At 44.0% G+C, this 129,489-nt stretch overlaps 8 protein-coding genes, 3 long non-coding RNA genes and 5 other non-coding genes across 25 annotated transcripts; 4 read left to right on the top strand and 12 right to left on the bottom strand.

The window, feature by feature from the left end:
* The first annotated feature begins 2,174 nt into the window (after nucleotides 1-2,174).
* On the top strand, nucleotides 2,175-13,938 carry phaf1 (phagosome assembly factor 1). Its single transcript, XM_060060928.1, has 16 exons — nucleotides 2,175-3,363; nucleotides 3,705-3,787; nucleotides 4,560-4,643; nucleotides 4,952-4,995; nucleotides 5,268-5,347; nucleotides 5,839-5,933; nucleotides 6,400-6,464; nucleotides 6,617-6,729; nucleotides 6,875-7,008; nucleotides 7,135-7,218; nucleotides 7,893-7,975; nucleotides 8,087-8,130; nucleotides 8,226-8,275; nucleotides 8,574-8,632; nucleotides 9,754-9,826; nucleotides 9,923-13,938. The coding sequence occupies exons 1-16, from the start codon at nucleotides 3,300-3,302 to the stop codon at nucleotides 10,016-10,018; spliced, it is 1,251 nt and encodes a 416-aa protein (XP_059916911.1). The 5' UTR covers nucleotides 2,175-3,299; the 3' UTR covers nucleotides 10,019-13,938.
* Nucleotides 13,939-14,204: 266 nt separating this feature from the next.
* On the bottom strand, nucleotides 14,205-17,524 carry b3gnt9 (UDP-GlcNAc:betaGal beta-1,3-N-acetylglucosaminyltransferase 9). Of its 2 annotated transcripts, none has more exons than XM_060060927.1 (6): nucleotides 17,389-17,524; nucleotides 17,170-17,274; nucleotides 16,556-16,903; nucleotides 16,041-16,282; nucleotides 15,575-15,830; nucleotides 14,205-15,212 (listed from the first exon to the last, which is right to left on the bottom strand). In XM_060060927.1, exons 1-6 carry the CDS (start codon nucleotides 17,497-17,499, stop codon nucleotides 14,823-14,825), a joined length of 1,452 nt encoding a protein of 483 aa, XP_059916910.1. In that variant the 5' UTR covers nucleotides 17,500-17,524; the 3' UTR covers nucleotides 14,205-14,822. The 2 variants fall into 2 exon arrangements, with proteins under 2 accessions (XP_059916910.1, XP_059916909.1); XM_060060926.1 differs by having other exon boundaries at nucleotides 17,170-17,286; nucleotides 17,389-17,522.
* Nucleotides 17,525-19,881: 2,357 nt separating this feature from the next.
* On the top strand, nucleotides 19,882-25,111 carry LOC132464514 (uncharacterized). Of its 4 annotated transcripts, none has more exons than XR_009527285.1 (4): nucleotides 19,882-19,986; nucleotides 20,241-20,369; nucleotides 22,901-23,761; nucleotides 23,945-25,111. It is a non-coding gene; the product is annotated as an uncharacterized LOC132464514 (long non-coding RNA). The 4 variants fall into 4 exon arrangements; XR_009527284.1 differs by having other exon boundaries at nucleotides 22,901-24,031; nucleotides 24,204-25,111; XR_009527283.1 differs by having other exon boundaries at nucleotides 22,901-24,067; nucleotides 24,204-25,111.
* bbs2 (Bardet-Biedl syndrome 2) lies at nucleotides 19,980-29,623 on the bottom strand. 3 transcript variants are annotated; one of them, XM_060060923.1, is made up of 18 exons: nucleotides 29,470-29,623; nucleotides 28,830-28,987; nucleotides 28,428-28,655; nucleotides 25,940-26,065; nucleotides 25,360-25,422; nucleotides 25,108-25,185; nucleotides 24,904-25,008; nucleotides 24,632-24,718; nucleotides 24,381-24,516; nucleotides 23,592-23,731; nucleotides 23,305-23,434; nucleotides 22,880-23,051; nucleotides 22,501-22,630; nucleotides 22,146-22,265; nucleotides 21,908-22,045; nucleotides 21,685-21,797; nucleotides 21,196-21,344; nucleotides 19,980-20,343 (listed from the first exon to the last, which is right to left on the bottom strand). In XM_060060923.1, exons 2-18 carry the CDS (start codon nucleotides 28,944-28,946, stop codon nucleotides 20,237-20,239), a joined length of 2,139 nt encoding a protein of 712 aa, XP_059916906.1. In that variant the 5' UTR covers nucleotides 28,947-28,987; nucleotides 29,470-29,623; the 3' UTR covers nucleotides 19,980-20,236. The 3 variants fall into 3 exon arrangements, with proteins under 3 accessions (XP_059916906.1, XP_059916907.1, XP_059916908.1); XM_060060924.1 differs by having other exon boundaries at nucleotides 28,830-28,964; nucleotides 29,470-29,611; XM_060060925.1 differs by having other exon boundaries at nucleotides 28,830-28,983; nucleotides 29,470-29,603.
* A 3,723-nt stretch (nucleotides 29,624-33,346) lies between these two features.
* On the bottom strand, nucleotides 33,347-33,418 carry trnap-agg (transfer RNA proline (anticodon AGG)). The gene has a single exon. It is a non-coding gene; the product is annotated as a tRNA-Pro (tRNA).
* Nucleotides 33,419-35,187: 1,769 nt separating this feature from the next.
* Nucleotides 35,188-35,259, bottom strand: trnap-ugg (transfer RNA proline (anticodon UGG)). Its single transcript has one exon. It is a non-coding gene; the product is annotated as a tRNA-Pro (tRNA).
* Nucleotides 35,260-35,985: 726 nt separating this feature from the next.
* Nucleotides 35,986-36,057, bottom strand: trnap-agg (transfer RNA proline (anticodon AGG)). The gene has a single exon. It is a non-coding gene; the product is annotated as a tRNA-Pro (tRNA).
* A 1,345-nt stretch (nucleotides 36,058-37,402) lies between these two features.
* On the bottom strand, nucleotides 37,403-37,474 carry trnap-agg (transfer RNA proline (anticodon AGG)). Its single transcript has one exon. It is a non-coding gene; the product is annotated as a tRNA-Pro (tRNA).
* Nucleotides 37,475-38,283: 809 nt separating this feature from the next.
* trnap-agg (transfer RNA proline (anticodon AGG)) lies at nucleotides 38,284-38,355 on the bottom strand. The gene has a single exon. It is a non-coding gene; the product is annotated as a tRNA-Pro (tRNA).
* A 1,764-nt stretch (nucleotides 38,356-40,119) lies between these two features.
* Nucleotides 40,120-40,548, bottom strand: LOC132464956 (lactose-binding lectin l-2-like). Its single transcript, XM_060061590.1, has one exon. The coding sequence runs from the start codon at nucleotides 40,546-40,548 to the stop codon at nucleotides 40,120-40,122; it is 429 nt and encodes a 142-aa protein (XP_059917573.1).
* Nucleotides 40,549-41,984: 1,436 nt separating this feature from the next.
* On the bottom strand, nucleotides 41,985-42,620 carry LOC132465247 (echinoidin-like). The gene has a single exon (XM_060062068.1). It carries the CDS (start codon nucleotides 42,551-42,553, stop codon nucleotides 42,038-42,040), a length of 516 nt encoding a protein of 171 aa, XP_059918051.1. The 5' UTR covers nucleotides 42,554-42,620; the 3' UTR covers nucleotides 41,985-42,037.
* An 18,926-nt stretch (nucleotides 42,621-61,546) lies between these two features.
* LOC132464509 (uncharacterized) lies at nucleotides 61,547-73,110 on the bottom strand. Of its 2 annotated transcripts, XR_009527281.1 has the most exons (5): nucleotides 72,555-73,110; nucleotides 71,132-71,204; nucleotides 69,688-69,783; nucleotides 69,315-69,506; nucleotides 61,547-62,426 (listed from the first exon to the last, which is right to left on the bottom strand). It is a non-coding gene; the product is annotated as an uncharacterized LOC132464509 (long non-coding RNA). The 2 variants fall into 2 exon arrangements; XR_009527280.1 differs by lacking the exon at nucleotides 61,547-62,426 and having other exon boundaries at nucleotides 64,996-69,506; nucleotides 72,555-73,108.
* Nucleotides 73,111-74,023: 913 nt separating this feature from the next.
* Nucleotides 74,024-77,705, bottom strand: LOC132464508 (uncharacterized). The gene is made up of 2 exons (XR_009527279.1): nucleotides 75,733-77,705; nucleotides 74,024-74,677 (listed from the first exon to the last, which is right to left on the bottom strand). It is a non-coding gene; the product is annotated as an uncharacterized LOC132464508 (long non-coding RNA).
* Nucleotides 77,706-77,820: 115 nt separating this feature from the next.
* On the bottom strand, nucleotides 77,821-92,636 carry LOC132464507 (serine/threonine-protein kinase LMTK3-like). The gene is made up of 6 exons (XM_060060922.1): nucleotides 92,454-92,636; nucleotides 90,225-90,902; nucleotides 85,700-85,912; nucleotides 81,454-81,507; nucleotides 80,812-80,934; nucleotides 77,821-78,670 (listed from the first exon to the last, which is right to left on the bottom strand). The coding sequence occupies exons 2-6, from the start codon at nucleotides 90,858-90,860 to the stop codon at nucleotides 78,605-78,607; spliced, it is 1,092 nt and encodes a 363-aa protein (XP_059916905.1). The 5' UTR covers nucleotides 90,861-90,902; nucleotides 92,454-92,636; the 3' UTR covers nucleotides 77,821-78,604.
* Nucleotides 92,637-93,337: 701 nt separating this feature from the next.
* Nucleotides 93,338-95,776, top strand: LOC132464506 (Iroquois homeobox protein 5a-like). Its single transcript, XM_060060921.1, has 3 exons — nucleotides 93,338-93,924; nucleotides 94,425-94,830; nucleotides 94,997-95,776. Exons 1-3 carry the CDS (start codon nucleotides 93,682-93,684, stop codon nucleotides 95,650-95,652), a joined length of 1,305 nt encoding a protein of 434 aa, XP_059916904.1. The 5' UTR covers nucleotides 93,338-93,681; the 3' UTR covers nucleotides 95,653-95,776.
* Nucleotides 95,777-102,881: 7,105 nt separating this feature from the next.
* On the top strand, nucleotides 102,882-126,229 carry lamb4 (laminin, beta 4). Of its 3 annotated transcripts, none has more exons than XM_060060919.1 (35): nucleotides 102,882-103,028; nucleotides 105,259-105,309; nucleotides 106,448-106,605; nucleotides 107,731-107,866; nucleotides 108,373-108,446; nucleotides 108,539-108,727; nucleotides 109,026-109,089; nucleotides 109,319-109,533; nucleotides 110,132-110,252; nucleotides 110,933-111,121; nucleotides 111,476-111,631; nucleotides 112,038-112,150; nucleotides 112,319-112,398; nucleotides 113,061-113,217; nucleotides 113,426-113,557; nucleotides 113,697-113,882; nucleotides 113,960-114,072; nucleotides 114,389-114,509; nucleotides 114,711-114,888; nucleotides 115,259-115,402; nucleotides 115,801-116,032; nucleotides 116,575-116,732; nucleotides 117,225-117,449; nucleotides 117,914-118,131; nucleotides 118,565-118,661; nucleotides 118,883-119,246; nucleotides 119,875-120,035; nucleotides 120,575-120,777; nucleotides 121,159-121,362; nucleotides 122,157-122,301; nucleotides 123,151-123,358; nucleotides 123,637-123,772; nucleotides 124,221-124,394; nucleotides 124,692-124,845; nucleotides 125,791-126,229. In XM_060060919.1, the coding sequence occupies exons 2-35, from the start codon at nucleotides 105,285-105,287 to the stop codon at nucleotides 125,922-125,924; spliced, it is 5,364 nt and encodes a 1,787-aa protein (XP_059916902.1). In that variant the 5' UTR covers nucleotides 102,882-103,028; nucleotides 105,259-105,284; the 3' UTR covers nucleotides 125,925-126,229. The 3 variants fall into 3 exon arrangements, with proteins under 3 accessions (XP_059916902.1, XP_059916900.1, XP_059916901.1); XM_060060917.1 differs by having other exon boundaries at nucleotides 113,694-113,882; XM_060060918.1 differs by having other exon boundaries at nucleotides 102,923-103,028; nucleotides 105,262-105,309; nucleotides 113,694-113,882.
* Nucleotides 126,230-129,489: the final 3,260 nt, after the last annotated feature.

The raw sequence follows: 129,489 nt of genomic DNA, 5'->3' as shown, positions 1-129,489 counted from the left end.
ATTGTTTGATTGACTTATATAGAGGCTTGATCTCCAACAACCTTTTTCTATTTTGATTTTATCTAAAGAATATATCATTTATAAAATGTTAGTGATTAGATAAAAGGTCCCCCCACCTAATAAAATCCAAGTGTGCAGTGTCACACTCCTGTGGATTATCCACCATACCTCCTGCTATTCTCTGAGACCAAAGTTCACTGTGCTGGGAAAGGAACAAGGGAAGTTGTTGTGGATGGGGTAGAGGGAGATAATGATAAAATAGTGTGTGCGTGCATGTGTGTGTGTGTGTGTGTGTGTGTGTGTGTGTGTGTGTGTGTGTGTGTGTGTGTGTGTGTGTGTGTGTGTGTGTGTGTGTGTGTGTGTGTGTGTGTGAGAGAGTGTGTGTGAGTGGGTGGGTGTGTGTATCAGCAGCCGTTTTGCCGCCACCATTGGTTAGAATCACACGCGCAGCAAAGACAATCGGCAGGACGGGATGATACGGAAGGCAAGGCTGGAACTGACGTCTACCAGAGAAGAACTTGTTTTAGTTTTTATTGCTTTTTTTTACATTTGGTGGATGCAGATCTTTGAGTGGGTTAGGGTCAATCCAAATGTCCTTTGTCTTCCAAAGGGGTTTTGTACTATGTGATCCAATCAACCATGTGCCCAAATCGTAAATTCATCCCCTCTTTATGCATGAAACCAAGCTCTCTATTGTGGTTATTGTTACGGTACCATTGTCATGTAGAAATTAAGTCAGCACACTCTTTCAAAAAATTAATTAAGTGTCGGTGATACAAGGTTTGATTTAAGAATTTCTTATTTTTGCAGTCCAAAGTTTTCATACAGTGGTGCCCTGAGGATGAGTCTGATGCATTTTCTGCATGGTTCTCTATAGAGGACTATAGAGAATACAAACAGAGAAGTTATTTTTTACGAAACCAACCAGTTTTTCATTTTAGCCTAGAAGATCTTTACTGTTTTCAATGGATCATCCAGTCGTTGCTTTGCATGGAAATGAACAAATTACCTTGCTGCAATGTCAATGTAAAATCTTGCTGCAGCACTATGGTCATGAAACATGGTTGTTTTGTCATCAGAACAATGTTTCTGTGAAATATGTTGCTGTGTTTGCCTTTTATATAATATTTCATGTGTACTCTGTGTCTTTGTTGTTCTTTATGCCGCTTTGTTTTGTATTAGTTGTAGCAACGGTAGCTTTTGTATATTTGAGATTAGTATCAAATAGTAATGTATGCTCAGTAGGTTTTAGGACATGAGGCTTTTAATGTTATTTTATTTCGTTTCATTTTCCTGTATAATTTTGGGCAGGAGTTTTATGATGACTCAACCCCTTTTATTGCAGAATCAGTTTTATATTGTTCAACTCTGAGTTGATTTCTTTCTTTGAATTCAGTGCATACAGCTATTGTATTATAATGATTGTGTCTAAGAATAACTTTTTTTGATGAACAGAGACTTTCTTTTATGTCCTTGTGATCCCTCATTAAGATTTTTAAAACAGTTTATTTGCTGTTTTCGAAATCATCCTGAAGGATCTTCAGCGCTCTGAAAATGTTCATGGTGAAACCAAAGAAACAATGTCATCCTTAATCCAAACATAAACATGCACATATATTAAAGAAATCAGCTGTTCAAATATGTGATTCAAGTGATATGACGTTTCTCAATAGGTGGCTGGGCAGCTCATTAACCAAGCATGTTTAAACGTGCTAGGGAATTAACCTGCCAAGAGGCATGCGTTGCTGATGAATGCAGGAGAAGGAGGAAGGATGTATGAGGGGTTGGGCCGAGGGGCAGGTGGTCGAAGTCCTCAACACCCAACGAGGTGAAGATGGAGGGTTAAAGTGTGGTGAAAGTGGAGGAAGGTTTAGGAATCATGGTCAATCCTGGTGATAGGGGGACAGTTAAGGAACAACCTATATACCCAGGGTTGCAGATGCAGTGAAAAAATACTCTAAATAGCCGAGAGCTTTATACATTTCTTATTTCTAAAAGAAATGTATTAGGCTGTCAGGTTCATAACTATATTGAGTCATTATGTACAACAAAAGACTAAACGGACTGTTCTCGACCGAATTAAACATTCCGTCTATATTATGAACTGACCCAATCATTGGTGTAAATGTGAGCTACAAGTGATAGACAAAAACAACGATGACGTCATCACGTCAACTTGCGTCTAACACAGGAAGTTGAACTATCAGCTGATACAGCTGGCTGTTGTCGAGGCTTGAAGTTACCATCGGCAAACACTTAGTTGCTGCTTTCTGATATTCAATTTGAAGGCATATTAAAATCAGGAAAGAAAGACAGCGGTGCTGATAATCTTCTGAGTAACAAGTTTCGCGTCGCCTATATTTAAGACAATTAGCACCAGCTGTAGAGCTAGCTCAAGAGCTTGACTGCAGTGGGAGGAATACATGAGACCGCTAACACATTGTAGCTAAGCCTGATTTCTTTGTTTTGGCGTGGTCACATTGAAGCGCAACGTTCTTGTTGTGTTATACGATTGCCGGGTAACAGTTGTAGATATACACGTGTCTATTTATATTTGTACTTTATTTACTGAATGGTGGGGTTGCTGTTTCCACCAGTCACGTTAGCAGTAGGGTCCAGTTTGTTGACAAGTTGCATGCTGTCGTAACCAGAGAGAGGACACATAACGACATGCATAACATTTAATGCCGAGGCGGGGATTGCTGTAAGACTATTTATGTTTTAATGATCAGTATTCGTTTTCTGTCGTATTGCTATCGGCTATTCCTATTGGAACAAAAGGGGAATGAAACAAGTTACAGGTAGTTAAATAACTACAGAAGAACCGAGGCTGGACAATCTGCTTCGGATCGATTAGAAAGTTGACAGGCAATAGGTCATCGGAAAGCCTGTTGGCTTTGTATGTTAGCTGCCCACTTGGCTGATGTGTTTATGTGCACACCGTGTGCCCTGGCTCTTGTGATTCACCAGTACATCGTGATATATCAACTTGAACCGTCGTTTTGTTTCACACCCTAATGTGTGGTTGGGATTTTTTTTCTCTCTAATTTTGGACACAAGTCTGGCCTGTTGACAAGCTAGCGTTTTTTTATTGATGTGCAGTAAGAGTAGTGGTTTTAACCCTATGAATTAGAACAAATAAGGAATAGGAGAAATCGGACGTATCCATCTATTAAGGCAGCCATCCATTTTTGGAGATAGTCTTAAGGATTTAAGCCGAAGACGGTAAAAAAAAGAGCGAGGACCCCCAAAGGGTCACATTGTCTCTTTAGAGGGGAGCTGTACCTTACTACTTGCCAATGCTGGATCTGGAAGTAGTGCCTGAGAGATCGCTAGGAAATGAACAATGGGAATTTGCTTTAGGTGAGTAATAAAGCAATCTTTACTAGTAGATGTTTGTGAATATGTGTACATTGTTGTGTATAATGTCTTGTTCAGTCTTTTAAATTACCATGTCAACATATTTAACAAAAATTATATTAAATATGTATAATGAATATAGGCCTGGTCACTATTCAAAGTCGATAATATTCATATATTATTTCTACATTACACTGATATATTATATCATAAAAATTGTATTGTAGATCTAATTTCAGAATACAGTTTTCCTGTGCCTCGCTTTCTCTGCTTTACCTGTTCTTAGCCTGATGTGTGTGGGCTTGGAATATACTTTCCATCCTTATTGTTGTGTGTGTTCTCAGGGATGCCCCTGGCTCAGGCCATTTCCATTCTTCAGAAACACTGCCGCATCATCAAGAATGTCCAGGTGCTATACAGCGAACAGGTGCCTTTCTCCTAGTCTTCCTCCTAGTTTTATACTCTCCTTTCCCCAAATAAAAATAAGTAGTACACATTAATTAAGACATTGCTTATAGAATAATGTGGAATGTTGCCTCACAAATTAAGTACTAGGTAAAGGTTGTCTGAAATACATTTCGTTAACATTTGTACACGTAGTGTAAAGGTTGTACGTTGAATACTAAGTTGTAGGTAAACCGTGGGTCTCTACTTCGTTGCTGTCATTTTTGGTCCTGATCGTTTTTTCTGACCGTTGTCAAAAGCTTGTTCAGTGACATCTGGTGAGCTTTGTAATGGAATAGTGATGATGAACCTCCTCAACTAGTCCATCATAAATGAAAAGGAAAATGTAGCAGGAAGGACTAAGCAGGACGTCTAACACCCTGTTGGGAAGTCACATTTTTGGATAGGGGTCATTGACTTATGACAGAGAGCTCTTGACTACGCCGTTGACGTCGAGACAAATGCTGAACCCACAGCAGCTAGTTGACAAAGTAGTGCAATCTGGCCTTGACTCCAAGAATATTTGCATAACACCTGGATTCCTGATTGCGCCAAATCTGCCAAAGCAACTAGTATTTCTTGATGAGATTCTAGAGCTTTTATGACCTACTATTATTCATCGTTAACTCTGGTGTTCAAGAAGACAGAACAAACGCTGATTCGTTTTTCTACTTGTCTCTATGTCGCCATTCTCAGCTTTATCCAAAGAATGCCATGTCTATCTGTATCTCATGTTTATATTCCCCTTCCCACAGACACCACTCAGTCACGACCTCATATTGAACTTGACTCAGGATGGAATTAAACTACTGTTTGACGCAGCCAACCAGAGACTCAAGGTAACCAGAACAGAGATCCCATGGACTCCTGTAAATGATCACATGATCAGTGTAGTGCCAGTGATGGGAAAAAAATTGTTTATATCTGAAGGCATTCTGTGCAATCAGTCCTCACGTGATATTAACTCTGCTGTAATAGAAACCTCTGCTGTTAGCAGTTTGGGTGATAAGGCAATAGTGCGTGTGTGGATTTTTATGTTAAACAGGATTGGAATATCGGATTAGAGTTGTGTGAAAACGGGTGCGTGTGCAATACCCATTCCCAACAGGGGCCTTAACACCGTTATTGTGCGTTTTTGTCTCAACAGGTGATTGAAGTCTATGACCTCATCAAAGTGAAGCTGAAGTACTGGTGAGTAATGGTGTGAAGATTTTGGATCATAGAACCGTAGGTCTCAACCTAAACTGTCCCTGCTGGAATGGAAACAAATATTCTGTACTGGATTATTCTCTCCAGACGTATTTTTGTTAAATGGTCATTCCTCCCCAAGCCATAGCCCCCTAGAATGCATCGAGAGCAATTTGGATTTCATAATTAATATGCTCAATGGGATGGTGTATATTGAAGTATGTGATGATGTCATTGATTTAATAAAACAATTCTGCATGTTTGTGTTGTTTCAGTGGGGTCCATTTCAATTCTCAGGCCATTGCCCCCACAATAGAGCAAATAGATCAGTCGTTTGGAGCTACGCACCCTGGAGGTAACTCAAACACACATGCGCCAACTAACTATCTGTACAATTCTGTAATGTATGTTAAATAAAGATGAACATGCATAAGATTTACTGTGTAGGACCTTAGTCTCAGCACTATTATTTTCAGATGGTATACCGTTTTCTCTAGTGGGAATAGTAGGCTAGTATGGTTAAAAAAAATAATGGACTACATCCAGCCAACTTGCATTCTTCCAGGCTAGCTACAAGCCATTCATTCATTGGCCAAGAAAACCAACCAAATGACTGTAGGAGGGTTTCAATCATGTGATCTTTTTGGTCTACCTGACCAAAAAAATTAAGAATATCCAAGCAACAATCAAGTTATTATTCTTATTATATCCTTCCTATCTGGTATTGTTTCGTTGTCTTAATATTTTATTGTCGGACAACCATTTGTGTTGAAGAGTTTAGTTTGAAAGCACAGACATGGAAAATGCTCATTTTTAAATAAAGCATGATATTTTCGTGTTTTCCAGTTTACAATTCCGCAGAGCAATTGTTTCATCTAAACTTCCGAGGTCTGTCCTTCTCTTTCCAACTGGACTCCTGGAATGAAGCCCCCAAGTATGAGGTGAGGACGTGTATTATCTCTTCTGGGTGCTTGGAGCACGAATGTGTCTCCTGTAATGCATAACTACTTGTATGTGTATATCAGAATTTGACAGCTGTGGAATAATTTGTTTAATGAATGCGGCTGAATAGAACAGAACATAATTCATGCAAAAAAAAAAAAATGCCTTGTACCCTGTAGCACCTGCTGCTATTATTTAATTTCCACTTATATTATATTATATTGACACAATGATCAACCTGATGATACCAGTATTGCAGAAACAATGTATCCCGATTTTGAATCTGAATCTCAGTTAATCTATTTTTTTCTAACAATTAATTTATCTACTCAATTGTGTCAGCACTCTTTCTCAAAAGTATGATTAATGAAGAATAAGGAGTAAGCATGGGCCTTACGAGGTGTGTAGGACTCCATTCCAATCAGTATTACTAGTTGTTTTACCCTGGGCTTCACCTCCTATTAGATTCCACATGGGGCCATGGTCAAGAGGATGCATATCTACACTGGCAACAACCTGCAAGACACAAGGTCATACACACACACACATACGCGCACACGCGCACACACAGACATTGACAAAGTGCAAATGTACAAAGTTACGAAAAAACCAATATCCTCTCACTTCAGCACACTTAAAGTTTCACTTTGCTCACAGCTCTTATGTTTTTTACTTTCCTCAGGGCTCCACTGATGCCGCTGGCGTGTTTCCTTGGTAACGTGTATGCTGAATATGTGGATGTCTTGAGGGACGGGGCTGGACCCCTGGGGCTTAGACTGCGCCTCCTCACGGCAGGTAACGTGTGTTATTAAAAAAATGCCACAGTTCTACCCAGAATGTGTTTTAAATTCCTTGGTTTGAGTTTTGCCTTGGAGGTGGATTGAGTATCCCTGATGGTCATCTTGTGGTCCCCTCTCTCGCCCCCCCTGCTGGGTGGCAGGCAGCGCCCCTGGGCTGATGGCAGACGCCAAGGTCAGGTCTGTGGAGAGGAAGATCTTCTTTGGTGACTCCTGTCAGGACGTGATGGGCGCTCTCGGCTCGCCAAACAAAGTCTTCTACAAGTCTGAGGATAAGGTAGTGATCCCTCTGACCTGCCCCATGTCGTCTTACGGCTGCACATCACAGTCGTATGTAACAATGCACTCAATCTGGGACTAAATCAGTCTTGGTTAGCATAACTTTGATATCATTGTGTTTCAGATGAAGATCCACTCCCCCTCGCCCCACAAGCAGGTTCCTTCCAAATGCAACGACTACTTCTTCAACTACTTCCCCCTCGGAGTGGTATGTACCGCCAGACCCTGGGCGCACCGTCACGTGCACTTTTAGGCGTGTTATTGTGTGCACGGTGCGCAATGGTTCACGGCACCAGGCTTCGCGTGTGCGTCTGGGACACTGACAAGGAAGCGACTTCCTGAAACCAGCTCGTCTGGTTCCGTTTGCTTTTCTTCTCGTGCAGACCCTAACAGCTGTTATGTTACTGTTATGAATGTTATAATAGGCACTGTTGCATGTGTAATCCGCCGTAGCGTTACGCTATATGTGTCCGGGAAGCCTGACCCTTACTCGGACGTGGACGTTAAATGGATCGCTGCCCAGACGGAGCTTCACCATACACCCCCCCCCACCATACACACCTCACAACCCTCTCCGCCGCTGCCCCTTGGTCGTGACGTCAGACTACCTTGGAAAAGCTTAGTCTGATGTCATGAAAAGAACGCCGCCTGTGTTCGCAGCAGAGTGGACCGTTCACATGGTGTTTTGGGGGAGAATGTTAAAAACATGGGATTTGACCCCTTTTCTCTCTAAATCTGGGAATTATTTCATTTTTTTTGGGTTCACTCGCTGTTCAATCTCCCAGCCCAAATCTTCCCTCTCTTTGGAAGATGACATTGGTGTAGTCCGTTCCCATATTCACCATCCAGACCCACAGTGATGTGGGATGTTTTGTTTTCCAGGATATCTTATTTGACTCCACCACTCATCTGGTGAAGAAGTTTGTTCTGCACACCAACTTCCCTGGACATTACAACTTCAACATGTAAGGCTGAAGGCATTTTTCTATATTATTATTCCCCTGATATTTATCTTATGGTTATGTTTTTCTGTGATTATTTTTGGATTAAACTGGAATGTTAATTTTCCTTCTCAGATATCATCGATGTGACTTTAGAATTCCACTCGTCATCAAAAAAGGTATGCGTGGCTGTCCTGAGCAGTGACATATGAGTTAGTATCAGTACCCCCCGCCCTTGCCTCGTTTAACGCGTGTTGCTTCTGGCTCGTCACAGGAGGAGCTGACTCTCAGCCAGAGGACTGCACGTTGACCACATACAGCAAGGTCAGATACGTATGGAATGGATGGTCATGACACGGCACAAAGCTGTTTCATCAGATTAAAGTGGGAACTGCTTATAGTAGCTTGACTTATTGTAACGCTATTGGGATTTTGAGAAAGCGTCATTGCATTTAGCACGTAATTACATATTTATGTGCTTGCCGTCTCACTTGACAATTTCAACATGACGCAACAGAAATGAAAACAGCACTCTGTTTTTATAGTATTCACACATGGCGCTGTCAATTTATTGCAAAAAAGTAATTCTAATATAACAGTATAAAATATATTTTTATGTTAGTGGGATCAGATCCAGGAGCTACTAGGACACCCCATGGAGAAACCCGTGGTCTTACACAGGTAGGTACACACACACACACGCACACACAGAAGAGCGATCACTATGCAGAGCTGCTTCCCCATTAAACAGCTTTTTTATGACTCATCAACATCTGGAATCTCAATGATGGGGAGCCTAATGCCACGCATGAACTAAAATATAAGCTGACATCACATTTTTATAATGGCAACTGTATTTTAACACCATTAGTCATCCATCAGTCAAACCTCTTAAGACCATGAGGGTAGATGTTAACTTTGTAGCCTTTCAAGCTCTTCTTAAGACTGAGAGGTTTGTAATGCACGTAATGCCAACAGCTGTGTTTAAAGAACCAGTGAACCCGATGCTTCAGAGGGCATTCAAACACAATGTGACTTAAAAAAATTGTTTTAGACTGAGTTTTGAGAAAGAGCGGGGCGTGTTATCCCCATGGTTACGACCCACGCCAGTACCATCGTTGTGTGACTGTTATGAGCGTCACAATCCGTGAGGTTGTATATGTAATGTGCAACACACCGTAGTGTTATATTATATGTGTCCGGGAAGCCTTTCCCTCATACGCGTCACGCGGGTGTTAAATAAATCGCTGCTCAGACCCTATCCACACACACACACACACACACACACACACACACACACACACACACACACACACACACACACACACACACACACACACACACACACACACACACACACACACACACACACACACACACACACACACACACACACACACACACACACAGTCGCGTTATACAATAAGTGTCCAAAAAGCTCACAACTTTCTGACAGCACAAACCGCGTTGCGGGTTCCCCTTGGTCGTGACGTCAGACTACCTCAGAAAAGGTTGTTGTGACGTCAGACTACCTCAGAAAAGGAAGTCTGACATCACAAAAATAATGCCACCTTTGTCCGCAGCAGAGACCATTGTCTTGGGAAGAATGGAAAAAAAACATTGTATTTTACCCCTTTTTTCTCTAAGTTAGGGACTTATTACGGTAACGGTGATAAAATAGCATAGATTTCTATGTTGATTATCATATATAATGTCCTACAGACCTAATATGACAATAGTCTTCCTTCAGACAAAAAACTTGAATGTGTAGTGATCTCATCAAGAGTGCGTTCGATTGGCAGGTCGTCTTCAGCCAATAACACCAACCCCTTTGGATCCACCTTCTGCTTTGGACTACAGAGGATGATCTTTGAGGTCAGTGTCCCCTGTGCTCGGCCATATTAATCAAGCGTCACCCTCACAACACTGGGATGTTGAAGCCCATCTCTCTCCCACTCTCCCCTCCCTCAGGTGATGCAGAACAACCACATAGCCTCGGTGACCCTCTATGGCGCTCCCCGGACCGCCCACCAGGCCCGGGCCGTGCCCGGCAGCAGCACCCACTGAGCGGCTCCCGTTTGCCACTGGTTCCAGATAAGGATCGATCCCATCGGAGCCCAGAACCCTGGAGAGCACTTTGCCCCGGGTAAAGTCAACCGTTGCGATCCATCGCTGCAATCGCATTCACTCGCCTGATCTACGACTACCAGTACTTCCAGTCAGTCACAAATCTACCATCAAATACCCAGCATCTACATCAAACAGTGCCCTGCCAATATATAGAAACTGCATTATTTCAATACGTGTGTGCCACCTCAAGACCCCACTTATGTTCTCCAAGAGACAAAACACACGCTGCCCTTTTCAACACTTTGGCAGTCGAGGTTTGCCCCCCCCCCCCCCCCCGAGCATGGAGCCCACTGTGCAGAACGTTAGAAACAGGATGTAGGCCTTATGATGGGGTCTTGCGTGTAGAGAAAAACTAAAAAAAAAAAAAAGCAGAAACCATTTGAATGGATTGAACTTCAGACAGGACCCTCCTCTGACCAGAACCCTGGTCTTTAGCCGTCTCGATACATCTTGTATGTTAGATTCATTGGGCACTATCATATGTGGAGATCCTGGGATTTGGATAGCAGCCAACAGGAAGTGGGACTCCACCACACAGTGTCCTCTGCCCGACCAGAATCACTGTCTTGTGGCCATCCCCAGTGGATTTAACATCAGCACCCTTGAAGTTGGATACTTGCTCTCAATCTACCACAGCAACCACGTCCAGACGTGATAAGAAAAAAAACCTGCGCCTGGCCAAGGAGACTAGTTTTATATGTGCAAGATAAACAGGCTGTGCAAAGGAATTGAACACAGCTGTCCTGCAAGATAAGAAACCTCAGAAAACACAGGCTACGCCCTGAAATAGTGGCCGTTCCGTGGCCGATGTCTTTAACCCCAACCCGAAGCTGAAAAAGTTAGAGAGGGGTGAGCAGGGAAAAAAAGATTCTGGAACAGGACCGCCCCGAACCCTCTTACCCAACCCTCTGGCTATATTCCCGCTTGCTCTCACAAACACATTTTTATTCACAGGTATCATAATCATGGTACACAAATATTATTGTCCATGCTCAAACGCAAACAGGCCCAGAAAATTTGAATGAGAATTTGCATGCATTTCGTTTTTTGAACGGAAATTCACATCCCACTTTTATTGTCCTTTATTTATTTTGCTAGAATGTCGGCTCATGCTGCAAACAATATGCATGCACACACACGCACATAAACGCAATAATGCATGGTAACATGCTGGTTATGTGGGTTTACCAGAAATTGCATGAACTTGGTACATGGTTTGCAAATGACAGGGTCAAAGACAATAAGCACAAATTGGTCACATCTCTTTTTAGTTTTAACTGCATGCTTGAAGAAGCCACTGCCAGAGCTTCTCTATTCCCCTTTTGCTCTTTATGTTCTCACGTATTCTCCTCTCTCCAGTTACATATAGTTCTATCCGTTACTGTTTCACCGTACGGTCTGCCATCCTTTGGGTTTTATTAGTGTTCCCTAGCAGTTAGAATGGCGAGCGACTCTGTTTGGTTGTTGTTACGTTTCATTCTCATGCAGAAACTCTCGCGTTCTCCCACTGTGCACACATCAATCCGACCTGTGTTATTCATCTTCACTCAGAAATAGTTACCCAATTCATTTCCAATGGCATGTTAATTTTTGGAATTGCCAAACATCCTAGATGAATTTACCTGGTCATACTTAAACATAGTGTTTAATCTCCTGCCATCCATTGCAGTATTAGCAACATGTCTTATATACCCCTATTGTTGTACTCAAACAGCCGTCTTTGTATAAAATGCACTTTCAAACCGTTTCTGGGAAATTGAGGTCAATCACAATCCCATACAAAATTTAACTGCAGAATGTGACCACAGTATTTAAGTACATGGAATTGATTAAATGATTTGTACCATTTTCACTGAATCCATGTTCCTTTGGTTGTTAGCTAAAGCAAGCCCTGTATGAGTGCGTCTCTGTCAATCCAATAGTTACCTCAGGGCCCACGGGCATGCACTCGTATGCAACGTTCACATCTTTTCTCGAATAAAACATCTCTCTAGGATATGCTTTGACCTGTTTCACGAGACATTTGTTTTTTCCAAAATTAATTATGTAATTATTGCAGCAGTAGCTATAATTATATGAATTAATAACCGGTAAATAGTAAACACTCAGCGTCCCAGAGGTTTGTCAACTGCACACGATTAGAATGTGAAAGGCATTGTGATTTTTGAATTCTCATAATCCAGCAAACAAATATTATTCCACCTACGGCCAGGACATATATTTAGATTCAAAATCATTTCACTATGCCTGTGACATGACACAACCCCATACTACTACTTATAGTCACATGACCTAACTCGTGATCTCAGGGCAGTGCCCCTGTCCTGAGAATATATTTTGTCCAGGGGCCCTGGTCGGGCCCTTTTGGAGACTGGCCCGCCGCCCAACTCTAGGGACAAACGTCACAAGGCATTAGGAACAAATATCTTGGGCTAGCGCCTTTGGCTTTCATATTTCCATGTCAGCATGAATGAGGTCTGGATTTCTTCAAATGTTCCCTTCTATTTGCTTTTGTGCAATGAACATCAAGAAGATATGTTAGCTATCTAAATATGTAAATAACGCTTAACATTGTGCCTCATATCCTACCAGGCCAGTCTTTAACTACCTTCCTTTGTCCTTCCTCCGTCCTTGTATATATATACATTTCGTGAATGCATTTGAACTGCATTATGTGTATGTGTGTGTGTGTGTTTTGTGTGTGTGTAATGGAGCATAATGAGAAGTGAGGGACACCCTTGTTTCCCACTGGATTAAACTATCCATAGTTTCTTGTGGTTAGGTCTATACAACAAACGCTCCCATGCTCTTATTTCCTATTACTCCTGAGCTTGTTGGCCTGTCCATTGAAATGCATAACATGGAGATGTCTCGGATGGCTAAGTCATTGTATAATGTATGTAAACTATGTAATGCTTGTTAAGCTTGGACAATAATGTCGATTAACTAGTTTATCTGGGAGGTCATCTTTGCCTTGTTGATGGTACATTTAAGTTCAATGATGCTTTTGGATTCATTCATCACGAGTAAGAGAAAAATGGGACTGAATTGGTTCAAAAGATGTGGTGTTTATTTTCTCACTAGACCGATTCTTATGTCTGTTTTCTATTTGTTGAAGACCAGCCCTGCGTAGATTTGTGCTGTGGGTGCTGTGGGAAGAAACTGAACATATCCAAGTACACCACAAGTACAAGTGGACAGTGTATTCTCAGGTGAACATAGCAGACCTTCCATCCTATTTCGTTTTGAAAGCTAAAGGAACACTTGACTGAAAACCTAAATCCATATCTTGAGGTCTTTGAGGCCACTTTCTCTTTTCCCACTGGAGATACTTAATGGATGAACGATTGATGATCATCGTTATTTCATATGAACAATTAATGTTCTGTGTAAACGATAATCTTAGTATAGAACTATGTATTGTCTTTGTATTTTGTATTCTATATTATACATATATGTATATCGCCCTTGTTTCCCTCAAAATATTTTCTTTGGTGAATTTCAGAACATTATATTCCATCCCTGGAAATGGGCCGGGGGCTGATTTGGGGATCAATGCAATGTAGTATTTTTACATTTTCACTATAAGATGTATGAGGCTAATCTGATTAATCAGAGAAAAAGACAACAAACATACCATTAAGGGCCAACCAAGTTTAGCGCCACTGTTACTTTGCTTAGCTTGAATGCTTCCGGGAAACGCTATCATTACAGTTCAGTTCCTCTGTTAGGAGTGTGGCATTTTGACTTTCTTGGATCAACAGCTCATTATGCATTATGTTTGTAACATCTAAATTCAGTTTCTATCTGTACAACCGGAATAATAAAAGTAAATAAATGGATGTGAAAAAGTGCAAGGTGTTATTTCCCGTTGATGGATCCATATGAACGCCACTACACAGGGCTGGGATAAACACATCAAATTCTACAGGTACCGATTACAAATTGGACAATTACATTAGGACTGTACCCTTTGTTTCATCCTGAACTGCTGCAGAGACGGTCTGCTGTTTCGTACAACAAGTTCATGTGCAATGTTTGCCCAGTATTTATGATGCATAACAAACAATGCATGATAACTCATCTGGGCCTCTCAACAAAGTGAGCACAGATGAAGATGGAGGACAATAAAAATCCTTTTATGGCACGATTTGTGTGAGAGAACAGGAAGCCCTTCTTGAAGGAGGAAATAAGTTTGAATCAAAATCAAAGCACTTTCTGCCCAGGGTACTCCTGGTCCTCATTTAAGAAATCCAATAAAGAGAAGAGTCCATGTGCAGACAGACAGCTCAGATGCAGAGATGAGGAATGTGTCTTTCAAGACAGAACTCATAACTTTTATGTGCAAGTACAACAGGAACCCACTTCAGGGATGTAGGGTCCATGCAGTCTATTGTCTCTGTTCTGCTGTGGGTAGGAAACACTTAAACTTTGCTCAACATGTTATAATTATTTGTCCATTGCTTTCCTCACATGGCTGCATTGTCATTTAAAACAATAACACAAGACAGAAAATATAATTGCACTCATAACCTGCAGAGTTTGTTTTCACATTCTTAAATCAGTGTGCTTGTCCCCATTAAGACTAGCCTAAATAAACCCAAATAACCATGTCTCTTGTCAGTTTCAAAAAGGAAAAACATTCACCTGACTCGTAACTTAAAGCAGTTTAAAGGCCTGCTTTAAAGATGTCGACCTAGCTCCCACTCAGACCCCCCCCCCCCCCCCCCCCCAAAACAGACTAATGCTTCACAAACACATCCTCCAATCCATAGTCTGTAGTCTGTAATTCCTCTCCCTCCTCTGGGTCTACTGTTGCCGCTCTTCCTCCAGCTCTTCCTCCAGCTCCACCGTCGCTCCACCGGAAGGTTCCCGTCGAGGGAGTCCCCCCGGTGTGGCAGCGGAGGTGGGGATCGTGGAGGAGGTTCCACATGAGCCAGATCTGGGGAGGAGTGAGGCTGTGGACCACCATGAGGTCCCTGTAGAAGCAGGGGTCAAAGGTCTGGAGGTGGGGCGCGGCGGACGGCCGGGGGATGCCAAACGTCCGGAACCCCTTGTGGGGGTAGGGCTTGACGGCGATGCGCTGGAGACACATCCCTAAGAAGACGTCGTCGATGGGGAACAACTCCACCTGGGGACGACATGTGGTGAGAAGACGAAATCCTGATCTTAAAAGGGGACATATACCACCAGCTGTGAATGTGATTAACCGTGACAAGCCAATTCTGAAAAATCTGCCTCTTCTGACATCACAAGTGGGCGTGTCCACCTAGACGTGTGCTTGATGGATCAGTCTACCAGCCTACCCAGTGGACTGTAGCAGACGTTTCTCATCGACCCGTCATGCGTCTAGGTGGATACGTGCACTTGTGATGCCAGAAGAGGCCGATTTTCAAAACAGATTGTGACGGCTAATCACACTCACACCTGGGGGGTATAATATGTCCCCTTTAATCCAAACACATTCATGGTCGCGGCGGACAGAGTCCCTACCTGTTGACACGCAGCGCTGAGTCTGCGGGCCGTGTGGCCCGACATGACGAACCCGCCCCCTCCGGCGTAGGACGGGTACAAGCCGCCGCCGTACATAAACTCGGGCACGTAGTACTTGGAGGTGCGCTTGCGGATGGGCTTGGCGTGGACGATGATGTCACCGATAAACAGATCCTCGCCGGCGTCTTTATCCTGCAACATCTCCAGGATGTTCTCGATGTTCACGTAGACGTCCGCGTCGCCCTTGAAGATGAACCTACCAGTAAAGTAAACTGAGTTTTTCACTTTGAGCGTCACAGCTTCATTTAAAAAAACGTCTTACAAGCTTCATTTAAAATATAAATAGATTTTTGTGGATTTAAAATCACATCGTGATAAGAATACATGATGTGACATTGATTGGTGTTTCTAACACAGTAAGCCCATTGAGTTTGCCCACACCATCCCTCCTTAATCTCCCACTGACCTGACACGTGGGCAGCTGCTATTGACCCACTGGAGGAAATGAGTTTCCTTCAGCGTCAGGTTGAAGAAGGTGTCCTCAAAGTCCCAGAGCAGGATGTCCTTGTAGGCGTTGCTCTCGTAGAGCAGCAGGCGGTCCCACAGGGGCAGGGCGCTCTGGTTCCGGGGTACCCCCAGGAGGAACACCGTACGGAGGGTGACGCCGTGCTGGGACGGCCTCTCCCGACCCCACGTCTGACGCACCACCTGTCAAAGGGCAGGAGATGAGGCGGTGCTTGTAGGACATGAAGGAGCTACGTAGCAACCATGGATCTACTAATCATAATAATAATAATAATAATTTATAACTGCTCAATCGATGTATGGTATTTGTCAATCCTTGCAAAATCCTTTATACAACGTCATCGTTTCTTATCCATCTTCATTTACAGCATGTATGTTTAAGGCATCCTTATTTCTACATTAATTCATTTCAACAATAATACACACTACATAATACAAAACTTAGGCTCATCTTACCTGGCGCTTGTCAAAGTCTGCGGCGACAGATTTGACTGCAATGAGCATGTAGGGTCCGTCGGGCTCTCCCTCTCCCATCATGCATTTCTGAGGCTGATCGATGCGCAGCCCGAAGTCTCGGTTGTCCTTCTCCCTCAGGTAAGCCTCAAAGTCAAACGGCGGCATCGTCGGCTTTACGTCACCCGAGTTATTTGTCGGAGTGACTCTCCCCCGCAGCCCTTTGCGTTTCCTTTTAGTTTTGGCGAGTGGCGCCTGACTGGGTTTGACCTTCCGCTTGGGGTCAGGTTGCCGGGCTCTGGCTTCGGGCTGGGTCTTGCAGGCGGGGACCTCCGGGCCTGCATGAGCTACCTGTATATTCAATACAGGACCATATTGTTTTATGAAGAGGCTGTACAAAACACGAAACCCAAAGAGAATGTGCCATTGTGATATGCTCAGTAGCAAACGTGCACTTGTGATGCCAGAAGGGGCAGATTTTCTAAACAGCTTGTAAAATACATATCTTGCCCATACCAACCTACTTTTCTACTAACCTAGCTGTGTGCCACAATATCCAGAGCCACCAGTGCATATAGCTTATGGTTTGAACAGGTCATGTTTATTCTGCCGCTTACTTGAGACCCGGAGCCGGTTCTGGTCCTCACCGCTCCCAGCAGAACCCGGCTGGAGCTGGTGGAGCCCTCGATCTCCAGACGCCACACTGTTCTGTCCCAGCCCGACTGGAGCAGAACCTTAGAGCATGATTCACTGATTCAATGAAATAATGACCAATAATGTATTTTCACTTCATGCATTGCCTTGCCACCTGTTGATTTTGAATGGTGCGTGGATACCTGTTGAGTGTAGAGCAGCAGGCAGAAGAACAGCAGCAACACCATGGTGAACATCACGTCTCTTTGGACGTGAAAGATCTTCCTCAGCACCCTAACCTTCCTCATCATCATCCCCCTTGGTACCTTTTCTGAAGTAAAGAGGACTCAAAAGGAATGGATGGACTGGTGCTGTTCATTCAACTTTATGGACACATGTTTTTAACAACTGATTTGTTGTCCTTTCCGTGTTGTTTCTTGGTAGGACATCATCTTCTGTAACGGTGTGTCACTCAGCTAGTTGTCCATCGTCATTTGTTGAGTTAAAGTCACCTGGTACCCCCGTCCATGACAACAGAAGGAACCTATTCAACAACGAATAAAACACATAAGGAGGGTAGGGCCACTGCCTTACATCCTGAAATCAGCAGCAACTCATTCACCCAGGAGGATAATGGACCTACAACAATCCCAATGAAGCAACGACCAAAAGCCAAAGTTATACAAAGTGGGGAAAGGGGGGGGGTCTAGTCGTCTCTGATTGTGCAATTAGGCACACCTACGCGTCGCACATGTGCAATGAGGCACACCTATGCACACCTGTGCCAATTGCACAAACTGTTGCCCCGTCCCCAGGGCAACATATCGTCTCACTTTCTCGCTGCTTGGCGTTAAATAAGCGCCTGGTTTAGATCCGACCAGGTGAGTAGACTACATCCTCATCCTCTAAATGTCCTGCTGCCAATAGCTCCACAGTTAACTTGTATGCTATAGATAACTTGGCCAATTATATAGGTCTAATAGACAGGCGTGCTCCATCTCCAAACCCCTGCTTGTGCGGTTGCGTCTCCAGAACCAAACTGCGCTTGTATGCATTGTAGAACATTAGTAGAACATTTGCTAATCATATCATTTTATTATTGACTTTCACAGCACGATGATATCAAGTACTGTTATACGTATGCAAATGATTGTCCGTCCACATTGATCTTCACCCGACATCTCCGTTTGTTGCCCTACGTTACATACATTTCCATAGTAGGCTTTGCAAAGAATGTGTAATGCCCAGGCATGTACCAAACTGAGCCAGGTGTACAACAGATGCCACCTTTTTGCACATTACGCTTTGGCTTCTTGCAAATCATGCATAGGCTACTTACCAAAACGAAGAAGAAAAAACCTTGGCCGAGAAGATAATTTATGTGGAAACGATGTTTCCACACAATTTTTGAAAGCTTTCAAAAAGTGTCAACCAGGGTGAAATTGATATCCATGAACATGACGTTCTGTGAGTTAAGCTTCGTCATATGAACATGTTCTAAAGTTGCTGAGGTCCGCTGCCCGTCTCCCACGTGATGTGGCCGAAGCGAATCGATGCCAGATGCCAACACAGCAGCAGACGCGATTTGGATGTGCTCCTTTCCCTGTTCGCTGGGGTTGGAGGCAGTGAAGTAAGCATATAAGTGTACATGATGTTCTCTCGGCTTAGAGGCAGCGAAGGCAGCAAAGAAAAGAACATTCACAAGTGGAAAGGGAGGGGAGTTGACATGGTGGAGAACGCATTGTATAGCGCACCAGAGAGGACGCCAGATGTCGTGCCTAGGCTATGGAGGAAGAAGAGCACATTGAGCATGGAAAAAGTGGGAGGGCTTGGGGTTCAGGGTCAAACCCAAAGCACTCCACTGCAAATGTTCCCTATTACTAACAGGAAGGCCAAACCAGTAGGAGATACAAATTCGTTTGAAGTGATAGACAAGACAATGCTGACATATTTAGGAAGCACTTATTAATACGTTAAAGGCTTTTACATCTTACTAGCACTCATCGTGTTTCTGTACAACCATTTCATTTTTGATAGCCCTTTAAATCAACTATGTATTTTAAATAATTTCTGAATGCGTCTTTTAAAGGGACAGAGAAGGTTGACAATTCTAATTACAAGTCACACAAAAATTGATCAAAGATGGAACTGAGACTTGTATCAGAATATTATAAGTACATTTATTAGACCATCTCTTACACAATCCAAAAAAAAAAAAAAAATCCTATTTACAATCTAGAAAAAGGGTTATCAACAGTCTGTAGGTCCCTTTGAAATATTTGTTGATTGCGCACACGCACGCATGCACACACGCGCACACACAGGCTTACTGTCCTATCTGACTTTCATACTTTTAGATTTGAACCATTTCAAGACACTTTATAAGAATCTGACTTCCAAAGCTTGATTACAACACTGGTGATGCTTGCAAGAGAAACTGAAACCAGAAAATGTAAATCAACAGTGCTTTGCTAAAAGAATGAACAGATGACAAATACTCATACTGCAGATACGCAGTGGAAAACAAAGAGCTAGCGCTTTAAGGAAAATAACTGGAAGTATCGCAGTGTCTTGATGCACTACTACTATCGGAACCGTATTGGACTCAATTGTTTGGACTCAATCACCCAAAATAGTGTTCTGGATATTTCACACTGTGCCATTCTCTCCTGTTATTGGACGCAGATGACGAGTTGCTCTCTGACCACGGCTTTGGGAAGAAGTCCCGTTTCCTAATTTCCTCTCCAGATGGGCTCTCTAACCATCACGCCTTAGTTTTTCCCCAGAGTAGACAACCAAAGGTAAACATTTACCAAACATATGACTCGCACTCGCACCATGTCTCGCATACAATTCCATGAATTAAAATCGAAACAATCACCTCATCTATCGCACAAGTTGCACTCTGAAACTAATCGCAACCCTATCTTGCGTCACTAAAGTGTCTCATGTGATATATATCCATCCTGTATATGCATCCTATTGAGAATGAGAGGCTGTGACAGCAACGGTCCGCTTGGTGACCCTCCATTCTCTCCCCCTTGTCCCCCCTCAGGAAGAGGCGGCGCCGGCCTTCATGATCTTAAAGAGCGTGTTGACGTTGTTGGTCTTGATGGCATCACGGCAGGCAGAGATCACCTGGTTCTTTGGCTTACCCACTGGGGAGAGACGGAGAGAAAGACGGGTAAGACATTAGTATATATTTAGATGTATTCATTTGTTTTGTTTCAGAAGAGGGCTCCTAAACCGTTGTTTTTCTGTGGCTCGGTCTCCAAATTAGAAATGTCACGGCGTGGGGGGGGGGGGGGGGGGGTGCATGGTAGTGCACAATGTATTTTTTTTTTTGGTGTCTGAATCGAGTAAACAGAAACTGTAGGACCATTCATTAATAGGCCGTTACAGTATAACAGTTCTCAAGCAGCTTAAGCATTGTGGCAATGCAAACTAAATAATCGATAAAAAGGAATCTATAACACACCATCGTAGAATACTTATTATGTTCTCTGATCGCTGATCCGTAAGGTCATGACAAAATGTTCATGTTGGGATGGGCATCACGTTTAGCAAACACAAACTGCTTAGTAACAGCCATTTCATAGGCTGTGAAATACCTTAAAGGGGACATATTATACCACCAGGTGTGAGTATGATTAGCCTTACAAGCTGTTTCGAAAATCTGCCCCATATGACATCACTAGTGGGCGTGTCCACCTAGATCTGTGCTGGGTAGATGAGCAACGTTTACTTCAGTCCACTGGGTAGGTTGGTAGAATGATCTATCCAGCACACATCTAGGTGGACACACCCACTAGTGATGTCATATGGGGCAGATTTTCAAAACGTCTTGGAAGGCTAATCCCAGTCACACCTGGTGGTATAATATGTCCCCTTTAATTTAGACATTAGGCATGTGGGCGACTAATGGATCCCAATCAAGACTTAATTTGAGATAAACTTGAATTATATGGATGCGTGTGTGCATATTTATATATATATACACCAACACACACCTCGCAGTCTCCCAGCCCGTTGGATGGCCTGGTTGACGCACTTGAGGCGGGCCAGCAGTGCATTGTGGTTGTTGGAGCGGATCTTGTACTCGTTGACCAGGTCTCGGTTCACATCGTACAGCTCCCGGTAGCGCTTCTTCATGGTGATCCTGGAGGGGAGCGATAGGTCACAGGAGTGAGGACCGAGTGGCATGCATAAAAGCAGGGTGGCGAAGGAGTTGGACACAGATAAGGACAGGTAGACATGGGGGACAGAAAAAGCAAGCAATTAGTTCCAATGAGAACAAAGGAAAAGACACTAGTGAGGTAGAGGCCACAAAAAGTCTGTAAGTAAGCAAGAACAGTACAAAAACACCCAGAATAAACATCGACACTACCTGGCGGCAAAAGCGGATGTAGCACTATTGGCTGCATTTCCAATGCAGTATTGTCATGCAACACAAGCATGAAAGGTGCTGAAGACGATAGCGCAGCAGGGCAGGGACTCACATGTTCCCCATGAGGCGGGCGTCCTCGGCCTGCACCAGCATGTTCCTGATGTAGTTGGAGTGGTCAGCGATGGCCGCCGTCAGCTTCTGGTGTACACAGTGGAACTCGTCCACCTGGAACGCAACACGGATCAAAGGATGGAGGATTGTTATGTCTGAAGTGGTCAATGAGAGCGGACCTTGCTCCCCTCATGAGGCATTGAGTATGATGGATCACCTTGTACCTCAGTGAGAGTTGTGCGGAGCTCTTTGAAGTAGTCTGGAAAGTCGACCTCAGCCGACAGGTCCTCGATAGCCAGGAACGAGGCCAGCGATTGGATGAGATCCCCTGCCAGGTCGATGTCATCTGTGCTCAAGGTGATCTGATTGGACAAAACAGTGGTGCGTTCAGCAACTGCCCGACTGTTGACAGGTTTCTGATCAGAGCCCCTTCATTGTATGTGACCACGATTGAGTGTGTACCTGTCCACTGCTGGTCATGCTGATGGACAACAGTCCTCCTGCTCGTAGCGATGTGAAGGTGACATCTGGACTGTTTGCTCCCTTTGGGAGCAGGAAGTTCTGGTTGAGCCACATCACCACCTGGAGAGGTGAAAGTGGAATGATGCAGGTTACATATTTTGAATATGTTTCGTATTAGCCCATTATTGTCGACATAACGCTGCCCAATATATCCAATATATATGATGTATGATTGAATTGGGTAACATTAAATATCAATCATATTTCAGTACGTGGCCATAACAAAAGTAGTCCTCATGCCCTCATGCTTATGCTACCTGTTCATCGGTAACTGTAAATATATTGTGACGTTTACCCGCTGGGACCGGTCGTTGATGCTGAAGGTGACCCTGCCAGTGGGCGGGGCCACCGAGGGGTCCGCCCCCATGACGTACATGGAGAAGCGGGGCAGCTGACGGGTGATCTCAAACACGTGGAACTGGGTACTGGGGCGCAGGACAGTGGGTGGGGAAAAAGAACACAAGCACCAAAAACAACACATTTTACAATAAATATTTGTACATACTTTAATTAATATTTCCATTTAAAACAAGTTTTATTTTATTTATTTTTGCCAGCATAAAGTTTTTCTAAATCTGGCAGTGTATTTTATGTACCAACTTTTTGATGACAGAAGTAGTATTATTGCAATACATCCATTTTGATTGAAACTTTAAACTCTCATGCACACCTACCTGTTCTTACCCCCGACAAAGGCCTTGATGTGCAGGTCTACCGGTATGTCCTTGGGAGGGACTATGGGCACTCGGACACAGCCTGAGAGCTTTTGTGCGCTGGGGTGGACCACGTGGCTCTCTCCCTCGAAGATCCCCTCGGCGAAGATCAGCACTGAGCGGATAATGGTCTCTGAAGGGGGATGGACCACACGTTGAGTGCTGTGTCTGAGACTCTTTATCATCACCACACCCTCTGGTGGGGACCCCCCCAGCCCCTTCAACCATGTTGCCAATTGGCCACCCACCACATTTTACACTGATATTGTAGCCTATTTCTTTTACATTTGTTGTTGTCCTGTGCGGTTGTTTTCGTATTTTACAGAGCACTTCCTTGTGATTCTGCTGTAGTCCAGCGTGTGACTGGAGTGTGTGTCTGGAAGTACCGTTTGGCGTGGAGATGCTGAGTTCTACATGGGCCTTCTGGGCCTCGGTGGCGGGCCGGACAGACAATGCTGTCTGGAGCTGAGTGTTGGCTGGTATCACACCCACCTCGCTGTCCGTCTCCGTCACACCCTGAAACACAAGTATAGAAACGGTGAAGGTATCAATATAGTCAACATGATACGACCATTTCTTTTTTTAATCCCATTCAATACAACTCAATACAGCCCATCAATTCAAAGCTATTCTGAAAGTACCACCACCACCACCACCATCAGAGATTGCTGACCTTGGCATTCTCGTCGTAGTTCCGTAGTTCCAGCAAGAGATTCTGTCTGCGCTGGCTGAGCTCTCTGACCAGGTCCTGCTCTACACTGGACTCCATTAGGTTCCCCTTCAGTTCCTTACTGGCTGGAAGGTAGCCTCGCACTGGAAGACATTCAAAACTGCATGAGTCATGTAAAACCCCTCACCCTTACAACTCCCGCCCAGTTGACTACAGATGTTAATTTGCTTATGACTATATCTGGTGCAATTTATTTATTGTTTATTGTCCCAGTTTAATAAACATATGAATAACCTCAATATTAACGTTCATATGGCCCCTCTCTTTTTGAGTTAAGTTAAAATCTTATGGTCCAGTGTGTAGCATCAAGGTGGCCACTAGCGGGGAGGTTACCGATGGCAACCAACTAATATCCCGCTCACCCCTCCTTTCCAAGGACTAAGGTATGTAATGGCCTCTATTGCGTAACTGGCCACTAGGTAATCATCTACGACACTATTGAGTAGCCAAGTGTCAAATGATGAGGTTCCTTGATAGATTTATATTCTATGAATATGCTATATAGTCTGTTCCAATTCAGGTCATAATTACAACAATTAGATCTCTCCATTACAGGTCCTTCTACATTGAACATGTTTGTTCCGTTCGTTTTTCCCTCGTCAATAGAATGGTCTGCCCACGTATGGACTGTACACATAATGCTTTAAGTACTGGCTGCAGTCTTAGTGTAAGACTGACAATTTATTGTACAACATAGAAACTGTACCAAGACCAAAACAGGTTATTGTTTACCCTCTCCCTCCGTGGAGGTGCAGATGAGTTGGACCTGCCCGTCCATCCGGTAGTCCCCCTCCACCACACCGGCCACCGACGAGGAGAAGTTGTCTTTGAAGATGACATCGCCCGTGCGGTCGCTACGGGCATCGATCTGAAAGGAGAAAAGAGAGCCTGTATGAGGAAAGCATTGGTTTAACCGTCTGGGTTCTAGTAGCTGGTGTAACAGCCATTGTCTATACATGTTGATACGTGGGACGTCTAAGGACCTTTCCGTTGGACCAGCCGGTGATCAGTTCTACCACTCCATCACCATTCAGGTCGAAGGCGTGGATGCTCATCGCATGATTCTTGGACTGGAACAGGGATCGGAAGTGAGTTTAGGTTATTTTAAGTCAGTAATGATATTAAAGGATAATAGTTATCCTATTTTTCCATTTTTCAACAGATTCTCAACATAACTCATAAGTTAGTCATAAATTAGTGCAAGAAACATAAAACATTTCCAAATACAAAAGCATAGGATGGATGTTTGCAGTACCTTTATTCTCCAGTAGCGGGCCGTCCGGTCATAGACTCCCACTGTACCATTGGCTAGGGCATAGCCAAACCGGCTACCGTGCATATGGCACAGCGAGGTCACTGTCTGACACACAGGGAAAAGACGTCAAACGGAATCCAGTATCATCAATGAACTATGTTCACTCTATTTTACTAAATGTATAAACATGCTCCTGCTTTTTACCTCATTTTCTGACATCTCGGAAACAAGCTTGTCTTCTTTGAAAACCCTGATGTCAAAATCCTCAGACCCGACTAAGAGCTTTGAACAGAACACACACAAATACACATGATAATACACACAATGGTATACACAAAACATTATATACACACTACAGCACGTGACTACATAACTTATTTGCTTCATATTGTATGCACTCATATCAAATGTTATGAATGAAGGACATGGTTCATCCCATATTGACACCTGTCTCACCTCATTCTTCCCGTCTCCGGTGAAGTCACAGAGCACCAGCGATTGAACATTATCACCAGTAACCTATGATTAAAAATTAATTAATGGATCAACTAAAGTTGAATCAAGTACAAATAATATGCTGTATGCTATAGCTGAAGCAGGCCTCTCAAAGTCAAATAAAAGGCATTTGTATCATTTGAAGCAAAGGCGACCAAACATGAAGCATTACAAGGCAATCAAATTCATGCAGAATATTTTATTTAAAATGAATAGGTGAATAGTAATGCTCTGGATATGTCATTAAATATGCAATAGCATATGCCACAAAGTCACTTGATTAAGATGTTGACTCTTTTTGGATGGCTCCAGAAACTAGTACTGAACTGAATGAGGTCAACAACTATCTTTATAATCACTCACTCATGTACATTAGTCATCATGATGGAAGACAACGCACACTACGGCCTCGAGATGTAGAGAGCTGATAAAGGTAACCAGCCCCATCATTAAATCATAGTCATCTGCACAAGGAATGATGTCATTAAGTCTGGGCTTTCAGGTATGTGAACTGCCAATGAGGTACTAGCTTGGCCCATACCGTCCAGAACAGGTCTTTGCCCTCATAGTCAAAGCCTTGTAAGGCACAGTTCCCACCGATGATGGCCAGGGGAGATTGGATGTCCCCTAGTTTCCCCAGCACAATTGCGTTGGCCCCATCTGTAACCTAGACAAGAAGAGGAGCCAGAACACAACAGATTAAAAACATACAACCTGTTGTGGTTTGAGTGCACTTCAAATAGCTTAAAATGGCCTACCCAATGAATTTGTCTTAGACAGGAACTAAATGTGCAAAAAAGTAATAAATTAAACATGTTGACCACTGTTCCAGTTAAATCAGTAGAGCACATCAGCTGCATTTTCATTGATTATCTTAATTACGGATATTTTTGTCAGCATGTTGCTTTGAATAAAACACTTATGTTAGTTCCAGGCAACCGGAAGTATACAGGTCCTTCTCAAAAAATTAGCATATTGTGATAAAGTTCAGATATTTTAGATTCATTGCACACCAACTGAAATATTTCAGGTCTTTTATTGTTTTAATACTGATGATTTTGGCATACAGCTCATGAAAACCCAAAATTCCTATCTCAAAAAATTAGCATATCATGAAAAGGTTCTCTAAACGAGCTATTAACCTAATCATCTGAATCAACGAATTAACTCTAAACACCTGCAAAAGATTCCTGAGGCTTGGTTCATTACTCCCAGCCTGGTTCATTACTCAAAACCGCAATCATGGGTAAGACTGCCGACCTGACTGCTGTCCAGAAGGCCATCATTGACACCCTCAAGCAAGAGGGTAAGACACAGAAAGAAATTTCTGAACGAATAGGCTGTTCCCAGAGTGCCGTATCAAGGCACCTCAGTGGGAAGTCTGTGGGAAGGAAAAAGTGTGGCAGAAAACGCTGCACGACGAGAAGAGGTGACCGGACCCTGAGGAAGATTGTGGAGAAGGGCCGATTCCAGACCTTGGGGGACCTGCGGAAGCAGTGGACTGAGTCTGGAGTAGAAACATCCAGAGCCACCGTGCACAGGCGTGTGCAGGAAATGGGCTACAGGTGCCGCATTCCCCAGGTCAAGCCACTTTTGAACCAGAAACAGCGGCAGAAGCGCCTGACCTGGGCTACAGAGAAGCAGCACTGGACTGTTGCTCAGTGGTCCAAAGTGCTTTTTTCGGATGAAAGCAAATTTTGCATGTCATTCGGAAATCAAGGTGCCAGAGTCTGGAGGAAGACTGGGGAGAAGGAAATGCCAAAATGCCTGAAGTCCAGTGTCAAGTACCCACAGTCAGTGATGGTCTGCGGTGCCATGTCAGCTGCTGGTGTTGGTCCACTGTGTTTTATCAAGGGCAGGGTCAATGCAGCTAGCTACCAGGAGATTTTGGAGCACTTCATGCTTCCATCTGCTGAAAAGCTTTATGGAGATGAAGATTTCATTTTTCAGCACGACCTGGCACCTGCTCACAGTGCCAAAACCACTGGTAAATGGTTTACTGACCATGGTATTACTGTGCTCAATTGGCCTGCCAACTCTCCTGACCTGAACCCCATAGAGAATCTGTGGGATATTGTGAAGAGAAAGTTGAGAGACGCAAGACCCAACACTCTGGATGAGCTTAAGGCCGCTATCGAAGCATCCTGGGCCTCCATAAGACCTCAGCAGTGCCACAGGCTGATTGCCTCCATGCCACGCCGCATTGAAGCAGTCATTTCTGCAAAAGGATTCCCGACCAAGTATTGAGTGCATAACTGAACATAATTATTTGAAGGTTGACTTTTTTTGTATTAAAAACACTTTTCTTTTATTGGTCGGATGAAATATGCCAATTTTTTGAGATAGGAATTTTGGGTTTTCATGAGCTGTATGCCAAAATCATCAGTATTAAAACAATAAAAGACCTGAAATATTTCAGTTGGTGTGCAATGAATCTAAAATATATGAAAGTTAAATTTTTATCATTACATTATGGAAAATAATGAACTTTATCACAATATGCTAATTTTTTGAGAAGGACCTGTATATCCTAGAAGTAGGAAATAAATGCAGTAGCCCTCCCTCATGGCTGTCAAAGATTTTGAAAATGTTTTGATGATTTGGTTATTCCTCAAGCGTTTTGTTAGGCCTCAGAAAGCAATGGCTGTAAGCATATTTGTTTTTCATTATTGTATAGTGTCCTATTTATATTTTTTAAGAAGTATTTATCAGTTCTTGTTAGCATGTGTTTAGTTTGAAGGATTTCCTATGTTGAGGAGTAGGAACATAAATGTTAAAAGCAATGTGGTATAATAACGATATCTTAATAACCAACATTTTGCGTTTTTAGGATTCGATTTATTAATATTTTGTTATATGATTAAATGAATGCTATGCCTAATTATTGCATTCATACGAGTCATGTGAATCACTGGATTTATTGGAAATATTAAAGGAGCAATTATGTGCACTCACACTTCAACACATTGTGGGAACAGCAAAGCATTCTTAGATACTAGTGTGGGAGGTCAAATGTCTAGGTGGCCCACCTCTCTGTAGAATATATCAGCGTTGTCGTGGACGTCGTAGGCCAGCAGGTTGGTCTGAGAGCCAACCAGTAGGGTGTCCCCTGCGGTGTTAGGCCCCAGGGAGCCTGCAGTCAGGCAGCTAACCGCCTGGTTGATGTTGAGCAGGGAGATGTCAGAGTCCTGTGTGCTCTGGCTCAGCCGGTGCGCGGCAGGTCGCTGTCCACGGGTGTGGGGGTTGTGGATGAACACCTTGTGGAGAAAGGTGATGAGCAAGTTGAACGGCGAGATGTTAGTTAGGCATGAATAGTTTATTTTTATCACCATTTTAAAAGAAGATGACGCGATATAAATAAGTGGAAGTTAATTGTTTTGATCATAAGGTGACCAATAATAATAACATGATGACCAATGAAAAACACTTACCTTCCCTGCCTGAGTGGCGGCTGTCAGACATGGATGAATTCCATCAAACTTTCCAACAGTAACCATGCGAGGGTTGATCTTGTGGTTCAGCTTCAGAGTAAATATTGGAACCAGCATGGTCTCTTACTGTGTGGGCTAAATGACACAGAGAGACCTACCTATGAAGGAATATCCGGGGAACCAGAAATACCATTTATAAAAAATAAACCCAGAACTGAATATTTGCAAAAGAAGACAAACTAACCCAGTGAACTAAAAAGCGACCAATGGTTTGTCCGGTCTAATGTCATTAAAGGCTTACTTGAGTTGACATGTGGCAATGACCAAAGGTTTCTGTTGCCTAGCAACAGAGAACAACTAACCAAAGCCCTTCATCTCTTTAATCTCCTTTAACACTGCGTACATGTTTTGCATTGAAACAGTGTACGATATGACGGAGACAAAAGATGCATATGCATTTAATCACACGCTTTTTCATACTTATGTGACTGATACGTGATATGAATCTGCTAATGCATCTGTTTATCGCAGCTTTTGGTTAACGTTACTGTGGCTAACTTGTTACGAAATTGACTCCATTCCATTGAATGCAAGATGCACAAACATGTGGTGAACTATTAAGGTAAATAATTAATCTCACCAATGTTCCGATTTATAGATGGCTTCACTGGATGTTTAAACAGGAGATAACCACTTTGCCACAGCGAGCTGGTAAACCTATGGTAAACACGCTACAGCAGAGCAGCGAGCACTAACCAATGGGTTAGCACAATCAAGATCAACTTCCGGTCCATTTATTTTCAAAGTAAAAGCAGTTTGGTTAGTTTTGTCGAGTTAATATGCTGATATTAGATTACAAATACTAAAAAGTAATTACGGTCTCAAATTGAGTTGAATTAAGTTAAATACAATAACAGAATTTCATAAAGTCGTGTTGAGCCTATGCTCTGTGGACCCAGGACGAGTAGCCCTAACGTTACAATCATGCTGCACCAAATGCTGCACTGACTGTCTACACCTGGTCCATACAACCCTTCGTACTTCGGTCGGTCTGTGAGTTCATCATTAGCATACTAGCCCAGTAGTTAAAAGTCTACGGACGACACAGATATTTAATATAACATGTAACCTGTGGCTCCGCCAATAGATGGCGGTCGACGGTTGGCACATTACAGCCGCTGGAACCGATTAGCTATGATGAGGAGACCACAGCACTGACCGCGTGCTTCGAACAGGTGAGCGAATGGTAAACGTAAACCTTGTTATGTAAACTTAAGATATGTCCAGGTAGTGGACATATCTAAGGTGGACATATCTTAGTGATGTTTAGAAGCTTTTATTTCATTGTAAATTGCCGAACTAAAGGAGCTAAAAGACTCTTGTTTACTAATTTACCTTTTTCGATACGTTTGGGGGAGGCTTAATGGCCTTTATTTGGACGGAACATGGTTAGATTTAAGCATGCTTTATTTGAAGAATATATAAGCTATAGGCTGTGATTTTATTGATAACATTATTGGAATAACTTTTGATCAGCATTGACTTCAGATATGTTGATTATTTTAAGATATGAGTTATGAAAAGGGATTTGAAATTAGAGTTTATACTACCACACCTAAAAGGAAATAGGTTTAAGAAATATTCCAAATAAATGAGAGTCAGAACCGAGACTGAAAAGAAGGAATCCTCGTCGAGACCACTTACCTCCTTACCTGTTTATAATTTTTGTGTGATGATACTGCTAGACTTCTATTTTGATATGATCATTTTGCATTGCAGTGTAACAACACTGTAGGATCCAAATTTTCCATATTGTTTACTTTAATTATAGCCTTTCACTTAAAAATCACATAAAGCTGAATTGAATGAAAACGAGAACCTAACCCAGAGAGGAGTTGTGATTTTGATGATCGACCTTTGTTTGCTCTTAGCAACAGCGGTACCAGGCGTCCAGCGGAAGTTGTTCAGCGGAGCGCTCAAGCTGGGGTGTGTGGTCTGACCAATGCTTGGAGGTAGGCAGGGGCGCTCGAGCTGGGGTGTGTGGTCTGACCAATGCTTGGAGGTAGGCAGGGGCAGTTCCATTGACCGCCTTGTATCATCATCTTGAACCTGATGCGATCTACTACAGGGAGCCAGCCAATGGAGGTCACGGAAAAGGGGGCTCACATTGGAGAATTTTGTTAGGTTGAACACGAGTCGTGCTGCAGCGTTCTGGATACACTGCAAAGGTTTGATCACAGAGGCCGGGAAGTCTAGCCATGAGAGAGGTGCAGTGGTCGAGGCGGGAGATGACCAGCGCTTGGACCAGGAGCTGAGCTGCTTCCCTCGTGAGGAAGGGCCGGATCCTGCGGGTGTTGTAGAGGGCATATCTGCAGGATCGTTCCCCCGCGGTGATGTTCGCGGTGCAGCATATTGCTAGCTTAGTAATAATAATGGATTGAATTTATATAGTGCTCAAAGATGCTTTACAGTGAAGGGGGGACCTCACTAACCACCACCAGTGTGTAGCACCCACTTGGGTGATGCACGGCAGCCAATCTGCGCCAGAACGCTCACCACACACCAGCTTGAGGTGGAGAGTGAGGGAATTAATGAGTCAGCCAATTATACAGGGGGATGATTAGGGGGCCAGATTGAATGAGCCTGGTTGGGCCAGGAAGCCGGGGAAACCCCTACTCTTTGCGTTAAGTGCCCTGGGATATTTTATGACCTCAGTGAGTCGGGACCTCGGTTTTACGTCTCCTCCAAAGGACGGCGCCTTCCACAGCACAGTGTCCCCGTCACTGCACTGGGGCATCAGGATTGATGTTTAGGGCGCACTCACACTAGGCAAGTTTCAGCACGATTCCCCCCCTCCCCACTCCTGCCGCTGGCCCGTGGTCACACTGCTCCCAAAGACCATGGCCTGGGCTCGATTGCTCCTTCACACATACGTCATCACGTCGTAATACGATAAATACGTCATCACCAAGCGTGGTGTCCAGCTGCGACTGAATGCTGTCGTCTGCCAAAATTTCAAGTAAACACTCAACTTCACTATCGCACCAACGTAAACCCACTCGTGAACCGCTTGCCGCCATTGTTTAAAATGATTGTTGTGGGGAAGAAGGGCATGGACCTCAGTGTTTCCCCCAGTAAATGTCTCAGTCAAGGTGGTAAGCAGTCGGTGGTGTTGTTGAAAAATTTTGGGGGTATTTTGCTCAAAGATGCCAGTACGCATGAATGAAATAAACAACTGTTTATTTCCATATAAATAAACAACAGTAGGTACAAATGTTGTGCAAACATGCAGATTTTTCGGCCCTCGGTGTGAGGGAGGGGTCCGTTAAGTCGATGGATGCGATGTTTAATCATTTAGTCCAAACTACAGTAGGCTACGGGCAAACCTGAAGTCACCGTCGTGACATTTCATATACTGTGTGTGTGTGTGTGTGTGTGTGTGTGTGTGTGTGTGTGTGTGTGTGTGTGTGTGAGAAAGGGAGGAACTTATTTGAAATCGGCCGTGCGTGCCTGTTTGTTGTTTATTGTTTTTGATTTAACAATATATAGGTTTAGAGAAATCTGGCTTTCAGAACTCAGTGCCTACCCACTCACTGAGGGCACCAAGGGGCTGTTCCGTGCTGGAATACGGATGGCGTGGTCACACTAGCCAAACGTTCTAGACTTTGGTATGCAAATTAGCTCGCGCACGGGGCCGCGGCCCTAGTGTGAGTGGCCCCTAAGGCCAGAGGGAAGATTGCCACCTATTGGCCAACATCCGACACCACTTACATCACCTGGTATTTCCAGACGGTCTCCCTTCCAAGTACTAACCAGGCCCGACCATGCATAGCTTCCGAGATCAGGCGTGTCCATGTTGGTAAGGCCGTAGTAAAGTCGTCACAAGTTTCAGTGGATTGGTACCATAGGGGTAACCACTCAGTCTCAATGAAACCCCTACCCCTTCCTTCCCGCGAAGAATATAACTCTCATCTTCTTCATTTATTTATTTTCAAATTCCAGCTGAGTTCACTGGGTCTTTAAGTTTGAGCTTGCTGCTGTGGCATCCAAATTTCGAATCACAGGTCAAATATTCAATCAATAAAGTTCTAACTTATCTGGATTATGTCAGAGAGCCATTGTTTCTCTGGCCATGATGGCGCTATTAATATCCGTGACAGCTTTTTCTCTCATCAATGATAAAGGAAATCAAGCAAAAATACATAAAGCAACATGAGCAGCCACAGATATAGCAGAGTGCAATATCTCTGCTATATCTATCTGAATACCCTTGGTTGCAGATATAATTCTCCCAAGTGTAAATACCAGTAACAACATGGTACGTTGATGTAAAACCTTCATATCCCGTCGTTTCAATTTATTTTTATGAACACCATAAAAAAACCATCAGTACTGCATGATATAGTGCCATGGACAGTGTTCTAGACATTAAGAAAGACAAATATATGGGTTTAATATAGGTCAATATTTGTACTATGAAACTGCTATCCATCTCTTTCTACTGATACAAAAGCTGAGGGCTCGTCCGGGATTTGAACCCGGGACCTCTCGCACCCTAAGCGAGAATCATGCCCCTAGACCAACGAGCCACATAGGATGGACTGTTTCTTGTTTAAAACTCACTTGGCTTTGCTCATCTCTGCTCTGTGATTTGTTTTTTAGAACTGCTGATGTGGCAAGCTGGCCCTTAAGTCAAACAGCACCCCCTGGTGGTTACAGTATAGTAGTGTTCCGATACTCTGTTCTGGCAAGATGGATGGGCTTTCTCTACCATCACATATGTTAAATGATGTTTAGTTTGCTGGTGTTGCTGTAAAAATAAACCAGCAAAGTAGGTTTTGGGTATTCGTCAACCTGTTATTAACCATGTATTAACTAGGTATTTTAGGTATTAATTATCAAATAAGAACACAATGAAAAGAAGAAGCATGAAATAGCTCTTTGATAAATATGTTGAAAACATATTGGTAAGAATTTTATGTGGTAGAGCCCAGGGTAGAAATCTGAGTCTTGGGTTGCAGGCACAGGGCAGTTGCCGGGATGCTGGGGTAAAGTCCAGGCCTGGAAGACCACCTGCGCTCTGTCCCCCTCGTATTCTGCCCCCCTGACGTGTGGTCGGGATAAAACCGGACAGCTGCACGCTGGGATGGAAAACCTTCACATCCCCTGGTTACCTGTCCTATGGAGAACGTAGGAAACCTATTGTATTCGTTAGTAACATTATTTATTAAAAAAATATATATTTGTATAATGTATACCAATGGGTACTCATAAGGGCAACCATAATCCTCATACAGTTTGACCCTGTCATGGCTGCTTGCAACTATATTTGGTTATTCCTACGTAAAACATAGGAACCCTATTGTAATTGATAGTATTATTATTAGGGGTCCTACAAAAAATGTAGGAACCCTATTGTATTCGTTAGTATTATTATTATTTTTACCTGACTTTTTTGCTCCAAAAGTTATAAAAGGCTTGTAGAACACGTAAAATGAGCAAGGGAATCAAAAGATGGGCCAGAACAATACATAGGTAGAGCTATAATAAGCTGGAAGTTCAGCCTTTCAACAGGCAGCCATTACTACTAGGAAGGTGCAACATGCATGAGCCTTGTTATACATGCACCATTCGTCATGATGAACAATTTTCAAATCGCATCCATATGGTCAGACCATTATATGCCGACAGTGGTAAAGGCTGCATACTCGGCACACATGTACTAGGTGACTGTGCGACTTTATGGTGTGAAATTCATAGCAATTAGGACATAGACTTAAGAGTACATTTCAAAGTGAAATAATTGAATATCTCAGATGTTTAAATAGCAACCATCAGTGTGACTGTAGAGTTTGACACATTTTTCTTTAAAAACATTGTTGATGATTGTTTTGAAATATTGACTTCCGGCAAACCCATTTTTAAGGAATACCAATGCCATTTTACCGTACCGACCAAGCTGACCATACCTCCAAGTCCAAATATACTCTATTCTGCCCTTGGCAATCTGCATGTCCATTTAGTGTAGGCGTATTGCGCAACTCATGACCATGCTGGTTCAAGTCCAACCTCAACCAACTGTTCTGTGAGACATGGCATGACTTAAAATAATGTTTACCATTATGTATTCATTAGGCCACCACCATACTCCATACAGCACAGGACCCAGTCATGGGTTATTGCAACTATATTTTCAATTTGTTTTTATACACACAATAAAGAAGCCATCAGAACTGCATGATATAGTGCCATGGACAGTGTTATAGACATTAGGAAAGAAAATTATACAGGTTTACTATATTTCAATATTTGAACTATGAAACTGCCATCCATCACTTTCTACTGATGCAAAATCTGTGGGCTCGTCCGGGATTTGAACCCGGGACCTCTCGCACCCAAAGCGAGAATCATGCCCCTAGACCAACGAGCCTCATAGGATAGGCTGTTACCTCTTTAAAGCTCACTTGGCTTTGCTCAGCTCTGCTCTGTGATTCAGTTTTTAGAACTGCTGATGTGGCAAGCTGGCCCTTAAGTCAAACAGCACCCCCTGGCGGTTACAGTAGAGGTAACCTATGGGAAATGTATGCATCCATATAGTCTTAGATTTATAGGGGCAGAATACTGAAATTGTACATACTTTAATAAGCATAAAAGAAATGTAATTGGGCTTGCAGAGATATTTTTTCTGGCCAAAGATGGTATGCGGATAACTGTCTCATACTTTGATATTGTCATATCAGGAGTAAACTCGTGATCATAAAGAGTGCTGTTGCTGTAAAAGAAAAGTAGGTTTTGGGAATTTGTCAACCACTTATTAACCATGTATAAACTAGGTATTTTAGGCATTCATTATCAATTAAAAACAGTGAAAAGTTGAAGCATGAAATAGCTTTTTGTTCATAAGAATATGTTGAAAGCATTTTGGTAAGAATTTTATTTGGTAGAGCTCAGGTACAAATCTGAAAGTCATTGAATAACAGTAAACCTTTCCCCTAAATGTCTTCCCCAGATTTTTGTTTGAAGGCTCCAAAGCCTTTTAGGAGCACGTGAGCATAGCATAATAAGTGACTCTCATTCTGTTTTCAGCTTAAAATATGGGGACCTTTTGTTTCATGTTCAAGATCTCTTATCTTGAGAGGTAAAAAAATAAAATACAGGGCTCGTCCGGGATTTGAACCCGGGACCTCTCGCACCCTAAGCGAGAATCATGCCCCTAGACCAACGAGCCACATATTTAGTTGTCAAACTTTGTCTATACAGTACAGATGGAACCTGTATTTTACACCCCTAAACTGGTGATGTGGCTGACAGAAGGCTCAGAGGTCTCTTGTCCAACAGCACCCTCTGGTGGACTTAGTGTAGCTAAACATATTTACAAACTGAATTTAAAACAAAACAAAGCATAGCAAAGAAAGTTGCGCTTGGCTACTCGTACCATGTACTTTATTGGATTTTTTATTCAATTGTTCAATTTTCCACGCCCATGGCTGCCACAATATATTATATTAATTAGCCTTCATTTTACGATATTTTATAAACTAAGTTGACTAGGTTAACCCCTTCCACTTTTACAACAAAGCTAGCTAGGATAAGAGGCTACACAATGCTATTCACTATTTTTAATTGCAAGGACGTACACCATACATAATTTGCCGAAATTGAGTGATAGGTTATACAATTAAGAACAAACAATGGTGGGCCTCTTCATAACTAATTAACATAGTTTTTTAATTCAATAATGCCTTTTTTTTTTACAAACCTTAAATTTTGGTGCCCCCTCAGGTACTTGGTGCCCTACCCACTCTGCGTATAGGGAGCGGCGGGCCTGAATAAGTGCGTGAAAGGGATGTTGGGGGGCGGGGGGGAAAGTTAGGCTGTGTCTAGATGAACTCTGACGTTCGCGATGCAGCATATATGTAGCTTAGTAAAGTCGTTAAAAAAAACAACTGTCACAGGTTTCAGTGGGTTGTTACCATGGGGATAACAACTCTGTCTCAATGAAACACCTATCCCCTCCTTCTCTTGAATTATAGAACTCTAAAACCAAAACTGTTTTATTTTATTCCCCAGTGTTCAAATTCCAACTGAAACAAGGGGTTCACTTGCTCTGTAAGTTGGAGCTTGCTGCTGTGGCACCCACATTTTTAGTCTGCGATCAATAAAGTTTGAACTTATCTGGATTATGTCAGAGAGCCATTGTTGCTCTAGCCATGATACCCATGCACTATTGATACCAGTGACAGCTCTTCCTCTCATCAATGAAAGAGGTAATCAAGCTGAAATACGACATGAGCAGCCACAGATATAGCAGAGTGAAATATCTCTGCAATATCTATCTGACAAATATAATTCTCCCAAGAAAATGCCAGTAAGATGGTCGAGAACAATTGATGGAAAACCTTCACATCCCCTCGTTTCATTTTTTTTTATGAACACCATAATTAAGCCATCAGAAATACAGGATATATTGCCTTGGACAGTGTTCTAAACATTAAGAAAGAAAGATGTACAGGTTTTACATAGTTCAATGTTAGAGACTGCCATCCATCACCTTCTACTGATGCAAAAGCTGAGGGCTCGTCCGGGATTTGAACCCGGGACCTCTCGCACCCTAAGCGAGAATCATGCCCCTAGACCAACGAGCCACATAGGTTATGTTCTAACTTGTTTAAAAGTCATGTGGCTTTGCTCATCTCTGCTCTGTGATTTGTTTTTTAGAACTGCTGATGTGGCAAGCTGGCCCTTAAGTCCAACAGCACCCCCTGGTGGTTACAGTATAGTAGTGTTCCGATACTATTCTGGAAAGATGGATGGGCTTGCTCTACCATCACACATGTGAAATTATGTTTAGTTTGCTGCTTACTTGGCTCTGATTGTCAAGTTATAGTTGTTACATAGAGATAACCTATGTGAAATTTATGCATCCATATGTTCTTAGAATTATAGGGGCAGAATACTGAAATTGTGGCCAAAGACCATTAATGTGTTATTATGCTAATCACTGTCTCATACTTTGATATTATCATATCAGGAGTAAACTGGTGACCAGAAAGAGATATGTTGCTGTAAAAGGAAAGTAGGTTTTAGGTATTCGTCAACCTTATATTGTATTGTATTGTACCTTACATGTATTAAATAGGCATTTTAGATATTAATTAACACATGAAGAAAATACGTTGAAAGCATTTTGGCAAGAATATTATGTGCTAGAGCTCAGGGTACAAATATGAAAGTCCTTTGATAACAGCAAACTTTAGAGCATTTATATTTAGCAGATGTTCCCCTAAATGTCTTACCAATATTTTTGTTTGCAGGCTCCAGGGTATTTAAATAGCAAGTGAGCATAGTGTAATAAGTGGCAGTCTTTCTTTCTCATTCTGTCTTCCAGCTTATTTGGGGACATTTTTGTAGCATATTCAAGATGTATTCTCTTGAGGTAAAAAAATGAATTACCGGGCTCGTCCGGGATTTGAACCCGGGACCTCTCGCACCCTAAGCGAGAATCATGCCCCTAGACCAACGAGCCACATTTTTAGCTCTTAAACTTTGTCTACACTACACATGGAACCTGTAGTTTACACCCCTAAACTGGTGATGTGGCTGACTGAAGGCTCAGAGGTCTCTTGACCAACAGCACCCTCTGGTGGACTCAGTGTAACTAGACATATTTACAAACTGAATTTAAAACGAAACAAAGCATAGCAAAGAAAGTTGTGCTTGGCTACTCATACCATGTACTTTATTTGATTCTTTATTCAATTGTTGATGAAAAAAAATCGATTTCAGATTTTTAATGGAAGTTAAACTAAATAATTGACGACCTTGCAGCCTGCTCCAGCCTGTTGTACTTTTTCTGATGCAAACAACATATTTGGTTTGAATCAAGTGTCGGCAATATCAGGAACCATTGTACAACCTTTAAGATTATTCATCTTATTGTGTTTTGTAGGTTTGCTTATCCTACTTTTGCAATAAAAGGGTCTAACGTTGGATAAGGATTTATTTGATTTACTTGCCATTTAGCTAATTAGAATGATGATGAGTGATCTCATGTGCAACATATGGGTGTGTAATTAATTCATGAACTGGAAAAATGTATTCATATTTTGCTTTTAGTGTGTTACTTTGGAACCGAATGTGTCTGAAGGTAAAGGGCAGTGCTCAACAGGGATTCTAATTCAGTACCAATGGTGGCAATTTATTTTTGGTGACCACAAGTAGCAATACCGACAGTAACCACTAGACAGCAACCTAAGTTATTTAGGCAACCGTTTTTGTTGACAGCTACATCCAGGAGTTCATTGTAAATGTATTGAATACAATAATAATAAGTACGTAACATTACAATCATTGTGAGCTTCAGAAAGAGCGTGTACCAGCGTTTAATGAATACCCTATGAGATGAGTGCCAAGTTGGGAGCCTCATTTCACGTCGCCGTCTTTTCTCCGCATTTGTATATCAGGAGGTACGACCGTGACGTTCATTCACACTTGATGCCCGATATGAGGACATCGGTGTCACTCAGACATCAGTATCATGCAGCGATGCATCATATATTCCGTTGCATCCACAACATCTGCATCGATCGATGAAAGATTGGAGCATGAGTTAGAGACAAATAGAAGAAACTACGAAGAAGAAAGGCGTTGCGAACCACTGCGTTCCTGAGAAAGAAATCATATTTTTTTGCACATATAACAAACACTGGGACAAATTTAGTTGATTTCTGTGTTTAACTGAGAAAACCGGGAGTGGAAGTCCGGGACCCTATAATGTTCAGCTAACTGTTGTAATTAATAATTGTTACGAGAATAGTGTATGTGTGTGTGCAAGAATGGCGAGCGAGAAGAGCGAGCGGTAGCGGGTGTCAGTTTAGTGAAGGAATGAACGAGTCCGGTCGTGTCTGTTAAACGTGTACTGTTAGGTAAGTGAAACTAAGAAGAAACAACCACAAACAGAAGAAGCAACCATTGTGCACGGCAAATCATTCCAACGAAATCCCACCCCCTCCTTCAGGGCCGGAGTGGGACCCTTTTTCAGCCCTGGGGTTTCAGGCCCGTACCGGCCCCCTGCGCCGAAGTCTTGAGGTGTGGAGGGGGGTGACCTTTGCTCATCGCGTGACCTAAATACAGCGGCAAGTGGGCACTGGGTGCAGTGTGAGGCTCTTACAACCGCGGCCCAAATAAATAAATAAATAATAATAATTAACCCCGGCCCTCGCGGCCCAAAAGTCAGACCGGCCCACCGGGAATTGTCCCGGTCCTCCCGATTAGCCACTCCGGGCCTGCCCTACTTCCAATATGTCATGTGGACACAATCCTCCGCTCCTTTATGGTTGTTTGGCTCTGTCCAAAAAGCAGCATCTACTGGGGACCCGTCGCTCCATATCCAGGAGCCTTCTTTATGCACATCACTGAGTCCTATCCAGTGGTTCCCTTTGGTTGGGTCAAAGTTCTGTATCAGCCTGACAATGAAGATCATTTCGCTGGTGCTATGGATAGAGACCAGGTTTGCGCCCAAAGATTGGCAGTAGAGCTCAGCATCGGCCCAGGTCAATAGGCTAGCAACATATTTGTAGCAGTCGGTGTCAAATTCATACCAGAAGGACGGACAGGAGCCGCGCTCAAGCTTCACCTTGGAGTCAGCTGAAGGCTCGGTAAGCAGACCTGCCAGGGCGAGGGCGTGCAGGCCACACAGGAGAACGGAGCGCAAGAACATTGCTGGACTCTCACTCTCTATTGAGATGTGTCTGGAAATGTGTGAAGAGGTAGTGAGGAAGGCTCTCTTTTTATTGGCTTGTTGAAGGTCATCTGCAAGATGCAATGGATTACATGGAGCCAATAATCCGACTTTATGCAAGAAAGAACACATCCAGCAGTGCCAGCATAGGTGGCAGATTACACATGAACCCTGTAATATAGTGAATTTGGATACAAGTCATATGTATCCAGTATTTCCACAACGAGACTGTTATTGGGGTTATCTCAGCCATGGTTGAGAAGGAATTGGGGGACAGGAACTTTGGCTTTGACTCCCTGAAGTACCTGAACTGCGACATGCTGCCTGCCGCCGGTTGCCGTGAGGCACCACTGCCCCGAAGCACCACCGTCCGGCAGCGGGCAGCAGGCAGCGCACGGTTCAGTCTACTTCAGATTGATATGGAAGTGGAAGAACCAGAGACGTCGGAGAACCCGACGAAGTCGTTTGCGATTCATAATATCGTCTGGAGGCGCACACAGCTTTTGTATTATGTATTATATGATATAGATATCTTATCATATCTATGTATTATATGATATTATTTAGATATAGAGCTCTAGGACTGTAACACAAGTGTTACAGTCACGTCGGACTCTCGTCTCTGGTATTTCCACAATGAGACTCGTAATGGGGGTTATCTCAGCCATGGTTGAGAAGGAATTGGGGGAAAGAAACTTTGGCTTTTACTCCCTGAAGTACATGAACCACGACATGGAGGAGAAAGGGATTGTTGGCCGCGAATGTCTTCCACTTGAGCCCCGCTTCCCGCTGCCGAGGGACCACCGCCTCGGCGCTGCAGGAGGCGGTGGTGCCTGAGCGCTGACCACTGCCGAGGCGAGAGTCCCTCGGCAGCCAGGCTGCGGCGGGAGACAACCGCAAGCAACAATCCCTTTCTCCTCCATGTCGTGGTTCAGTCTACTTCAGATTGATGTGGACGTGAAAGAACCAGAGACGTCGGAGAACCAGAGACGTCGGAGAACCCGACGCGGTCGTTTGAGATTCATATCGTCTGGAGGCTCACACAGCTTTTGGCCGTGATAATATATATTATATGATATAGATATCTATGTATAAATTGATATTATTTAGATATACTGTAGAGCTCCAGGACTACCGTTTGTTCTAGAATATTTACATAACACGGCTAAAGACTGTGCGCCTCGCCATTGCGATACATCCACTGTAAACAGAGCGCATGGTACCGTGGCTGCAAGCTGCTCAGGGCCACACCCCCACCCTCCTCCTTGACCCGCCTCTCCTCCTCATTTGCATTAAAGCAACAGACACCGAAACGGCGCATTTGGGGAAAGCTCAGAAAACATGTTTTCATCTGAAAACATTCAGTTGAATCCACATCTTGTCTGTAAATAAATCTCAGTAAATCCAAGATACAGTTTTTTGATTGGTCATATTTTTATTGTTATTTTCAAATAAACAGTCATAGACCCTATGGACAGGTTTTACGAAGTTTACAAACAGAAGGAGCAACGATTGTGCACTTCTCATCATTCCAAGCATATTTCTTCACCGTCGCGTAATACTGCAGTTGGACACAATGTTGCGCTCCATTATAGTTGTCTGGCTGTGCACGGCCCCAATAACTATAGTCTCTTAGGGACGCGTCACTCCACATCCAGGAGCCTTCTTTATGCACATCATTTAATCCTATCCAGTAGTCCCCTGTGGTTGGGTCATAGTTCTCTATCAGCGTGGTAAGGAAGTTCATTACGCTGGTGCTATGGATAGAGACCAGGTGTGCGCCCAATGATTGGCAGTAGAGCTCAGCATCGACCCAGGTCCATGTGCTAGCAACATATTTGTAGCAGTCGGTGTCAAACTCATACCAGAAGGACGGACAGGAGCCGCGCTCAAGCTTCACCTTGGAGTCAGCTGATGGCTCGGTAAGCAGACCTGCCAGGGCGAGGGCGTGCAGGCCACACAGGAGAACGGAGCGCAAGAACATTACTGGACTCTTTCACTCTCTATTGAGCTGTGTCTGGAAATGTGTGAAGAGGTAGTGAGGAAGGCTCTTTTTATGGGCTTGTTGAAGGACATATCATCCAGCAGTGCCAGCACATGTGGCGGATTTCACATGAAACCTGTAATATAGTGAATTTGGCTACAAGTCAATAACAAGTAGGTAATAGTAATTTAAGCAGTACAATTCTTCATAAACATATTTCCAGCTTCAAAATTGAATAAAAAAAAATACAAAATGAGCAGCATAGATGAAAATTCCTGTAGTTCTAAATTTAGTTCAGTCCTTTCCTGTGGTAAATTGGGCATCTTACTTCATAGCTACGCTCACGCTGATAAACCACAATCGGTTGGCTTCACTTCAATAGAACATTTGTGAAAAGTCCAGCTGGAGTAGCTAGTCCACTTTTTGGACTAGCTACTAGCTAAGTGGCTAAGTGGGTCACGGCACCGCCACAGATGCAGTTGTGCGTGATATTATTATGTGTTTCATGTGAGTGTGTGTGTGGTGTGTTTATATAAAGGCAACTCTTAGGGCGTGCAGAGTATGGGCCATGAGAGTTGCTAACTCCTTTAACTTGGGCATTCCCTGGCTGCTCGCCACATTATTATTAAAAATGTATATTTCTCCGTTACAATAAGTCATCTCAAAATTACTGGGGGTTTTGAGGGGAAGTCCTTTTCAGGGGGAGCTTAAGCCCCCCCACGCCGCCGCTGTATCATAACTGCTTTCACGCATACACGTACAGCCCGCTATTAGCCAGTTATTCTGTTATTCCTTCGTCAGATAATGCAAATCAGCGTCTGTCAGTTTTCGATTTCAGCTCCCAGTTTTTTTAGCAGTGCACTGCAATACATTTGACCTTTCAGAATCTTCAGTTCAATTCCTTTTACGTTTCTGCATTTTTAGCAATGCTTCCAACCATTTACATTATTTTAAATGGTGTGCATGTTAACATTGTTTGTTCCATTTAGACTTTTGAACTCTGTTCAAATCCCTTCACTTGATTTAAGCCATTTAAAGTTTCTTTATGTCTTGATCTATCTGGCTTTATTTAAACATATTTTCAACCTCACTTTGTACTACAGCACTCACCACATTTTCTTCAGGAAATGCATTTTCTAGTTCACACTTGATGCCCGATATGCGGTCATCAGTGTCGGTCAGACATCAGTAGAATCTCCGGCTGGTTTAGGGGGGTGGGCTTGCAAGGGTCGGGATATGACGTTGGGTCTAAATCATGGTTTCTCAACGGGCACCCCATGGGGGGCGTTCGAACAACCTAGGGGGGCGCTGGGGACGTGATTTATTTTTCATTTTTTGGGGGATGATTTTAAACTTTCATGGTTTTCAAATCTTTTTGGTGCAACCTGAAATAAATAGGCTATTTTTATTTATTTGTTTCTAACCCCTCTACCGTCTCAGCTACCTTTTACTGTCTATGCTCAGTGTAACAGTGATAATACAGCGCGGTTCGGTCCTGCACACGCAGATTTCACATGAAACCTGTAATATAGTGAATTTGGCTACAAGTCAATAACAAGTAGGTAATAGTTATTTAAGCAGTGAATATTTCCAGCTTCAAAATTGTAAAAAAAAAAAATACAAAATGAGCAGCATAGATGATATTTCCTGTAATTCTAAATTGAGTTAGTCCTTTCCTGTAATAATTTGGGCACCTTACTTCATAGCTACGCTCACGCTGATAATCCACAATCGGTTGGCTTCACTTCAATAGAACATTTGTGAAAAGTCCAGCTGGAGTAGCTAGTCCACTTTTTTTCTACGAACAAGTGGGTCGCGGCACCGCCACAGAGGCAGTTGTGCGTGATATTATGTGTGTTTCATGTGAGTGTGTGTGGTGTGTTTATATAAAGTTAACTCTTAGGGCGTGCAGAGTATGGGCCATGAGAGTTGCTAACTCCTTTAACTTGGGCATTCCCTGGCTGCTCGACACATTATTATTAACAATGTATATTTCTCTGTTACAATAAATCATCACAAAATGTTTTGATGGGGGCTAAGCCCTTTTCAGGGGGAGCTTAAGCCCCCCCACGCCGCCGCTGTGTGATAGCTGCTTTCACGCATACACGTACAGCCCGCTATTAGCCAGTTATTCTGTTATGTATGCTGTGTCTGGAAATGTGTGAAGAGGTAGTGAGGAAGACTCTTTTTATTGGCTTGTTGAAGGACATCTGCATGATGCAATGGATTACATGGAGCCAATAATCTGACTTTTTGCAAGAAAGAACACATCCAGCAGTGCCAGCACAGGTGGCAGATTTCACATGAAACCTGTAATATAGGCCTAGTGAATTTGGCTACAAGTCAATAACATGTAGGTAATAGTAATCTAAGCAGTAAAATTCAACCTCAAGACACATATTTTCAGCTTCAAAATTTAAAAAATGTTGTACAAAAGGAGCAGCATAGATGAAAATTCCTGTAATTTATTTTAAATTGAGTTCAGTCCTTTCCTGTAATAAAGTTTGCATTTGTGAAACGTCCAGCTGGACTAACAAATCCACTTTTTTTCTACTAACAAGTGGGTTGCGGCACCGCCACAGATTTAGGTGTGTTCAGGGGCGGTTCTGGGCACGGGCGAACCGGCTGCCCGGGGCGCCATACTTGTGGGGTGCGCCATGAGCAGTTAAAAAAATAATAATCACCCGCGCCACGAAGCGGTTTTCTATGATGTATCCTAACATATGTGGCGCCCCCTCTGCCTGCAGGCGCACCTGCTTGTTGAGAAGGTGCCGTGCACAGACGGACTGAAACCCCTACTGAAGTCTGTAGTGACAAGAGACGGCCACCGATTCTTGACAGGCTGGATACTTTATTCTTAGTTTCACTAACATTACTGTACACATTTGCACAGACACAACCGGACTCGTTCATTACTTCACTAAACTGAAACCGAGTCCACTCACTCACTGACGTCTCTCACACACACACTGCCATTCTCGCGCACACACATACGCTACTCTTGTAACAATTATTATTAACAACAGTCAGCTGAACATTATAGGGTCCCAGCCTTCCGCTCCCTATTTTCTCAGTTAAACACAGAAATCAACTACATTTGTCCCAGTGTTTGTTAGATGTGAAGTGTTTGGTCTGCAGTCAGACCAAAACAAACCTGAGTGACAGGGGCTGTCCTTATCCCGCCTCTTGCGAACCTCGTCCCAACGTCATATCCCGTCCCTTTCAATCCCGCCCCCCTTAACCCCCTGATGTCTGAGCGACACCGATGTCCGAATATCGGGCATCAAATGTGAATGACAAGTGTGAAGGACCCTCACGGTCGAACCTCCTGATATGCAAATGCAGAGAAGAGACGGAGGACATATGTGAAAACGGCTAGGGGTAGTATTTTTTGAGAATACCAATGTCAGGGTATGTCTTATATATACGGCCCGTTGGGAGAATAGCGGGTTAATAGCAGTACTTACGTGTATGTATGAAAGCAGCTTATTTGAAACTTTCAGATAGTCCCCCTGAAGTTCAGAAAAAGTGTTTTTCGCTAAGCAAGAATCATAGCCCAAGACCAACAAGCTAGATGGGTGTATCTGATAATAATTTGTTTGGCTAATCTCAGTATCTTCATATCTTTCGTTAATGTAGAGATAAACATGCTTGTTGGATGGTTGGGACCACTATGTTTCCCGTTGACTCTTTAGGCCCTATCTTGCACCCAGCGCAATTGACTTTCTACACCATGCATCGTTGCTAGTTTGCACCCGGCGCAAAACTGATTTTCCCCCGCAGCAAACTAACGCCACTAAACTTGCGCCCTGAGAGGCGTGTCGGCGAAAAGCAGAGGCGTGTTCCGGCGCAAATGATACATGGTGCTATCTTACAGACCGATAAAGCAGTTGCGCAACTGACCGACAAATACCTGGTCTAAGTCTACTAGCTGATAACGCAATTTTGTTGCTATATTGACGTAACATGGCAAGTCGGAACTGCAACATAAGCTTACACACCAGCAGGCTATATATTTTTTTCCATTGGGGTTGCATGAATGAACACTGTAGTAGGCTATGCCATGCGTTAAATGTTAAATTTGCAAATGTATTGCCGCATATCATTAAATAGAACCACAGTTGCAACCACAGGACCACATATCATATGTGTGATAAGTTTTCTTTGCTGAAATTTACATGATGACCCAGTATTTCTGAAGTTGTAGAAGAAAACGCTATTCCATGTGTGAATTAGGCCATATTATTTGGCTATAAACTGAGCTAAATAGGGCCCTTTGACTGAAGTTCCCTGGTCATGTACATGCTCATTCTCAGATGAGTGGAGAAAGAAGAGAACATTGAAGAGAACTTATCAGTTATGATCAAAACTATCGCTATGGGCCGGTGTTCATTTTGGACCCTGTTGTAGTTTTAATTTAACGTAATTAAAAATGTTTTCTGTAAAACTTCTAAATGCAAGCAATGCTCTCGTGAAGACGGTATCCCCTAGTTATGGATTTTGTATTGAGTGTTGAGTTTGACCATGATTATGCAAGACAAAGATGTTTTTAATCATGCCTCCTAGAGACCAACAAGCCAGTTGGTGACCCAGAAGTTTTGAGGGAAGCGATTTGGCTAGTTTTGGTACCTTCATATTATTGGTTTATGTAGAAACAAGCACACTTATTGGATTCTTGAAAACCACCCCGGTGGTTATTCTCTCATCGGGATGTCTCTGACAGAATCTCTCTAGTTATAGCTGCTGGTTTGTGTATCTCAGCATCGGTATGGACTAGACCTACGGCTACGACCCATGTGCCATAAAATAGCCCAGTTTGAGAAACTTCCTGATACCTGAACAGTGTTTAAATTAACACCTTCTTGAATTTTGATGTGAAGCTGTGAACCAGTAAGAATTATTTTTTCTAGTTGACTGTGCCTGCCTCTGAATGAGACTGATTTTAGACTGACTCAGTTCTGTACAATTCAGTAGTAATGCATTCATGAGACACCAGGTGGCAACTACTTACCAGCATTTGAGAAGCCCAGTCGCTCTCGCTCTCTCACACACACACACACACACACACACACACACACACACACACACACATACACATACACATACACACACACACACATGAACACACACACACGATGCTAGAGGAAAACGGTTGAAGATGATATCTGGCACAATAATGCTTCCGTCTTATTGACATGATGACCACAGAAATAACACCACTTTTAACCCCGCTTCCCAGGAGAACTCTTTTCCAGGATGAAATGCTAAACTGTTGTTTTAGTTAATTGGAACCCTGCATGCCCTGATTAAGAACCGATTCAATTGAATAAAACCATAATTATGTCTCACTCAATTACCAAATGTGAGTGGAATTATTTATGTGCATTTGCCTTAACCACATAACAGCACCAGAAGTTGATTAAAACATAATTTGTTGCCAATTTACCTTTTATAATGGACTTTAAATTAAAATCATATTTGAATACAATCATATTATATATATATTATATATATATATAGCCTTATACATCACACGTTTACATTTCTACTGAGTTACACACACACACAAACGCACACACACATGCACTTGCCAAACAAATAGGCCTTTGTCTTCCAGGCCATGGAGTATAATAGCAGAGGTACAGAGCTGCTGCTGTTTAGAGGGATTGAATGAGAGCGGTTGGTCAGGCAACCCACAGAGAGAGCTGCACACTTTGGTTGGCAGAATATTTTTTCCCCCCACTGAAACCACCAGAGTGATGGAGAGGCTGCCTTCCTTACGTAGGAGAGTGTTTGGCATCCTTTTGTGTTTGTTTGTGTGTATGTGTCTGTAGTTTTATGTGTGTGTGTTTGTGTGCATCTGCGTATTTTTTGTATCCAACTCATGCCTTCGTAAACTGTCTACATAGGCGTTAAGTGACATAATAGTGGGCACTGTATGTTTTCTATTTTTGTGGTGCATTATTGGTTCAAATGTAGTCTTATTGAATTATAAGCAACTACCAATCAACATTTGATGGGTAGAAAGGAGAAACAAATTTATCACGTCTTGTTTTTGAAAAAAATGTGTTTCTTTAACCATAAATAATGTTGACGTTCAACTATGACTTTGGGAAAGGTGGCTAGGAAATTTCATCAATCTGGTAAGGAGGTGGTGGTGTGTGTGTGTGTGTGTGTGTGTGTGTGTGTGTGTGTGTGTGTGTGTGTGTGTGTGTGTGTGTGTGTGTGTGTGTGTGTGTGTGTGTGTGTGTGTGTGTGTGTGTGTGTGTGTGTGTGTGTGTGTGTGTGTTCTGTCTGAGGGGCAGCTGGTCCTGTCAGAGGCCACTTCTGGTGGATGAGCAGGGGGTCAAATCAAGGTGTGTCTGTGTGTGTGTGTGTTTGTGTCTTTTTCAGAGTAAACGACATTTGGACAAATCAAAACTAATTTGAAACAAACTTAAATTCATAACACAAGCAGGAGCACGGAGAGAACAAGACGAGCTATTGTCATCAGGGCGGGATGCAAAGCAGGTGTTTTTGTGTGTGTCAATTGAAGCAGGAGTCACATTGTGTACATTTCATACAAACCACAAATACTGTATTTAATCCTTGTGTGGTCTCATAAAGGAATACGCTGTTTTCTGAATACAATGGATAACGCATTGAAAGTTAGAAACACACACACACGGCACAATGCTCTACTGCACCCGACCTTCAAAGCAGGAAGACGGATGACCTTTGGCGTCTGAGGTCAGGCTCTTATCGCCTGACAGCCGTCACCCCTCCTGAAGATGGTCTCCAGCTGACTCCTGTGACAGACATGTAAACAGTTGCGGATGTTGTGGTGTGTGTGTGTGTGTGTGTGTGTGTGTGTGTGTGTGTGTGTGTGTGTGTGTGTGTGTGTGTGTGTGTGTGTGTGTGTGTGTGTGTGTGTGTGTGTGTGTGTGTGTGTGTGTGTGTGTGTGTGTGTGTGTGTGTGGCGGGATTCTTTTCTCTGTTGTTGACAGGTGGTTCTAGTTGGCACCGGTGCCAAGGTAATTAAACCTAGTGGGCTGACCGCGCCATTTGGAGGGCTGTTTGTTTGATGCTGAAATAATTGTGGCGGCACGTTTTCCCCTGCTAGGCGGAGGAGGCCTGGCGTCGCAAGAAGCAGGTCCTGTGTGAGCCGGCGTGGTGTGGGGGCACGCAGGCTTTCACCATGAGCCACTGGCTTCAATGAGCTCCACGTTTACAGCATAACGTCATGACCGTGATCTGTTTCAGCAATTGAACTCATTGTTTTTCGAGAGTGCCCCACTGTTTTTTTAACCTAGGGAATATCGAATGGCTCACTTTTTTTGTTTTTTCCTAAAAACACGGCAGTGCACCTTTTCACGCGGACGAGCTGACATCGGGGTAGGAACCGAGACTTTAAGATTCGGGTGGATTAGACCCTGGACGTTGAATTTGGTTCTATTGATTGAGGAAGTGCATTAGGAATTGGAAATAGGGAAAAATTAATACAAAGGCCATGACCTCGAGGTCCATCAGGGGAGTGGTTCCCCTCCCATACAGAACACACGTCAGAGCTCACGTCATCCATGTATCACGCCACTCTTAAAAGCACCAGTGACTGCACCAGACGCTCCAGAGAGGCACATGTACTGGTGGCCATCAAGGGATGACATGCTGTTGTCCTTTAATTATGACACTGGGACCGTGTTGCCCTCTGCTCACAACATGTAATCCTCTGAGGTTTAATAATACTGATGAAATGTGGTGTACAGCAGACAGTTCGTGCATGCCCAACGTGTGAGAATCCTAACCTCTGACTTTCATTTTGAAAAGGGCAGAGGGCACATTCTCTGTGCACGGACAACCTCTTGTATGGACTTTGAAGGAAAAGTAGGGCATGGTTCACATAGGGTTAGCTCACCAAAGGGTTTTTAATTGGTCCTTAAGTGTCACATTTTATAATGTGGCACAATGCTTTTAATAGAGATATATTATAATGCCTTTTAATGTCTTTTGAGAAAGACTATACTGTGTAGTTATTTTTGCATCATAATGTGACCTCATGGTAGCTTTGAAACTTTTGCAAATTGTTTGTGACAGAATGGTATATTTACTCGAACAGAATCAAAATCCTTGGTACAAAACACTGCCTGGAATGAAAAGCTTTTTCAGATTTGTACTAGTGATTGTGTGTGCAACTGTGTAGACCTCTAGAAAAATAGCTGTATAACTGTGTGTGTCTGTCTGTGAGGTTGCGTGTCTGCTTATGTGTGTTCTTAGGGGGTGATGTCACACACTGGTTTGGGAGAAGCAGAGTGCGTGGCCGAAATGGTTTTGAAATCCCACCACCGTCTTTTCCCTCCTAAAGGGATTATCATATAAATGTTGAGTGATGCCACACAATTAGAAACATCAATCTTGTTTAAATGGAGCAGCCATATCAACTGGCCATACAGAATGTCTGTATGGCCAAGTGTGATTTTATCAGTGTTGTTGTCTGCGCCAGGGGAACGCCAGCATACTGTAATTCCAATACAGCCGTCTCAGTTGTCCATGCAATGGTCCACTTCATCAGGGAATATGAGGTGTCCTGGATGTGTGCGGACGTCTTTAACCATGCTTGGGGTGTGTGTGGCCTAGTAAATGGAAGTCGAGAGATTAAAATACTTATACCACTAAATATGTCAAAGATGGGGAAGTGTGAGGTATAATAGTCTTGGCAGTGAGTGTGTTTTAAATATATTCCTTGGATCGTGATAGGTAGATCAAATAGGTACTGCCAAAAGGTCAGGTGTTTGTTTTTACGAAAAAAGGAGGGAGGGACATTTTTTATCAGTAAATCTTTTTTTTTTTTTTTTTTTGGAAATAAAGACAGTAGGTTATTATTTTTGCCTTCTCCTATCTAACTATTATCTTTGTTTCAAGCACTCAAACTCTTCAATGAAATACCCTGATTGACATAATGTTTAAGTTCACTCTCAAGGGAATGATAAGGAAACATTTCAAGTAGACAATGGTGTCAATGAAGTGGAGTAACTTCAAAATAAGAGCGATTAAACTATGAAATCTTAAAAATGTTCCCTACAGAATTGTCTTCAGTTGTGGAAGAGGTTGACAAAGTGCACTTCGGATTGTGAATTCTGCAAAGGAAATAGACAAGTGGTATTTATTTACTTTGCTTTTGTTGTCAACCTTCGCCACTGTGTATCTGTCGACTGCTCTGTGCAAACCTGTCGGGGCTTTTCATGATCTGTAAAGTGATGTCAGTTGAGCAAACAGTATTCGAAGACAGCATAGTCTTTGTATGTGAACTTTAAGAGGGAAGATTGAAAGGGAGAGAGAGGGAGGGGGGCGGGGGGGATCAGATAATGGAGATTTACCAGCAAACAGACAACCAGTGCAAATAAACACAAACAAGTACCATCAATTATCCACTCGGGTAAATTGGGAATTTGTAACTTTGTTTCGTTGTTCAGGTAAATAGCCCTCCCTTGCTAGATTTTTAAAGGCCCATTATGAATGGATGTTCCTGTTTAAGTCAACCTGATATCTATACATGTTTAGATTTGTCGTTTTCCGTCAGCCATGCACTGAAGTTATTTAAAAGTCGGTGAGATAATGGCCTACAGAAAGAACCTGGAAGAATTGTGGATACACTTATTATTGGGGATAATAAGGGTGTTCATTTTAATCGTATTTGATTTGTTAACAATAAATGTACTTACCTTAAAGGGGCACTGTCACACCTGTATATTTTATGGACAAATCCCTTTTCTGCACTGTCAGCTGGTTCTGGCTGGTAGTATATGTGGAGGGTTTCCTGGCAGTGGTGCATCTCAGGTAGTCTCATAATCAAAGAAAAAATCCAAATTATTTGTGTGTGTTTGTTTGTGTGTGCGTGTGTAGCCAAACGGAAATCGTGTTTTGTTACTGGCACTCAATTTGAAATAGCAACGATTCAAACAAATTGGAAATCTTTGGAAATTGATTTTAAGTGTATTCCCCTAACATGACCCGAGCTAGGCTACTCTAACTCTGCAAGTCAATGGAAGTGACTGACAAAAAGCTGATACTTACCCCATTTCTGGATCCACATGAATACGATTTTTCAGAAGAATTCAATTACTCGTCTAGATCTGGTTAAGACAGAAAACGCTAACTTACAGATTTCTCTGCGTAATGGGTTTCCTCCACCCATAAACAAATGCTCATTACTAAAAACTTGAGCACAAGGAGACATAAATACATGTCATATAAACACAAAATACTACCTGAATTGAATAACACTTAAAATTTCACAATGTCAAATTCTTATTTTTATTTATGTATTCACAGAGAGTATCTAGCATGACAAGGGCCATGAGCAGGGCCAAGGAACCCTTTGGAACAGGTGTTATGTGGTTGGCTGTGTTGTGCTTTTGGGGATTGGATGTGATGAGGCTCTGCTCATCCCCGTACGCGTATTAGAAAAAAAGTATTTCAACGATTCTCATCTTGGTCGCTGGATCCATGATTAGCTTATTTTCACTTACTTCCTTTCTGCCAAATGTTTCATCAATATCCTGACTGCCCCCTAGCAGGGTTCCAGACACACTCTTTAGAACGGCTTCTTCACTATTCATTTCTGCTTGAGTGTAAGTTTTTTTGTCACCACTTCCATTTTCTTTTGCGTGGAGCAGCTTTGAACTCTCCATCTGTCAAGCAAAGTTAATAATATTCATAACGACATGCTGCCACCATGGATAGATTGCTGTTGTAAGCAAGGGTAGCCTTGCTAACATCAACAATAGTTCTGATAGTTACACTTGTATGCACACGCTGTATGTGAACTCATCTGTTTCCATCTTCTTTGGAACTAGGCATCACCGTGGTTACCCTGGCACTGTGGTTAGCTAGGGCCGTTGCATTGGACCTGTTCGGATGTACAGGTGCACTTCAAAGGAAACTTGAGGCCAGATCACTTCAATGTAAATATATTGGGTAAAAGAAAATAAACAGGAAAGCTTTTCAATTACAGTAACATGAATAATTGTAATTGTACTTTATTTACCACCTCTGAGTGTCAATGAAAAGATTTTGTTGCCCACAATTCTACCGAAGCTGTTGAATACCTCCCACAAATTTGTTTCCTGGCTAAACGCTGCCACTCGGCTTTGATGGGTCGCATGATCCTGATGTTTCCTGCCCTTTAAACCCCATTTGCAATCTTTTTCAACTACTTTAAAAAATCTGTGTGTCTGGGTGTGTGTGCTTTGTTTTGTTTCGCCCGTGTGAAACAATATCCTTCCTTCTGTAATCCCCTGCCTATAAATGTCTATACCCGACACTGTATATCATTATCTGGGCCTCTTTGTCGCTCCATTGGATTTCAAATCTCTTGTTACAATATTCTTAATTATTGTCTCGTTGTTTTACCTCTGCATTTATATTAAGACCAGCGGCATTATTCTGATTAACATTTTTATTTTACTTGGTACCGTTATTGGTAACATTCCCATGGGGTTAATGGCACTGTACTCTGGGGTTATCCAACTGTAACAAACAATTAAGATCCTTATCACACACTTACTAACTCATTATTTGGACGCCTCTTAAAAATGCTGTAATCTCTTAAGAGGTTTTTTTGTCTCTCCCATTAAGTCATGTGGCATAATGTTGTGCATACCGTTATGAGACTTGTTCATGTGCCCATTCACTTCCCTTTTCCCTTCTCTAACCTTCAGTGTAATCGCCGTGCATAAGCCCGGGGCTAATAAGGGACAGTCCACACACATGGGCAGTGCTTGGCCGCTGGAGAAAAAAAGAAAAGAAAAATGTCCACACCCTTTCAACTTTAGCTGTCCTCCAAATTGCTGTTGACACCATGGAAGAAGTGTGTAATATCAGTCCGTAATGGATTCTGATGACAAACTCCATGGTTGAAGGACCATGTAATCCCCCCCTCCCTCCCAATTAATTAAGCACCCAGGGCTCCTCTAGCCCCCCCCCCCCCCCCCTGTGTAAGCCAAAGCAGCTGCCGCTAAATGGCTCCGCTCGGCCGCCTGTCAAGTGGTAAAGATGGAGCTTCTTCTACCTGCAGAGGACGGCGCAGCACCAAGTAGCACGTCCCCTCAGCCACCGGTGTGTGTGTGTGTGTGTGTGTGTGTGTGTGTGTGTGTGTGTGTGTGTGTGTGTGTGTGTGTGTGTGTGTGTGTGTGTGTGTGTGTGTGTGTGTGTGTGTGTGTGTGTGTGTGTGTGTGTGTGTGTGTTTGGAGCAGGCTTGTGTGTGAAAAAACATCTGCACATTTAGAGAGTTAATTATCCGCACCAGTTACCTTGCCCCGAGTCCATCAACAAACCTGCATGCGCACACACACACACACACATGCATGCACACGCACGCACCCGCGCACGCATGCACACACGCACGCACCAAAAGTGTATACAGAACCTCAATTGACGGCAATTTCTCAATAAAAATCGTCTTTTTTCTAAGTCTATTTTTATAGAAATATTAATTTGTGTTTATTAAAGACTAATTTGACCGATAAATGTATGTTTAAATGCTATATTTAAAGTGAACCAATTCTTCTTCTTATTTTTTGTAGTAGTAGTGGAAGCAGTACTATTTGTATTTCACACCTGAACCAATTCCTGTTTTATATAAAGCGTTTCATCAAGTCTTGACCTGTGATGTGTTTGCGTCTGCAGCTTGAGCCTGTTTACTCACTTTATTTTTGACTTTTCCTCTTTAACTTCTACCCAAATTCACCCGTTTACCTTCCTTAATTTTTCTTTTTCTTTGCGCAATCCTAAACTCCTTAACTGGTGAGACAAACATCTTGTGTTTGTCTTCGGTCTGCTCAAATCCCAAGCCTGTCTTTCTGCTTGTAATTAAATGAGGAAAGACGATGGCTGCACTCCAGCTTTGATAAGAGCTATCAGTTAGGAGTTACTTTGCCTATTGATTTGATTAAGAGGCTTATACATTGTTTAATGAGTTTTCCACTCCACTGCACTCCTTTTAATCAGGCATATTGCCAGGCACTGAGATCGCTCTCTCTTTGCCGTTTCCATGTCTCTCTCTCCCTCTCTCTCTCTTTCTCTCTCTCTCTCGCTCTCTCGTTCTTTCTCTGTCGCTCCCTTGATATCTGTCTCTCTCTCATTGGCTTGGTCTCTCGCTTTTCCTTCAGTCGTCTCTCTCTCTCTTAAATCTGTCTATAGCTCTATACCAGATGTACAACGCAAACAGCTCATATAGACACATGGCAGGAGCAACCAATACTACGGATTGCGATATTCAACGTGGAGTGTTTGATAACATACATTTGATAACTTTTGATGTTCCATTTGCAGCACTTGGTGTCATTATCTCGGAGAAGGTCTTGATTTCCTTTTATGTTTGATAAAATTCAAGTTAATGTCCTCGATGCTCACAAGATTGGGTGAGCAACACTTAAGCCTATGCTGCTCAACAGATCCTAAACATAGCATCCATGTGAGGAGAATGGGAGTATTAATATGAGCTCCCAGCGGAGGGCAGGGATCCCCCTGTAATCACTTCAGCTGTGTGCCTTTTTCCTCTTCTTATGCAGACTCAGAGGCCTGATCATTTAGCATGAAGGATGGAGGGATGAGAATGTGATTTGCAAACATAGGATTTCAATACAGTACAACCGCCCCCCCCCCCAGAACGCCCAGGGTCCAAGCTCATCCCTCCCCCTGCCCTCTTGTGACACCTGTGAAAAAAAACCTGAATAATATTTTCATTTGAGGAGTGGATATGTAAGCATATAATGGGGATATCATTCTCATTTAAGAGGCCGCCCCTCTGCCCTCCGTGATAGCTCCAAGCACCTCCGTGATACAATCCCGTTTGCGCTTGCCCCTAAATTTCCGCCATGATTGACAATTATGGCGGCATAATTCGCCCCCTCCCCCCCCGATCCCCCTCATCTTCCTTCATCTCCTCCCCGCACTGTGGCGGGGGGGGGGGCACTCGACAGCACCTCAGATAAAGCAGACAGATAAATATGTCATAAATCACAACGGCTCCTAGGGGCTCCGGGGAGAATGATGTCCCCTGCCTGCGCGGGGGCCACTATTCATCATTAGACACAGAAGGACTCCCGGTGGAAGACAGAGTAGGCGCAGGACTCAAAAAGCCGTCGCCAACAAAGGGGAACAAAGCCTTTGCTCACCGGCACCAATTACGGAGCATTAAAGACCTGAGATCGCCTGCCTCTTCCCCCCCCCCCCCCCCCCCCCTAGATGTTTTTCCCAAGCACCCAACGCCCTTCTTCTCTTTTTTTTTTGCTCCGTGGAGAGACGACTCGATTTGGTGTTGACAGCATCCCCCTTTTTTCCCAACCGACTTCCAAGCGTGCCCGGTGTCAGTCGGCGTTAGCCTCTTGAGTTATTAGCAGCCTTCAGCACCGGTGCTTCTCGCTGTCACGTTCGTTAGCCGCGGCTAGCCTGACAGTTGCAAAGTTAATTAGCCCTGCTAATGGGTAGCGGGTGTTTGGCCGGATGTGACATTTGAGGTCTGTCGAGGGGGAAAACAAACAGATCAAGCATTTCATTAGTCAATAGTGACAGCTTTTGTTTCTGCCTTTTCCCAGCTTACAGGACTGGGATTGTTTGTTTAGAGGCATAAATGAACTTTACACACACACACACACACACACGCACACACACACACACACACACACACACACGATAGTTTGCACGCTATCCTCCACTTCTTAAAACCAATAGGAATGGGACATCTCCAGCGGCCTCGGTACGTAACGGCACACTTTCGAGCTCCGCGTTGCCCACCGTGCACCACAGAGAAGAGCCCTTGATTTGACATTGTGCTGTGGCTAATGATCAATGGGCCAACAGCCTGCTTCGTGACGCTTTTGGATGTATTTACAACAACTGCAGTCTTCTGCTGTCCCCCGAGACATAATGAATGAGATAAACCCAACCTAAGAGCTATTTTTTCACCCATTTGGCTAAATAAGAAACCATTCTGTCAAGCATAAGACTGATGACAGGACCTGAGTAATGACGGGGTGTCGTGTTTGGTTAAATTATTCCGTTCTGCGTTGAGGCTACTAATGCTATACGCTAAACTATTTGGCCGCAGCCTCTTTAGGCTGTTACATTATGTACTCAATCAAATGATCATTCGATTTTTGTGAAGGTTCTTATTTTTTTCTGGTGTGCATGTTCACTTAAGGCTTTGGTAGGCAATCTATTTTAGAATATGAAATTCTCCAGAATATGAAATTCTCTTTACATCCATGACAGCAATCAATAAATCAAATTCTCAGATTTAGCATTTTTTTTATTTGTGATCTGCGTCTGTCAGAGGTCTGTAAAAAGCCCATCCGATCATTCCATACGGCCTGAGTTAACTGACTGGCTGGTCTACCAGTCTGTCTACGTAACTACCTACCTGCCTGGGCAGCAACATGGCAGGAGTCTTCCACAAGTGAATTAACTAGCAAAAGCACTTGACTACGATAGCAAGGGGAGTCACGTGTTTTTGCTAGTTAATTCACTAAAGAAAAAACACCATACTGAAGTCTGCGCAAACGGTATGCACACTTTTACACTTCAAATATAACGTTCTGTATTCAAAGCCTTCATTGAACACTTCTGTCCTGTAAAATACGGCTTCCTGTCTGTCTTCCCCATTAAGACCATTCCTGTAGCGGCTCTTCTATTCCCTCTAGCTTCTCTAAGTAGCTCCTCTCAGCCTCCCTCTCATCCATAAATCACCGCCTCTCTGACAGGAGGCCTCCACGTCGCTCCTGCCAGGCTGTGATAACCGCTCCTGTCTCACACCGTGCCACTCGCTCCGATTTATAGCACTTTGATAAGCAACAAGCTCGCCATCGTTCCCCCTCCAGATTGACTGGCACTGGCCTTTCTACGTGTACGGTTATTGTGGGGCTGTTTTTGGCCCCTCCCTCTCCTCCCCCAGAAAGGGTGTGTGTGTTGACAGAGGGGGGGAGAGGCAGTGGCACTGTCATTATTTTCTATTAGATAATGACGTGGAACAGAGTGAATGGGCCTCGGTGGGGCCTGATGGTCACTAGAGAAGCAGGTGACGGGCCGAGCGGCCCCCCGGGGACAGAGACTAGATGCTGCGTGAGACCCGCCCCTCTCCCTCTCACATCGGCCGTGGGTGGAGCTTTAGTCCTTTTGGGGCGTAATTGACACGCATACCAATTTATAAGCCAAGTGAACCATTGACGGGCAGCTAGCACACACACATACACAGACGGACACACACAAACACACACAAACGTACCACTGAAACCCGACCAACAACATTATCGGGTGGTCGCACAGCATCGTGGGTGCGGTCCACCGGGCGTTTTAAGGTGCAGTTACATCAGCGTCCAAGTATCATCGCCGCCACCGCTGCCACATATGGCGGGGTTATTGTTTGCCGCTCCGCGACATTCGTCACACCTAACAGCCGGGTTCACGGGAAGCGTATTTAATGCTGAGCGTGTTAATGGCTATTTGTTATCAGCGCGCCCACAGATGTCTGTTGACATCTAAATGACTCCTTGGCGGGTCCTTACTGGAGCGGCGCTTTGGGAGACGCGGCTTATGTTGCATGAAGGGAGCGTATGGCGCCGCAGAGAGCGGGTCACTTATTTACATTTGAAAGATATACGTTATGACGGCTGTCCAAGGAAGCGTTCATTGACTGCATATTATCACGCCAGCCAGATAGACTCCCCTTCTCCTCCCCTCTCACGGCTCTCAATCTCTCCCCCTCCACCCCCACCACGCCTCTCTCAAGGTAAATTAGCCGTCAGTTGATTTATTGTCTTATCGCAGCCGTAATGTCACACGGGCAGTAGACTTGGGCAGTCAATGAGGCACACTCGCTTTGGAGTGCGTCGGTTGTAAAGCCGAGCTGTGTTCACTGGACGCAGCAAATTGAGCAAATGCGATTAAGTAAAAAAATCATACTTATTACCGCTAAAATATTCATAATGTTTTACTCTGCCGTTGTTGTGTTGGAACTACTGATGCGTTTCTCCATGCCACGTGTTGGGGTTGACTGGGGTTAAGCATCACAGCGCTAGGTGTTGTTCTTACATAGATGCTTATTCATGATAATATTCTAACATATCGGAAGGATTCAAAGCGACATATTCTAATGATTCGCTGTGATTTCCCCCTAGGCTCACTCCATTCTCCTCGGCTTCATTAGATTTAGATACAATCTAAATATACCTCAGAGAATATGTGCATTCTTCAGCGGGTATACTCGGCAACAACTCTGACTTGGCCACCTTCTTTTCATGCCAGTCCTCAAGTTCTTGCTCTATTTATTGTATTTCTTTATCCCCGACAAGGTTCCGAAGGTGCTGTAATGTGACTGCCAATTATTTCCTGTTTACTGTAATCAGCCCACCTGCCTTATTGAGCCTGGCGATAACAGAACAGTTCAAAGCGGAGTAACACGTCTCCCATCGAACCACGCTGCGTTCACACACCTCCGAGAGCCACCCTCAGGTATACATTCGTTTGTTTCCCACTGCTGACAACAATTATTAATCGGATGCTGGTTTCATCCTACAAATTCTTCAAAGGAAATAGGAATGAAAGCGACATACGTTGAAGTTCTGCGATTCCCTGAGTAAGTGCCTTGGGCTGTCAGTGGAGTCTGAACACGCACAGCGCCGCCACTGATCACAAGGAAACGGCGTCCTCTCTCCTGGCCTCGTATCGTCCAGCACGGTCTCTCCGGCGCGGCAGATGACGAGGTCAGCGGGGTCAGTCTGCATGAAGCACCCCCGTGTATGTTTACTCATCAACGCACGGATTCCGAATCCTTGATTAGGGTATTTGAGTTATTCTTGTCAAAGCTCTCTATGCTCTCTATCCATATGTTGTGTCCTTCCTACGCAACACCGTTACAAACCCCTTTCAAGATCAACGTGTCAGAGAAGTAGGTTTACATGACTGAACGCCACAAGGTTTAATGCAATACAGACAACCACAACGAAAGCCCCATAAAGGCCTTGAAACCCAGTATGAAATAGGCATGCCAGGCCAGCCTACATGCACGTCGCCCCGGGGCCTTGCTATTTCGGGAGATGAACAGTATGGCTTCTTCCTCCAGCAGCCAGCATGCACCCCTCCTGCGTAAATGGAATCAGTGGTTTAGGAGTACTTTATAATATTGTTTGCATCCCTGCCCCCTGGTGCGTCTTGTGTAGGAAGCCATCAGTCTCTTATCAGAAGATGTGCATCTTTCCATGAAATCAGCTCATAGATAATCCCGATCCACTACCGAGGTGGAGTTTCATACATCACCTTGGCAATACAGTGTCTTTGTTTGGTTGAGTATATCAGTCTCCACTTTGATATAATCGAATGTATCCTCATCATGAATGTGCTTAAATACAGATTAATAATATAAAAAAAAAAAAGGTTAGGTCAAACTGGTCAAATCTGTGTAACAGTTTGACATGGTTTCTATAAATTGTCCCCCATTTTTCAAGTAAATTGGTCAAATACTGCAATAAAAACAATAACAATGTTTTCCTCTTGGCCATTTCTGCATTTCTGCTCCCTGCCTGATCCCAGCCTTTTTGTTTGGTAAAGACAGGACACAAACACGTCGCAAACATACACACACACTCACGTGCACACACACACACACCATCTTTTCTCCCTTTTCTTCCTTATGGATCTCTGGAGCACATCCCCATCCTATCCCTCTGCATGCTGTGCTCTTATTGTTTGGTTTAATATTTCATCCTCTCACCTCCCAACTGTTTCACACTGCTGCCCAGAAGCAGGCATGAATTAATGCAGGCAGACGACTACAGACAGGGCTGCTGTCATAGGAGCTGGGTCATCATAGTGGGCTGCGTACTTCCAGCTGCTAGCGCTATGTTTAATCCTGCCAGCCAGGTTTCTGATTATAACTGTTCTATTAATTATTCAGAGGCATCAAAGTCAACACACCTATTGCTATTGAGTTTTTGTTTAATGTATTCTTTTGACTCTTTTAAAAAAAAATAAACACGCACACAGTAAAACTCTTACAACAAAATAATAAAATACATTCTACTAGATTTCAATATATCGACTCTAAAAACTGAATGGTTAAAAGTATGTACTATTTAATTAGATCAATATTTAGATCAATTAACAAATAACATAATTTAAAATATGAAACAGTGTAGGCCTATCTGTTTTTGTCTTACTCAAGTCGGTCCACAAAAATCATGCAAGCAATACGTGAAGTAAAAATGTTTTTGACATTAAATGCTTGTCTGGTTAGGGTATGATGATAGAAATAGATTACCAAAGGTTACATCATTGCGTAAAAAAACCCAACATCATATATCTCTGAGCAATAACAATATCACAGATATCCATATATTACACGGTAGTTGCTAGTCATTTTTAGCCATTGAAAAAAGCTACATGGTTGACAAAACAATAAATCTCGTTGCGCCTGCTACATAGCGTTTAACACACTGTAATGGGATATGGCAGGGAGGAGCAACAGCCTAATACTCCTCATTTTCAGCAGTAAGTATGCCGTTACTGTCTGGAGATCCCCACGGAAGCAGGAAGTACGTCCCTAATCAAGCATTCAATCATCTCTTACCAACACTGCTTTCGGCGAGGTACGACCCCAGCTGGGGTGTGTCGTAGGATAGCCATGGTGCTTATGGATCGGAATGTTTTCTGGATTGGATTACAATTTATCAGCGATCTTAGATGGAGGATTTGGGAGGATTTGGTTGATCTCTTCAACCGGATCTGGAAACGGTCGAAGAGATCTCTTTTCGCTTCAGCATCTTGCGTCCCGATTTGGCACACGTCGGACCTTGATGCTGCATTAGCTCTGTCTTCTCTTGCCTGGTTTACCTGGCATTAGCCCCTGTCAACATCCAGCCATGGCAATTTGATACAGCTATGGATCAGCCACTTCACATGCATGTTCAAAAAACATAAAACACACATGCACAAACACACTCACAGACACATACACAAACAAATACACACCCACACACACACACACTGTCGAACAGACAAATTGACAACGAACACACATCTGAGCTTTTATATTCATCACAATACATATACACCACGTACATATTATAGACAGAAAGGGACTATTAACTTAAACACGTCATGGAAAACATTAATTAATCTATTCATATCCTGGCAACAATAAAGAAGAGCACCAGACCCTTTGCTCTTTTGCTCTGCCCTGTTTCAGAGCGGATGGCTTGGCCCCCAGAAAAGAGGTTCAAACTGTGCTTTGAGTCCAACTCAGAAGGGCTACAGCATCATTCCTCCTGTGCTGTGGACATATGGTGTCTGAGCGGATAGCCTCACTCAGAAAATAACAAAATAGCCATGGCTAGATGGGGATAGTTAGTTCCAGTTTTCTAGTTATTGACAAACTCTTTTAATGAGATTATTGCTAAACAGGAATTTTTGATTGTTTTAACATTTGTTGTTATTCATTTCCTGTAATGACTAAAGGATTCATTTGATTATGGTTGTAAAGAAAACATTTTGAGCCGCACAGATATCCAAAGATTTGAGGTTTAACATGATAAATTCCAGAGTTGACATGAACCGGAGTAATAGTGAAATACATGAATGGAAGATCTTGTGATTTGTATTCAAGGCGAGTGCTCAATGGCTTCAGGAATTGAGATAAGCATCGGCATTGTGTTGATCCGCTTATTGAAACTGATCCTAACTAGGCTTATTACAACTCTATTATCTATCATCCTCACAAAAGAAGAGATAGACAAAACGCAAGGGATCACAGATGTGTCTCGAGATAATATAATGAGAAACTAAAATGATAATACCCTTACTTTTTTTAAGGTACACATTCACACATTTTCATAATTCACAATAACATTACAGAAAATAAGATGTATAATCATGAAGTGAAGGAATGCAGCAGGTCTGTCTGTAATCTCCGTAGCAAACAAGCGTAGGCCCATTTTGTAATCAAAACATGGTAAACAGAGAAGTACCAGGGTTGTAATTTTGGTTTTACCAGCGTCCGGTCTGAATTGTTAACTGATCACTTAATCTCAATTGCTGCGCTTTGTTTTATGCTAATGCCTGGCTAAGTAGCCAACTCATCCATGCGTGTGATCACATACACATACAACCAGGCTGGCTCAAACCCTTGATAAGTCTCCCCATCCAATCATGAGATGTAATAATTTTGCACTCAAGTTGGTAATGAGGTCTAAGGCCTGCCCCGTAGGATAATTCCCCCCCCCCCCCCCCCCCCCCGGATGCCAGCTTGATCAGATGTTGAGCTTTGTAATTAGGCTGGCAGAAAATCATTATTTGGTGTTCAAATAGAAAATGAGGTTGGTGGGAAGTCAATTTGGCGTGGCTCTGCAAAGCGTATAAAAGAATTTAATGATTTAATTACAGTTGTAAGCTCCTTAGATGAGATTTCTACTGAGCTGAGACTTTAGCCAGGGTGGGCCAGAGGGCGGGGGGTGTGTGCGTGGTGGTAGGGGTTGTGACCGGGCATCTGTGTGGCAGTGGGTGTAGAGAGTGTTGTGTGGGGCCAGCTCCCCAGTGTTGCTTAGGGCTGAAGCAATCTGAGACATGCACAGCCGACGCCCCGAGCCAGCAGGCAGTTTAATCCTCTCGCTCTTCGGTTCATCAGCAGCACCTTGCCAAGAGACTCGTTAGTCATACAGTCTCAAACCTGCGTCACTGAGGTCATCGTATTGGCCGAAGAGTCTCCTTTGACCCTGTAGGCCAGGACAAGACAGCCTCCCTCTGCTGGTAAGAGCTGGTAAGGGGTCGCTAAGGGCAAATTTAAGCGACACTCAGGGATGGAATTGGTTGCTTTACATATCGCTGTGCCTGACACAGAGGTCTTCTATAGAGGACACCTCGTGACTATATTTAGCAATTCAAAATACGAGAGTCTCTGCATTTTTTTTCCCTGACAAAAATGAATAAGATAATAAGGGTCCGTTCAGAAATGCGCTTGATGGGTATTGGCTGGCTGGCTGCTCTGATTTAAGCTTCATTATTCCACTATTTATTCATACAGTTTCCATAAGAGGCTTTTATTTTGCATGAAAATGGCAAACAGTCAATGGGACTGTCAGTGTGCTGTAAAGCGCACAATGAGATGCTTCACTCTGCTTACATCAGGTGAATGATTCAAATCAAACCCAAGGTGTGACACTTCTATTGATCAATTATACCACCCTTCACTCATCTAGCCCCTGGCCACCCCACGGGTAGAAAAGGTTTCAAAACGCTATTATTTGCCCACCATATTGACTCTGCTGCCTGCATAAATGATATATGACACGTGATGCATTTCCATGCAGAAGGCAGAGTATTACGGTTAATTGGTGACCGCTGCATTCAGCTTTTGAAATAAATCGTTTGGGTGTTTTTCGCTAAGCGATATCCAGTAAGTCACATCCCCTTTAAAGCAACCAAGGCTGCTGGTGGGATGGTTTAACCATTAGAAGCAGACAAATCTTAGTATTGGCTCCTGCATGGCAGCCAGCTGTTCAGATAACACACTGAGTGAGGATGTTGTCCAAACCAAAACCTTAAAAGGGTTTTGTTTGGTATCAGCTTAAAGGTACTAGGTTTGATCCCCAAGGTCCACACACTGTCCCTCAATGACATAGATCCTTTGGACGAACACGTCTGCTATGAAAAATAGTAGCAAACCAATTTGAGCATTGAAGAGATTTACCTATCGGTTTCGTGTCTCTTTCTTTATTTTATCAAGTTTAGCAGAGATAAGGGAGCCATAAAAAGGTTGATGTGCGGTGGCCCGTTGGAACCCTTCCTCTATCCTATCCTATGGGCGCTGATGACTAGGTCTACAGTCCCACTGTAGTCTCACTGTGTGCTGTCTGTCAGCCCGCCGCCTGCAGCTCGTTGAGAGTCCGGCTCCTGGCGCACGGCGGGCCTGCTGGGCACACCTTTACACGGGGAAAGGCGTCGCAGCAGCAGGCTGGTGCGGGCGACAGCAATCATCCTGAGTGACTGACGGCCACACGCGTCAGTCAGGGCCGCTGGGGCGGTCGCGGTTGGTTTGGGCTCTGCTCAGCGGTGTGGTCTGCTAGACGTTATGGAACATTACAGGAATAGGACTAGGGACACGTCATACGTCAGTCGGATGATTTTATGGATTTTGGTTTGTTTGGCCGTTTAGAAAAGACGATAAGATGTACTGTTCATTATTACTCCAACACGGCCAGTTTTCAGATAATATACCTGATTACAACTCATGTATATATTTTCCACTAACCTGTTCTTTGACTATGTGATTCATAGAGCTGCACTTAGTTCATACAGAATTTAAGATGTTGTGTCAAGATGTAGTGTCTTCCCTAAATGTCTGATCATTTAGAGAACCATGCACTGGGAAGGATGTGAACCCCAACACAATAAGACTTTTGTTACCTTCTGCCCGTTTACAGCTTGTATTGGAACAGTATGAGATTTAAAATAAATTGTTCTGAGCTGAGCGTTCTAGGACAGAGGGGGGTTAGCATTCATACATTTTTAGTAGGACTGTCTTTGTGTATGAGCGTTAATGGGCGATGTTGTATATGAAATGCACCACACAACGGGGCGTTTTATACTATGAGTGTTCAGGAAGCCTAACCCTTTCTCAAAGCAGACGTCAAAAACCGATGTGCAGACTGGTGTCCCTTCATGACGTCAAACAGTAATCTAAAAGTCAGCCGTCATAAAAAGAACACAACCTGCGTTCGGAGCAATGTTCACAAACTGGTTAGGAAAATAACATAGGATTTGTATACTGTTTTCTCTAAATAACATTCATGTGTCAGTAATAGTGATAAAATGGAATATATTGTTATGTGGAAGATAATATATGACCATGTTTAGAAACTAAGGTTCACTACCCCTTTGAAAGCACATCCTTTTATGTTGATTTAGTGTTGATATTATATACAGTAACGCCTTCATTATTTCTGTTTTAATGATAAATAGTATGGGGTCTGGGGTATTGGTGAAATATTATCTCCGCCAATGCTTCCACCAAAAATGACCAAATGCCCTGTGCAGACTTGTGAGCCATCTTTATGGAGTCTAACCTGAGATGATTTTTTTCTGGCTTCACTGCACTGGAGAGCTCTTATTGTGACACAACGTGAGTGAGGCCCTCAGCTGTGCTGTGTCAATCTCTCTGACACCCTCAGTTGGACAAAACGTCACTATGGGTGGGTGTGACTAATCAAATGTAAATGCTGCTATTCTGTGAGCCAATCAGGGACCGGGGTTGACTTTGTCCGTAATCCGTGATGACAAAGCTGTTCAGGCCTTTCTGAAGGCTGGTGTCGTTGCATTTGGCCCATCTCATGGGTTTAGTCCGCAAGAGAACTATTTATAGTTGAATTATGTATATTGTGTATTATGTATTTTGTATCTTTATATAGAGATAGAATGATATATAATACAATATTTACAATATTTGTATAAAGTCCGTTTTTTTCTTATCTGGTTGCATTTTTAGGAAGGGATTTAAAGGAGAAACATTGGTCAGACTCCAAAGAGACATTTTTAATGAAACCCCCAGTTAAAACAGCACTTGCAATTACAATTAATCTCACAAAAACGTGTGGTTTTCAAAGCACTAGTCGCGTCATTCAAAAGGTGACCACAACACAGACCGACAAATACGCACCCTCTTTCAGCCTCTCTCCCACACACACACACACCCCCCACACACACATTAGCTAACACTCAACACCGAAACACATCAGAACAAAGGGGCTTTTGTGCGATCTGCATGGAGTAACACATCAGAGGATTGCTGGGATTGCTTTCTTTGTGTGCGCCTTTGATGTGGCTTTTCAGCTCATTAGGCCCCATTTCCCATTGACTGGGAGCCACCGTGACAGCCATTTTGGGACAGACAATGACCCGTAGATGAGTTAACGACACTGTTTTCATTTGCCCCCCCCTCCTTGTCGACAAAGTGCACACATCACCTCATTGGCTGGCCGGCCTAACGGCCATTGTGGACATTGACAGCTGTGGGAAAATACTGGGGTCGTAGGTCACGAAGGCAAGCAGGGAAGTTCAAAGGTCGCAGCATTGTTGTCACGCCGTGGAGAAGTGCATTCAAGGACCCATAAACATAACTCATCTCATTGGTTAACCTCAAGCTCAAGGCAGACCCAGCTTTATCAATAAAGAGCTTTTGATTGGCTGAGGGGGTAAAGGGTGTTTGCTCTTGCAGAGATGCTGCTTTAGTGATTCCTAGCGCAGTGACGTTCAAAGTGACTTCTCATGGATTAGACAGTTGTTCCCTTACTACAGAGCTCAAGTGCACGTACCAATCACAATTAGGTTAGATTGGATTAAATCGTCATGCAACACAACTGAGGCATATTCATGGGGATGTTTTGTTGTCTGAACATCTTTAATTACATTTCGTTGCTAGATTGGAGGTTCCAATAGCAGGAATTATATTGGACTCTATGTCATCCTCCCACTGGCAATGACACTTTTCTTTTTGTAAGCAGGAAGCCAACCATGGAAAACCCAGTTTGTTTGTCGTTGTGGAGGAATCTGTCTTTAATTATCTCACTCTCTCACCCCCTCTCTCAGAGTGCCTTTAGGCCAGGGATCACCTCGCCTGAATATAAACTCCACAATCAGGTAGCAGTGAATACGTTGGACTGCTCAGCTCCTTACTGTGTGTGTGTTAGGCCACAAAAGTATCACTGAAAAGGGATATTTGTACTCTGACTGATCGACTAAAGCTGATGAGATGGTTATATTTAGCTGTTATGTTGTCCAGAGAGAAATGCCTTTCTTTGATTATTATTATTATTATGAAATTATGCAATTGAGTCAGAGACAGTGAGGTGGATTTGATCATTTTGGCAGTATATAGAAATATTGGTTTAAAGATTAATGACACACTCACTCGCCAAATATAAATGAAGACAGATACTGTATGGGAATCATCACATTTTTCCTCTAGATTTGACGCACATGCTTATACACACAGAAATGTTGAGAATTGTTTAGCCTACAGCTTATGAATCTTTTTCAGCACATTTGTATTCAGATGCGATCATTACCATGGATATGTTCTCATTAGGTTTACTGGCCTTCAGACACAGACAAAAATCACCCAGACCTTCAGCGGCTCACTAATTTCCACATTATTAAAGCCAGTTTGGGTTATCGCTGCTGACTGTGTCCTCACATAGTGTAATTTCCTGCTTATCATTTGCACAGATGACCCTGGTGTGGCTTAATCAGCGCCATAATGGGCTTTATGCAATGCGCTAGACAATGGTCTGGAACTCGATGAGGACATTTATGCTTTACTGATGGGGAGTGGTTGGTCCAGACACGTTTGAAACATGTGTTGACGCTTCAATAAACACATCTCATTTGTAATTAAAATGAAACATTTTTAGATGATCGTTTGTCTTAACACTCTAAATTTGAGCAAACTACAGCTGGGTTGTAAGTGTAACACCTTTCTACATTAGTACATTATCATTTAATTAAAGATGGACTGAAGCGTGGAAAACGGCTTTCTAATGTGGTACCTGTGCTACCTGCAATTGTGTCATTTTCCAACAGCAAACAAACTCTACAAGGGCCATTGGAGACAGGGTGGGTGAAACATGGGCCCTCGTCGGCACATCTAGTTTGCCACCATTAGGTATTCACCCAATTCCTACATGGATCACCTGGAGACTCAAACGTTGAATGGCTCAAAGTGCACAGAAACAGTGATGCAGACCTTTTTAAAAGGCCATTGGGATGTCCAGGATCTGGAGCCGCGGGGACTGGGGGGCAGCGGTGAGCTCCGTGCTGAGCTGGCCTTGGCTTCGAGATCGGGACAGCAGCATGGCGGGCAGGGGGTAGCGGTGGGAGCGTCTTCCATAGCCCAACTTCCCAAACATCTCGTCACGTTTACAATCAGGACTTGCCACTTTGCCAGCAAAAAGAAAGAGAGATTTGATTTGAATGGAACAAAGGAAAATGATGGGAGAAAATTGTTCAGGCCATGAAAGGTACCAACTAAAACCAAAAACTTGAATTGCTTTTAAGCTTAGTGTTGGTTGGGGCACAGCTTTAATCTTTAATAAGGAGTTAGCCACAGTGGTTCTTACCCGACTGAGCTCCAGGTATGTTGAAGGCATCTGAACGCCCACTCCAGTAGTAAGCGGGCTTCTTCCCATGGTAATCTCTGATGTTGGTCTTAGCATCTGGAAATAGGAAGCACTGATTAAGTATCGTACAGATATAGAAACAACACCAATAATGTCTCAACGATTTGTTGTCAAAGTGTGGGACCTCAACTGTGACACCTTGAAATGAAAACTGCTTAAAAAACTAAGTCAAATTGTGTCAGGTGTCTTCAAGCCTGGCCATGGTCCACACTTTTTCTTCTGCCTGAAAATCAGGGTCACTTTGAGATGGGCTACATCTTGCATCCCCACTGTTCATGTTTCCCTTTCTTTCTCACAGTCACCATAGTTCTGCACACACCTCTCTCTCTCATGGTCATTGTAGTTCTAGATCTCTCTCTCTCTCTCTCATGGTCATCTTAGTTCTACACCTGCCTGCCCTCTTAACTGGTACCGCGGTGGCTAATTAGCAAGCCAAGGCCTAAATCCACCTCTCTGCCCCCCCCCCCCCCTGCAAACAAGAATCGCTTTGCAAGGCTGAGGGCCCAGGGGGGCTGCTGGGGGGAGTCAGCTGGGTAATGTTTTGGGATAACATGTAGTTGGGTAGTGAGAGAGAGAGAACAGTGTTTTAGAGTGTGGAGCTGGGAGAAGCAAGGAGACATAATAGTTCAAAGGGAGGGAGAGAGAGACTCTTGGAAAGGTCAATAACTTATTCTCTTACTGAAGGGAGTCAGCGGTCTGAAATCGATGATTATTGATTGCTGGAGAGCCAAAACATTGTCTCTAAACAAACACAAATTATTGAACTTCTTGCTGGAAGATCTCAGCATTTATTGTCTTCCAACCGCTGGCTTCAAACAAGCAGATTATTCCGACAAATTTCCCAAAGCTTGTCAATTCAGAGCCACATTCTCGTTCCACACACACACACGACACACACAAGCATTTCTTCATCCTGAATGCTCATGTACTGTAGGCTACATTTTGTCGGTACAGTCAATTTCGGCAGAATTACAACTCTGAACAAGGAGAGGGTCCTTGGGAGGCTGGGTTTGTGCCAGCCGATGGAAGCAGTGCGTAACTGACCCCCGTTATTTCTCATGCTTAACCTCCCACGGATGACTCCTCAAATGCATGTAAGCTGGAATTTCACCTCTGCTGCTGTGCAGCCCCCAGTGTACTACGCCCCTGCTGGGGCGCTGGGGGCTCCTGGCAGTAGAACAAACTTGGCACCAAGTAATCCAATCTTCTCCTCAGAGCTGTACCAACTGACAGAGAGTTGCAGGGTTTACCTGTGTTTGGAAGTGTTGCTCAGAGATGGAGAAACACTTCACAAAGAGAGATGGAGAAGGCCGAACTCACTCTCAATGGTTGCATTGCCCCCGTGCATGTATTGTGTGTTGGTTGGGGGTACTGTGGCACATACTGTAAGTGTTGATCAAGGCCAGGACCATGTGCTGGTGGCTGTGGATTGAGGCCAGGTGAAGCGCGGTGTACCCCTGTAAAAAAACAAACACACATCACACATTGTGATGACGTGCATAGAACGTCATCAAGAGATTTCCTACCTGTGACATCACCATGACCAGACCCAATACTGGTTTACCAATATCGGTATTTGTTGACTTTACCGTGACACCATTGTGACCTCATCAAAGTAGACTGATCAAATGAAGACTTGAGACATGTAGAAACGAGAAAAAGTCCTCATTTGTTTTAGAAATTAATCTGGAATTTTATTGTAGGCTGCTAGAAACAAGTTGTATTGAGATTTAGGATTCAATAAAACATTCTATATGCATTTCAGTGGGAAAAGCCTGTTCAAATGAGAGTTTAAGAAGGCCCTTATCTATTTACTTTTTATCTGTGTAAATCCTATAATGCCTATCATCCTGTCAATTCAAATAAGGACAGGTATTCATCTTTTAGATTCAAAAGGATTCTACTATTTCTACTCCCGCCTGTCTGTTTCCACTGCAGACTCCGCTAGCTTCCCCTGCCCCATAGTTACCATCAACGTCACGATCCAACAAACAGCCCTCACTCTGCCATCCAGTCAGGCGATGGCAGGAGTTAAATGACAGTAAAGTGGCTCTGGAGGACCTTTTGAAGTCAGCGTTCATCAAGTAAAAGGGTCCGTTCTTTTACAATAGGAATGAGGCGTGCGAGCAGAACGCAAAACTCAGATCACAACGCCATCATGCACAGCTCTTTGATCAACGTACTAAAGATGCCAATCTGCAAGCCCTCCTTCTATTCCACCAAACACAATGCTGCCCCGCCACCCCCAAGAACCCTCAGACATGTCTGTTTTATGTGTCACAAACTAGAAGAGATAATACATTTCTAAAGTGACATGTAAAAAAACACATCCTCGACAAAAGACTGGAGTGACAGATGAGTGCGTTTGACTTGAGATGACGGCATGTCTGTTTACCCCAGTCACATTTAGTGTGCGTTTGGCCGCATGGAGAACCTAAGGCCTGCATGACGGAGACCCAACACAATCCATCAGAGGAAACCAATAACAATTTGCCTACGATGAAACGCCTGCAGTTTTGCTCTTTGATCAAATATGTATATTTCACATGAGATGTCTGACATTTGTGTAAAGGTTGAGATGGTTATTTTTTTATTCGATACCTGAAATGCACTTTGAGCATTTTATCAAAGGTAAAGGCCACTTCACCAGGTGGTCTTCCAAGCCAGGTGAGATCAAGGCATGGCCGTGCTAAGGATTATATAGCTATACAGCATGTATCGTTATGAATAGCTGTACATGCTCTAAAGCATGTTATGGGGTTGAACCTAAACACAGGAAGAAAGTGAGGTTTAACAAATGAACTCACCCCCTTCTCACAAAGAGAACGTTGAATGTTGGGAGGAGGCAAAAAGGAGATAGAAAAGAAAAGGTGAAGTCATACCACATCAAGCCATAGTTTGCAGCTCTGCCCAATACATTCTGACTTAAACAACTATAAATATCTATGTTTTATGTTGAAGATATCATGGTTATACTATGATAGTGTGTGAGTGACACATATGGGGATACCTATGAGAACTTGAACTGAGATTGATTATAATTTACTCACATGCTGTTTGACAAACAGAGCCAGGGAAAGGGGTAGGATGGAGCATGACGAAGAAGATATGAGAAATGAGATTTCAAATTGAAAAACTGCATTTAAACACATAAAGATATACATGTATTCCATCCACAAGCAAACTGATACTTGGATAAACCCAAGCATAAAATAAAAGCCATTGCACCTTGGAATTTCTCTTACAACTTCATCAACATTATCGGAACCCAATGTTTATCTATTCGATGAAACTACTGAAGTGCTATTGCTAATGAAGTAGAGAAGAAAGCCGTTGAAATCCATCACACACACATAGTGCCCACCCACCACCTCCTCCTCCAGCCAATCACACACATAGGGCCCGCCCACCACCTCCTCCTCCAGCCAATCACACACATAGCGCCCACCCACCACCTCCTCCTCCAGCCAATCACACACATAGCGTCCGCCCACCACCTCCTGCCTCCTGCCTATCTCACGCCCCAGAGAAAACTGGGCCATATTTCTCCTGCTAATGCTGTTCTACGGATTATTGATTTCTGATTTGCTAGCTGTCGCGGTTGAGGGGCTTTTTATCAGAACCATTACCCCTGTAACGATTAGAGACAAAAAGTTAATTACGTAATTATGGAGCCAACGAGAGACTTGTCTCCTCTGGTTCGCTCTGCTGGGGTTTAAACATTATCTAGTGCATGCACATCATGAGCTGAGAGGCAGCCGGGAAGGGGAGCAGATTAACACTTAGAGAGGCACGTTAAATTGAATTCTCCAGCCCCGCGGCTGTCTGGGAAGCCATTAGGTAATGACAACATTGGCCCTTTTGAATCAATCCACTGCACACCACTGTGTGTCTGTGTGTGTGCGTGAGTGTTTGTGTTTGTGTGTGTGTGTGTGTATGTGTGTGTGTGTGTGTTACAGGCAGTGTGTTTTCCATTTTTATTGACCCTGAAGGTAAAGTTTAACCCTTTTTTTTTTAGCACAAACGCTACTCCTCCTCCCAAGTGTTAGTGTGTGTGTGTGTGTGTGTGTTTGTGTCTGTGTGTGTGACCCAAGTGAGTCAAGATTCAAACTAATGGAAAGCAACATGGGCAGTGTGCTTGTGTTAGTTTTGGCCGGGGGGGGGGGGGGGGGGGTACTATGGGAAAATTCCCAGCAGGTGAACCGTGTTGTGTCTGTGTTCTTTTTTTGGTGTTTAGCAGCAGAATGTTAGCAGCCACAGGCCAGCCAGGGTTACCTGTGTGTGTGTGTGTGTGTGTGTGTGTGTGTGTGTGTGTGTGTGTGTGTGTGTGTGTGTGTGTGTGTGTGTGTGTGTGTGTGTGTGTGTGTGTGTGTGTTTGTCTGAATGGGGAGAAGAGACTAGTTGAGTAATTGGAGAGGAAAGCCTGCATGCAGAGTCCGCTGTTTATAACCTTGGGGTTAAGTGAGAGCAGGAATCATATAATTGGATAATCAAAAAGCCCCTGCAGGCTTTAGATCAAGTGTTTGACTCTGTGTGTTTGCGTGTATGAGTGTGTGTGTTTGTGTGTGTGTGTGTGTGTGTTTGAGTGTTTGTAAAAGAGAGAGAATTTCTCTGATCTGTTTTTGAACTGTACGTTCCGAGAACAAGGAGGGAGGGAAGGTATTTTCTCCAATCTTCAATAAATTTCAATAAAACTATTATTCAAAGCTCCTCAGGTTCAGTCAGTGCGGTGCCCTGTTTCTTTTGACCAGACCTGTCTAGTGCTGCCTGTCAGGAGGTCAATCATCCCCTGGCCCCACCCCATATTCTCTCTCTCTCACACACACACCTTGTCACTACTCACCGATCTGACGTTAACGTCCACACCGGACAGAAACATCAAGTCCACCGTGTCGAGACGGCCCTGCTTGGCTGCCCAGTGGAGAGCTGTCTGACAGCCCCAACACACACACACACACACACACACACACACACACACACACACACACACACACACACACACACACACACACACACACACATTTTACTATTTAGGATTCATCTACATTATGTCGAAATGCTCTTTTGTGTGTGTGTGTTTGTTTCAACCAAATTATATAATTATTTATAATTTACAAGTTAGAGTTTTACAAGTCACACTCAGACCTTACATCCATCTAAACACATCCTCAGCTGACTCAGCTATTTTTGTGCGTATTTGAAGTTCAATAATCATCAAATCACCTGGGTTAATGATTTAACATAATTTAACAAATAATTCAATCCCTTCTAATCGGGTTGATTGCTTTTAAGTGAAAAATAAAGGATGATGAAGAGAGGGAGAGAGATCTAGTAGTTAAGGGCAAATCTTTTATAAATGCTTCCTTCCTTCTTGAGCTGAATTCATGGTTAATTTGCCTGATCAGGCTGTGTGAAGAAGACAGACACACTGAGTGCTGTGTCACAATATAGGCTTCATTCAACCCAAGGGATTATCCCTTTCTAAAGAACCAAATTCAAGGACATTTACCCATCAAATGTGTGCTGTATTGAAATGTGTAGCTAATCTCATTGGTTAATTGATTCTAATAAAACTGTAGCCATGTGTGTATGGAGGAGTACTTATGGACAGCATAAATATCCATTTTGGAAACATTTACTTATGTGGCTACTTCATTTTCACCCAAATGAGGTTATCATTATCTCTATTTTAACCCTTTTAAAGGTAATACATAATAATTATAATAACAAATAAAATACATACAATTCATAATTATTCCCATTTAAGAACCTATAATTCACTAGTAGCCATGCAGTTCTAGAGTTGTCAGAATAAAATCTGGAAATAATGTCATTCTGTTCTGCGTATTCTAATGAGGAAATGGTGATGAGTTTGAGACAACCAACGGATTGGTTTGTTATCTATTATTAGTTTTTTATATATCAGTTTGAGTATGCAATCTAAGACTTGCCCAGCAAATAGTGTGGCTATTCAAATTAACTTACAAACTTCATGTTTCCCACCATCCAAGGAAGAGACATATAAAGAAAACAGAAGAAAACAATGAGATAAACAAAATAGTGCCCTAATAATGGCTATAATATCCTCAATTGTGTGTGTGTGTGTGTGTGTGTGTGTGTGTGTGTGTGTGTGTGTGTGTGTGTGTGTGTGTGTGTGTGTGTGTGTGTGTGTGTGTGTGTGTGTGTGTGTGTGTGTGTGTGTGTGTGTGTGTGTGTGTGTGTGTGTGTGGGTGGGGGAGGTATGTGTGTGTGCATGAATATGTGTGTGCACTTACATGTGAATATATTTGTCTAATTGGTTTGCAGCCGTTTAAGTTTTCCAATGGAAACAATCGCCGCCATGATTGTCTGGTGAATCTCTGAAAATGTCTATGGAAACTTTGGATTGTAAACGCCAGCCCACCACTAGAGCCGCTGAACTGTCAGGGGAGTGGACACTGAGCAGAGCCAATCTCCTCCTCCTCCTCCCCCTTCACGCTCTCCCGTGTAGTGCGACTGCACAGGCGATCCGACAAATGGAACACAAATAAAACACGCTTTCTGCTGTTCTCCTGCCTTTTAATTACCCAGCGCCCAGGCCTCCCGTCCGGCGACCCGCTGGCACGCCAGGATTAGCTATCACAATGGCCGCAAGCAGGGATCAAATATAAAAACATTCATATATTAACCCGGGACATTCAGTGGGAGTTTAGTGCGAGCCTGCGTTGGCCGGAGAAGGCCCGGAGAGTGCTGACAAGCAGCGTTAACAGCCGTGGTTTTTCATTAGAAGGTGTGAACCGAGCACCGCTTCACCCGCTGGCTTCTTCCGCCGCCTGGCGAGACTGTTTGGGTCGCCACCTGTGCTGAGCGCAAAGTGACGGCACCGCCACCGAAAAGAGAAGAGCAACTTGACAACCCGTCCCAGGCCGGGTCACACCTCGGCCACTTCAATGCCATTCCCATCATGCGTCCTTCACTGAAGCGTGTTCTGTATATATTAGAGGTGGAAGATTCACTGTTCTGTACTTTGCGATGTGAATATCAATAGAAATACATACGTGCATGTATTGGGACCTTTTATTCTGTCACAACACCCCCTCCACCCACGGATAAACAGAAGCCAAGCTTCCCTGAATGCGCTGCGCTCTGTGTGGCAGATTTACAGGAGAAGCTATAGTTTCCAAAGACATGCCATCTATTCAGCAACAGAAGGGGCTCTATAGCCAATGGGGAGGTCTGTTGTCTGTGTAAGGGGCCGCATCAACAGTGACCCGGCACAAACCAGCAACAGCCAACCAACAGCCTGGGTTCGGCGGACGGGAATCTGTTGGCCGTTGAGAGGAGAGGAAAGAGTGATGGGCAGGGAGAGCTAGCGGGGATCAACACAAAGAGGGCGGGGAGAGGAATATCAAAAAGGCGTACATTTCACCCGCCTGTTTTGACCAAGTCAAGCATGAAAAGGGGTGTAATACTCTTGAGTGGCAGCAGAGTGAGGCCATTGATGCAGTTATTTCTGCATGGGGGGGTTGTGCGGAGGGTTAAAAGACTGAGGCATCGGGCCATATGGAGGATCCTTTGCAGAGGCTCTGAATAGGAAGCTTAAAGGTCTGGGCTGCCTCCCCTCATTGCCACATTCCAGATCAGGCCTTAGACCCGGCGTTTCAAAGCCAGCCCTGCAAAAGCGCTGCCATATCTGCCAGTTTGAAATAGTATCTACTTTTTGGGGTGTAGAATCTCCCTGTTGACTTAACAATGAATCCCAGGGACATATGTTGGGCCATTGGCTAGGCGGTTCTCAAATGGGCCCCTACAACAAATCAGGGCTCTATAGGCAGAGACTGTGGCTGGGCTTGTAAGCTGAGCTGGTAAGCCTACCCCATCGAGGTAATTTGTCAGAATCAGCCTAATGGAGTTTCAACCTCCTGTTGAATAATATCTTCAACTGTAAAATCAGTGCAAACAAAGAAGGAAAAGACAAAGGGGAGAGAATGAAACTGCCTCTGACTCTAACTCAAGGAAAGGTTTTGGTTTCTTCATCTGGTGAAAAAAGGATTCTGGACGCCTTCCCTCTGGACTGCCACTGGGCCAAGTGTTGTCTTCAATATTAATTACCATATAATTACAATATCATTACATTTCCCTGTCGTCTGGGCTGTTTGGCCAGCAGCTGATTAGCATTCTACATCCGACCACAGCGTCCGACTGCTAATAGAAGCCTGACTGAGACACCTGATGAAACACCGAAAAACAAAGAAGATAAAAATAACCCAACAGGACGCTCAGTGTGTAACGCAGCGTTTAGCATTGCTGACAGCGCACAGAGCTGTCAAAACTGTTTGATACCAGGCCTGCACGGAAATGCCAGAGGTTTTGTTGGTTTTATGGACAAACATGCCAGTAAAATTGTGTGTGATTCCAATTTACATGAACTGCAGTTTGTTTTACACATTCTCTCCGCTTCAAAGCCTCTACGAGACGTCTAAATGTCCGACACTGGCAAATCTCTGAAGCTATTATCAAGATGTAGAGGGAGGTGGGGCAGCACTGTGAGCACTAGGTGTGCTTAGCTCATCGAGGCAGCAACCAGATTGCTGTCCTCTCCGTGTTGTCCACGTGCATTTCAATTATTAGAAAGAACATGACAGGGAAACAGAACTTACCCCCTTTGCGTGCAGCCATGTTTACATTCCCGAGGCCAGACAGGGACGAATGAACAGACAAGAACAACAACGAAATATATTAATATCCACATTTACACATATCTTATCATACATAACATTATACAGTACAGGTGCCAGAATAAGTCAAAATGTGTATTTTGGTTCATGGACTTCTTTCACAAGCAATAGTCCTTCATGTACTTATTATTATCATACAGTTATAGCGACGTAGGTAGAAATAGATAGACAATATGGTAACATGGACTCCTTACCGTCACAAAATCCTGTTGAATGCATAGAGAAACAAAAGAAGATATTGAATATGAGATTATATGTCATCCTGTTGAGTCAAACAGAACTACAATGAGGTGAGATGTGGATAGAGTAATTCAACAAATGTAAAGTTATATTTAAAGTACTGCAGTGTGTATTGCTATGTGTCACTAACAGAATGTAGCAGTATGTTTCAGTAAGTGATGGTATGTCAGTAGGCTAGGGTCAGTCAGTCACTTGTGTGGTGATCCTGTTTCATCACTGAATGTGCAGCCTTTTGTAACAGCGCACACAAGACATGATCAGAGAGCTGACCAATGTCAACACCAAAGAACTTGATTGTAAACCAGGTTGCACGGTATCAACTCTGCATTCAGCTGTTTCCCCCCCGACAGGGAGAGACGGACCACGCCCGCTGTGTCTCAGGTGTTGAGGACAGGACAGGCGCCGACGTAACCATGGAGATTTTGGGTGGGTTGGGGAAACAGATCAGCGTGGGAAAACTGCAGGTGGTTGAACGATAAGAGATAGGGCTAACCTTTCCTGTCCTGTTCTGCACTCTGATAAATGGCCTCCAGGCTTGAAGATCAACCAACCTCCTCAGCGCAGGCTGGCTTATTTGATGCTACTTCTGCACTGTCAGCAGATTCTCTTTATTTATGCACACGCAACACACATGTTTGAGTATATGTCTATGTATCAACAAAATATATTATAAAACATTATATAAACTGTGAATTAATTAGATATTCACACCTTTTCAACCTTTTTAATTATCACCTTTTAATTGTTTAATACTAAACCATAAGAAATGAAGAGATATGCTGTATCATGTGTTAATGCCTCAACGGACAACACCTTTGACGTTGTGATTTCACATCTTTGGACCCAGATACATGGTCAACCTTCTGACCAGACCAGAGTGATGGTCTACCCTCTGGTAACCAGACCACAGTGATGTCTACCTTCTGTTAACCAGACCACAGTGATGTCTACCCTCTGGTAACCAGACCACAGTGATGTCTACCCTCTGGAAACCAGACCACAGTGATGTCTACCTTCTGGTAACCAGACCACAGTGATGTCTACCCTCTGGTAACCAGACCACAGTGATGTCTACCTTCTGGTAACCAGACCACAGTGATGTCTACCTTCTGGTAACCAGACCACAGTGATGTCTACCTTCTGGTAACCAGACCACAGTGATGTCTACCTTCTGGTAACCAGACCACAGTGATGGTCTACCCTCTGGTAACCAGACCACAGTGATGTCTACCCTCTGGTAACCAGACCACAGTGATGTCTTGTCTACCTTCTGGTAACCAGACCACAGTGATGTCTACCTTCTGGTAACCAGACCACAGTGATGTCTACCTTCTGGTAACCAGACCACAGTGATGTCTACCCTCTGGTAACCAGACCACAGTGATGTCTACCTTCTGGTAACCAGACCACAGTGATGTCTACCTTCTGGTAACCAGACCACAGTGATGGTCTACCCTCTGGTAACCAGACCACAGTGATGTCTACCTTCTGGTAACCAGACCACAGTGATGTCTACCTTCTGGTAACCAGACCACAGTGATGTCTACCTTCTGGTAACCAGACCACAGTGATGGTCTACCCTCTGGTAACCAGACCACAGTGATGTCTACCCTCTGGTAACCAGACCACAGTGATGTCTACCCTCTGGTAACCAGACCACAGTGATGTCTACCTTCTGGTAACCAGACCACAGTGATGGTCTACCCTCTGGTAACCAGACCACAGTGATGTCTACCCTCTGGTAACCAGACCACAGTGATGTCTACCTTCTGGTAGCCAGACCACAGTGATGTCTACCCTCTGGTAACCAGACCACCGTGATGTCTACCTTCTGGTAACCAGACCACAGTGATGTCTACCTTCTGGTAACCAGACCACAGTGATGTCTACCTTCTGGTAACCAGACCACAGTGATGTCTACCCTCTGGTAACCAGACCACAGTGATGTCTACCCTCTGGTAACCAGACCACAGTGATGTCTACCCTCTGGTAACCAGACCACAGTGATGTCTACCTTCTGGTAACCAGACCACAGTGATGTCTACCTTCTGGTAACCAGACCACAGTGATGTCTACCTTCTGGTAACCAGACCACAGTGATGTCTACCTTCTTGTGTGCCAGACTCGGGTCCTGGGTGAGCAGCAGGCGCTGTGCACAGATGTTCCCCAAAGCAGAGCTTCTTAGCCAGTCTTTCTCCAAGGGGTCCAACTGCACCCTTGGATACAGAGACTAGAACAGAGGGCACAGCTTTTAACTACTATTTTACGATACAATCGGCTGCAGTTAATCCCATTGACAAAATTTGGGTTAGGGTTGAAAAAGTGAACCTGCATTAAGGAATTTTCATTGTACACCATTGCCATCCTGTTTGGCCCACATACTTTAAGAACATAAAAACAAACTCCATGGCACTAAGGCAGGGGTCCTGGTGCCATTAAGGGTGTTTATTGGCCAGCAAGGTGATGCAAGCCACCAGCTATGTCTTTAATCAGCGACGTGCCAGGCTCTCTGTCTGTTTACCGGGCAGAGGCGTGTTAATGACACAGCCCCAGGAGCTCTCTGGGGGAGATTCACATTCACAACTCATACAAGCAGGAGGGGACAGAGTCTGAATGTCTGCTTGTTGATTTATGAAGAGTTTGGAAATGGAATGGAGCCTTTGTTAAACCACAAGCAAAGAATAGATCAAAAGAGATTTCAATAAACTCAATGTTTTATTGTATATTGAAACGAGAAATCCATGCTTACCATCACGGAGGAGTTAGCCATACTTCTGGTGTCATCATCAGGACTCTCCTCACTCTAATACACACACACACACACACACACACACACACACACACACACACACACACACACACACACACACACACACACACACACACACACACACACACACACACACACACACACACACACACACAAAAGGACAGTTATGTAGAATTATTTTATAAAATATAGATGAATGATTTTGAGTCGACTTTTATCCTCCCTAATGCTCAATCTAGTAGTTCACTTTATAAAACCAATGATTCAATCATAATTCACACCTTGATGCACCTGGTCAGCCAGTTTGCCTTTGATCAATTTAAACAGCTCTCTAATTTTGTGTGTTATTCGTGTGTGTGTGTGTGTGTGTGTGTGTGTGTGTGTGTGTGTGTGTGTGTGTGTGTGTGTGTGTGTGTGTGTGTGTGTGTGTGTGTGTGTGTGTGTGTGTGTGTGTGTGTGTGTGTGTGTGTGTGAAACCATGTTGTTAGGGGGGAGGGGGAGACGTGTGCAACGTGAGTCTTTACATACGATCTTCTAATGAGCCTGAACAGTCCCCACAGGAGCACTAAAGGCTAATAACGAATCCATTGAAACCTTAAATAACCTGTCAGAATCCTCAAAGGCTCTCCGAAACACACTTCACAGAGCCTTCCTTTCAGCTCTCAACCTCACAACTTTATTTACCGTCTTTTTTCAGCACGGCAGATTACAAAGATCTCTTCCCAGCGTGTTAATGAGCAGCACTTGATTCGCTCTTTCATTTGATCCACTGCATGACACCTCTTTATTTTATTTTACCCATACATGTCATTCATTCATACATTTCATATTTAATTACACTCATGGTTTCCATGATTTCTTCATTGCAAGGACTCACAATTAGCATCTGCTGTGATCTGGTCCAAGAACTATACAGTTGTTAATACTGAGGCTCTGTGGGTTTCACCATGTGCTTGTCTAGGGTCTTAGGTTGTGTATGTTCATCTTTGGGAGGTTTTTTTGTCATCCATATCAATGTAATTTGTTGCTAGCTTGCTTCATGAATAGATTAAGAAATAGTTGTAAAAGGTTGCTTACTGTTTTACCAACAGTCCAACACAAGCCAACTACAGAGACCAAATATAAGAAAGCAATGATTTTATGATTTTTTTTTTGTTTTCAACTAGTGACCTCCTGTCATGAGATCATGAAATCCTTCCTAGATAGAGCGCCAGCGATTCATTGGGATGGGGAGCCAGCCAGCGCTCAGTGACATCATCTCCTCTCCACGCCCCCACGCCACGGAGCCCCTGTCCACCTGCACTCCCTCTGCCCACGGCCAGCCAGAGAGGGAAGGCAATGAAATAATAAAGCGACTGATTCCGTGTTGACGAGACATGAATGGGCCCCGCTGGCCCTTGGAACAAAGTCAGCTACCGTTAGCATAACAAAGGCCTTCCCAGCCTGCCACTGTGCTGCCACTCCTCCAGCTATTCATCCTGTCAAAACACCACGTTTGGCTTTTCCTCCTCTCTCCTCCCATTCCTCCTTCACAGCCACCCCCCCCCCCCCCCCCCCCCACCCCCCTGACATCAACTGACAGCTATGGATGCGGGGCGGGTGGGGCAGTGGGTAGGGGGCGGGGGTCGTGGAGGAGGTATCCATTCTCTCATCAGCATTCAAGAGAAGGGGCCTTTGTATGTCTATCGCCTGCCCTAATTGGTCGCGTTTACTGGGCCCCTTTGTCAGACTGGCGAGAGGTGAATGTCTACACAGTGGATGAGCGGTTTCAAGAGACGTGGGCGAAAATAGATGGACTAGGTAAAGGAAAAGACAGACAAAGGAGAGAGAGAGAATGGAGCGAGAGAGAGATATCGGATGAGAATTGAATCAAATAACATTTTTAGAGTCACACTTTCTTTTTCAAAGGCAAAGTATTGTTTTGAAATGCTCAATAAGTCATTTTTAACCTCTCCCTAGTTCTAAGATCTGGTGTTGTGCACTTGAAAGAGAGATGACGGCATCTAATTTGTGGAAAAATAGTAAAATAATAAAAAGAAAGAAGAGAGTAAAATGTTCTAATCTTTGGGATGTTTATTTTGTGCCTCCAACGGCAAGCCTTTTGATCATCTAATTAATGACATGTTAATCTTTCCATCAGATCGATCAGTACATCCTGCTTCTTTGTTGAGGCTCCTTAGAACCTTTTAATGAGGGAAAATGTTCCTCAGAAGAGCAATTCTGAAAAGATTTGAATCTGCTAATTGTTTCATTTTATCCTTCTAATCTCTTACTCTTTAGTGTTTAGGGTTCACACTTTGATCACCTTCAGAATGAAATGTGTTATTAGAGAGAGATCCATAGAGAAAGGAATTCCCATTCCATTACTGGGATAACAAAACATAAACCATAACCCGGCAAACCCGTCTGAAGACCCGAACATGCCCCAGCTGTGAGGAGAGCAAATATTGAAGAAGAGGGCCTCATGAAGGAACCATGAGGTACATTACTGAACAGGAAACTCTCATTCCTTACTCCTCGTTTCAAGCTACATTTTCATCCTTTTTCCATTGCACCCTTTTTTGTATGTCCTCTGTTTTTCGATGTAGTATTTTTGTCACCATTTGCATTGCCGTAAGTGGTTTCATAGTGGTTGTAAATCCTTTTCCATAATTTTTTCGCATGGGTGCTGGTGTCAAACTAGATGCTGGTTGAAGAGTGATCATGGATTGTGAAACTCCCATTGTTTACACATTTCTTTGTAAACAAGTTATTTTAGTTTTTATGTCCAAGCAGTTATTTTATCTTATGTTCATAAATTGCATTGAAAGGCTTTAAAGTTATATGTTATTATTTAATATATTCCAGAATTTGTGTAGACTTTTTTTTTTTAAATCAAACTCATGTATTCAAAATACTACAACCTAACCCTAAACGAAAGTAGTGGTAACTAATGAAGAATCTTGAGCTGATTAACATATGAAACAAGATTTCAATAGACAAAAGATTTGCCCGTGGCTGAAACGAAATCAACTTCAGATTCCGGTGAGACAATGTAATGAGACGGGAGAGAAGGATAACCGACGTTTCAGAATCGCTGTGCTCTTTGAACGAGAGAGAAAGAAAGCTCTTATCTCCGACCAGCAACCCCTGGCTTATGTAATCTACACTGCAATTCAGCACGGTCGCCGTGTGATTGTTTGAAAAATGAAAAAGCCATTTGGAGCGGGCGGGCGAGTGTGAAAGGAGGCCGCCATTCCGCCCGGTGCCCTATGTTGTCAGAGTCTTCGCCGGGGTCACCAGGGGTCGAGGGAATTATGCCCTGCGGTCCAGGAGCTCGTTCGACGGGTTCCATATTCCCTCGAGCGAGCCCTCGATAAAGCACTCCTTTTTCCCCGGGCGATAATGAAAGCAGACAGCTCTGCAGGGGGACATGAATGTTTTGTTAAGAGGGGTGTATCGGTGCTGTTGGGTCCAGGGGGTTGATGGGGATTAAACTGGGATCTCTTTGTCTGTGTTTCACTTGCTGCGTGTAGCCTTTTCACTCTGGCTGCAGTTTAACCCGCCGACTTGGTTCAAATGTACCTTTAAAAATTGTTTTCCCTCAGAAGTATAAGGGATGGAGTCATGGACTGCTGGGCAAGGGGATTGTGCGGATGGAAATAGGTTGGGAAAGAAGCGATGTTGAAGATAAAAAACATAGCTTGTTGCTATATTCATCTGCTCTTATGCTGTGTAAGAGATTATACGAGCAAGAGATTACATAGAACACAATATTGAACCGCATTAAATACATTTATAAGGCTCTACAGATCAAGCAAACACATGTTTTATAATGCCGAGATTGGATTTCTACATTTTTATATTGATTGACCGTTCAATAGTTTGAATGGTCAAACAAGGAGTCAAGAAGTCTAACAAATAGTAATCAAAGCAGACAGCTCTGCAGGGGACATTAATGTATTGTGAAGAGGGGGCATTGGTGCTTTGGGGTCCAAGGGGTCCAAATGGATCATCAGCTATTATCTTTCCTTAAGAATGGCTGTCTTCTGGGACAATAGTAACTCATGGATCATCCAGTATTGCTTAGGTATTTACTTTCTTATCGAGTCTTGTGTGCATGTATTTGAGTTAGATCAATTCTACCACTAAACCGTAACGTTCCTGGCACTGCTCAGAGGTCTCTGTCACTGGTTTCTTTCCCAGTGTTGGTACCACTTTAACCAGTGAACCGTTGCAGACCTACCCTCCCGGAGGCCGCGGCGTCGCTGGTCATCGATATGGAGTCGCTCCTGAGGGACATGAGGTCAGAGCAGGCCATGTCTCCGCCGTCGCTGGAGCTGGGGCTGGGCTCTCCCGGGACATACCCCCCAGCGGGGAGGGGGAGGGCTGTCGGCCTGGTGGGTCCCCGTGGTTCTCCAACTGGTGGGGACCGGTTCAGTGGGACGGCTCTCCAGGACTGGGCAGGAGGGACAGGAGACACTATGAGCCAACCTGGGACTGTTGAGAGACCGGTCTATGTGAGGTACACAAGGCTCTTTATCAGCTCTCATCCAAACAAATGATTGAATAATGTCTAGACTCTAGATGAAAATAAAAAATATAGCCTTCGTGCAATTTTGGACAATGACATTTAATTTTTTAAATGTTGGCATACATAACAAAATAAAACCCAAGGATTCTTAATGCCAAACTATATTAATATGATTAATAGTATTAATGTTGTTGGTGTTGTGCCCTGACAACTCGGTGACAACAGCACATTTAGTTTTTTTCATGTAGAGAAGAGAGAAGAGCATTCATACATTGATGTAAATACAAAATGAAGCAATGTAACCAATCAGCAGCCCCCAGCAGCGGGTGTACTTGGATCTGAACGAGAATAACAGCAAAATAACAAACAACTGACAGAGCAAGAAGCTACAGCCAAACTGCTAGCCATCAGTTCCAATCTACACTCACGTCGCTCACACAGTCTCAGTGTTGCATTGATTTAGCGTACGGGTGTTTACCACTCAACAAAATGTCTGCCTGTCTCCCTAAAAGTGCCGTTCTTCTTTAACAGGCTAGTTGAGTTGCCTGCCGGGGACTGTGCGGTACAATCAAACCTGAGGAACAGACATCATCATCAGTATAGCAGTTTAACATCTCCAAGCGACGCAGCTCTCCCCTAACAGCTCGGACGGGCCTCCCCAGAGAGCTAATTACACACTCGCTCAGTCCCCGGTGCTGTCCCATTACACACACACACACACACACACACACACACACACACACACACACACACACACACACACACACACACACACACACACACACACACACACACACACACACACACGCGCACATGCACATCTACATGCGAACACACACTATACGCAAAAGGCCTGCTTTAGAAAGTAATTTTGTTACCTGATGCTACTAATTACTGGCTAATTATGTGTTGATACTTCAAGTATAAACAGATGACGAGACTGTTTAACACATCAGGGAGGTTTCCCTCCTGACCATTGATTCTAGATGTAATAATCCGAATGCTGTCCTCAACCATTTAGGGCACATGTAATGTTATATACCTGAGAGGTCTGTTCTCCGTTTGAATGATATTCTTAACACAGACTCATATTGGTATTAAATCATCCGCGGTTAGTCAGACATGCTGGTAAATCATGCTAGCTGCACTGCTAGCTGACCAACCCAGCGTTGTCTCAGAACCATATCGCATTGAAAGGGCAACGTTTAAAGGCTGTTGCCTATGTGTGTGGGCCAAGCTGACTTTCAACACATCCGTCTTTGACTAATATTTACATCTACAGACTAAGCTTAAATGCATTTCTTATATGGTAGTGGACACAAGACAACACTTCATTGTCTAGGACCACTGTGACACTGTCCAAATGATAAAAAATAAAACCAGAAAAATGCATATTTACATTTACAACATAAAGTCGATTATGTTGATTCATATATTTGTGCATTACATATACATGTCCTTGCCAAATAACTTTTTATTGCTTTTTGTTACAGTAAATACATCTGGGCGGGAATCTTATGTTAAATTGTAGTTGGTAGTAGAATATCAGCTGAAAAGTGAACACAGAATCCAAGGCAGGCAAGTAGGAAACACTCGTGAAAACCAGCTGGGGATTGGGATGTAATTCATCTAATTAGTGTAGTCCTCGCCTTAAAACCAAACATCTGACACGAAATAAGCGAGGCTCTTTTCAAATGCACGTCAAGTTGAAGCACCTTTCTTATCCATGCCGTTTGTTTTTCAACTGAGAGTCCCATTAAAAGGAGCTTCTCTTGATCTAGAACTGCCTTACAAACACTTTGTATGAAGTGGACATACGGCAGATTAATGCTGCCGAGGCTATGTTTGATGGTGGTGGCTGGCTGGGTGACAGGAGCAGGCTGTCATCATAGAAGCGGCATCTATCAGAGGAACCTTACACAGGGAGGGAAGTAATTGGTGCCAGTGACTGTCATATCCTCATGTTGCATCAAAGTGGAGCCCTTTCTGCATAAACCATATATACACAACGCCACAAACACACAGAACGAGGAGAGGAGGATCATATCTATAGCGATAAGAAGTGATTTCCAAACAAAGCACTGTTGAGGACTAGCGTCACGTAAAAAACTCTATAAACGTATTTGCCATCGCCACACACTTAGGCTGCAATTTGCATGTTTGAGGAGCAGCTGCTTAAAGCTCTCTACCTCCTTTTATTAGTAGAAAGGTAATCAAATAAGTAAATTGGAATCTAAGCAGACTCTAACAAGCGAGTTGACGATCAAACAACGTATAGCATACAACTTATGTTGTTTCCTTCACAATCATCACACAGGTGTACAGATCACCAGTGAGTGATTCACAAACAATACCTATAGAATACGTTCATGGGCTATTCATCATTGGCCATTGGATTGCAGCTAGTAGTCTTAATAGCTACAAGGAATAGGGTCAGTGCAGAAGTCAGTCAGGGTGCAGAGATCCTTGCTTACTCCTATAGCCATCTGATTCCTGTTATACCTGTCATAGCCATCTGATTCCTGTTATACCTGTCATAGCCATCTGATTCCTGTTATACCTGTCATAGCCATCTGATTCCTGTTATACCTGTCATAGCCATCTGATTCCTGTTATACCTGTCATAGCCATCTGATTCCTGTTATACCTGTCATAGCGATCTGATTCCTGTTATACCTGTCATAGCCATCTGATTCCTGTTATACCTGTCATAGCCATCTGATTCCTGTTATACCTGTCATAGCCATCTGCTTCCTGTTATACCTGTCATAGCCATCTGATTCCTGTTATACCTGTCATAGTCATCTGATTCCTGTTATACCTGTCATAGCCATCTGAATCCTGTTATACCTATCATAGACAGTCAATAATACTCCCACCCTAATGCTCCTTGACGGCAAGGGCCCTATTCAAGGGCTCTTAAATATTTTCCAAGAATTTACATTTTTTTATTGTTCCCTTTTCAGTTGGTTCTATTTGAAATTTTGTTGAATGTTTTTCATTAAATAGTTTATTGTAGTATAGTGTATCCTCCTTGAAGTTACATGAGATGTGAGCAAATGAATTCCTTAATTGATTTGTGGCGACTATTACAACCTATACATCCAATCTTTATATTTTTATTTATTTGCTTTGAATACACAAGCCATGGCAATGTAGATATGTGATTTAGCACATCAGAGGCAAAGGCTAATAATATTTGAATCTCTCCCTCTCTCCGCTCTCCCTCTCCCTCCTAATCCTATTTAAATTCATATAAGCCCCCCTCCCCTTCCCCCTGCCGTATCGTGATCTGGGGGAATTACTTATTCGAATTCTTCTGAGGGGTAAATAACTTTATGCATGATATCGGTATCTTCATAATTCAGATCAGCAAAGTCAATTTGGTTTAAGTGCTGCGGCGCCACACGCCACAGAGGTTCTGAGGGACTGTGTGGACCAGTGGGCGCACGCGGGGGCGCGTAATGGGATCCATCACAGGAGCATGGGAGAGGGAGAACCTCACAGCATGGGTGCACTGGTCCATCGGAGGACCGCGGTATGGATGTAGCGGGGGGCCATGGGCGTACGGCACTCGGTTGGCCTACACTTTTGTTAGAGTTTACTGGCTGTCAGAGACAGTTATGGGAGTTTGTATGGGTGGAGGTTGTGGTTAATGTGGAGAGCGGAGGTTGGCCGATATGTATGGCCTCATCTGGGGATTCATATTCGGTTATAAAAGCTTCTGTTCAAAATGAAGCAGCTTTGTCTTGCTTTAGCTTCCACAACCACTATCAGCAAAGCTTCACGTTAAACAATCAACAGTATCTCATATGCGTAACTGAAACACTCCATCTCAAATCAATGATGTTGACGTGTAAAAAAACAACACAATTAATACCACTCGAAACCTTCCAGCTATCCGGATAAAGTAAAAAGAGAAAAAAATAAATAAATACCTTGCTGGAAAAAAGGAAAACGTATTGAAAAAAACAATCAGATTGATGAAAAAGGAACTGTCATAGAATCTGTGCTTTGAACTTGATCAGACGCAACATTTTGACAAAGAACAAAGACGGGCAATATGAGGAGAAAAAAGGGCTACCTGCTAGTGCCGGAAACAAAGACGCTGAGGGGAGAGCGAGAGACATTTGGCAATGCCATCGCTACAGCGCACTGGAAGCAGTTGAAGCCTATGAATATAGATGAGGGGCTGATGTGCACATTATTTCCCATCAGGCCCTGTGTCTTTACTCACCTCCTCTGCCTGAGTGATCACCAGCGCCGGGGGGCTGCCACCCGACCCCCCGGCGTCTTCCGTGCTGTAGCCCCTGGCTGTAGACCCCTGCCCAAGCCTCCACGGGGTCCTTAACGGGTGGGGGTTTCCCAGAGGAAGGGCTTGGGTTGGACCCCCTGATGGGTCTGGAGCTACACTCAGGCCCTGATCAGGCCTCACAGCCCACTCATGGGGTTGATGAAGGGCTAGCAGCGGCCTCTGACTGGTCAATGGAGAGGCAGCGACGGTGGCTAAACAGCTGCTGTCTGCCCGGAGAGGTCGTGTGTCTGGGTCTGCGCCAGGCCGGTGTGGACCTCCACTGAGACCCTGGTCCTGGTCCTCCGTAGGGTGCGCTATGTCCGGGGACTCTTCAGGTTTAACCGGAGGAATGTCAGACGGGTGTAACTGAGAACGGCAGCCATCTTGGTCCTGGGCTACAGCCTCCACCCGTTCCTTGTCTAAGCCTTGGTGTGGATGAACAGTGAGTACATCACAGCCTGGTGTGTCCTTGGTTGGGGGATGCTGAATATCACCCCGGTGTATTGGGAGGCCGATGTCAGTGGAGAGACACTCTGGGTTCTCACTGACTGGCGAGATCTCTTCAAATCGCTCGGCCATTGAGGTTGATATCAGAGATGTTTGTAGAGCAGTGGGTTGTATCTAAAAACAGTAAAGGAGAATATATTTTGAGTAACAAAGATATTATCAGCATCCTATTTTTTTAGATACCATCTCCTAATTTGACTCGTGGCTATAAAGTCATTTATTCCCTGTACGAGAATGATCTTAACCATGGTGACGCTCCCTCCGAGCCCCCTCTTCAACAAGACAGGAGTCGAGACTAGAAGTAGTTCCAAATACAAGGTGACAGTTCTGTGTTTCAGTCAAAGAAAATGAGAACCATGAGGGGATAATAAAAACAGTTATGTTGTCATCTAAACAACAATGAAGCCTCTTCAGTTAAACAGAAAAGTAACCCTAACGAATCAATACAGAATTGCAGAAGTCCCGAGGGTGGCAATTACGTTTGAACACGGATAACAAGGACTACATTTCACACTTGCATAGTGAGTATTAAAGAGAGTATGCCTATTTTCCAATTAATTAAACACACTGCCTCTAAGTAACCTCTGGACATCTGCACTGCAGCCTCAGCTAATTTATGAGGGATTGAGGCAAACAACATTTATTTAAGTAAAAGCCTTCACAACGAGAGAGAGAGAGAGAGAGAGAGAGAGAGAGAGAGAGAGAGAGAGAGAGAGAGAGAGAGAGAGAGAGAGAGAGAGAGAGAGAGAGAGAGAGAGAGAGAGAGAGAGAGAGAGAGAGAGAGAGAGAGAGAGAGAGAGAGAGAGAGAGAGAGAGAGAGAGAGAGAGAGAGCAGACTGTGAAGAGTGTGAGAATTGCATTGAATATTTCACTGAATAATCAACATTGTACATGCAAATCATTATCACATCTCTTCAATGTTTACAAAGACGGCATATTCCATTGGGTCATTTATACAGTTAGGGTTAGGGAAAGGTTAGCCTTACCCTAACCCTTTCCTAAAGGCATGTCTGGCAATGTTTGAGCTCAAGGAGTAGGGTTGAAAAGAGGCATAATCTGAGTTCCGGCCATCTCAATTAATATAGCACATGTTTTTTCCCATATTATTTAGCAGCAGCAATTTAGGCTATTTGCTGGATATGCTATCACTTAAGGCCTAAACTGTGAACTGGGGAAGTCACTTGGCCCCCCGTGAAGTTATTTCATTTTAATGAGCGGAGCTAAAAACAGCCTGTGAATAGCATCTCTTATCTTCCCATCCCATCAGAGTTAAAATGGTGGACTTGCCACCTCTCCTCTCTGCTGCCCAGTGCAGTCATGCCCAGCAGCCTGCTTGTGGAGGGCGTTTCACTCGGCTCATGCTTCATTAGGAGACATCATCTCCGTTTAGCGGCTAAGGAAACACATTTCACACTCATACCTCAGGCACTGCGAGTCATCATTAAAAGAAAATAGCCAATGAGTCAAAGCATTAGGTTCGGCTCATGAAAACCTGGAGCTAAAGCAGTAATAACAACCGCACGGCTTCATTAGGCACGCCCAATGAAGAGAAAAACGGTGCATGGGTTGTTATTTGCAATCGGCAGCACAAACTGCCAGGTTTAGCAATAGCAGGTAGTTGAGCTAGACAGGAGACGATGAGGTTAAGGGGATCTTTATGCTCACCTGGAAATCCCTGTCATAAATCGACCACTCTAGCAGCGAAATGCACGTGCTCTAGCAGGCAAATCCAGCAAAAGAAGACTCTAAAGTGTGGCTTCATGTATGTTCAGAGAAGAGAAGAGAAGAGTCAACGTGTAGCCTATAGCACCTATCTCTCGAGGTGAAAGGGAAAGTCTACGTCCACAAACCCTGTCCTGTCTAATAATAGATTCTTTAATGGCATTAGGATTAGTCGGCCAACTCAGAGTGCTGTTGAAGACGGCCTTGTTTACAAAATGACCTCTAGTGCACACTACAAACACTGCAAATGTTGCAATAGGCAATTCCTACATTATATTAACAGAAGTAGGTCGATTTTCAGTTGATTTTGCATATACAGTAAAAATGCACCTATGCAAATATACAAATGATGAAATTACTGAAAGAGGAAATGAGAACACCAAATCACTGCAATTACTTCAAACTATCGCATTGTTAGATTGTATTGATTTTTTGAGTTCTGTAATTGTGAAGAAACAAAAAAAAAAAACGAAGTAAATTTAATATTTGTATGCTTTTAAAAGTTTCAGATATTAATGTGGATTTTGTTTGGTACCCTGTATTTATAAACATGGCATTTTATATTATTACTTAGCTTCATTATGATAAATTACATAATGATCAGATTGTTAAGCCTGTGAGACTGACAAGGCACATCCATTTGCCGTGTGTGTGTGTGTGTGTGTGTGTGTGTGTGTGTGTGTGTGTGTGTGTGTGTGTGTGTGTGTATGTGTGTGTGTGTGTGTGTGTGTGTGTGTGTGTGTGTGTGTGTGTGTGTGTGTGTGTGTGTGTGTGTGTGTGTGTGTGTGTGTGTGTTGTTAAAAGCGGGCGTTGTGCGCATTAACTTGAATTGTGTTTACTGGGTGGAGCTGACAGCAACACAATGAGTTGCCAGCTCCCCCTCCCAACAGAGCCGCTTTGCTCTCACCAGACTCAGAATCAGGCGGGCTCACATGGGCAAAGCTGCCTGCGCTAAAGAAGAGCCACCCGTCAAACTTATTACAGCAACTACTCAACCTGTTCAACAACCTGCAATGTGTCCAAACGCAACATCGCTTCCAAAAACGCGTTCATTTGTGGAAAAGGTGCATGTGCCTATTTGATTTTTGTTCCCTTTTGGTTAACGTGCGTAAGTTGCTTGTGCGCGTCCCAATCAAAGCGCACCGGCAGTATACACGGAAAAAGTGCGGTCATGGCGTATCCTCAGGGTTTTCTGTTCCAGCCGTCGGTTTCGCTGGCGCTGCACTCCTGCCCGTCGTTCAACTCCAGCGTGATTTTAGGACCACGGACAGAGGAGCTCGGACGCTCCTCCTCGGGTTCCGCTTTCGCGCCATACGCGGGATCCACGACGTTTAGCAGCTCGTCACCGAGCTTCAACTCCCACCTGCCCTACGGCGGAGAGCCACGGCCGGCGGCAACTTTGAATTCCTTCGTGGTGAGTACATAAACAACTGTGAACTATTGACCTGGCTGCTCTTGACCTGACGCGTGCGATCGCTCATACATATCGGGACAGGCTACTTGCATTAGTAGAAGATGGTCCATAATTGTTGATCTAACAATAAAGTAAAAAAAAGTGTTTTGCTTCCGTTATTATTGGTCATATTTTAGCGCTGCATTTTTTTCTTTATCCTTCATTTATATAGCCTACTGATAGGCTCTTCTGTCGGTGCATTCATTGAGAGCTTTATTTAAATCAATATTTTAATAAATCACCCCGTAAGATATGTATTTAATAAGGTCCTGGGGGTCAATGTTGTGTTTCTAAAATATTAGTTCCTGCTTGAACTTCATGTTAGATGTTCATGTGTTTATTCATTGTTGACAATTGTCTGAGACATCGTGAACTTACTTTATTTGTGTTTATTATTATTTATTTATTTTGACCATTGAATGTGTTTCAATTTAAATAAAACGATGTTGTTTGACCCTTAGGGGCCTGCTTATGACTCCTCGGCCATCAGCGGTTCCCTGGACTATCACCCGTTCGGCGGGGCCCTGGGAGCCTTCCCATACGGGGACCCCGCGTACCGGAAGAACGCCACCAGGGACGCGACCACCACCCTCAAAGCATGGCTCAACGAGCACCGAAAGAACCCCTACCCCACCAAAGGAGAGAAGATCATGCTGGCCATCATCACTAAGATGACCCTGACCCAGGTCTCCACCTGGTTTGCAAACGCCCGCCGGCGCCTCAAGAAGGAGAACAAAATGACGTGGACCCCCAGGACCAGGAGTGAGGATGAGGAGGAGGATGATAACATTGACCTTGAAAGGAACGACGAGGATGAAGAGCCGATCAAACCGACCACAGAGGAGATCGAGTCGAACAACGATGTTGGTGAGTTCCATTGCAAAACTATGCTGAACTAATTAAGTGGCTGTATACAAGCAATACTTTTGAATTAAATATTTTCGATTATTATTGAAGAAAAATAGGACACTTAAATTGTATGATCGCTGTTCTTGATCGTTAATTTAACCCTTATGTATCTTATTATGTCTAGCTGGATCCAACCCAGCCTCGAAGCCCGAGACGCACACAGAGTGCCGTGGCAGCAGTAGTGAGACGGAATGTGGTTCAGCTGAACCGGATTTGAAAGACCACGGGGAGAGGAGACTGTTCCAGACCCCGGTGCCTGGCACGGGTCTGTCCTACGCTAGCGCCCTGCTGGGGACGCCCCGGGTGTCGGAGTCAGGCCGCGCGGGCAGCCCCACATCAAAGCGGCTTGTCGTTGAATCTGGAAGCGGCGTGTCCAGCCAGGCAACGGCTGTTATCCGCTCGCCAAACCCCGCTGCCCCCAAACCCAAGTTGTGGTCGCTCGCAGAGATTGCTACTTCTTCGGATAATAAATGTAGAGGATCTAATCCCACGAGTACTTCGACGCGGACTCAGTTCCCCCATGGCGCGCCCCTTTCCAGACGCCTGTACTACACGTCTCCCTTTATCCCCGGCTATTCAAACTATGGCACGTTTGGACACCTACACAGCGGCCCCGGATCAAATATGGGCTCCACGACACATTTAAACGGATTACATCAAACCCTGCTGCAGAGGGCCGAGGCGATCGCCAGAGACTGTAAACTGCGAAGTCAAACACAGTTAGACCTTGGCAGAGAATTAACACAGCACCAAGTCAAGAAAGGTTTGGCAAATGTGTAGATTTATCGGACTTTTTAGATTGACATATTTATTTGGACACAGCCGTATTTGTTGGATGCCTTTCTGACCTTTCCTGGAGATAAAATAAAGTAAAAAAAATAAAAAGGAATTTTCTGAATGCGGACGGAGAGTAGGCCTATCATTTAGTAACACAAATATCACATTTAAGACTGCATTTTTGTATGTTCCATAAAATGTAATCTTCGTAGTGCGTTCTGCACAAATCATGAATGGATCATTAAAAGTTAGTTTTATGAATACGCAACTGACCATCTTCCATTTTTAATCACTTTGGAAAGTTATTATTTGCTATTTAATGATACATTAATTCTCTATATATGCCTACTACATCAGTGAACTCTAAAAATGTTTATAAAAGAAAGAAAGTAAAAATAATTGTTCTAAATTATATTTACTTTCTTCTAAACATTAACCTAAAAATTAGTGGATGTGTCCACTATAGTCTTTATGCATAACCCTCAATGAAATACTTACTTGTACTATTTTTTTCTGGGCCAAATGGTTCTTTTTTACTCCAAGCCGAGAGACAGAGAACAATCATCATGCAAGGTGTTGCTCTCTCGGCCCACAGATTGTGCAGTAAAATAAACACTCCAAAGCTGAAAGAAAACCACAGTTTAGTGTAAAAGTAACTAAAGGAAATAGCCTATGGCTTCTGTTCAGGATCAACACCTTGCCATGACAACCAGAAAGATAAATCCTAAGTGCTCAATATTACTGCAGCACAAGTGTGTGTGTGTGTGTGTGTGTGTGTGTGTGTGTGTGTGTGTGTGTGTGTGTGTGTGTGTGTGTGTGTGTGTGTGTGTGTGTGTGTGTGTGTGTGTGTGTGTGTGTGTGTGTGTGCGTGCGTGCGTGTGTGTGTGTGCGTGTGTGTGTGTGTGCATGTACCTGTTTGTGTGTGTGTGTGTGTGTGCGCGTGTGTGTGCGCGTGCGTGCATGTATAAATATATATAGTCTGAAAAGAACCATTCAGGACTTCGCAGAGAATATCTGCCACTAAGAGGCTTACCACTTTCTCGGGGCATCTTTGAGGAATTAATTGTGTAAATTTCAGATCTTGTGGTTTCCTTTTGAAGCTGGTCGGATTTCTTCTGATCCGGCATTTTGCGGCGCCAACAGCAACAAACATGGGAGCATATAAGAAAAGCCCATGGGTGTGAGCCGTGGCTAGCGTACACAATCACTGGAAATGGGAGTGTAATCTGCTCCGCTCATGTGCAGTGTTCAGCAGGGTGTTAACGCCACCAGGCCTCTCTCCATCCTCTGATCTCACGGCTCAGGCCAGGTCACACTCTTTATGATGCCGGGGGAGTACATGCACGCATGTACGCAAACACACTAACACACACACACACACACACACACATGCACACACTCACTCTCTTTTGACTGTTCAGTTGATATATAATGTGTAGATGATTGATGTTATGTTAGAGTTTTGTTGACTACAGAAATTATCTTGTAAAGCATTACAAAATATAAACTGCGGGCAAAATGAGTAATTAATGACATGGTGCAGATTTGAATGATTCCTATGTTTCTGTTTGTTATTTATTGATTTGGGTTCTTTGGGATGTTACAGGAAAGTAGCTGTAGCAGGGGGTTACTATGAAAGAATGCTCTACAACTATGATTCATAATAATACAACTAGTGACTTTATTTAAAGAACACATACTGTTGCACAAAATACTGTTTTCCCCTCAGAATGATATAGCTTAATAAAATAATATATTATAAAATAATCAACAGTAATAATAGATACAGAAAATAACAAGTTAAAAATATCATTTTAATCACATCTTTCATTAAATCTTTAAATTATACGTCCATTGGCTCGTGTTAGGGGGACTGACCAAGAACCGAACACGGGAGGGTCCGAGGGCCCCATCCAAAATGCGCGCGTGTGTGTATCTCTGTTTGGCGTTTGCTGCTCATATATGTCTGGTGTATTTGTGTGTGTGTGTGTGTGTGTGTGTGTGTGTGTGTGTGTGTGTGTGTGTGTGTGTGTGTGTGTGTGTGTGTGTGTGTGTGTGTGTGTGTGTGTGTGTGTGTGTGTGTGCGTTAGTGGAAAACACAATTCTGGTACGTGTATTTGTGTGGGTGTCTGTGTTGCTCTAACATGTCTGGTGTATGTGTGTGTGTCTGTTGTTCCTACATGTTAGTTTTTACATGTGTGTGTGTGTGTGTGTGCGTAGGTGAGTGTGTTTGTTTGTATGTGTGTGTCTTGTGCATGCATGTTTGGTTTTCCATGTGTGGGTGTGTGTCTGCTTGTGTTTGTGTTTGGCGTTTGTTTCTCATACATGTCGGGTGTGTGTGTGTGTGTGTGTGTGTGTGTGTGTGTGTGTGTGTGTGTGTGTGTGTGTGTGTGTATCTGTCTGTTTTTCTTGTGGGGCTTACATGTTTAGTCGTGTGTGTGTGTGTGTTTTTGGTTGTGTGTTTGTGGGGCCTACATGATTGTTTGTACTTGTGTGTGCCTGGGAGATCGGGATCACTTCTATAATTGATGCAGTGCGAAAACAGAGCAACAGTCTATAATCAAAGCCCTGCTGAGTATTGATTGGTTTAGACAACGGAGGACTCAGAAGGTCAAATATTACATAAACAATCAATAGAGGAACCATGATACCATGTCTCACAGTATGGGAGCTCTGCTATTAGACTGGAGCATGTCTGACACATGCCAGGATTCAAGTGTGTTTTACTGGGTGGAGCCGGTCAATGGGGCCACCGCGACCCCTTCCATGGATCAGACTGGAGGGTCTGAGACTGAGTTCACCTATGTTTACTTAATTCAACGTGATCTTAGGTGATTTGATTAAGATAAACCCACTTCTAAGCAAGAGCCAAGCTGTTTAATAAATGTTTAACAGGCCTTTAACGATCAGGGTCAAATTAAATCAAATACATTGGGTTTGCTTTGAAAACTTTCTGATTGAAATGTAGCTATTTTCTGACATTTTATAGAGCAATTATAGCCTCCAGATTAAATATGATTTTAATATTTCTTGAACATGATTGTCACACACACACACGCACACATACACACACACACACACACACACACACACACACACACACACACACACACACACACACACAAACACACAGACATACACATACTTTAGTAACATTTGATGCAAGGGTGCAAACTTGCAAGGGTTACTGGTGAAGGTGACAAACATTGTTCTCACCTGATAACAGAAAATAAGCAGTGCATGGCTCAGAGAGTTCTCCAAACTTTTTACATAACTCTTCAGCATATATTATTGAAATCTATCTTTCTGCATTACATCGTAGGCTATTTGAATAGGACTGCTGCTGTAATGACATAACATAAATCGATATAAGACCATAAACCAATGAACAGGTAAAATGGAATGAGTGAATCAATAATATTGTAGACTGTTTACATTCTTCACACATGCAGTCGAAGCCTCTATAGAACTATTAAAATTTTTTGCATTTTGACACAAATGCTAATTACCAAGTTGGCCAACACTAGTCCGCTTAAAAGCTAGGTGAGACGTTCCAACTACCCAGTCAGCTCCAGTAACGTTATAAACCTTTATATTTTAAATACTCACCCACCAACTAAAATAGCAGGACCCCAGTGGTGTATAAACGCTATAATATTGATTAATTTGAGGCTCTGATACATTGAATAAGCAAGGGTAAAACGATGGTAATGTTAATGCATTAATTCAGTCCCATTCCTTCTGTAACCTTTAGCTTAGCGGGAAGCTCAGTCCACCTGAATTTGTAATCGGTCCGTAGTCAGGTGCGAACCTTTGCCGACCGCTGCTGGAGGTAGTCCACTGTTGTTTTCTATATCGACAATATTTTTGTATAAAACCCGGAATAAAATAATCAAAGTAAAAAATGGCGGAAACGTATCTGTATTTCCTTTGCACCTCTGCACTCACTTCCTGTTTCTCTTTTTTCAATTTCTAACATACAGACATGAGTTAAATGAACATACTTACGGACAAAACTCACAATAAGTCAAGACAATGGATAACTTTAAGTTAAACTTATAAACTTGAGTTCAATATCCAAAACTTGACAAATGGATTTAAAGAGAAGAAATAAGGTCAGATAAATGAATGGGGCTATCCTTTTTACAGTGTAATAATATGAAGAAAAATATAAGAGGGTAATCAGAATTTGAAGGGGTGAGTCCTAGAGAGAGAGGAGTTAAGAAATTAACAAGAATTCAGCAAACTAGAATCAGAAAAAGTACTATGTATCAAAAGCTATCCCCACACTGTCCATCCACCTCACAGTACCTCCCAGCCCTCCTAAACACGTTCGAGCCCCCTTAGACTCTCCTTATGGTTCTACATGTGAGGTGCTGTTCGCTACGCTGCCCGCTGTGATCCACCCAGCTAAACGCAGAAGTGTCTCGCAGACGGTGAGATGCCAGCTCGGGGGGGGGGTGCTTAGCTGCAGGTGTGGCAGATGTCGCGTTGTGATGCCACTCAACTCCTCCCTCCTGCCAGGCTCTGCCCTAACCACTTCCTCCCTGTCTGACTGACTGGTGTCCTCCTGTTCATCATGCTGTCTGCCTGTCTGTCTGCCTGGTTGTCTGTCTGATTGCCGGTATCCTGCTGTTGATAGGTCATGTCCGTCTACCGTGTCTGATTGTCTGTCGGAATGGTCTCTTCCTGTTCCCATGTCCGTCCGTCTGTCTCTCTGTCTGACTGACTGGTCATCTGTCCTTCTGTATTACTGTCTTTCTTATCATGGTCGTTTGACTTCCGGTCTCTTTGGCTGGCTATCTGTCGGTCTGCATGTGTCCCTATGGTCCCATTTGCCATGTCTCCCTGTCTGTCCACCTGGTGTTCCTCTGTCTGTCTGTCTCCTCCCTCCCTTCCTCCCAGCTGTGGCTGTGACTCGCTCCAGGGTCTCCGGTAACATCTGTCCTCCCAGCAGTGCTTCCTCCCAGGTACATCGTCAACACCGGCCGACCCCCCCAGGCCCAGAGCAACAAACTGCCCCCCCACCACCTCCAAAATAAACATAAGGCAAGAGGGTGTGTGTGCGCGTGTTTGTTTGTGTGTGTGTGTGTGTGTGTGTGTGTGTGTGTGTGTGTGTGTGTGTGTGTGTGTGTGTGTGTGTGTGTGTGTGTGTGTGTGTGTGTGTGTGTGTTTACGTTGGTATGGTAGTGGGGGCTGTGGCATAGTTATAATTTAGATTAACTTTGCATCCATTGGACCTTTTGGTGTATTTGTAGTAATAGTTGTGTAATAAACTTGCATTAGACTGGAAGAGAACATCATTCAGCCTCTTCTATCATAAAATATGCACATGAGTAACTTATTCACTTCAAATACATTTACAAGTTAAATATCTTTGTGAATGAGTTAATTTTGACTTCCTTCGTTTTACAAGACAAAAATGTTTCCTTGTTCTCTGATATATAATTTTCTGATCCAGAGGCAAGACGATTATGTCTAATGGAATCCCTATTCTGAGCAATTCTAAATTCTAAATTGATTGCCAATGGACGAACTTGTTATCCGGCATGGTTATCATCACTAGTGCTATTTCCTCTATATCGAGGCGCCCCCTTGTGGCGATGCATGTTCAAAACTACCCATTGCAACTGAAATACAGTTTTATAAAGTGCAGAAATGAACCAAAGGAACACAGAAGAAAGACAGAGAAACGAGAAACAGGAATAATGATTTGCGTCAATTATTATTTTGGGATATGAAAAATAATAATCTTTATGATAAAATTCAACACTAATAATAATACTTATAAATTATAACGTTTTTCAAACGTATCCCTTTTGTGTGTCCCTTTTGTGTGTTTGTGTGTGTGATTGTTTGTCTGTATATCTGAGTGTGTGCGTGTGTGGTTTCGCGCGCGCGTATGTGTCAGTAGACACCATGGTTCTAATGTTGGCATTATGCTAACATTTTACCAAATATCAATGTTGGCCGGATGTTTATTTCAGCACATGCCGGGAGGAAGAAGGGCCCCCCCTCCCCCGTCTCCATCCCACAGCCTCCCCTAAGCAGACGGCCGAGACATCACGCCCCACCTGCTCTCCTCCGCCCTGCTGGGAACCCCAGGGGTCCCCCATGTTTACCCCAAAGACCCAGAAAGTGGCAACGCGTGTTGACAGTGTTGTACATGATCTGCTGGGGAGGTAGACCCTGTGATGGGGCCAACTCCCTCCCCCACCACCCCCTACTGTAGGCATTAGGGGCTGCTGGAACCTGTTCATTTGGCCAGATGGGGCCAGTGATTATCTGATGGGGTGGCACAGGAGAAGGGCCTTCACGCTCCCACTCTGGCTCCCTGGCTCCCTGGCAGCCCGGAGGTGATTAGACAGGCTTTTGGAGTGTGCTTCCTCCTACTGTTACATCCTGTCAAGCACTCGCCTTGGTCCAGGCTTGCGTGTGGCCCTGTGTTCCTGTTATGCGTTGGAAATGCTTCTGTTTTGGAATGTGATTGTTGGTGGTAAAGTTTAGGGAGGGGGTTTGGTTCAGGTATGGCCTGGGTAAGGATCTACACTATAATGGCCAAACACAAAAGATACGTCTCAAATTAAATGTATTTAGTAATTAATGAGATGTTTCAGAAACATCGAAATGATGTTAACAATACAGTGCAATGCATAAGGTTTACAATACAGAACTATTCTTGGTTTACATAGACAGTAGTTGTTTTTTTGTGTGTATTTTATTCAGTTTCAATTGTAACCTAAGGATGGCAGCAAACCCACTGATTTGGTCTAGTGTGTAGTCGTTCTTTACGGTCTGTATTACATACAGTTGTTGCACAAGGAAATACTCAGAGGAATACTATCATTATCATTGAGCTCATCATTCTCATGGGAGAATCTAGGTGAAAAGTAAAATCCCTAAACCATTACCAACCTCAGGCAAAGAAATAATACAGAAAAGGATAATAATTTTTTTGCGATCAATGTAAGTTTACCCCCGTTTGTAGTTATGGCTTAGAGTAATACATATACATACTCTACATATGTGTATTTTCCTGTACACACCTTCTCTCTTTGTCAAGGTGAGGATTTCCCGCCTTGCCTGATCACTTACCTCAGAGGTATTCTTCACAGATAAAGGGGGTTGTGTCAAAGCTGAAAGGAATTGAATGCCTTTCTTAGTCCGTCCTCTTCTCCCTGATAGTATGCAAACTTTACCCCCCCCACCCCCCCCCCCCCCCCACACACACACACACACACATCCATGAGCACACACACATATACATAGCCAGAAGCTATGCTTTTCCTGCTGTCTGCATGGAGCTCAGGTGTGCAGTTACCTGCTGAGGTGCTCAGAGTCAGTGCATCGTGGATCATACATTGAGTCAGCAGCGACAGGTAGGATACGCTTTCTTGAAAAAGGAGCCTAATTCAAAAGGGTATTTGTGTGTTGCGTTGCAGAACATATTTTGGTCTTGATCGAGCAAATGGTTAAGGTTAGGTACAGACAGGTATCAGGTACAGAGTTAGTTCAGACTTGAGAATGACTCGTCGGGTTATTAGAACCAGGGTGTGAATGTTCAAATGTGGAGCTATGATTTAGCTTTAGGATCGCTCAAATTTGACAATTGACTCAGCCTCCCTATTTGATGTTAACGTGTTGAATAGTGGCATGTGTGAGAACAAGGTGATAACACACATGTTAAATGTTCTTATAATTGATCCCCATTAAACATGTGTTTTTAATGGATGCGTTCATGTAGAGGCTGGGAAACTGTCTAGACCCCTATGCTAATCCCAACTGTGGTTAAAAAAATTCTCGAAAACCCTGTTATTAGTTAGTGTGTGTTTGGAGTCTTAGAAATGCAAATAGACAGGGCATCGCAGTGCTTTCTGTTGACGTGGATAAGTAGCTGTCATGTTTTTCTAACATAGGGAGATGGGTTACAATCTACCCATTGACTTGTTAGGGTTAGAGTTTGGTTAACTAACTAACTAACTAACTAAAACATTAATTTTGGATGCATGCATTGGAACATAAGGGGAACTATTGGTGCAAATTAAAATTATATGTAAGTGTCAAAAAGTAAGTAAGTAAAAGTTTCTCAAAGAACTATATTACTTCAATACCCCCAGCTGTCAGGGTCCTAATAAGACCTCAACCTTTCATTTGATCCAAGAGGTATATTTATTGTTCTACAGATCTGGAGGGAGGTTTTATCAGCATACAGTGAGCGGATCACGACCCCTTGTGTCTGTGCTGGGAAGGATGTGGCCATTTGTTAATAGCACCTGGAAGACGTTAATTGAAACACCTAACTGAATTGTATTTGATGTGCATGCAGTCTTGTTTGGAGTCAATGCACTGCTCTTGTCAGTTGATGTTGTTAACATGTTGTTAACATGTTGTTCTATGCATAATCCATTACAAATATACGTATTAAGAATGCGATTATTGAAGCCTAATATGAAAGTCTGGTTATTTGATCATGAGTTTTCAGAGCTGCACACTGCCAACCAAATGAATTGATTAAAATACAAATTGTGGAATATGAGATATGAGCATTTTAACCTAAACACATTTGTCATCGGTTGAAACCATCATCATGAAATGCTTTGAACGAACTGGTACCCTGCAGATCATGATTAAGGCCTCTTCAACACTGGGATGCTAAAGTTATGGTTGTACAACATGTTTTCAGCAGCTAGTGCCACTGTGTTACGGTGATTGCAAATGGCTTATGGAAAGGCTATTCAATGTGCTATTGACACAGCAGTGAGGTCAGAAGGTTATCTTGACAGGTTAGCAGTGCATGTCCTTCTGCACTGTTAATCTGTGTACAATGAGAGCAGGGGCCCAGGTATTCACATTAATAGTCACCCTATGCCTAGAGGGCCAGGATGTCCTACAAGCTCCTCTAACTTGGACACATAATAATAACTTTATCTGTTAATATATATATATATATATATATATATATATAATATCTATATATATTCAACCATTTTTTATGTATCTAACTGCGACATTATCAAAATATAATCATACATCAAAGTAAATGTCTAATTCCACAATTTATAGGGTGGCTGTAAATGATCTTAACTTTATTATAGACTTTAACATTATGGCATCAGATTAGCTGATATGCTGTTGGACGTGGTTTTATTAAGGTGTGCAGTCAGTCCTCAGTGTTAGGGTCTTCTTAAAGCTTGTAACACATCTGGTTTGGAGAGAGCTGCCAACTGTTGCTCTGTGTCTCAGACCTTTGTGACGCTGCCGGGGGAAATCTGCACAAATTCTTATTTCACTTAGATTCATGTTTGTACTCACAGCATTACGTCAACCCTGTGTCTATCATTTGAAATGAAATCTAAAGAGATTAAATAGTTACCTCATTTCTTTATTTAGCCAAATGAGAGATCCCTATGGCTTCTAAGTGAGAGAGACCAAGTGGGTTTGATCACAAAATAATCACTCAAAGCTTCCGCGCTAAAAATATTGCTGCTTTCTTGACAATGAGTTGTTGAGCTGCCACAAGCAGTTAGCCTTTCTCTGCTGTCTGTAAACCTGCACTGTCCTTTAAGTGTTGATTCTCAGCTGATCCAAACAATTCTTCTGCCTCTGCAGCAGCTCCAGCACTCCAGCCCCACAAGATGATCTGTGGCCTGCTGCTCTTGTGTAAGTTGAATGGCCGGGCATCTGGATGGTAAGAGGCACACCGCCAGGATCCTGCCAGGGAAGATCCTGCCGAGGAGAGAACCACAGCACTCCCCAGCCAGGGTTTGGCCCCGACAAGGGCAGGATTAGCGGTTGAGTTCATAGCAGGGGCCTGTCACTCTCTGCCATCTTAGCGAGGGAATCCTGCGTACTGCAGACGTGTGATCACTTGCTTAACACCAGGGCAGAATATTTCCACTTGTAGCTGCATGCTTCTTTCCTCCCCAAATGCAGGATTCATGATTAACTTTACTGTACTACAAAGTGGAACATTTGACTTGACGTCAAAGAGAATAAAACATCAGGGATGTTGAATAAAGATATACAGCAAGGTCCCTTAAAGCACCATTATACAAACAAAACAGAAACACGTCAATAAAAGCAATAATCTGTACAAAAATTAATGAAACACTGCATTCCATAACAGCAAGACAGGCACTAATACAACAGGAATGTGCATGTTGGCACAGTGAGCCAATTGCATCAAATCAATTTGTGAACTGCAGCTATCTGGGATAGGTTGTGCTGTGATTGATGATCAGAACTCTACACTAAATCTCCTCTCCTCATGAAGAACATTATCACTAAGAAAATACAATCGGGGTGGGCCGATGGTTAATTAATGCGTAAATGATCTAAAACTATTTGAATTCAATTCATTAAAAATGTACTAATTATAACGGTTTCAAGGCATGATGCATGGTGATTCCACTTTCCCCCACTCCACGGATGTATGAGATCCACTTTAGCTTTTGCTTCTTGTAACATTCGTGTTAGTCTATTGGTCTATCTGGAGTACAAAAAGCAAATCTTGCTGTAATTCTAAAATAGAGAAATGAATGAACTGGGGGTGGCAAACTGCGAGTTGTTCTGTCTAGATACAGTATTCCAGTCACATGAGAATGAATCTAGTCAGAAGGAAACCAGGGTTGCAGTTCAGGAGCTCAGGGGTGTAGTGTCTCCCAGCTGAGAGCCGCTTGGTCATTCAGTTGTGAAAAATACTAATATATCGACAGAAACAATGATGGGCAGCTGAGCGTCAAGAGCTCGGGCTTCCCATCCTGCTCTCAACCGTTCTCCTGCTGTCTCGTGTCTCCAGTGGTGGTCCCTGGTGCACTGCTCCAGGAGGAGTGCCACGGGAGCTCCTGTAACCCCCAGCTCGGTGACCTGATGGTGGGTCGGGCTGCTCAGCTATCAGCCTCCTCCACCTGCGGCCTGGACGGGCCCCAGAACTACTGCATCATCGGATACCTGGAGGTGAGCGCCGAGTCCGAGCTCAGAGAGCCTCATCCCGACTTGAACTCGAAGTGCAGTTATGATATTTGCTTGGTTCTCTCTAAGTTTTGTAATCACATACTTTCTTAATCGCGTTTACAAAAATGTGGATTAGAATAAGAATAATAGTACGGTGCTTCCAGTGGTATTTCTATAAGAGGTCATAATTGATGAAAAGAGCTTGTTTAGCTTAAAATGTATTTTGTGCAACTGGATGTCTTAAGTAATTATGAGCTAGAATTACCTCACAGCGCCCCTCCTGCTGCTATCATTACTGCATCAAAACAATTCCAAAAGCTCTCTCTCTCTCTGTTCGCCATGCAAAGTGTTGATAGCAGGCACCTATTGTAGCAGTCAATGTAACTACACATTGAATTGAGAGAACAAGGTGTTAGTGTCTGAGGCCGTTCAGCTTGGAGAGGGACTGGATGGTGATAGTGAAGACGGGGCAGGTAGAGGCTCCCGCCGCTGCTGACAGACTCACAGGGCTTCCTGGCCCAGGAGATGTGTGTGTCTCTCTCTAGACATGTCTTGATCCGCCACATTTAAAGGTCATTACCTTGCCTCTGCTCTGGGCCAATAATTTCATGTTTTCCATTCTGCATTCCCTTCTGCTGTCACACTTCTCCCCCTTAAACCACTCTCTCTTCTCTACGCCTTGTCTATTTTTCCCCTCTTTCCCCTGCAGCTGCCCCCCCCCCCCCCCCCCCTCCCATTTCCTCTCTCTATTCCACTTCAGATTCATGTTCTTTCCTTCTGTCTTTCTTCGTTCCTATTTGCGGGGAAATCGCTCTGGTTCGTTAAACTGTTCCTTTCTGGGAGACCACCTGTCGATATAATCCTGATTGTTCTTTTGCTAGTAATGCTTGGGTTCTGATATATATTGGAGGATAAAGAATTTTGTTAGACGTCTGCCATTTTATTAAATCTGTATTCGTTGTTTTTTTTGGCCAACCTCAAATCAGTAGTTTTTCTCAAAACTTTTGTAACAAATATAAAGGGACCATTCAAAGTGAAAGATATGGTTTTGTAAGGATAATGTTCCTGTTAAGCCTGCTGTGCATGCGGACCTGGCCCAATGTGTTCTTCTGCTGTGGTTTCCACTAGGAGGAACAGAAGTGCTTCACCTGTGACTCCAGGCAGCCCTACGACCGCCAGAGTAACCCCGACAGCCACCTCATCGAGAACGCCATCACCATCTTCGACCCCGAACGCAGGATGCGCTGGTGGCAGTCTGAGCCCGGTGGGTGACAGATTTGGTCACGCTACACGTCGTGTGATTGGACAGTGTTCGTAGCCAATAGCATTTTGGTGTGTCATTTCGGAGAGCTTATTCGTTGATGTCATCATGTGTGTGTTTTCTGTATGTGTGTGTGTGTAATATTTCAGTGTGTGTAATCTTTCAGTGTGTCTGTGTGTAATATTTTAAGTTAGTGTTATATCTCTGTGTGTCTGTATGTAATTTTTCAGGGTGTGTCATATTTCAGTGGGTCTGTGTGTAATATTTCAGTGTGTAATCTTTCAGTGTGTGTTATATTTCAGTGTTTCTTTGTGTAATATTTCAGTGTGTGTTATGTAACTCAGCTTGTGTTCTATTTCAACACAAATAGTGTCTGTGTGTAATCTTTAAGTGGGTTTAATCTTCAGTGTGTGTTATAGTTTCCGTTTGTCTGTGGGTAATCCTTCAGTGTGTTATATGTCAGTGTGCCTGTGGTTTATCTATAATGTGTGTCTCTGTGCACACTGCAGGTGTAAATCAAGTCAGCATTCAGCTAAACCTAGAGACCCTGTTCCAGTTCAGCCACCTGGTGCTCACCTTCAAGGTAACGGAGAAAGCCCCCATTTAGCCTCAGCGTCTCCTCCCCGTGAGTGTATGCCTGCGCGTGTCTCATCGAGGTGGGCGTGTCACCTGCAGAGTTTCCGCCCGGCGGCCATGCTGGTGGAGCGCTCCAAGGACTTCGGCCACACGTGGAAGGTGTTCCGCTACTACGCAGAGGACTGTGCCGCCCACTTCCCCTGGGTCTCAGCCGAGCCGTCCGACAGCGTGGACGACGTGGTCTGTGACAGCAGATACTCGGGCTCACAGCCGTCCACCGACGGAGAGGTACTCAATGTCCACGCACACACCCACTCATACAGGACATATAATGCATTACATATCACATGGACGTTACGTACATTACATGGAAGTTACACACATGACAAGGACATTACATACATGACATACATAACGCAAATTACATTACATACAATATATACATTACATGGACATGACAAACATTACATGGACATGACAAACATTACATGGACATTACATACATTACATGGACATTGCATACATTACATGGGCCAAAAAAACATACACAAGGGATGTTAGGTTCTCTTTTTTTTCGTCCCTACAGGTGGTTTTAAAAGCTCTGGATCCTATATTTGATATTGAAGACCCGTACGCACCCAACATTCAAGGTTTGAATACTTTTCTTTCCCTGCTGATTAAACTGGAGAAATTGTTTCCACTTTTCCACTGTTTTAAGGTGTATATTTGACATTTAGGGGTAACAACAATGATAGTAGACTCATAAAACCAAAGAATAAAATAAATATCAACTATACAAAATAACTGAAACATTCATAACATCAGAAATGATACTCAAATATCTTCTTCATCACAAATAACATCTCCCACAATCCCCAGAGCTGATCACCTTGACGAACATCCGGGTTAACTTCACGCGTCTGTTCACGCTGGGCGACACCCTGCTGGGCCGCCGCCGGAGGAACCCCCAGGACAAGTACTACTACGCCCTGTTCGACATGGTGGTGCGGGGCAGCTGCTTCTGCCACGGCCACGCCAGCAGGTGCAGGCCCGTCGACGCCGGCCGGGGAGACGTCTTCAACGAGCCCGGCATGGTAGGGCCGCTCCGACCGCTAACTACTGGAGGACGCTCCTCATTACAATCATAGACCAGATTCTACTGGGATTATATCTGATTATGTTCAATGGGGGTCATCATCACATTGGGTCAATTTAATTAAGGATTCGATTCAGAGCAGATTCAGTTGAGCTTGCTTAGATTTACATTAAATTCAGGTTACATTGGATTGGATTATATTATATACAATTTTAAAATATTAAAGAGCCCTACTAAACCACCAGGTGTGAGTGTGGTATAGCATGAAGAGGGTAGAATATATTTTAATTATTGATAGAGTGTAGTATATTCCTCAGGATGACCGACATTTTAAATCAACGCATGCGTTTCACATACAGCACACTCATGCAATCAATTTAGGTCTCCCTGGGTGAATTATGTTATTGAGAAACACAGTGACCAGAGAAGCAATTCTTTCCAAAGTCGGATGGGGTTTGTGTTCTGCCGTATCAACCATCAGGCACCCTGCTGGAGGGTTTCATGCACACCCCAGTCAGATATGAGTGGTGCTGTTTAGTAGCTTGGCTGATTTGATTTAGTTTTCTCTGACCACATGCTGCTGAATGAACACACAGGTACACGGACGGTGTGTGTGCCAACACAACACGGCAGGGGACAACTGCGAGAGGTGCGAAGACCTCTACAACGACGCCCCCTGGCGGCCAGGCAGCGACGACGAACCCCACACCTGCAGGAGTAAGACATTGTTACAGCTGTGGTGGAAGCTACCGTTAAAGTTATACCATTTACAGACCATAGTTACAGTCTGAGATTTTCCTGCAGTGGTTTTATAAATTTAATAAAATAGATTTGTAGAGAAACATTCCCTGGATGCATTGAAAAGTTTCAGTTTCATTCTTAAGAAACGACCTAGTTCAACCTTAAAGGCACCCAGTGCAACTTTCGAGGCACTGGGTGTCTTTTTTACACGTAGTAAGTTTCAATAACTCCATACCATTACATACCGACATTCAAGCAGCAAAGATGAGACGTCGTTGTGTGGTGAGAACTGATAGAAAATCGATAACAACAACAATGCCGCCATTTTCTTTATTTTTTGTAACCTACAATAAATAAAGCAGGCTTCCAGTCAATGGAAAAATGGCTTCTCCCCAACGGCGATTGTTGTTGTTTACGATTTTCTATCAGTTCTCACCACACAACGACGTCTCATCTTTGCTCCTTGAATGTCGATATGTAATGGTATGGAGTTCTTGAAACTTACTACGTGTAAAAAAGACTAGAAATTGAATGTTTATTTTTCATTGAATGTTTACATAAAGTTGCACTGGGTGCCTTTAAGAAAAGCTTCATGGTGCAGGTTTAGAACCGAGAATCTCAGCACTAATGGCGCCCTTGGCGGCCGATCCTCCCAGGATGCAACTGCCACGGCCACTCGGAGCAGTGCCGCTTCGACCCGGCCCGCTACGAGGCCACGGGGCGGCTGAGCGGGGGCGTGTGCGTGGACTGTCGGAACGAGCGCGTGGGCCCGCGGTGTGAGCAGTGCCGGCCCTACCAGTACCAGGACCCCTTCAAAGCCCTGGAGGACCCGCGGGGCTGCATCCGTACGTCCGCCTTCTCCATGACCACTTTAGTCTGTAGTAGCATTTTATCTTGCATGCATCTGAAGGTCTTTTTCTATGGAAGCAATCAGATGCAATGATTGGTTTGTAATATCTGTTCATGTACAGTATGCTACGGCAGTCCTACATAATTAGTTGCCCAAAAGGCCAAATACATTTTTAATCAGATGATCGATTTTATAGTAGGAAAATGCCCGAAAGGCTCTAACATTTCTTTAAAAATGTAACATTGTATTCAAACCCTATTCTACTCTTATGAGGATATTCGTTAAAGCAAAGTATACCCCTCTATATCATGTAATGTATACTGTAGTGTTCTCTCTCCCCCCTACCCAGCCTGCGACTGTGACCCAGTGGGGTCCCAGGGTGGGGGCCTGTGTGAGTCTGCCACAGGACAATGTGTCTGCAAGGAGAACGTTGAGGGCCAGCGCTGCGACCGCTGCAAGTATGGCTTCTACGGCCTGCGAGAGGACGACCCCGCCGGCTGCCAGAGTAGGCTACCTCTTCACTGCGGTGATGGAACCACAGTCATGTGAACGCATTCTTGCGACTGCATTCATGTTAACAATTTGATTCCATTTTGTCTTCATACCATACCATAATAATTATAAATATTATTATAATAACCCATCACATAAACAAAGTTGATCCAAAGCTCCTTTCGGTTCAGGTTTGTTTTGATATAAGAGTTGAATTATTGATAAGATATTTGTTTCTTATAAACACATTTGGGCTAGGAATCTGTCGAAAGATGAAAGACGATAAACAAACAGACAATCTAAAAAGATCAATATAAACATTGATTGAGGAACCCTGAGGAATGCTGGGACACACTACCGCCTCATGGTGGTAATGGTGACCTGACTATTGTGTGTCTCTGTGTGTCTGTGTTCCCCAGTGTGCCTGTGTAACTCACAGGGCACCATGCCCTCGGCCCACCAGTGCGACCAGGTGACTGGAGAGTGTATGTGTGAACCCCTGGCTACTGGCCGCTACTGTGATGAATGTCTGGTGAGCAACATCATCATATACAATCAAGCTGTCACAGGACTTATTCTTGGATGGATGGAAGTCAATTTAAACTCGTATGCATTTAAATTGACTTTAAATCTGAGTGAAAGTATAATAAAATCACCTGTTAAATCCAACACATTGAGCGTGTGTGTGTGACCCCTACAGCCAGGGTACTGGGGTCTGGGGAACACTGTTCACCGCTGTGCCCCCTGTGACTGTGACTCTGGAGGAGCAGTAGGCAGCAGGTGAGTCTGCTCGGCCATACAATTATTTTGCCTTTAATGTTGCGTATTAACTGTTAGAACAACATAGTGTGTGTGTGCGTGTGTGTGTTTTGTGGGTGTGTGGGTGCCTGGATGGTTGGGGCGTGTGTGTGTGTGTGTGTGTGTGTGTGTGTGTGTGTGTGTGTGTGTGTGTGTGTGTGTGTGTGTGTGTGTGTGTGTGTGTGTGTGTGTGTGTGTGTGTGTGTGTGTGTGTGTGTGTTTGGGTGTTTGATTGTCTGCAAACTCTTAACTGTTGAAAAATGTCCATGTTGACCATATTGATGACACTTTGTAGTTGTATAGCGGGAGGGAATGTAAAACCAGCGCCATCTAGTGGTAGTGTTCCAAAACTGAGCGAGCAATGCATGACCTTTTCCATAGTTTTTCCATAAGATATTACTTTAATTCCAAAACTACTTTCAGCATGAGCTTACATTATGTGATAACATGTGGTTTTGGTAAAAGCATGTGTTTAGGAAGATAATCAAAATCAACGCTAGATGTCACTATAAATATGAATGCTGATTTTCTTTTTGCAATACAGCCCATAATGTGTTTTTCTGAAATTGTCTCTATGGGGTAAATCAATGCATTTCACCCCCAAAGACTGGCCCTACCTATAGCTGTGATGTTTGTTTACACAGCTGCTCTGCTGAAGATGGGAAATGTGAGTGTTTGCCCAACATGGCGGGGAGGAGGTGCAATGATCCCGCCCATGGATACTTCCTGCCCCCGCTAGACTACTTCCTCTATGAGGCCGAGTTCGCTGGGCCGTTACAAGGCATAAGTTCCTCTTCTTTGGTATGTCACATTAGGACAGTCCATAATGCATTCACTTTGGCGCATTGCAATGATGTACAAGACTTACTTTTTGCAGCACTCACCAGGTGTCTCATAACCTTCACCAAATGGCTTCATACACACAAAATGTCTTTGCATTAGATATGTTTTTCATAGTCTAAGAGGACCCATAATGACTTGTGTGCGTTGGAATGCGGCCTCTTCCCAGGTCAACCCCTCGGCTCTGCCTAAGTGTGAGAAGTACTTCCGGGAGCAGGGCTACGACTTCAAGTACAGCAACGGCCGCCTGGTCCTGGTGCGGAAGACCAAGAGGCAGGCCCGCAGGAGGAGACAGGGAGAGGTAGGCGGGCAGGCCTGAAGACATACAGACAGTGTCATTACATGCATCATGATACATGGGGGACTTCACCGGTAAACACTTAACATAGCTAATAGTTGACATGACTTTACAATTGTTTCACCATGGTTTCATCCAGCAGAGGACCATCTCTTTAGAACCGGGGAGCCCCCTGCAGATTGTCCCCCGCCAGAGGACAGCAGACAGGCAGGTCACCTGGACGGGCCCGGGATTCGTCAGGGTCCAGGATGGGGCGGGGCTGAGGTTCACCGTCGACAACCTGCCCAGCTCCCTCGACTACCAGCTGGTGGTCCGCTACGAGTCGGAGGTACCGAAGCAGCCACACGTGGAGGGTAACCCACAGCTGATCCCTGTAGACGGATGATTTGAAATGTTCCTCTGCAGTCCCCAGACGATTGGCTGGCCTCGATAAGCGTTGTTCCCTTGTCGCCCGGTGAAGGCGTCTGCCCCAGTGACCCAACAGAAAGTAAAACTCTCCGACTTCCCGGGAACTCCAGGTTAGAGACCCATGGAAGACTCTGAATACCTCCCTTAAAAGAGGCTTGTGTAGCACAGTAGAGTTTGTTTGTTTAACAGATGCTACTGGATTCTCTGCCATGGCTTATGTTTTCCTTTGGTATATCCTGTTTCCTTTCCAACCTCCAAAGATATTCTGGTAGTGCTCATAGCTATCCCGACATTGTGTATCTGGTGCTTAGAGTAATCTTCGGTTCATATTGGCTATAGTAACCTGCCTCTCCGACCAGCAATACAAAAGCAATGCATCCATCCATTCAAAGATTGGTGAATGCCAAGATTGTCTTCCTTTTCCAGGAGCGCCATTGTGGATCAGCCCGTGTGCCTGAATGCAGGGGGGCGGTACTTTGTGGACATCACCTTCAGGAAAGAGCAGACCTCAAATCCCCAATTCAGCTCACACATCCTTATTGACTCTGTAAGAACTCTTTCAGAAAAAAGTCCTGGGAAAACATGTGTTAACAAAGAATAACCCAAGAGGCTGTGAGATGATCAGTGCTTGGACAATACATCTTAGAGTGAATAAATTGGTAAAAAGATACACAGTTGAGCACCGGCCATTGGTCACTGATGACTAAATAGAATGACAATAGAGAACATCCCTCCCTGTTTTTCCCAGATGGGTTTAATTCCCCGAATCGAGTCTGTCCAGGACTTGTGTTCTCGGAGCGATCTGGATTCCTACCGGCGCTTTCGCTGTATCCACCTGGCGGCGCAGGCGGGCCAGCAGGAGCAGTGGCCGGAGGTGTGTGAGGAGCTGGTCAAGAGCCTGTCGGCCCGCATCAACGGAGCCGTGGGTAAGGAAGAGGAGCAAGAAGGTGGACCACCCGACCGGACACCAGCTCCCAGCACAATGACCGCTCCTCCATCTCAGTACCGATCAGTAGAAGGATTCTTTTATTCTTAGGGATTGATGATGGTCCGAACTCGAGACCTGAACCACCAATGTAAAGCAATGCCTTGCTTTAAGGATATAGAACCCATGACTGTGATCGTATGCATAATACTTCATACTGGCACCACTCAAAGTTAATGACATTGAACACATCATGGTAACATAGCCCCCTTCTTTGACCATATGTGTCCAATGACTCCCAAGCAAACGCTGTCGTGCTGTCTTGAGCGTCTTGTCTCCGGCCCGTCCATTCTGAAGTCCTGTGCCCCCAGCCTGCAGGTGTAACATCCACGGGTCGGTGGGCCAGTCCTGCAGTAAGGTGGGGGGTCTGTGTGAATGCAAGCCCAACGTGATTGGTCGATGCTGTGAGACCTGCGCCCCCCTTACCTTTGGATTCGGACCAGGCGGTTGTGAACGTATGTTACACTTCACTTTACTAGTAATCTGTATTATTTATATTGAATATCCAACCTAAGCCTACACTGTGCTCCTGTAAACTAGCTAGGCGACTTAGAGGCTATCTGGTTTTGATAAAAGTGTGTAAAGTGGCGAAAGTCTGCTGCAGTCATGAGTTACGAGGCTTTTAAAGTTTAACTGATCAAATAGTATTGTGTGCTTCGATTTGAAAAGAATAAATCAACCAAACATCCGTTACGTTTCCCCTGCTCTCATAGAGCAGAGCTTTTCCCGTTCCACCAGCAGCATATTTGTACAGTGTTTTTAATTGATGATCCCCGTCAAGAAGGACACTAGGTGAAACCCTTTCTGACAAACACTCAAACAAAGTCAATCCTCCCCTGCTGGCTGTGGTCAGCGTGTGCGTGCGACCCGCGCGGCGCCCTGTCGGAGCTGTGCGACCAGGGGAGAGGCCAGTGCCCGTGCCGGGCGGAGGTGGCGGGCCGGAGCTGCGACCGCTGCCGGCCGGGGTACTGGGGCTTCCCGCTGTGCCGGCCCTGCGAGTGCAACGGCCTGGCGGAGCTCTGCGACCAGGACACCGGCTCCTGTCTGCAGTGCCGGGAGAACTCTGCCGGACACTCCTGTGAGAGGTCAGCGCCCCCACCCTAAGTCTGTTGTTTACCTCTGATGATGTGGATCTGGTCTGGGCTGGTCTGTGTTAAGCATCAGCAAAATGGTGGTCAACCAAATCCATTGCAATCTCACCTAGTTGCTATTGGTATTCTATTCCTTCAAGCCAATATAATTGTCTGAGTCTGTTTACCCTCCTGGCTACTTAGCGTAAAGGGTGACCAATCATGGTACAGTAACATGGCCTTGCAACTAAAACAATTACCGTAGGTATACGTGGTTTAGCCTGTGACCCATTACCATTCGCCGACATTACCGCGACGATGAAGCTACAGTGTTTCAGACTTTGAAGAGGTACAAACTACCTGAAACAAAGAGGGTGGGGGGGCGGGAATTCAGACCACACCCCTACGGTCTTAAGTCTTTCCTAGACTGAGTTTATTAGCTGACTTTGAGATGTATATTAAAGATGCAATGTTTAAGATTGAGCCCCTCCCAGTAAGCAGGCAGGGGAATCAACAAACCTCAGTGACAGAATTCCGACCCTTTTACCTGCTCCCAGGTGTGTGGAAGGTTACCACGGTGACCCAGTCTCCAGAGAGCCCTGTGAGCCATGCTCGTGTCCAGACATACTTGGCAGCGGGAAATTCTTTGCATCATTCTGCAACCGAGAGCCAGAGTCCGGCAGTCTTATCTGCAACTGTCTACAGGGACACACAGGTGTGTGTGTGTGCGTGTGTGGTGGTGACTTTTTTTGTTTTAAGGTAAGTCTGTTATGTTTATTATTTTGCCCAGGCTCACCCTGATGATGAATAGCTTCTTTTGGACTGGTTTATATTTTTTTATTACAACAAACCGTTTTGTTTTCTGGCTAAACCCAGAATCTGTACTGTTTGAGTTGGCCTCATGTTTCCCCACTATCTCCTAGACTTGAGGGTCGTAACGGGGAGAAAGAGATAAATAGAGGCTTATAGCTGGCACCCATATCAGTGATAACAGTAAGAGGCCAAAAATAGATTCAAAAGGTATCACAGTCAAAGCTTAACTATAAAGAAGAGTCTTGAGACAAGTTAAAGGGCTGTATCGGATCCCTAGTCCCGGCCCACCAGGCCTGTTCTATTGGCAGCTTATAGACCACATATCCAACTGTTTAACAAACCCCCAGTCGCCACCCCGACTATATTGTGTGTGTGTGTGTGTGTCGCCCGAAAGGTCCTCGCTGTGACAGCTGTTCGGCCGGTTTCTATGGCGACCTGGCGGCCCCCGGGGCCCTGTGCGAGCAGTGTCTGTGCAGCAACAACATCGACCCAGAGGACAGCGCCGCGTGCGACAGGGTGACCGGCGAGTGCCTCCGCTGCCTGCATCACACGCAGGGAGCGCACTGCCAGGAGTGCAGGCCCGGGTACTACGGCGACGCCCTGGAGCACAGCTGCAAAGGTAAGCGATGACGGGGGGTCAGTCACCGAACCGTCCGAATGTCCTCGGTTGCTCGAGCGAGGCACTTGACCCGCTGAAGCTGCATGACTGGATGGGTCCGGCGGAGCGAACCGTAAAGCTAAGAAGGTTAAACTGCTTCATGGTATTAATGTTGATGACGTACGGTGTGAGAACCACGTCTCAATAATCTTCACAAATGTTATGCTTGTGAAGCAAATTGACAATAAACAACAAAAACCCTGCTACACTACTCACCTGCTGGGCTATACTATAACACCTACTATTAATATATAATAAATATATGACTATAATTGTATTCATACGATAACTGAGTTCTATCAACGCACTCGGCACCATGCCCCCCCTCTGCCCATAAACAGAGCAGACGGGTGACTAGTGTTATGTGGGACACCTGGGATTGGGATGAATCTCTAACCATGGACAGTGTCTCCCCTGGTCCCCAGAGTGCTCGTGTGACCGGAGGGGGACGGAGGTGACCAAGTGCCCCCTGGGAAGCCCCTGCTTCTGCCAGCCGCAGAGCGGCCAGTGCCCGTGCCGCCCGGGCGCCACCGGGGCGCTGTGCGACGAGTGTGCCGACGGCTTCTGGAACATCGGGGGGGCCTCAGGGTGCCAGCCGTGCAACTGTGACCCGGCCAACTCCCTGGACGACGTGTGCGACAAGGTGTGGACGCTGGGCCACACTGCGCTGTGATTCCATAAGCAGAGGTGGACTGGTAGTCCCGGGACGGGAAGTTATATCCACTCCGGTGTGTTCCAGCAACTGGGTTAACTGATCCTGCAGCGCAGCCCCAGATCTAGTCTAAGATCCCCAATGGAAGGGATCGGCTGGCTAAGAAACATGGGAGGGGTTTTGCCTTCTGAACGTGGATTTTCACGCTGAAATTGCCATGTATTTCCCTTCAAAATCAACATGGCAGATTAATGAATCACATTTTTTTGGAAGTGAAACCAAATATTTAACCAAATATTTAGGCAAGTCACTAAAATGCATGCTTGAAACCTCAGAACTAGCCTCGTTAGCACAAACATGAAGACTGCTGAACCCCGGCTTGTTGTAGACTGTTCTGGAATCGACTGTCCTCTGCTGCCTCCAGGTGACAGGACAGTGTGTGTGCCGTCCAGAGTTCGGAGGAAGGCAGTGCGATGAATGTGGCGAAAACCACTTTGGGAATCCAGACCTCCAGTGTCTATGTATGTTGACACGCACACAAACACACACACACACACACACACATACACCCATAGCTTTACAGATGTTCTCCCTGATTTGAATACTTTTAAATGTACATCTCAACGTTCAAAGACTTCATCACATGCTCCTGAGTGTATGGGGGAGGGGTTAAAACCCCGTGTTTATTCTATTCAAACACTGCGTGTGTTGACCCCGTCTCCTGGTGCCCCCCCCCCTTCAGCGTGTGACTGTGACCTGGGGGGCTCGGAGCGGCCCGCCTGCGACCCGGACACCGGCGAGTGCCTGTGCCGCGTCGGGGTGACGGGCATCTTCTGCGACGAGTGCGCCCCGGGCTTCCAGCAGACCTTCCCCGCCTGCGGCCCCTGCCACGCGTGCAACGAGATCTGGCGCCTCAACATCAGCGAGGTCCAGAAGGCCTCGCGGAAGATGAAGGTGCTCATCCCTCGCCAAGGCAACCAGTCCGGCCACGAGCGGCAGAACCAGCGGATGACCAAGATGGAGTCCAGCTTGGACCGGCTAGCCAACCTGACGGGGGGGTCCCCCGCTGTGTTGGGGGACGCGGGGAGGCTTTGGCTCAATGTCCGGTAACAGAGGAGGGTTTTTTTTTTGTATTTGATGAGTTTCAATTTGTTTTGAAATATCGATCTCAATGCTCACTCGTCATGCATGACGACATGGATACATTCTGTTTCATTACACGGCTCAGTCTGGACCTGCAGCCGCCCACATCCATTTGCAGAAAGTAGAGTAGAGTTTGCACAGCCATAAGTGTTCTGAACTATGTACTAGCGGAGTTTCTCGATGAAAGAGACGTCTTCTCCGTTCCTCCTTATCCCGTGTGTCCAGAGCAGCTCACAGTGATGGCGTCACATGTTTTGTTACGCTGCCTTTCTGAAAGAGTTTGTGTCAAGGCCAGTACTGAAATGGATGAGGGAGGTCCATGCGGATCCTTGAAGAAAGGCAGAAGTTGAGGTCACGTTCTCAGGATGTTCTCCAGGCCACTCTTGAACATCTGTATGCTTGAAAAAGTTGCATTCAGTTTTCCTTTAGGGTTGGTGGCGCCGATGATATTGTTGACACATTTCCAACTGATTGTTTGATTGCTACTTTGGAATCATAAAACCTCACATAAAAAAAAAGTTTTAACTTTTACATTTTCTGGTCTTGTCATAACCCAAAAATATGTTTCTGCACTCTTCTGATTCTAACCAGGCAGCTCAAAGACAGCATCGATCCCAATTTAATCTTGGTCGACACGACACCACTGCTCAACACGGAGATAGACAACATCCGGAAGGATTTCAATAACCTGCTGCAGCGCCTGAGAGACCGGAACCCTGACGACCCTGACGTGGACACGGAGGAAGTAGAAGGTCCAAGCAAAATACTGACCCCCTCTTTGTGTGCAAATGCAGGATTAAAATGGAAACGAATCGGTTCAATATCTGTTGCATGCTCATGTTGTAGCAGACTCACGAAAATACTTACTGGGCATCCGTGGCATACTGGTGAAGGAGTTGGACTGGTAACTGGAGGGTGGCCAGTTCAAATCCTGAAAAAATCCACGGATGAGGTGCCCTTGAGCAAGGCATCTGAAACCCCCACCTGCTCCCTGAGCGCTGCACCGCGGAAGCCCACTGCTCCGGTAGTGCCGGTGTGCCCCCATGTGTGTGCCCCCATGTGTGTGCCCCCATGTGTGTGCCCCCATGTGTGTGCCCCCATGTGTGTGGACCTCTGTGTGTGTATGTGTTCACCGGCTACCCGGATGGGTCAAAAGCAGAGAGAGAATTTCCCCCTAAAAAGGGATGAATAAAGGACTTAACTTAACTTAACTTAATACTTTGTTTCACCCAGGATTACACTCCCTTACCCCATCATCAAACCTCTGACCCATCTTTCTCTCCCCCTTCAGAGCTCCTGGATGAGATAAGGAAGCTCCACAAGGACTTCATGGCAGAGGAGAAGAAGGTGCACGACGCCGACGCGGCCGTGGAGGACTCCATGAACACACGGCAGGCCCTGAAGGGCCTCGGGGCCAACTGTGGCGCCAAGGGGAACCTGTCCCAGCTGGTGGACAAGGTCAACGCACTGGACGTGGTCACGCTCAATGAGAAGGTCAGTGTGGATTCATTGGTTAGGGATTTATTGATGTATTCATGGACGTGTTGATTAATTATTCATTCATGCACACCTTTATATATATATATATATATTTATTTATTTTATTCGTAATTCCTAACGACATTTGTCATTGCTATTTTAAAAAAAAAAAGATTTTTTTTTTTTTTTTTTATTATTATCATTATTGTTACTATTTTATTTTCATGTTAGATTGTTTGTATGTGTGTGTGTGTGTGACCATGACCTACATGGGGTGGGGGAAGGGCGGGTGGTTCTTTCTCTGTGATAGTTATTCCATTACACTGTGTCCTAGTGAAACCCATGTTCATATTTTGACCCAGAATTTTTATTTTCTCTCCCCTACTGCCGACACAGATCTGCGGAGCACCAGGCCACCGGGAATGTGCCAAGTCTAAGTGCGGCGGGGCGCTCTGCAGCACCTTCTGGGGAACCAAGCTCTGTGGCGGTCCGTCCTGTAACGGCAGCCTTCCACTGGGTCTGGACGCAAAGAAGAAGGCGGCGGAGGCGGAGACCGCCATCGGCACGCTGAAGGATCAACTGGAGGCCAGCAGGAGAAAGGTACCTCACACCTTCGTAGTCTGGATGAGTGCATCACGTTTGCGCTCGTTTTGTTGGACTCCCAGCCGGAAGGTGAAGGGTTTCATGGGGTCCTGTTCTTGAATGGGCTGAATCTGATTTTACTTAGAGTTGATTTGGACGGAAGCAGGATTTAATAATTTAACTGTATATTATAGCTAGTCTGTGGATATAGAGCAGTCAAGAGTACCATTTGAGGGATTGCTCTTAATGTGACATTGAGTGCTCAACCGTGGCTTGTCAGTAGATTGAAGTAAGTCTATCGAGTGTTGCTTCATCATTTCCAAGTGAGGCACTACAACCATTTTTGAAAGCATCTATATGTAGCTTGATCGATTTCAGGGGCATGGGGTGGGTGGGGGAAATGAATGTGAACCCTATTCAATTATTCTCCAACTTAGCTACAGACAAGAGTGCAGTTCCACAAAAATGGTTGATGGTGCAACCACAAAAATGGTTGAGGATTTTCTGGAGGGGTCATGAATAATATCAGCAACGTATATCAAATGATCTGCTTTAACAGACCCACGCCATTAAAAGTCGCCTAAAATATATAAATGAATCACTTTAAGGCCATCACTATACATATTTACTTCAAAAGCGTGGTCGGCTTCTATTAAATATATATTTTCAATTACATACTGTAATTCATTTGGAAATAATTAAAGACTTCCACTTCTGCTGAATCCCCTTCCCCCCAGGGATGAGCCACTGGGTCAGGCCAGTTTATAAGCTCTGAGGACATTGTGCTATTCTCTGTCCCTCTATCTTGGTAGACCAACGCAACTAAGAAGGTGGCCCTAGAAACGCTGGACCTCTCGGATAAGCTGCAGGACCGCATCAACAACAAGAAGGAAGACGTGGAGCGAGAGAAACAGAAAGCCAAGGATCTGTTGAGACTGGTCCAGGTCTACCTGAGGGGTGAGTATGGGCAGATAATGTAATGCAGAGGTCTTCAATGTTCTCCTGGCCAAGGACCCCCAAACTGATGGAGAGGTGGAGCGGGGACCCCCTACTATAAAATGCATAAAATTGTGTTTTATATTAAAATGGTCCTATAGTGCCATGTATAAATGTACCTTGTTATTTTGCATTCAATATTAAGATATTCAAATAATACACAGGTTCACATTTAAACATGTGCAAGGTAATAATCATCTAATAATAAACTGATACCTGCCAAGATCAACAATGTCTGTCAATTGCATGTAATCATGCATAAAAGCTATTCAAATGGACATTTTTAAAACATAAACGTGGAAAACGAAAATTAGTGATGTTTGTTCGTGTCTTTCTTATCGCTCCGCGAGTAGTCCGGTAACTTATCAACCCCAGCGTGAAAATAGCGAAATAAAATATAAAAAATAATATTATATGTGATTGACCTCAAGTTATGGGGAGCATGAGTCAGCATAACCCTAACACTATTACATATACAGTGTTTGAATACATATACATACATCTACATGAATTCACAGAGTTCAAAACCGTGGTCATTATTTTCACTAAACTTTAAGGTAGGGCCTGTCTAATGCCTGGCTGCAGCAGGTGAAACACGGCACATAGCACAAAGTTATTTTCATGGATTTCTGTTTGACATTGAGGGTAGCTAAGAGAACAGTGAAAAGCACTGGAGAAGGACTGAATGTTTCAACAGACACGTTTATATAATACCTAACACACAGTAACCCCCCACCAAATATAGGCCCAGCACTATAGTCCATATGGGAAACCCAGGCTTATATCGTTTGATTCCCCCTCATTCTCCAGATGAGATGGTGTCCCCCGACGACATCGAGAAGATGGCCCAGGCCGTGTTGAACATACAGCTGCCTGGTACCCCCGACCAGATCCGCTCCCTGATCAAAGACATCAAAGAGCTACTCTCAAACACCCCCGACCTGAAGAAGGACCTGAGCTGGCTGGAAGAGCAGAACAAGATAGCCCAGGACCTGCTCCAACAAGCTCTCCAACTCAAGTACTGACGTTTAGAATGTGGACAGCGCTACTAGTCAATCTAGATTTCTGATCACTGGCGTAACCATATAAATCAACCTTTATTGGAGCTTGAATATAATGGCTGTGATCCTCGATCAGCAGGTTGGAAGTGGGCCAATGATATCCCTAGCTTACTAGTTATTAGCTTTTTGTTTAGATAGCACAGAGAATACATATATAATTAGTCCGATTCTTATAATTACTTAATGAGAATGAGGATTTTTTGGCCAATAATATTGAAATGTTCTTTTTCATTAGAAATAAAAGTAAAAACATAGATGTGACGCACATCACCGAGGCGCTCTACGCGGCAGAACGGGCCCAGGACACGGCCAACAACGACCTGGAGGACGCCACCAACGCCACAGACATGATCAAGGACCAGATCACTAATGTAACTACCTCACCACCTCTATACGTCCACCAGGATTCATGGGCCTTATTTTTGGGTTAGCGTTTTTCTGATTGATTGATCCATTATTCTTCCCAGCCATTTATTCATCCATCCACCAACCTATACATCACCCAGTCATTCATCTTCCACCTATCCATCCATCCACCCATCCATCCATCCATCCATCCATCCATCCATCCATCCATCCATCCATCCATCCATCCATCCACCCATCACCCATTCACCCATCATCCATTCATCTATAACTCGACCATTCATCATCCACCTTTCCATCCATCACCCATTCACCCATCATCCATTCATCGAAAACTCCATTCATCATCCATCGATCCATCATCCACCTATCCACACATCTCCCAGCCATTCACTGCCTCCCCGTCCCCCCTCCACCAACATGTATATGTCGGTGTGTGTTGATCTCCTCCAGGTGCAGCAGAAGCTGGACGATGCCGAGGGGGCTCTGATGAGCGGTCGGCCCCCCGGGGAGCTGCTGGGGGAGATAGGGGCCCTGAGGAACAAGACCGACCTGAACCGAGAGCAGGCGCTGGAGGCTGGGAGGGCAGCGGACCACGCGCTGTCCACTGCTGGAGAGGCCGAGGCTGTAGGAGACACACACGAACACACACACACACATGCGCCCGCGCACACATATACACGCCATACACACACACACATGAACACTCCACACACACACACACACACACACACACACACACACACACACACACACACACACAATAATATACAGTACACGCGATACACACATACATACATACACACATTCACACATACACACAAACACACATTCACATTCACACACGTATTCATTGATTTTCATTCATTCAGTTCTGTTCTTGAGATCTTTAACAACATAAGGCCGCTGTGATGTGTATGACAGGAGCTGGACAAGGTGAACAAGAAGTTTAAAGAGCTAAAAGAGAAGAATGGCAAGCAGAACGCAACAGACATGGCCAGCCAGCTTCTGAAGGACATCACCATGGAGGCAGAGAAGCTCAAGGAGGACGTAAAACGCAAACTGAAGCAAATCGAAGGTCAGCACATTATTAAACATAGTTTTATATAAACATTTATATATATACACATGGCAGTAACCAGCTATGAGGTCACTGAGGACAAGACCTTGCTAATTATTTACACCAAAATAAAGAATATATATATTTTGGTAAAAACATGGTAAAAAAACAACCTGAAGAAAGAGTCTGCTCTGAATCTGCACATTATAACTGATCACGAGTTGCCAACTTGTCAACACACATCTACCTATCTGTGTATCGATCTCGTAAAGACATTATCTGACACAGCATTGCAAAGAGTTAGAAACAAACATTCCGAGGGGAGAAAATACTGGCAGTAGCATCGTTGTCAGAGAAGAAAGTATTTAGACTTTACATGTTTCCTTAATCTCTGATGAATTATTATGGGATTTGTATGATTTACTAAAATACATGTGTTACATATATAGATCCTTTAACCAAGCAAAGAGAGTAGGCTATGTTAACATGTATTTTTCCTCCATTCTGTTCTTTACGGTAAGGTTGGAGTCCCTTGCGTGGGGGTCTTCTGGTTGAAGGACAGGATGGGGGTTCCAGTTTAATGAGCTTTATCAGCATTTATTACTATTTATTAGGACTAACTGGATAGTCAAGATGAGAGTGGGTTGGCTTAAATTAAAATGTATCTAAATTAGATACATTTTTTTGCTGAGGAAATTGAACAATGTGCTTCAATCCCAATGGTACAAAGATACTTTGGGCTGTTTTTAGTTCGTAATGATAGCATTGTTGGATCAATTGTTCAACGGTTTTGACCCAGTTTTCTACATTAATATAAATCTATTTTCTCTCAGGGTAATTCTTTGCCAAAAACACTACAAAAGCCTAGTAATTATGGTAGTAATGGAAGGACAAGGCTTATATCAACACGTATTTCCAAGATTCCTGATTGGCTGACGTGTCTATCTGTGTGTGATGCGTTAGACCTGGAGAGCAGGATCCAGGACTCCATCAGCAGCAAAAACCAAAAGGCCAAAGAGGTGGAAGATCTGCTGGACGCAGCGGAGGAGTTGAGGCATAACATCACCCAAAAAGCACTGGGATACATCGACTGCTAGTGCTAACCAGGAGAGGGCTCTCCCTACTGGCTACCGACCGGCACTGCTTGTGTTAACCTCACCCGATACGCAGGTAGCCGTTGAACGGTAAGGAAAGATTGGAAATAGCTGAATTATTCCCAGGGAGAATTATACACATAAACGCAATTTTTTTATTATATTTTTGATGTTATTATTTCTCAATTGTTAATACTAAGTGCCTACATAATAAAAATGTATTGTATTGTGTTTGTTTTGTTTTGTTTTTTAACCTGTTCAATATTTGTAATGGTTAATTGGTGAAATAAAAATAAAAAAGGAATTATAACGCCGAAGTACAACTCTCTTTGCAACCACTAGAGGTCACTCTCAGGTCATGTGTGATGACAACTCACGCACACGTTAAAGGAGGATAAAAGAGACTGCACAGGGTCGTCTCTGGATCTGCCACAAGATTATGCAAACTTGCAAGGGATGATTTTCATGAATATTGACTCAGGAAAATGTGTTTGAATTAAGATTGACGTGACTGACTCTCTTAAAGGGACATTCAATGTTTTTTCTTAGGTTTTTAATCCATGTCTCCTCTTTTTGGTTTTGGTATTCTGCTCCGTTCTTCTGCACTTCCTGTCATTCCAAATCATCCTTACTAGAGGCTGTTGAATCAGGTTCTCATAAACCACCAACTCTACTGTCCCTTTTGTCAACTAGGTGTGAGGCTGGCATTGGGTGTATAAACAGATTAGCCTCTCAGGTTTGGAGAGGCTCCCCTGCCGGGTTTGGAATGCGCCCCGTTTGTCCCCCAGGCGCTCCTTACAGGCTCCTGGCTGTGAAGTGGTCATCAGCTTTGTGAATGACGTGACCAAATCCCTCCGACCACAGCCTCCTCCTAAACAAGCTCAAGGCACACAAGGTTTAAGGACGTCATACATTGCTTGAAAAGCACAGAATACTGTGCCAGACATATGTAAACACCTCTCGTAAAGTGTTCTATAAGGATAAACAAACACCTCTTTTCCAGACCTTTAAAGGGGTAAAGCTTACAGACCAATGGAATTTATTTCCATTAAAGAGAACTGCTTCACGTCACCTAGTTGACCAATGGATTTTGCTTTAGAAAACGACCTCACTTGTATGTGTAGAACAGATGGAACCAGGGGTCCAGATTTAATTTGGGGGGCCTGCCATAATCTAACAGACCAAACTACAAGAACAGACCTCAATGTCAAGCTTCCTTTGATTTAAAGTGCAGCTTAATCGTTGTTGATTTATATCTATATCTGCTGTAGGAGTGTGAAGTGGGGCGCTTCACGGGCCTAACTCCTAGAAGGGACATTGATCTAAGACAAGCGCAGAGAATGCCCCTTCAGCGGGGCTTGGAGCTGTCCTGGTCCTGTCTCTAGTCTTAGTGGTGCTTGGAGCTGTCCTGGGCCTGTCTGTAGTCTTAGTGGTGCTTGGAGCTGTCCTGGTCCTGTCTCTAGTCTTAGTGGTGCTTGGAGCTGTCCTGGTCCTGTCTCTAGTCTTAGTGGTGCTTGGAGCTGTCCTGGTCCTGTCTCCAGTCTTAGTGGTGCTTGGAGCTGTCCTGGGTCAGTCTCTAGTCTTAGTGGTGCTTGGAGCTGTCCTGGGCCTGTCTCTAGTCTTAGTGGTGCTTGGAGCTGTCCTGGGCCTGTCTCTCTTAGTGGTGCTTGGAGCTGTCCTGGTCCTGTCTCTAGTCTTAGTGGTGCTTGGAGCTGTCCTGGTCCTGTCTCTAGTCTTAGTGGTGCTTGGAGCTGTCCTGGGCCTGTCTCTCTTAGTGGTGCTTGGAGCTGTCCTGGTCCTGTCTCCAGTCTTAGTGGTGCTTGGAGCTGTCCTGGGTCAGTCTCTAGTCTTAGTGGTGCTTGGAGCTGTCCTGGTCCTGTCTCCAGTCTTAGTGGTGCTTGGAGCTGTCCTGGGTCAGTCTCTAGTCTTAGTGGTGCTTGGAGCTGTCCTGGGCCTGTCTCTAGTCTTAGTGGTGCTTGGAGCTGTCCTGGGCCTGTCTCTCTTAGTGGTGCTTGGAGCTGTCCTGGTCCTGTCTCTAGTCTTAGTGGTGCTTGGAGCTGTCCTGGTCCTGTCTCTAGTCTTAGTGGTGCTTGGAGCTGTCCTGGGCCTGTCTCTCTTAGTGGTGCTTGGAGCTGTCCTGGTCCTGTCTCCAGTCTTAGTGGTGCTTGGAGCTGTCCTGGGTCAGTCTCTATAGTCTTAGTGGTGCTTGGAGCTGTCCTGGTCCTGTCTCCAGTCTTAGTGGTGCTTGGAGCTGTCCTGGGTCAGTCTCTATAGTCTTAGTGGTGCTTGGAGCTGTCCTGGGTCAGTCTCTAGTCTTAGTGGTGCTTGGAGCTGTCCTGGGCCTGTCTCTAGTCTTAGTGGTGCTTGGAGCTGTCCTGGGCCTGTCTCTAGTCTTAGTGGTGCTTGGAGCTGTCCTGGGCCTGTCTCTAGTCTTAGTGGTGCTTGGAGCTGTACTGGTCCTGTCTCTAGTCTTAGTGGTGCTTGGAGTCCCACACCCTGGGTCAGTCTCTAGTCTTAGTGGTGCTTGGAGCTGTCCTGGCCCTGTCTGTAGTCTTAGTGGTGCTTGGAGCTGTCCTGGGCCTGTCTGTAGTCTTAGTGGTGCTTGGAGCTGTCCTGGGTCAGTCTCTAGTCTTAGCGGTGCTTGGAGCTGTCCTGGCCCTGTCTGTAGTCTTAGTGGTGCTTGGAGCTGTCCTGGGTCAGTTTCTAGTCTTAGCGGTGCTTGGAGCTGTCCTGCCCCTTCCTTTAGTCGACGCCTCAGGGGGAAAAAGAGACTGAAGGAAGGATTCATGCTTCAGTGTCTCAGTTTCAGAAAGGTAAAACATTGTCAGGTCATATCTCAACGTCATATGTTCAAACGACTCAAACTGACCTGTTCAACCTTTATACCCAGAGATGATCAACCAGGGAGGTCAAGGGTCGCTTAGGGCGTGTGATTAGAAGATTCAGGCAGAATGGAAGAGTTTGTGGAGCTCTGCCGCCGGGCTAGGGGGTCTTCATGTTGGGACTTGCATGTCCCCCCCCCCTCCTGGGCTCCAGTTACATGTTTACGTAAACCCAGAATTAGTGGGGAGTTTTACAAAAGGACTGAGGAATTTAGAATAGATAAGGCGAGACTTCATCAATGCCCCATAGTAAACATAGATAACTAGAAAATGGTAGAGCAATATGACTGTCTGGGAGGTACTGAGAGACACATTCAAGGATATAAAGTAGCGGCTAACCATAACCAAGAAGAGATACAAGCCATCTTTTCAATCTCCATCAGAAATTTGGTCCATATCTTACATTCTATCACTTTAACAATTCAATATGTTGTAAATGTGTTCTTTCTTATACAGAGAATTTTAATTGTACATTGAATGGTTGTGTTTAGTCAACACACACGCACACACACTTTCTTTCCACCCCATCAGACACCTATAGACTCTTGGCTGTAGATCTGTCATTTAGAGCTCACTGGAAAACAGAGCTGCAATTTTGAATGAGCAGCCCTAAATGATAGGGGCAGCAGAGTGGTTGTTACATTCACAGGCAGGACTGAACAACATTACGGCCTGCCGTTGTAAAT

Source organism: Gadus macrocephalus, chromosome 9 (genome assembly GCF_031168955.1).
Source record: "Gadus macrocephalus chromosome 9, ASM3116895v1".
NCBI classification, from domain to species: domain Eukaryota; kingdom Metazoa; phylum Chordata; class Actinopteri; order Gadiformes; family Gadidae; genus Gadus; species Gadus macrocephalus.
Note: the sequence above shows the minus strand (reverse complement) of the source record. Positions and strands in the feature narration are given on the sequence as shown.

Bases quoted from the DNA above. Each gene is read 5' to 3' on its own strand.
- phaf1 (XM_060060928.1), top strand. From the start codon at position 3,300: ATGCTGGATCTGGAAGTAGTGCCTGAGAGATCGCTAGGAAATGAACAA. The intron at 6,465-6,616 runs GTCATACACACA...TACTTTCCTCAG, and splicing joins AACAACCTGCAAGACACAAG to GGCTCCACTGATGCCGCTGG. The intron at 9,827-9,922 runs GTCAGTGTCCCC...CCCCTCCCTCAG, and splicing joins TACAGAGGATGATCTTTGAG to GTGATGCAGAACAACCACAT.
- b3gnt9 (XM_060060926.1), bottom strand. From the start codon at position 17,499: ATGATGATGAGGAAGGTTAGGGTGCTGAGGAAGATCTTTCACGTCCAA. The intron at 16,904-17,169 runs GTAAGCGGCAGA...TTGAATATACAG, and splicing joins GAACCGGCTCCGGGTCTCAA to GTAGCTCATGCAGGCCCGGA. The intron at 15,213-15,574 runs GTAGGGACTCTG...TGTCGTCCCCAG, and splicing joins TCAGCGCTGCGTGTCAACAG to GTGGAGTTGTTCCCCATCGA.
- bbs2 (XM_060060923.1), bottom strand. From the start codon at position 28,946: ATGCTGGTTCCAATATTTACTCTGAAGCTGAACCACAAGATCAACCCT. The intron at 25,423-25,939 runs GTATGGGCCAAG...TTTTAATCATAG, and splicing joins GCAAAGACCTGTTCTGGACG to GTTACTGGTGATAATGTTCA. The intron at 21,798-21,907 runs GTACAAGGTGAT...GTTGCGTTCCAG, and splicing joins TCCGCACAACTCTCACTGAG to GTGGACGAGTTCCACTGTGT.
- LOC132464956 (XM_060061590.1), bottom strand. From the start codon at position 40,548: ATGTTCTTGCGCTCCGTTCTCCTGTGTGGCCTGCACGCCCTCGCCCTG.
- LOC132465247 (XM_060062068.1), bottom strand. From the start codon at position 42,553: ATGTTCTTGCGCTCCGTTCTCCTGTGTGGCCTGCACGCCCTCGCCCTG.
- LOC132464507 (XM_060060922.1), bottom strand. From the start codon at position 90,860: ATGGCCGAGCGATTTGAAGAGATCTCGCCAGTCAGTGAGAACCCAGAG. The intron at 81,508-85,699 runs GTAGGTCTGCAA...TGTGTGTATTAG, and splicing joins ACGCCGCGGCCTCCGGGAGG to AGTGAGGAGAGTCCTGATGA. The intron at 80,935-81,453 runs GTAAGCATGGAT...CCTCTGTTCTAG, and splicing joins TGGCTAACTCCTCCGTGATG to TCTCTGTATCCAAGGGTGCA.
- LOC132464506 (XM_060060921.1), top strand. From the start codon at position 93,682: ATGGCGTATCCTCAGGGTTTTCTGTTCCAGCCGTCGGTTTCGCTGGCG. The intron at 93,925-94,424 runs GTGAGTACATAA...TTTGACCCTTAG, and splicing joins CAACTTTGAATTCCTTCGTG to GGGCCTGCTTATGACTCCTC. The intron at 94,831-94,996 runs GTGAGTTCCATT...TATTATGTCTAG, and splicing joins CGAGTCGAACAACGATGTTG to CTGGATCCAACCCAGCCTCG.
- lamb4 (XM_060060917.1), top strand. From the start codon at position 105,285: ATGATCTGTGGCCTGCTGCTCTTGT. The intron at 113,218-113,425 runs GTATGTCACATT...GCCTCTTCCCAG, and splicing joins GCATAAGTTCCTCTTCTTTG to GTCAACCCCTCGGCTCTGCC. The intron at 119,247-119,874 runs GTAACAGAGGAG...GATTCTAACCAG, and splicing joins AGGCTTTGGCTCAATGTCCG to GCAGCTCAAAGACAGCATCG.